Source organism: Podarcis vaucheri (genome assembly GCF_965113315.1).
Source record: "Podarcis vaucheri genome assembly, chromosome: 16".
NCBI classification, from domain to species: domain Eukaryota; kingdom Metazoa; phylum Chordata; class Lepidosauria; order Squamata; family Lacertidae; genus Podarcis; species Podarcis vaucheri.
Window position 1 is genome coordinate 25,358,919 of NC_138754.1, and position 143,011 is coordinate 25,501,929.

General features: G+C 47.4%; 2 protein-coding genes and 1 long non-coding RNA gene across 3 annotated transcripts; 1 reads left to right on the plus strand and 2 right to left on the minus strand.

The window, feature by feature from the left end:
* Window positions 1-3,060: 3,060 nt before the first annotated feature.
* Window positions 3,061-84,186, minus strand: POLE (DNA polymerase epsilon, catalytic subunit). Its single transcript, XM_082202967.1, has 51 exons — window positions 84,115-84,186; window positions 81,470-81,512; window positions 58,635-58,892; window positions 56,571-56,706; window positions 55,337-55,417; window positions 54,870-54,914; window positions 53,487-53,579; window positions 52,249-52,403; window positions 50,455-50,596; window positions 50,174-50,254; window positions 48,819-48,926; window positions 48,391-48,501; window positions 47,611-47,696; window positions 47,237-47,356; window positions 45,639-45,771; window positions 44,366-44,479; window positions 42,367-42,579; window positions 41,649-41,756; window positions 40,792-40,920; window positions 38,671-38,773; window positions 38,390-38,536; window positions 36,947-37,092; window positions 35,862-36,010; window positions 35,166-35,258; window positions 33,655-33,799; window positions 33,288-33,445; window positions 32,532-32,727; window positions 31,986-32,200; window positions 30,549-30,651; window positions 30,359-30,439; window positions 29,714-29,836; window positions 28,548-28,766; window positions 27,030-27,239; window positions 24,712-24,855; window positions 21,668-21,808; window positions 20,643-20,796; window positions 20,441-20,547; window positions 18,597-18,773; window positions 17,440-17,663; window positions 16,255-16,475; window positions 14,979-15,183; window positions 13,718-13,891; window positions 11,941-12,066; window positions 11,086-11,218; window positions 10,153-10,342; window positions 9,310-9,441; window positions 8,126-8,319; window positions 7,756-7,956; window positions 6,705-6,830; window positions 4,331-4,420; window positions 3,061-3,616 (listed from the first exon to the last, which is right to left on the minus strand). Exons 3-51 carry the CDS (start codon window positions 58,718-58,720, stop codon window positions 3,503-3,505), a joined length of 6,882 nt encoding a protein of 2,293 aa, XP_082059093.1. The 5' UTR covers window positions 58,721-58,892; window positions 81,470-81,512; window positions 84,115-84,186; the 3' UTR covers window positions 3,061-3,502.
* PXMP2 (peroxisomal membrane protein 2) lies at window positions 59,250-71,947 on the plus strand. Its single transcript, XM_082203541.1, has 5 exons — window positions 59,250-59,418; window positions 65,718-65,822; window positions 67,304-67,466; window positions 69,679-69,798; window positions 71,426-71,947. The coding sequence occupies exons 1-5, from the start codon at window positions 59,309-59,311 to the stop codon at window positions 71,492-71,494; spliced, it is 567 nt and encodes a 188-aa protein (XP_082059667.1). The 5' UTR covers window positions 59,250-59,308; the 3' UTR covers window positions 71,495-71,947.
* A 37,809-nt stretch (window positions 84,187-121,995) lies between the features above and the next one.
* On the minus strand, window positions 121,996-131,102 carry LOC309521205. The gene is made up of 3 exons (XR_014214562.1): window positions 130,650-131,102; window positions 129,030-130,332; window positions 121,996-122,434 (listed from the first exon to the last, which is right to left on the minus strand). It is a non-coding gene; the product is annotated as an uncharacterized lncRNA (long non-coding RNA).
* Window positions 131,103-143,011: the final 11,909 nt, after the last annotated feature.

Below are 143,011 nucleotides of genomic sequence, written 5' to 3' on the forward strand. Positions count from 1 at the left end.
GAGAGAAAGAGAGGGAGAAAGATACTTCCACCTCTCTATCTCCCAATTATATATATTACAATTACTCAAATTATTTAGCCCATACACTCCAGGGTAGTTTCCTTGTTGAATATAATACTCAGCTTTTCTCCTATTCTGCTAAATGGCATTTTCTCAAATTTTTCATCCTAGGCCTCCAGAAAATCACTTTTGTCACTGAGCCAGCCCAATATAACTTTTCTTTCCATAAATGGGCACCTGGTTGGCCATTGTGAGAATGGGATGCTGGACCAGCCGGCCACCGGCCACCGGCCTGATCCAGCAGAGCTCTCCTTATGTTCTGAAGGCGATGGAAACATACTTGCCGGACTCTTCCCCCTGAGGAAGAAGTCCCTTGGCATCCTCTCCGCAGGTACCCAAAAGGAGACTGCGGGCGAAGATTTCTCCCTCCGCACCGAGTAAACTTTAACCATCGCAGCATTTTTGGCATCCTTCCATCTCCTTCCCAATGACAGGGGGAAAGAGAAAAAGAGAGTCAGGCAGATAAAAAAAGACTGGCACTAATTGAATCAGTCGGCTTTTGCAGTCTAATTAGTTTCCAGAATTCTTTGGAGAATTCTCAGGTTGCTCAGACTTTTTGAAGGGAATGTTTACTGATTCAGCTGTTTTTTTAATATACAGTATATGAAAAAGGTCAGAGGTGGGCCCCTCCAGAGCCACTCCCCCAGGTGTGCTCCTGGGTTTCCTGTAATGGTCACGCCCACTGATGCATATCACAGGTATGGGGAAAGGGAGGCTTCATTGAGAGATCAAAGCCACAGGGCATGGCAGCAGTGCAGAATCAAGTAGTATTATTTTATCTGATGAAATTACCATATTTTTTGCACCATAACACTCACTTTTTTCCTCCTAAAAAGTAAGGGAAAATGTCTGTGCGTGTTATGGAGGGAATGCCTACGGGTGGCATGCCTATGGATTTTCCTTCTCTAAAAACTATGTGCATGTTATGGTCGGGTACGTGTTATAGAGTGGAAAATAGGGTAAATGAAGCTTTGGTCCTCCAGATGCCGAACTACATTTCCCATCAGCTCTGGCCAGCATTGGTTGAAGACCAGGGATGACGGCCTTCAGCTGCATTTTTAGTTTAGAGCAGTGGTTCCCAACCATTTTTCAGGCCACGCCCCACCTAAGCATCTCTCAAATCCTGATATCCCCCCCCCACCTGTGACATATAAATCTTATATTTCAAAAAGTGAACTCCTATCCATGTAGAGGAAGCCTAAAAGGCCATTAGCTGTTAATAACGCATTCTCGAATTGCCCCCCTTAAAAATCAATGTGCCCCACATTGGGAACCACGGGTTTAAAGAAAAGGCGACATGGTAGCAGTTTATAAAATGATGCACGACAGGGAGAAAAGTGTACAGGGAACAACTCTTCTTCCTCTCTCACGATGCTTGAGCTTGAGGACATCCATGTTTTTCCAGGACAGATACAAGTACAGTGGTGCCTCGCAAGACGAAATTAATTCGTTCCACAAGTTTTTTCTTCTTGCGAGTTTTTCTTCTTGCGAAGCACGGTTTCCCATAGGAATGCATTGAAAATCAATCAATGCGTTCCTATGGAAACCGCCTTCAGACCAGGTCCGGGGACAGTCTGTCCCCCGACCTCTTCTGAAGGCTGGAGGGGGGGGCACAAGGGCTTTTCTTCCCACTGCCAGCCTTCAGAAGGCTGTTCTGAAGGCTGGCGGTGGGAAGAAAAGCCCTTCTCCCCACCTCCCGCCCCGCAAGCTCCGGGGACAGGAGGGCTTTGCTGCCGACCGCCAGCATTTTAAAAGCCCCTGCTGTCCCGGGGCGATTTTAAAATGCTGGCGGGCGGCAGTGAAGCCCCCGCTGTCCCGGGGCAATTTTAAAATGCTGGCGGGTGGCAGTGAAGCCTCCGCTGCCCCGGGGGCTTTTAAAATGCTGGGGGTTGGGAAAGTCTTTGCTCCCGACCGCCAGCATTTTAAAAGAGGTCCCCGGAGATTTCCCTATGGGCTTTCTTCTTACGAAGCAAGCCCATAGGGAAATTCGTCTTGCGGAACGACTCAAAAACGGAAAACTCTTTCGTCTTGCGAGTTTTTCGTTTTGCGAGGCGTTCGTCTTGCGAGGCACCACTGTACTTCTTCATTCACGCAACTATGGAACTCACTTCCACAGGAGGCAGTGATGGCAACGAACCTAAATAGCTTTCATAAATGATTAGACAAATTCATGGGGAAGAGGGCCATGGACTACTACTAGTCATGACGGTTATGCTCTGCCTCTGTGGTTGGAGGCAGAGGTGCACTTGCAGACGGTGCTGGAAACCGCAGGAGGGGAGAATTGTTCTATTGCTCAAATCCTGCTTGTGGGTTTCCTACAGGCATCTGGTCGGCCAATGTGAGAACAGGATGCTGGACTAGATGAGCCACTGGCCTGATCCTGCAGGCAGGCTCTCACGTGCAAACGAGAGGTGTGTGGGTGGCTCCATACTTGATTAGAACTACAGTGGTACCTCGTGTTACAGACGCTTCAGGTTACAGACACCACTAACCCAGAAATAGTACTTCGGGTTAAGAACTTTGCTTCAGGATGAGAACAGAAATTGTGCTCCGGCAATGTGGCGGCAGCAGGAGGCCCCATTAGCTAGAGTGGTGCTTCAGGTTAAGAGCAGTTTCAGGTTAAGAATAGACCTCCAGAACAAATTAAGTTCTTAACCCGAGGTACCACTGTACAGGGCTGGGAGATGCTTAAATGTCTTGCCCACATTTCCCCAGGTCAGAACTGCCCCCCAGGATGTGGACTAGATGGGCCTTTGGAAAGATCCAGTAGCCAGGTTCTCCTTAGGTGCTTCCAAGGTCTGCCTAGAATCCTGTGTTATCTCCGTTAAAGGACTCCTTGATGCTCTTTTGTCTGCTTGCAACTAAATGCCAAAGCTTTGCTTATACTCCTTGCAGAACAACGACAGGGACAGCTGCTGCCTTCCCAACCACAGCAGGAGAGTAGCGAGAGCAGGATTGAGAGTGTGTGTCCGTAGGACTAGGCATCTAGCATATTAGCAATTAACAACGTGGAAAAAGGGTTTATTTACAGCATTAAAAACACACACACAAACACAGAATAAAATTGGGGCAAAAAAAAAGAGAGCTCTGTGATTGAAGGCTTTTTCTGTATCTTGCACTCCCAAATCCCAGCAAAAGGAGATCAAAGAAGCAGCAAGTTAGCTAGCCTACTTGTGGAGGCCTCTTCACTTGCTCCTGGTCTTGGTTTCAGAAGACAGTACCCTCCTCCCCATTCGCTCGCCAGAAGGCGTTGCCTGCTTCCCCGCAGCATGCAACAAACGTCAAGTCTCTGAATATTTTTGTCCCAGGGCGAAGCTGAACTTGCAGCCTGGCCCGGAGAATAGTCTAGGTCCCAGGACCCCATGGCAGATGTGGGGGGGGGGGGCTCTGACGCTGGGGTGCAGGTGTGTCCCAGCCTGTCCACAGTGATAGCATCCTCATCTTACAAGAGAAGCTGAGGGTTCATCTGAAGCAGCCATTTAATATTCTCCAGCAGGTAGCCCATGTTGTAGTGCCGGGCGATGCTTTGAAAGACCTTCAGCTGTTCCAAGAAGGCCTGAGAAAGTAAGAGAAGAAGAGGCAATGAGGGGAAGTTTCTATAGGATGGATCTGCTTGAGGCAAGGTAAAAGGTAAAGGACCCCTGGACGGTTAAGTCCAGTCAAAGGCAACTATGGGGTTGCGGTGCTCATCGTGGTTTCAGGCTGAGGGAGCTGGCGTTTGTCCACAGACAGCTTTCTGGGTCATGTGGCCAGCATGACTAAACTACTTCTGGCACAATGGGACACTGTGATGGAAACCAGAGCGCATGGAAATGCCGTTTACCTTCCCGCCACACTGGTACCTTTTTATCTACTTGCACTGCTCTGCTTTCGAACTGCTAGGTTGGCTGGAGCTGGGACAGAGCAATGGGAGCTCACCCCGTTGTGGGGATTTGAACCACCGACCTTCCGATCGGCAAGCCCAAGAGGCTCAGTGGTTTAGACCACAGCATCACGGTAGAGGAAGGGACATAGCTTAGTGGGTGGGCACCTGCCTTGCATGCAAAAGGTCGCTGGTTCAACCCCCAGCATCCCCTCTTTCTGAAACCCTGGAGGGCTGCTACCAGTCAGTGCAGACAATCTTGACCTAGAAGGACCAATAAACCAACGCTGTATATGACAGCTTCCTATGTTTCTGGGAGGAGAACAGCCACATCCAAGGGAAGGGGACTGTGATGGTTTGAGGAACAGGGTGGAAAAGGGGAGGTTGGCAGGGTCAACCAACACGTACCTTGGTGGGCAGCAGGAGGTCGAAATCTCCAGCGCAGCTGCAGTACACAGGCATGTGGGTGTCTTTGATGCCTTTGCACTTGAGGCACACCTGAAACACAAGCGGTGCTTGGGATAAGGCCCTGCCTGCCTGCCTGGTCCACACGCTGCCCCTGCCGCATCTTGCAGTGCTTGAGCCCTCCCTGCTGGGGAGCAGCCTCAACCTCTCCTCTAGCGCAGAATCACAAAGCCAAAAAGGACCAGGAGACCCCTGCCTGCACACAGAGTGGCAGAAAGAGAAGCAGCACTCCCCACCCCGGCTTGGTGGGTGCAGATCATGGAATCACAGATTTGGAAGGGACCCAGAGGGCCTTCTAGTTTAACTCCCTGCAATGCACAGGATGTTGCAAAGGGCAGGATGAGATAAGGGGTGCACAGGAAGCGCTTGCAAAATTGCAGGTGTGAAACTGCATGACTGAACGCTTCCCCCGTATACTAGGGAGGTGTGCGTATGTGCCTTGCCTGTCTAGGTCAGCCTCTCCCATCTTCGTGTCCTCTAGATCAGTGTTTCCCAACCTTTTTTGGGCAAAGGCACACTTGTTTCATGAAAAAAATCTCGAGGCACACCACCATTACAGCCCCGTGAAGTCAGCGCGCAGCGTCACGCCGGGAGGGACATGAATTGCTAGCAAATTACATAATCACCTCCTTGAGGGCTGGCTCATCTTCTCCGAAGGCAGAACCCCATTAATTAACAGCACAGACTCACACCATAGCCAAGACGAGGGGGGAAAACCTCAGTCATGCACAGTCATGCACATGTGGGGGCTAAATGAGGACGAAGACCGGGCGGAGAGCAGGGTTCTAATCACCCCACCTGGCCAGGACAATCCCTAGGTGCTCCCTTGGGCCACTCGCCTGACCCACCTCGCAGGGCTGTTGTTGCGAGGATAACACGGGGAGAACCACGCGCACCCCCGGGAGCTCCTTGGAGGAGAAAGCAGGCGATGAATGCAATGCACGAAATATATGAGAGGCGACCAGGTTTTGCAGGTGAGGGGCCCCCGCCAGCCACCGCTTCCAACACCCGGCGCAACGACGCTGAAGTTTCCCCCCGGGCTCGGCTCGGGGAGCAGCGCTGCTCCCCCCCGGCTCTCTCTGCCGCCCACTGGGGACCCCCCTCACCTGCCAAGTCCGGAGCGCCGGTGGAAGTTGCATGCATGCATGCAGGGCGCCGCGTTGCCATTGCATTGCACTGCACTCCATGCAACGCCTGCACGCATGCATTGCCTTGCACGCACGCCAAGGGGTCTCCCCGCGGTCCGATGCGTCCCCTCTGGCGCGGATGCAGCATTGCAAAAATAACACACACCCCCGACGCAGCCCTACCTGGGGGGCAGCCTCCACCGCTCCGCCTCCGCGGGGATCCCCGGGCTCCATCCTGCCGCCCGATCTCCGCGGGGGCGCAGGCAGGCTGCGCGGGGTCTGCGCGGAAGAGCCCCTGCCCGCCCGGCCGCCGCCGCTACGCTCATTCCATGGCCGGGAGAAGAGCGCTTCAAACAAAACGCCCGGCCCGCCAGGCCACGCTGGGAAACGTAGTTTGCGCACCCCGCGCGGGCGCGGAGCCCAAGGGCGAGGGGACTACGGATCCCGGCAGCCCCCGCGCCGGGGACGGAGGGGGAGAGGCCGGGTGCAGGGATGGAGGGACGGGTGGGCGAGCGAGTGAGTGAGTGGCAGCCGCCAAGCCTTGGCCGAGAGCCAGGAAGGGCCTCCCCGGAGGAGGAGGAGGGAGGCGCAGAGCGGGAGGGAGGGAGGGAACCCCAGGGGTCATCTAGTGATGGCGCCCCAATCGAAAATTTGACTTAAAAAAAATATCTTTCAAATTTTTTAGTTTTTCCCACGGCACACCAGGCAACATCTCGCGGCACACTAGTGTGCCGCGGAACAGTGGTTGGGAAACACTGCTCTAGATCATGGAATCGCAAGATTGAAGGTACCCGCCCCCCCAAGGGTCATCTACCCCCTGCAATGCAGGAATCATGGCTAAAGAATTCCTGACAGATGTCCACCAATGGAATTTGTAGTCCAAAGCATTTGGAGAGCACCAGGTTGGGGAAGACTGGCGTGCATATGTGTGCGCGCGTACACACACTTTTCTTTAAGATGTGCTAGTTCTCAATATGGAGATTGCACAGAGAAAACTTCTCCAGGACCCACCAAGCTTCAGCAGACCAGTCTCATTAAATGCCTGGCCCCTGGTCTAGCTTGTGTTTCAGCGCTCTCTGGGGTCAGGAATCAAGGGGGCATGGGAAGGTTGCAGGAGCTCCCACTGTGGTTGAGGAGCTGAGTGGGGCTCTGCACAGGCAAGCTGGGAATTGCCTCTTGTCTCTCCTTACCAGATCTTGAAGGGTGAAGGCCATCAGCTTCTTCTGCAGGGCTTCCACCAGGGCCATCTCGATGGCATCCGAGTCGTACTGGGCCTGGCAGTTGGAGCAGGCCCAGGTAGGAAGCACAGAGCCATCCTGGGAGGGAAGGAGAAGAGAGAAAGCGATGACTGTGAGAGGGCTTCAAGTTGGACAGGCTGAGCAGGAAGCCTAACCCTAACCCTAACCCAACAGATTAAAAACATAATAAAACATCAAACATTAAAAACTTCCCTAAACAGGGCTGCCTTTAGAAGTCTTCTAAAAGTCAGATAGTTGTTTGTTTCCTTGACATTTGATGGGAGGGCATTCCACAGGGCGGGCGCCACCACCAGAGCTGGACCTCAGGCGGAATGATGGAGGTGGAGACGCTCCTTCAGGTATACTGGGCCAAGGCTGTTTAGGGCTTTAAAGGTCAACACCTTGAATTGTGCTTGGAAACATACTGGGAGCCAATGTAGGTCTTTCAGGACCAGTGTTATATGGTCTCGGCGGCCACTCCCAGTCACCAGTTTAGCTGCTGCATTCTGGATTAGTTGTAGTTTCCGGGTTACCTTCAAAGGTAGCTCCACGTAGAGTGCATTGCAATAGTTCAAGCAGGAGATAACTAGAGCATGCACCACTCTGGCAAGACAGTCTGTGGGCAGGTAGGGTCTTAGCCTGCATACCAGATGGAGGTGGTAGACAGCTGCCCTGGACACAAAATTGACCTGTGCCTCCATGGACAGCTGTGAGTCCAAAATGACTCCCAGGCTGCGCACCTGGTCCTTCAGGGGCACAGTTATGCCATTCAGGACCAGGGAGTCCTCCACACTCGCCCCCTGTCCCCCCAAAACAGTACTTCTGTCTTGTCAGGATTCAACCTCAGTGAGCCACTGCCACCCAGAGTAGACAGTATGGGGCTGCAAGGATAAACAGCCTGAACAAAAGCAGAGAGGGGAGGCTGTATATTCTACTATCGCCTGTTCTCTAAACTAAAAAGCAGTGCTTTGGAGTCAATTGACGATCAGGACTTAGCTGGTACCTGAGAGAGGGCCGGGTCCTTGCAGAGGTCCAGGTCTCGGCAGAAGTTGCAGTTCCTGCAGATCATCTCTGGGATGACATAAGAGCGACAGGGGTCCCGGAACTGGGCCTCTTCTGAGAACTCCCCCACTTCAATCAGGCGGAGCAGGTCCCGTTTCAGCTTGCTCACCTGGTTGGCGATGTTTGTGTCCAGAGACAATACCTTTAGGGGTGGGAGGGCAGAAGAGAAACAGCAGATGAGCCAACTGGGCTCTTACAGAGTGAGGTGGGAGGGAGCAGGAGTGAGAATAAGGCCCCATTGTGAGATCACAGTTCATCCACCGCTGACATGGTCGCAGCTGTCTCTCCCCTCTGCCTACAGTGATGCTCACCTTGCAGACGTACTTCACAAACTCCAGCGCTGGATTGTTGAGCATCAGGTGGGAGCCGGGCAGAGCAGGGAACATCTCGGAGGGCTCCGTGGTCTGTCGGGAACCGGTCACCTTCTTCTGCACCTTCTGGGTAATGGTGAAGAAGCTCTGGGTGAGCTCGTTGGTGACGTACTCCTGGGAGAAGGTGATCATGCCTGAAGGGGCAGAAGAGAGGAAGAAGATGTATCTGAAAATGCGCTGCGTCTCAGCCAGCAAAGAAAATACCATATTTTTCCATGTATAGGACGACCCTTATTTTTTTAACCTGAAATTAAGTTGCTTAGCTTTATGGGGGGGGGTCACTTCCGCCAATCGCTCACTTGCCTGCCCACCGCTGCCGATCGGACACCTTGCCACAGCTGCCAATTGGCTACCCGCTTGCTGCCACCAACAACCCACCCACCCTTCGCCTGACCAGTTGCCGCAGCCAATCGCCAGCAGGCCTTGCTGCAGCCACCAATCACCCGCCCAATCGCCGCTGCCAATCTCCTGCTTGCTGCTGCCATTAATTCTTTTTTTTGGAAATATTTTTTATTAATATTCAATTAAAGACATTCCAGTTAATAATAATTGAATCTTGCCACATTAAAACATAAACAACAAAACCAATTATACATCCGAATTAAACAATTTCGGGGTGGGGGGGGTGCTGCCATTAATCTGCCTTTACTGTCTGTGTATAAGACGACACCCAAATTTTGCCTATTTTTTTTTTAAAGCAAAAAGCATTGTCTTATACACAGAAAAATATGGTAAATAACAAAATCCCTATTTCACAGGTTTCACAGGGAAACCAAGACCTGGCCATAGTGATCTGCCTACCCCTTCAGGAAATTGTCCCTTTGTTTTAAATTGTGGATGTGGGTTTTTTAAAAAAATGTCAAAGTTACCTGCATGCACGAAACAGGAAGAAGCGACTTGCCTAGCAGTCATAATTAAAAATACTTCCAAGATTTATAGAATGTTGTTCAAAAGCCCTACCTATAAGGGTTTGGTCGGGCAGCAAAGGGAAATGGGAATTGGCCTAAGGTTACCTCCATCTCGATTAATTCATGGTGGAGGCAAGATCTGAGCCAGAGACCCCCAGGACTGGGCTATCTCACCCAAGGGTGCAAGTCCAGGCAGGGACATGGCTGGGTACTCACCAGGCATGACACCTGCCTCTCCCACAGGCTCCTGGGAGACCTGGCTGCTTGCTCGCCTCTTGATGGGGGTGCTCCCAGGAGCGCTCCGACGCATCTCTTCCTTCATGCTGTGGTAGACAGCAACGATGTATGCTGGGGAAATGGCAATGGAGTCATGAGAGGACAAGTAGAGACACGTTTGCCTCAAACTCTGCCTGCAGGGACCTCTCTGGCTCCTCCCAGCCCCACCTGCTTCACCCCCATTTGTGAAAAAAATGGCGGGCACCTGAAGGGTCAAGCATATCCCCCCCCCAGCAAGCAACTGCTTTCCCCTAAGCAGGGCCTTCTTGGGAGCCACAGCATGAGCCTCCAGTTGTTTTTGGACTACAATTCCCATCATCCCTGACTGCTGGTCCTGCAAGCTAAGGATGATGGGGGTTGTAGTCCAAAAAACCCAAAAACGAACCACAGCTGGAGACCCAAGTTTGGGAACCCCTGTCATAGTGGTTAGAGTGTCAGAAGAGGACCTGGAAAAACACAACCCAGGTTACTGGGTGATCCAGTTACTGCCTCTCATCATCACCACGACCTCGCAGGGTTGTTGTGGGGGATAAACGAGGGAGAGAACCATGTATGTTACCTTGAGTTCCTTGGATGGAAAGGTGGGAGATAATGCAATAAATAAGCAAGCATGTAAGTCACAGGGGAAACAGGCAGCAAATGGGATCTGAGCAGACTCCGTGTTGCAGAACTTGAGGGAGGAGAGGGGCTCTCAGCACTAGAAGCAAAACCCTTTGTCCTCCCCCCCCCCAGAGATAGGATTCAGCTTCAAACACTGGGGCAAACCTAGGAGCGCCGCCTCACCAGACACGATCATGAGGAAGTAATTCTGGCAGGAGGCTGCTTGGGGCAGGTACTGCATGATGTTCCAATTGTTCTCCAGCAGTTCTTCCACGCCATTGTCCTCTTCAGCCCCTTCTTCCTTCTCCTCTTCTTCTTCCTCTTCCTCCCCTTCACTGCCTTCGACGGAGACTGCCCGTTTATCACTGATCCCCTGCAAGGAGGGGACGGAAGACAAGATGCAGACAGTCTGGCAAATGCCCTCTTCCCACTCGGTTTCTGGACCTGGGGCAGGGAAGATGGCTTGCAGGGAACCTTTTCTCAGGCCAAGGGCCGCATTTGTTTCTGGGAAACCTGCCGGGGGCCACATGGCAGTGGTGGGCAGGGCCAGAGGCAAAAGTGGGCAGAGCAATAGACTTCAAATAAATAAATAAATCTTTGTATAGCAGGCTAGTTGCTACAAACACAACTCCCTATCCTCCATCCAGAGAAGGAAGGGCAATGTTAGAGTTCAAGGACATATTCCAGCCAGGGGGAAACATTGGAGAGGGGTGTGTGGCTGGGGAAGAGCCCCAAGGGCCAAACAGAGAGGCTTGGAAGGCCACCACACCTGACCTAGGGAGAGAGAGAACACCACTCCTCCGTGTAGGCAGGCAGAGAAGCCTGCACCCCCCACCTGAGCCAGGAGATCCCAGGGGATCAAGTACAGTGGTAACTCAGTTTTTGAGTGTCTCGGAAGCCAAACGTTTTGGTTTCCGAACTTCAAAAACCCGGAAGTAATTGTTTCCGTTTTTGAATGTGCCTTGGAAGTTGAACGGTTTCCACCACTGAAATTGAAATTCTCCCTTTGAGTTGTCGAACGTTTCGGAAGTCAGGCGGTCTTCCGGAACGGATTACGTCTGACAACCGAGGTACCACTGTACTCCCCAAATGCGCCTTCTTTGCTGGTTTTCTTACCTCCCCGTAGTGGATCTGGGACGGCACTTTGCCCTTGATCCCGCCGTAATTAGCTGGGTCCATCCACAGCAAGAACTCCCAGCAGCGCGAGAAAGAAATGGTCAAAGAGTGGAAGATTTCTCTTGAATGGATGCTGGAAGAGGAAGGAGGGTGAGCCACACAGAATCTCTCAGGGAGGCAGAGAGAGAGCTCCCTCCGCAGCCCCAGATGGAGCCGTCAGGAGAACAGCCACAATGTGATTATGAGAAAAGCTCAGCCGCCAACTCCCTTGACCAGAAGCAAGTCTGTTGTGTAGCACCCATGGCCCTGAAGGGACACGAGGCTATATGGAGCATGGGCTGGCAAGTCCGGGGTGCCTTTATCACCCTTCCCATATTAAAAGAGAACTGGCATGGTGCAGTGGCTAGAGAGTTGGACTAGGAGCTGAGAGACCCAGGTTCAAATCCCCATGAAGCTCCCTCAGCCTAACCTACCTCAAAGGGTTGTTGTGAGGGCAAAAGGAGGAGGAACAGAACTACTACCATTTTTTATGTGCTGTAAGCTGCTCAGAGTGACTGGGGAAACCCAGCCAGATGAGCGAGGTATAAAGAATAAAATGATGATGATGAGCTTCTTGGAGGAAAGGCGGGGTAAAATTACAAAGAAACAGAAATAAAATGAAAAAGGTCAGTCTCCTTTCATGGTGGCTAACAAGTGGAAACCAATAAAGAACAGAAGAAGGAACTTAATGGAGCGAAGGAGACGAAGGGGAGATTTAGACTAGGTGCAAAGCCAAAAGGCACGTCTGAACACAGGGTCCTTCACCAGGCATTTGAACGTCAAAAGGGTGGACACGTGAAGGGGTTCTAGAAGCACCTGTTGGTGATGTATTCCACATAGGCCAGGGCATCCTCGATGCGCCGCTTCTTCGTGCATAGGATGATGCGGTTGAAATTGGCATAAACCACCGAGGAGCCGAGGCGCTTGAACTCTGCCACCAACCTGGGGAAAAAGAGAGAGTGGAAGGTGAAAAGAAAAGAAAAGAGAAAAGGGGTAGCTGATGTTGCAGTTGTGGATGGATCTATGCTATGTACGTGTGGCGACCCACGACAAAAATGTGAAATGCGCGCCTCTGACCCTCCAAAAGGAATGTGGATCTGATGCAGGGTTCCAGCCTTCCATAGGAAAGTGGGCTCCTGTGGGCTTGCTCAGTGGAAAATTTAGGAGGTAAAAAGTCACCAGCCGCAAATCTGGTGGGCTTTTTTTGCGGGGGGGGGGGCGCTATATACCAGGGGTCCTGAGTCTGGAGAAAGGAAAAGATATCCTTCCCTCCTGAAACCGTCTGATACAGGGAAGGGAGTTTTAAACCTCATTATGCACCACCTCCCACAAACCTAATGCTCCTATTTAGGACTTGAGCAGCCAATTCTCTCCCCCCCCCCTGCTCTCTCTATAATTTTTTTGTTGTTGGAGGGGGGAAAGGTTGTAAAAAATAAATAAATCCATCAGGTTGAGGTTCACCCAAACACACTGATATTAAACTGTATGTTTAACTTAAGAAAGATGTACTGATGGTTATTATATATTTCATGAGAGTTGATGGTGGTTTTCATTTATTATTATTATTTCTTTTTCCATTCTTAAAAAATGTATTTATGGTCCTATTTTCCCTTCCCTCCCCTTTGTTAAATTTGCACATAATTGTGTGATACATAAAATATGTTTTTAAAGAAAAGAAATTTGCACATCAGAAAGTTCGTAATGATAAAAAGGGATTGCTGAGCACGGCCGAGAGGCACCACCTAGTGGGCTAGTCCAGGATTACAGAAGCGAATAAGTTTTTGGATGTTTTTCACACCACCAGAAATCAACCAGCATTGCTTGGGAATTCATAGAAACATTTTTTGGGGGGAACATTTCAGCCTGCCATCTTGATTCAGAATGGCACCTGAAGCAATACATCCATACATCAAAACTCTCTCTTCAATCGCAGGAAGAGATTGCACCAAACTGGGTGGTGAATATCTTCAGAGGTGTCTAAATCACTGCAATTCAGAATGGTCTGGGTCCACCACCTTGATTCAAAATGGCACCTGATGGGTGTCCAACCACAGCCAAAAAACAATCTCCTCCAGATTTGTGCCAAATTTGGCAATGGTATCACAAGAGGAGGGACAGGGGTGGCGCTGTGGGTTAAACCACAGAGCCTAGGGCTTGCCGATCAGAAGGTCGGCGGTTCGAATCCCCGCGACAGGGTGAGCTGCAGTTGCTCGGTCCCTGCTCCTGCCAACCTAGCAGTTTGAAAGCATGAAGTGCAAGTAGATAAATAGGTACAGCTCCGGCGGGAAGGTAAACGGCGTTTCCGTGCGCTGCTCTGGTTTGCCAGAAGCGGCTTAGTCATGCTGGCCACATGACCCAGAAGCTGTACGCCGGCTCTCTTGGCCAATAAAGCGAGATAAGCGCTGCAACCCCAGAGTCGGTCACGACTGGACCTTATGGTCAGGGGCCCCTTTACCTTTTTATCTCAAGAGGCATCTGAATGCGAAGAGGAGGAACAAACCACTCCCCAAAATGTACAATAGGCAAGTTGGCTATCTATATTTTTTATAAACACACACACAAGAGAAAGAGAGAGAGATAGATATGGACTCACTGGAGGAAGAGCTTCTTCATCATGCTGTGCAACATGCGGTGCAAGGCAGGATCGTAGAGCAGCGAAGTCGGGGAGCGCAGCCAGCGGTAGAAATGAATCACCTGGTTGTCGGCGTAGACGTTGTGGTACTGCGTGATCTCCTTCACCCAGCCAACCACCACGCTCTTCAAGACCCTGCGAGTGAGCAGAAAGGTGGAAGCTGGCCACTAGATCTACAGAGCTGCAACTAGAAATCCCACAAACCCAAGCAATTTCTCTTCTGACGCCATTGCTGCTTTCCACTGTCTGCCCATTCTTCTATTTTTCCCCGATAAGATGTACCGTATTTTTCACCGTATAGGACGCACTTTTTCCCCTCCAAAAATGAAGGGGAAATGTGTGTGGGTCCTATGGGGCGAATGCAGGCTTTCGCTGAAGCCTGGAGAGCGAGAGGGGTCGGTGCGCACTGACCCCTCTCGCTCTCCAGGCTTCAGGAAGCTATCCGCAAGCTTTTCGAGCCCGGTGGGAGTTGCCGCGGGCTCCCAAGGCTTGCGGATAGCAGCTTGTTCTGGGGGCTGGGGTCGGGGGAAGCTCGGGCTTCCCCCACCCCAGCCCCGCGACTGGGGGGGGGCGGGAAATAATTTTTATTTATTTATTTCCCCCCCAAAAAACCAGGTGCGCCCTATGGGCCAGTGCGCCCTATAGGGCGAAAAATACGGTATCCAAAAATACGGTTGGTTAGTTCCTCCTCCCTCCCAAACCCTTTTTCCCTTTTGTGCTGCATCTTATCAAATTGGAAGTCTGAGGGTCCCTTAAAAAAACCAAAAGTTTTCCTTTTAAGCTACAGTCTTATCTTGGTTCTCAAACTTCATTAGTTCTGGGAGTCCGTTCGACTCCCAAAACCAAAAACCAAGGCACGGGTTCCAATTGGCTGCAGGAGCTTCCTGCAGTCAAGCGGAAGCCGCGCTGGATGTTCGGCTTCCGAAAAATGTTCACAAACCGAAACACTTACTCCCAGGTTTGCGGCGTTTAGGAGCCAAATGTACGAGTACCAAGTCGTTTGAGAACCAAGGCACAACTGTATTTGTAAGCAGTTCTGGGAGGCTTTTACAGCTGAAGAACAGGATTTTTTCCCCATTTTTAAAAAACCCTATAATCTCCCAAGCCTATGGCAGTCTGGAGAGCCAGTGGGGTGGGATACCTCATATATTCCACCACCAGGGGTGGCCAGCTTGTAGGGGAGAGGGCAGGATTCCCTGCAAAGCCAAGCCACGGGCCAGACCTGAACGTGTTGGAGCAGAGGGCTGTTTCGTCATAGCTGGCCAGGGTGCTGGTTGCCTGGTTCCCCGTGACCATGTCCTCCAGCGATGCCGGCTGGATCACGTCAAAGCTGATGCACATACTGGAGGCCCCCTCCATGTCGTTGACGTGATGCGACTGCAGGACGGTGTTCACCGCCAGGCTTTGGATGTCAAGCTCCACGCAGACTGCAGTGAAAAGAGTGAGGCAGGGTCCTGGGTTCAAGGGCAGGAAAGCCCAGAGCTGCATCGCAAACCCTGGCCAAAAGGAACATCTCTCTCACCATCCCAAGGGGAAAGGCTTGCTATGAATGAAGACCTCTGACTACCAGAAACTAGAAGGGAAGCTAATGATAATAATAATAATAATAATAATAATAATAATAATAATAATAATAATTTATTATTTATACCCCACCCATCTGGCTGGGTTTCCCCAGCCACTCTGGGTGGCTTCCAACAGGAGATTAAAGATACATTGAAACATCAGTCATTAAAAAACTTCCCCAAACAGGGCTGCCTTCAGATGTCTTCTAAATGTCATATACAGTGGTACCTCGGGTCAAGTACTTAATTCATTCCGGAGGTCCGTTCTTTACCTGAAGCACCATTTTAGCTAATGGGGCCTCCTGCTGCCGCCGCGCCGCTGGAGCACGATTTCTGTTCTCATCCTGAAGCAAAGTTCTTAACCCTAGGTACTATTTCTGGGTTATCCGAGTCTGTAACCTGAAGCATATGTAACCCGAGGTACCACTGTAGTTGTTTATTCTTTTGACATCTGATGGGAGGGCGTTCCACAGGTCGGGTGCCACTACCGAGAAGGCCCTCTGCCTGGTTCCCTGTAACCTCACTTCTCGCAGTGAGGGAACTGCCAGAAGGCCCTCGGCACTGGACCTCAGTGTCTGGGTTGGATGATGGGGGTAGAGACGCTCCTTCAGGTATACAGGATGGCATACTGTCATTTGGGAGATGGCGCTTACTGAGAAACCCAACATGAAAACTTCAAGCGACCAGAGTCCATGAAAAAGAAAACAGAGATTTTCATGGTGAACTGGTTGCCATGTACTCAACATATGAACAATGACTCTGCAGGACAAATTGGACCTGCCGCGTTCCCAGATAGGTGGTTATGGTAACGCCTTCCTTAATGCTGGTATTAGCAACCCTCAGAGACTTGTCAGGTCACCTTCTAATATTCTGTTTGAATATTTGAACACCCATGGAGCAGAGAACTGCAGTCCTGTCTTTCTCATTGCTCACCTGTGGAATAGCAGCCCGGGTTATTGATCTCGACGGAGACCCTCTCATCGAACTCCATGACCAGGCGGCTGTCGTCTGCCTCCTTGCCCCCCAGGTCCGGGCGGGAGGTGGGAGAGAGCCACAGGAGGTGGTTGTGGCGGTGGAGATGGCGGGAGAAGAAGAGGTCCGTGCCAAAGGTGGAGATGTCGTCAGGGAGGTTCCCGATGGGGATGTGGTAGTACCTGGGCAGAAGAGAGGGGTGGAACGGGGAGAAGATGATCTTCAGAACATCAGCCAGAAGCAGGATTGGAACTGCAGAAACAGGCTAACTGCCTTAACCTGGACTTTTTTTTAGGAATTCGGCATACTGATTCAGCCGCCGCTGCCACCATGGCCAGCACGTCTCACCCTTCTAACTTAACCAGTGCTTTTCCCCCTGGAAAAATAGGTGCCAGTCCTCACCATGGTTACAGGAAATGCCACACTTTTTTTAACAACAACAAAAAAAGAGGTGCTGGTACTGTGTGCCCTGGAGTACTCCCTGAAAAAAAGCACTAAACTTAACTATGAAAGTTAGAGATCAAGAAATGCAGGAGCGGAAACCTTTTGTTGAATATTTAAAGAACTACTGTACACATGCTAGAATGTACTTAGGATTTGTTTTTGTTTTCTTAAGTTTTTATTTATACTTCTCAAATTTATACTTTTCATTAATTTTACAATCATGTTATCATTTCAAAGTTTGACACCCTTCCCCCTCTTTCTGCGTTTCCTTAAATTTATTTTTTAATATCTTCTGCAAATACAAATTCATTTAATTATCTACTTTAAATATAAACTCTTATAAAACTGCAGGTTATTACAACAATCCTGCCGATGTTTTTATCTGTTTGCAATTTATCTGTAAATATTCAATAAACTGTTTGCATTCATTTGTAAAAAAATTGTTATCTTGATTTCTTATAAAATGCACGTAGGATTTGAATGAAGAACAGCAGTTAACCATAATGTGGACTAGGCAAGGCACAGAATATCTACAATATGCAGCAAATTTAGAAATTACGGGGGGAACCATGGAGGGGAAGTCGAAAGAGAAGTGGATGTGTATTTGGAAGTTTGTACCATCTTGTAAACTTTTGGAATTTAGAAATAAAATATAAAATAAAAACAAGACTCTTGCCGTTTCCCAGAACCCGTGTGCCCCACCTGCTCATCTCAAAGGCCTGAGAAAGGCAGGTGTCCAAGCTGAGGTAGCGCCGGATCATGTGCCGCGCAGCATGGCGCTGCCAGTCCAGGATGCTGTAGTTGACGTCGTCGGCCACCTGGACGGGAACCAGCGGGAACTCCTCCAAGACGGGCATCCCTCCGACCAGCCTCTTCAAGTCCCAATTGGACTGCACGGCAATGAGGGTGGGGCCCCGGCGCTCGTCCTGAGATAACAGGGAGACAGCGGATGAACGCAAAGGATGGTGGCATAAGGCAGGACGGTGCCCTCAAGGGATGCGGGTAGGGGCTTTCCCAAGAGCTGGCAGCAGGGTAGATAAAAACCAATTAATTTTTTTTAAAAAAATCAAGAAAATCAGATTTTTAAAAATTAAATTGGATTTTAAAAATAAATTAATTTTGAAGGAAAAATATTTCCAAAGATAGTTTTCTATTTAAGTTACATTATAGTTCAAAGGCTATTCATCAGGAAATAAGGATTTGTTTTAAGTTTTTCATGTGTGCTAAAACTCAGTCTGCTTTTATTAAAAAACCCCACATCAGCTAACAAACAAGGATATATATGGTATCATGTTACTGATTTAGTTAATTAAATGGTTTAAATTGTTATTAAGGAAATGATTTTTTTTCCTCCCAATAAAGTACAGCAGAAAAGTTGTCCAAATATAAACATAGTTAACTCATTAAACTTCACAATAATTTCATAATTATCGGTCTATGTATTTTGAATAGTATAACCAAGTCAGTGTCTTTTGCTATAACTGTAAAAGCGACTCTGAAAATTTATTATTCCAAAAATGAAACCTTCATCTGGTTGCAAATATTAAGATTATAACCAGCAAGAATGAGTCTTTATGTAAAAACTCCCGAATTTAAATCAAGTCTTAGTGACTAGTGATTTAAATCAATTTGATTTAAATCGAATCCACCCTGGCTGGCAGCAAGCAGGGCTAGCTTTAGGGTGCCCACACTGAGTGCCATGCTGCAGGGGGCACCACAACAGTGCTGGAAAATGGAGTGCAAGAGGCAGGCACTGAATTTTAGCGCCGCTGGAATTGGAGAGCCCAAAGTCTGCCACTGCTGGGGGGCTCAGGGTTGGCTAAGGAACGGAGGCGAGCGCTGGATTTCCCTGCTGTTACCTTGTAGCCCAGCAGGAGGCGCTGGATGGCCCTGCAGACGGTCTTGAGGTCTGTCTCCGCTCGCACCTCGAAGGTGTGCTTGTTGGGCGGAAGGAGTTCCTCGCCCACCTTCGCCACCATGGCGCTGTGCTCCGCCGAGTACATGTTGTTGAGGTTGGGCATCTGGTTGCTCCGCACCTGGAGCCGAGGGGAGAGAAGGATGCTGGAGACACAGCTGCAGGTAAGATCTGGCTCCGTGAAACCATCTGGATGAAAGGACCTTCAGGCGGGGAAGCCGAGGAATCTGCAGCTGCCAACTGGGCTTCTAAAACCACAGAACCCGATACTCATAGAACCCAGATTTCCCCTTTTTAAAAAATAAGTATTTTTTACTCATTTTTGCCTTCAACAATTATCATCACAATTAAATCATCTGTGTGTATATGATTTAATTGTGATGATAATTGTTGAAGGCAAAAATGAGTAAAAAAATACTTATTTTTTAAAATACCTATTTATTCTCTGAATCTCCAGATTTCCCTACATCATTATTGTTTTCCAACTGCATCTTATAATGTTCTTTATATTTTCTTAATACAGTCAAACCTCGGATGTCGAACGTAATCCGTTCCGGAAGCCCATTTGGCTTCCGATCGGTTGCAGGAGCTTCCCTGTACTCAAGCAGAAGCTGCATCGGACGTGTGGCTTCCAAAAAACGTTCAAAAACCAGAACATTTACTTTTGGGTTTGAGGAATTTGGGAGCCAAAATGTTTCAAAAAGGAGGTGTTCAGGAGCCAAGGTTTGACTGTACTCCATTCTCACCATAGTTCTCACTTGTGTTTTCTAAAATCCTGCCAATGTTTTTAATTGTTTACAGTGTTCTTTTAAATAAAATTTAATAAAGATTGGGAAATTTTTACAAGTTATTATCAGAACCCTGATTTCCACCCAGCTAAAACAGTCCATTCTGAGCTGAGCTGAGCTGAGCTGAGAACAGATCATTATGTGAATGTGGGTTTTTGTCATGAACTGAATGGAAGACTATGAGACCTGCGGATGGCGAGAAAGTGTGTGAATCCAGCGGTTTGTTTTTGGTTGTTAGCTTGTTAATGTTGTTCGTATCGTTTTGTGGATTACGAGTGCTGTAATGCTTTGAGAATTTTACAATGTGACTTTTCTTGCGGTTGTGCTGTTTAATAGTGCTTTATAGAAGGGAGTTGTTTTACTGAGGATTTGTTATTTTTTAATATACAGTGGTACCTCCGTTCTTGAACGTAATCAGTTCCAGAAAATTGTTCGAGTCCCGAAACGTTCAAAAACCAAGGCGCAAAGGGCTGTCTGCAAATTCAATTGGGGAAATTGAAAAACACGCAGCGCAAGCTGTCCGACAACGGAAGCATCTACTTCCGGGTTTTCGGCGTCCGGATTCTGAAACGTTCATCAACATTTGAAAACTGAGGTATCACTGTATACAACTTATGTTGCAATTGTGATGTTCTGCTATGTTGATATTTACTGTACGCGAGTTGCTTTGTGACTCACGTGAGTGAAAAAGTGGCGTAGAAATATAGTACAGTGGTACCTCAGGTTACATAGGCTTCAGGTCACATACTCCGCTAACGCAGATATAGTGCTTCAGGATAAGAACTTTGCTTCAGGTTGAGAACAGAAATCGTGCTCCGGCAGCGCGGCAGCAGCAGGAGGCCCCCATTAGCTAAAGTGGTGCTTCAGGTTAAGAACAGTTTCAGGTTAAGAACGGTCCTCTGGAACGAATTAAGCATTTAACCCGAGGTACCACTGTAAATGAAAGGACAATATTTCAATGAGTGTCAGCAAGCCCCACCCCCCCGGCCTCCGACCTTACTGTGTCAAGCACAAAAACAGATGCCTTCCGCTGAGATGGGATGAAGAGGCCAAACAGTGCCTTGTTGCCTTGGGAGTTGTGGTACAGGTAGATGTGCCGGATGCTACCTAAACAGACACGGAACAGAGCCTCGTGTCAGAGAGCAGGAACTGCCTTCCTAGTTCTTGCCAGCCACCTGAGCATTGGGGGCGAGTCTTCTTACCTGGCTCCAGGTAGCTGAACTGGGCCAGGGAGCGCATCTCGAGGTGCTCCAGGTTGAAGGTTTCAGCCTCCCGGCCGGTGAGGTGCCTTACCAAGTTCCTGTTGACCATGCACACGCAGCCCAGGCGGATCAGGGCCCGCAGGAGTAATGGGATCTGGGCAGGGAGGAGAAGAGGAATCAGAGGTTACACCAGGGGTGAGAAGAACTGGCAAATCTTCTGGCAGGGTAGGATCTACTGGTAAATCTCCGGCTATGATCTGAAGTCAACCGGCAAGGGTATCTGGCCCCAGAGCTTTTTTTCAGGAGGCACTCAAGGGTATACAGTACGGGCATTTTTTATTCTTCTTTTTCTAGAAGAAAAGCCCTTTGGTTTTTAAAAACCCGCAGTACGAGAACTGAAGTTACAGGAAACCAGGGTGGATAAAAATCAATGTTGTTTTTTCAAAAAAAAAAAAAAAAAACAACCCAAAAAATCATTTTTCAAAAATTTAAATTGGATTTATTTACATTTAAATTGGATTTAAACATAGTGAACTACCCAGAGCAAGATGCTCCGTGCTACTGCCTCAGAGGTTTCAAAAGGAAAGCCAAGGAGGATGCGGAATGCAGCAGGTTTCACCTGTGGCTTCTGCCTAGGTAGAGGATTTTGAAACGAGAAGCCTGAAAAAACCCATTTATGGAAGGCAAGTGAAGAGAAAGCATAAATGACACAGATGGTAGTATTTTCAAGTCAACTTCAAGTCTCAAAAGAAAGAAAAAGGGGTTCTAGCCAATTCTACTCTGAGTATACCCTATATTACATGCCCTTCACCCTAAGGTCTCAGGGCAGGCCACATTAAAACACAAAAAACCATTTAAAACAATTATAATCACAGGAATAAGGCGGGTCTTATAAATATACACCTCAAGTGTCAATTGTGTCCATTGAGTCTACTCGGACTAGCAAGGGGTGCAACCCTACGTCTCATCCCCAGACCTAGAGCTCCCCTTTTCCCGCATCAGACCAGCCAAAGGGAGTTACTTACCTGGGTCTCGTATACCCCCTCTATATCTGGGGCAGAGAGGCTGGCGTTGATTTCGTTGATGTGCTCCTGGTACATTTCCTCGGGCACAGAATACTCATAGAGGTTGTAAACCAAGTTGGAGCGAGGAAGGATCCTGTTTACCTGCAGAGATGATAACAAGGACTCAGGTGAGACCCCCCTCAAGTCTATCTGCACCTGTTTTTACCATGTGGGGCACGGATGGGTAGGTGGATGGGCGGGCACAACCACACTCTCCTTTCCTTGTCATAGTAGTTCTGGGTCAACTGGCAACTCTGCCCCAGAATTGTAGACATCTCTCACTGGCTTCAAACGAAAAGCCTTTCGCTTTTGGACTAACCTGGCTCTGAGTTGCCAAAAAAGTCATGTGCAGTCATACATTATAACTCTTGAATACTTCCACGTTGTTTATTTAATATGTCTATATATTGCTGTCAGGGGCTCAGGAACAGAGGCACAGGGGAGGAGATGGAGAGCGAAGGGGAAGGATCTGAGGGCAGCGTAGGGGAGTATGGCAGTGACCCGAGAGATTCCATGAGCTTCTCCAGCGAATCAGAAGACTCCCAGAAGGAGGCGCTGATGGTCAGGGCAAGGGGGGCCAGCGGGGACTCCCAAAGCAGCAGCTGGAGATCAGGGCCAGCTTCCCCACCAGAGCGTAGTGGGGGGGAGGAGTCCCAGGTGTCAGGGCCAGCGTCTCCTCCAGGAGGGAGAGAAGATGAGTCGAGACTGACCACACCTCCACTGGGGAGTGGGGGAACGGAGGGGAGGTCAAGTACAGCTAGCCTCCCTGAAGGGGGGAGCAGTGACAGGAGCAGTGTAACGGTCAGGAGGAAGGTTGCCGGCTGGGCGTGCACGCCAAGTTCAAATGTACAGGCGCGCGGGACAGCAGAAAGCCCGGATCGGGAACCAGGTCCTAAAGCCCGCCGGAGGCAGGGGGAAGACTCAGGGGACTCGGCGTCAGAAGAGTCTAGGAAGGGCGAGACCCCAACTGACAGGCGGACCCAGAGGAGGAAAGAGCAGAGGAAGAGGAGGAGCAAGGCTAGGGTCTTAAACTGGTGTCTGGGGGGAGGAGACTCAGACGGAGCTTCGGCGGTCTAGAGTTTAAGACGTAGAGCTGCGCGCTGCGGCTGTGAAAGCAAAACTGAACTTCAATAAAGACTTTTGTATATAACCATGAACCGGCGTTGGTCCTTTGTGAGCTGGGACCTCGGGCAGCTCTGACAATTGCCTTTCCTCCAGTGAGCACAAGGTGACATACATGATTCTTCCCCTCCCTGTTTCATCCACAAAACAGCCCTGTGCGATAGGGTAGCCTGAGAGGCAGTGACTGGCTCACCGTCACCCAGTGAGCTTCAGGGAGTGGCTTCAGATGACCCAGTCAGATGGGCAGGGTAAAAATAAAATAATAATAATAGTAGTAATTATTATTATTATTATTATTATTATTATTATTATTATTATTATTATTATTATTATTATTTTGGCTGAGTGAGGCCTTAAACCCTGGTCTTCCAAGCAATTAGTCTGACACTCTAACCACGACACCATACATGACACCATTTTGTCCGACACAGAAATCTTCATACTGAGCATTTTGCGTGAGTAAAACCTGGTTCTAAGAAGCATTTCGCTCATTCTAAAAGGGAGGGGAAAAAATATTTCACAGGAGTTCTCCTTGCCTTCCGGTGTTCCACATTCCGCCACCCCCCCCCGCGAAAAAAATGAAGTTTTCAGTGTAAAAGAAAAAGGTCATAGGATGAATATTGATCCAGAGCAGATTCCAATGTATAGTTAGCAGAGTAAAAACTTAAACAGGATTCCCAAAAAATAGACCAGAGGCGATTGTATTTCATCCATCAGAGCTTTACTGCTACTGAAGGCAAATGAGCATAATGGTCAGAAATCCAATACATTCAGTATGGACATCCATGCTGTCCATAAGAAATCCAGTTGCGGCAGACTTAACTTAAACTTACAATAACTTACCGTATTTTTCGCTCTATTGGACGCAGTTTTTCCTCTCCAAAAATTGAGGGGAAATGTGTGTGCATCCTATGGAGCGAATGCAGGCTTGTGCCATAGCCGCACGCAACCCCTCCGGCAAGGAGAGGCTGCACGGGGCTAAAGGGGAAGCCAAAACAGCGAGCAGGATCCATCCCGCTCGCTGCCTTGCCTTCCTCCATAGCTGCGCGCAACCCCTCCGCAAGGAGAGGCTGCACGGGGCTATGGCTTCTTTAGCCCCACGCAGCCCCCCCGGCAAGGAGAGGCTGCGTGGGGCTAAAAGGGAAGCCAAAACAGCAAGCAGGATCCATCCCACTTGCTGCCTTGCCTTCTTCCATAGCTGCGCGCAACCCTTCTGCAAGGAGAGGCTGCACGGGGCTATGGCTTCTTTAGCCCCACGCAGCCTCTCCTGGCAAGAAGAGGCTGCACGTGGCTAAAGGGGAAGCCAAAACAGCGAGTGGGATCCATCCCACTCGCTGCCTTGCCTTCTTCCATAGCTGCGCACAACCCCTCTGGCAGGGAGAGGCTGTGCGCAGCCTGTACGCTGCTCTTTGGGGCTGGGAAAAATATTTTTTTCCTTGATTTCCCCCCCTAAAAACTGGGTGCGCCCTATGGTCTGGTGTGCCCTATGGTGCGAAAAACACGGTATAATAAGTCACCACACCAGAAGGAAATAGAAAGAGAAAGTGAAACCTAGGCTTCTTCTGGCCTTATTTTTATAGTCAGCATAACTTTGACAGAAAGGATAAGAGAACTACTGCAGTTTAAACCAGCTGTACTCATCTTCTCTGAAGGTATAACCCAAACACCATGAACCTTCTGCTTGCCTCTTTCACACAGAGCAGCTTCCAGAAGCTTCTTGAATTAAGTAGAATAGGAAATATCTCTACACATCAGATCAATACTTTCTGCACTAAGAAATGCAAACTGACATTAATACCCTACTTTTCTTGGACCAAATCACTTGCGGCAAACAGATTACCGCAGTACATTTACTGCTCTCCCAAAGGACTAACTCCACGCACCTTCCGATACGCAGTGCTCTCTTCAGGTTTAGGGACGCGCTGGTTGACATAGAAAACACGAGGGACACTCAGCTTGAGGCAGTGAAGGTCGCTTCCAATGACGGCCCACAGCTTGAAGAGGCCTGGCTGGCTGGTCTCGGCGATCTGGGGAAGAGAGATCACATCAAGGTGGGCTTGCAAAGGCAGAGGGAGGCAAGGAAGCCGCCTGGACTATGCGGAGGCTGGAAGCACAACCCAGGGGGCAGCCCTTGATCTCATCCGGCGTGGGGGAAAGGCTTGAAAAGTGAGAAAAAGGTACAAAGGCTGTGGCATTTGCTGGCCTTTCAAAAGCTTATTAGGGCAAATGGGGTACGGCCCCACCAACTTCCACCTCCCTGCCTTCTTTCTTGCAAGCAGTCCAGGGAGTGGTCCTGCCTGTCAGCTTTCTCCACCTGCTTAGCCCTTGGAGAACAGGGATGGGGAGGCCCACGGGTTCAAAAGGGTTGGGAACCCCAACACATTGCTAGATTTTGAACAGTAGGAGATCATATAACTGGTAGCAACACAAACACCTAAGAAAAAGCAAGCATGAAGAACCAAGAGTAGTCCCTGCCTTCCACTGGAGGGAACCATCATGGGAATCGGGGAGCGAGACAATATTAGGATATAGTTACGTTCCACCTTAAAAGGGACAGGCAGGACTATTGTGTGTCACATGCCTGTTTACATTTCCAGCACAGTCTGCTGGGAACTTCCGTTTTGTATATAGCTTTTGAGTTACTGCTGTTTTGCTGGAGACGAAGGGAAGCAGACATGTTTTCCTTTGTTCCTAAACCATGCTGAATAAAACGCTTGTAAATATGCTTACACACATCTCTGTCCGCCTCTTCTACTGTGAGAAGATTTACGCACTCTGCTGACAGAGCATGCATGGGTCTCTAAACGTATCTGAGGCTTGTGTTGCTAATTGATGCTGTTCCAAGGGAGACCGGCTGCCAGCCGGTGGCTGGAGCAAGCTGGGGGCCTGCCAAATGCCCCCGTCTCCCCGGCAGTATGCCAACAGTAATTGGGCTAGCACAAGGATTAGCACCAGAGGTGCCAACTCGAGCAGAAGGTTTTTTGGGGGGTGATGTTCGCAGGTGTGTGCAACGCCAGGAGGTGGAGCCAAACACGGTAGCAGCGCGGCTTCAATGGCTGGTTCCTCCTCTCTGGCAGTTAGCCTCCTCCTGTGGCTGCCACCACCGCGAAGAGCTGCCAGCCACCGAAATCGCACTGTGCTCGGCTTCACAATTGGCCTCTTCTGCCTTGATTCTTCTCAACGTTGTGGGGGGCTCCCCAAAATATTTTATGGGGGAGAGCCCTTTCGATAACCCAGATGGAAATTCCCAGGTGTCAAAAAAGGTTATTTATGTATGCCACTACTGCAGCCCGTGTTTTGTTAGCCCCCAAATGGAAAACGAGCAAGGTCCCAACCAAAGAAGAATGGCAACTTATGCTGATGGGATATGCGCAACTTGCGGACCTAACATATCAAATACGAGAACAAGAACAACATAAATTTAGAGAAGACTGATAAATGTTTATTGAATATATGGGGGAAATTGCGTACATTTGGAAACGGCAGCATTATGATAAATCCAACAGTGTAAATGGATAGATGTAATAATGGAATACTGAATGGTTTAGTTCATGTAAAATATGCAGGGATTTATGATATGCAAAATGAACCATGGAAAGGGAAGTAGGGAAGTCATTGATTATTTTAAGGATGCTTAAATGAATATGATTACCACTAACACAATGGGGTCCCCCTCTCTTGCATGTGTCCCTCACAGTCCCTTAATTTGTTCGAGAGGGTTGGGGAAACCTCCAAAAAATATTTTGGGGTATGCGTGTGCGTGTGTGTGTGTGTAAAGCAGGTTTAACTGCTCAATGAGAAATCCTTGTGGAACATTCACCATAGCACTATGTTGAACACAACCCAGCATCTTTATTATTTATTTCATTGCATTTACGTCCCACCTGTCTTCCCTGAGGACTCAAAGGCAGCATACGTGGTTCTATGTCTCCTGATTCAACCACAACAACCCTGTGAGGTATGTCAGGCTGAGAGAGCAACTGGCCCCAAATCGCCTAGCGAGTTTCATGGCCAAGTGGGGAATTTGAACCCTAGTCCCTCCCAGGTCCTAGTCTGACACTCTAACCGCTATGCTGCACTGGCTCTCTATTATCTACCTATGCCTCTGTGCATCTGACTTTATAGCATGCTCTGCCAATGGCAGTCTTAGACCCCCTCCCCTGGCAAAAAACCCCCTCCCCTGCCCCATGGTGCTCCTTACCTGCACGACCTGCCAGGGCATGTCCAGGATGCTGCGGGCCGTTTTGCTCAGGTAGCTGCCGAGCCCCATGGAGGGCCTTGCCCTGATCAGCCCCCCGCCCAGGACCGACTCGCCATCTGCCAGCCGCCGCCTCTTGCGGCGCTCCTGGCGCTGGCGAGCCTGAACCTCCCACTTCTTCTTGTGGTAGCACAGCCAGACCAGGCGTTCCTCCTGCAGGAAAGAGTAGGAAATCGGCAGTGACCATCGGGCAAACCAAATTCTAACTTTCTTCAGCTTGGGTGGAAAGTCAAATTCTTCAAATCGGAAATGGTGGGAACAAATGGCTGGAGTCCTGAAAACGTTGTGCAATCTGTAATTTCTGATGGAGTCAGCATTGCGCCAACATGATGCCATTACACATATCTATACTGCACACACTTGTGAAACACAGACCGCTTATAAACGTCATCTCCAACTCCTCGAAAGATTCCATCAATGGTGTCTCTGAAAATTTTTACACATCACTTGGGAAGACAGGCGAACTAATATCAGTGTACTGAAAGAAGCAAAGATCACCAGTGTTGAAGCAATGATTCTTCAACATCAACTTTGTTGGACTGGTCATCATTATCGTCTTCCAAAGCAACTACTCTATTCCAAACTTAAAAATGGAAGGTGTAATGCTGGTGGTCAACAAAAGAGGCTTAAAGACTCTCTCAAGGCAAATCTTTTAAAAATGTAGTATAAACACCGAAAATTGGGAAACACTGGCCTGAGAGCACTTCAATTGGAGAACAGCCTTTACCAAAAGTGTCATGGGCTTTGAAGACGCTCGAACTCAGGACGAAAGGGAGAAACATGCTAAGAGGAAGGCACGTTTGGCAATCCCTCACCGTGATCAACTCCTGGAAGGACATGTGGATCCAGAATTGGCCTCCACAGTCACTTATGGACTCACTGTTAAGGTCGTGTTCATGGAAGACAATCTTACTCGGCTGTGAGTGATTGCCAAGGAGGAAGAACAACACAGATCTATGGTGTGACAGCGTTTGGGGCTTTTGTTTAGAGAAAAGGCGCGCAAGTTGTGGCGTAACAGGAGCCGATAAAATTCCGCATGGCGTGGAGAGAACGGATAAAAGAAAAGCTTTTCTCCCTCTCACAACATGGGCGCATCCAATGAAGCTGAATCAGCAAAGGAAGCCCTAGTGCATAGCTGCAACTATGGAATTTTCATCAAGTCAGATGGCTTAGACAGGTAAACCTGTCAATGGGTTCTAACCCCGACGGCTGCATTCTACCTCCAATCGCGGTAGGGGAGTGACAGCTGTGTTCAGGTCCTGCTTGTGGATTCCAGAGGAATCTAGTTAGCCCCTGGTTGACCAGGATGCTCTACCAGTCGAGCCGCTGACCTGATACAGCTGGCTTTTTTTAAGGTTCATATATGGTAGAATGTTGCTGCTTCCCCATCGTCCAGCCCCAGCCCCAGAGCAATCCTTTGTTCCTCTATTTAAATGAAGTTCTCTCCTTCTGCTACCTTACCTTGGTGGTTCCAGAGGGAGGTGGCGGGCCCAAGATCTCCCTCCAGGACTGCGTTAGTTCCGAATTCTGGGACTGCTGCTGGTTCTCCTCTGCTGTAGGGATGCGTTTACGTTTATTCGACACGGGGACCCCCGGCTGCAGAGACTTGTCAACCCCAAAATCTTCCATGTCAGCCACCTGTGTGGAGGGCGTGCCCTCCTGGATTACGCTGGCAGAGACCTGCGAGGAAACACCGAAAGGTGGGGAGTACAATGATGGAATCCTCCTTGACTGAGCAACCCAATTACCCACAAAAACTGCCCGTGGCCTCCACCTTCTTCTCAGGTCTGGGATAAAAGTATGTTTTACCTGCAGATGCCCATCTCAGAAAGCACCGGTTTATTTTTATTACAAAAATGAAAAACAGCCTCAAGGGACTGCCATCTTAAACAAAGAACAGCTGAGATGTAAAAATCAAACTGACCATTTTGAAATCTATATACAGTGGTACCTTGGTTCTCAAATGCCTTGGTACTCAAACAACTTGGAACTGCAAACCCAGAAGTGTTCCGGTTTGTGAACTTTTTTTGGAAGCCGAACGTGCTCCATTTTGAGTGTCATGCTTTCAATTTGAGTGCCACGCTTGCATTCTGAGTGTTACAATGAGGTTTGTCTGTTTTTGCTATTTATTTTATGTTTTTGCAGCTTTTTGTTTTTGTGGAACCCAGTTCAGCTACTGATGTGTGTGACTGCAGTACATTGTTTATTGCTTTCATTTTATGGATCAACGGTCTCGTTAGATAGTAGGATTCATGTTAAATTGCTGTTTTAGGGGTTGTTTTTAAAAGTCTGGAATGGATGAATCCATTTTTGCATTACTTTCTAGGGGAAAGCGGGCCTTGATTTTGGAACGCTTTGGTTTTGGAATGGACTTCTGGAACAGATTATGTTTGAGAACCAAGGTACTACTGTACAAAGCAATTAGAAGCCAGGACTATAATTTATGCCCATTTATTTGGGAAATAAGTCCTAGTGAACAAAGTAGGAATTACTTCCAAGTAAACATGATGAGGCAGACATTTACTACAACTGTTTTCATTTGTGTGCATGTGTAAATGCATTTTAATTAAAAAACTGGATTCATTTTTTTAATCCACCCTGTGTAGGGAGAGCCCTGCGCCTCTTACCTGTCTCTTGCCCTCACTTGTGAACAGCTCACTGATTTTCTTCTGCTTGTACATGTCATTCTTTTCCAAGAGCTTCTTGTGGAGCCAGTCGGGGTGTCGGACGCGAGGAACGGGGTTTTTTACCTGACGGGACACCACATTTGTTATTTATTTGGGAGGCTCCCTCTGACTTTCATTCTGCCTGATCCTGCAAGGATACTACTGTTTTTGACCAGAAGCAGAAGGAAACTAGCTATGCTAGAACACAAGACACTTGCACTGACAGTGCTGACATCCAAATCAGAGACCTGTAATGCAGAAACCCCAGCTTCTTGGCTGTCGTTTGTACAACCCCGGTCCCCAAAAACCAATCACAGAGGAGTAGAAATGTTTTAAATAATTAGCTCTGGAGTCCCAGGTGTGCTCTGAGGAGTGCACAGAGCTCTCGTGCATTTGGAAAAGGCTGGGGTCAGTTCCATGCAGGAAGGTTCTACCTTTCTGAAATGAATGGGAACACTCAGGGAGCTAACTCAGTTTTGGAGCTTTGAGTTTTTAACTAGCTATTGGACCAGAGCAACTAAGTGTGAGAGTTCTGCGGCCACCTCCTGCGCCTCGTAACATCCTGGGGGAGCCCACAGCCCTTTAGCCGCCAACCCGACAGTTTACCTGCTGCAGGGCTGCTGGGATGGTGATGATTTTCTGAATTGTGCTGCCCAGTCTCTCGATGTAATAGTCCCAATCCAGGATCTACAAGCAGAGAGACAGGATTTGGGTCAAGTCCAAGGCTGGGGACAAGAGGTGTGCCACAGTCAGCCTCGAGTCACAAACTGCCGCAGGACAGCCCCACACTGCTTACCGTCCGGATGTCAAAATCCTGCAGGGAGGGGCTCTTGAGCCATTTCCGGAGATAGTGCCTGCGGACCGAGAGCTCAGCCTGGAAAATGGCCAGCGGAATGGCCCTGGGGAAAATAAATCAAAACACATCACTTCTATTTCCAGAAGAGGAGCGGCCTTGTCAGTCTGTTGCATCTTAAAGACTATATGGTTTGTATCCGATGTTCGTTCTACTCTGTAGAACTGTATGGGCTGTATGACGGCAATGCAATTTATGTGGAGCTATCCTGGGTCCTGTTATGGAAGTGTGGGAATGGTGCATCCATAATACTATGCAAAGGATTAATGCTGTAGCACAAAATCCTGTGATGTCATATTGAGGCATCCCCCCCCCCCCAGTTCCGTCATCAACTATGTGTGTGAGTTTTAACTGTGAGAGCAGCAAGTGTGTTGTGTTATGCTGTCGCTTGCCTCAAAGCCAGTCTGTAAACATCAGTCAGTCTCAAGATACAAATTCATGTAAATATGTTTCAGTAACGTAAGTATTATCTACCTCTTTTGTACATTCAATCTGACAAGAACAAGAACAGCAAGTCAAAGCCTTTATGTTACTTTTAAACTTTAGAACTGTTGCTTGGTTTTTCCGGGGGGGGGGGGGAGAGAACTATTTAAAATAGGAATAAGAATAATAATTTATTATTTATACCTCGCCCATCTAGCTGGGTTTCCCCAGCCACTCTGGGCGGCCCCAACAGAATATTAAAAATACGATAAAACATCAAACATTAAAAACTTCCCTAAACAGGGCTGCCTTCAGATGTCTTCTAAAAGTCAGATAGTTCTTATCTCCTTGACATCTGATGGGAGGGTGTTCCACAGGGCAGGTGCCACTACCGAGAAGGCCTGGTTCCCTGTAACCACACTTCTCGCAGGGAGAGAACCGCCAGAAGGCCCTCGGAGCTGGACCTCAGTGTCCGGGGCTACACGATGGGGGTCGAGGGTCAAATGATCTGGGGCAACTTCCACACAACTCTGTAAAGTATAATTACCAGCTGGTGTAGAATCTGGCCAAGGGTATGCAACATTGTGTTGGAACAAAAGTGGGGTTGCTATCATTTCTGCTTTTTACTATGTTATGCATTTTGTGTTTTCATAAACTCCCCTGTGCTTCTTGCATGAAGGATGTTATAGAAATTTAATAAATAAAAACCACAACATCTGCACCGGCGGCCCATCTGCCAGCTTCAAGGTCCTTGCGTTAGGTTACAGAGCCCTGAACAACTTAGGTCCAGGGTACCAGCTGAGCTCTTCTACTCCAGTTCAACCGCCAAAATCGTCTGCAGGAGATTTGGTCATTCCTTGAGTTGGCAAGGCTCATTTCACAGCAACAAGAAACCGAACCATTCACGTCAATGGCCCGGCATTGTGGGGTACTCGTGCCCCTCTGATCGCTATATACCTCTCTGTGACTGGGGATCCTTCTGGCTTCTTAGAAATAATAAACCGGCAGCTCAGACCGGCATCCTTCACCATCTGATCCCCCAGGAACTCAGCCAGGCGCTTGGCGGTGCTGATGGAGGTGGATTTTTGCTCCCCATAATCCTCCAGCTTGCGGGACATGGACCGGTTCTCGGAGATAAGCTCAAACAACTCCGAGTCAGGCATATTGGCAGCCTGGAAGAAAGAGAGAAAGGAACGCTTGCATGTGCCAGCCCATTCCCCTCCTGGACCACTTTGGAGGCACGGCAGCTCAGCATCCCATGTTGGCCGCACTAAAAGCTTCTGAAGGCCGCAGGAAGCCTGGGAGATGCCCATGTGTAGACTACAGAAGGGGAGAAGAGGACTTTACAGCAGCAACAGGAACCTCGTCTTCTTTCCAATTGGTGGTTCTGCCCTTAACTGGCCACCAATTCCCCATTATCTTCATCCCCAAATGCCCGGTGTGGATATATTTAACCATACATCCCAGGAAAGCCAGCAGACTCACCTTGGAGCCTCAACCCACCTTGCTGTAGAGCACATCCAGCCAGTAGTCAGCCACTTTGGCAACGGAGGCATAAACCTCTTCCAAAGTGGTGCCTTTCAGGAAGGCCTCAAAGACGGACGACTGGAAGATCTTGACCAGCTGCAGCTCCCCCCGCCGCTTCACCTCAAACCCCTTTAGCTCGGCCAGGGAGCCGTCCTCGTTGAACACGGCGTACCTGGCGTGGAGCAAAATAATCAGCCTGTGCATGGCTGGCACCTTCCTTCTCCTGTAACACCCCCCCCCAACCTTTTTACCAGTGGTGTCTGGGACCGATAGGGTAGAAAGCAAGGATCCCAACAGTAGGTGGCGCCACATCCAATGAGAAGCAGAGGCAGCTAAGACTAGTTTTGTCCCCATCCTCCTCCCTGCTGGGTTCTACAAGGGGCAATGCTGAAAGGAAGGAGGAGAAAGCTTGCTACACCCTGGGGCTGGTTGTAAGTAAAAAAGGCAGGTGGGGGCTGAGTGAGGGTCAGTGCCCACTTTGTCCCAGTGCCTTCACTATCTGTTGCCCTCCAGGTATTTTGGACTACAGTTCCCAGGTGGGGAACTTTGCCCTAATGGAACAGCCCCCACGGCTTCTTACAAACTAGAAAGGAGAGAGCTCTGAAAATGCCCATCCATTAAGGATCTAGCAGTGATGTTTCAAGTCCTGAAATCTTCCAGGTTCAGCTTTGCTGCCTGCCGGTATTCCTGAGCCAAGAAGGAGTTGCTCCCCAGACCTGGACTCTGCCTCACCTTTTCTTCAGCTTCTTGCCCTCTTCCTTGGAGGCGGGGAGAATCATGGCCAAGTATGGGCCGTCCACTTCAAAAAAGATGCTGTTCTCCGAGCGGGAAACGTAGGCCAGTGAGGCTGGGTCCACCAGCTCCTGGTACTGATCGTTCGTAAACCCTTCCTGCAAGTAAGTGACACACATGCTGGGCGCTTCGGCCTTGCAGGCTCATGCTGCACCCCAGCACAATTTAAAGGGAGGGCTGGAAGGAAGCTATATATGATGCAATCCCTGCAGGGGGGAAGCTAAATGTCAAACATACCCATGACAAAATCCTGTCAATTCAACTTGCCCCAAAATCCTGCTAAGGATAAAGGTTTGAGGCTCCTCACCTTCACCATGATGTTCAGCATAGCACCTGGATAGGAGATTGTCACTTTGGGCTTCTTGGCGTGGGTTGATTTGATGACAAAATTTTCCGGGAAGCTGTTTGGAAGCACACACCAGATCCCGTCTGTGTCCAGCTCCAGCGGCCTCCTGGGAAAGGGGAAAATGGGAGAGGTGTTTCCATATGGGAGCCCAGAGGGCACTCTGCAAAAGCAGCCACCTTATGAGGAATGGTTGCAGCAATCGGAGCTTTTCAGTTTAAGAGAAAAATTGAGAAAGATGTAGCGATTTATAAACTATGCACGGCAAGGAGAGAAAGCAGATAGAGAAACGCTTTTATCCCTCCCGTAACATTAGAACTCGTGGTCATCCGAGGAAGCTTAATGTTGGAAGGTTCGGGACAGATAGAAGAAAAGAGTTTTTCACACAGTGCATAGTTAAACTATGGCCACCAACTTGGATGGCTTCAAAAGAGGTTTGGACAAATCTATGGAGGACTATTGATAACTACTAGTCATGATGGCTATTTGGCTCTGCTTCCACAGTCAGAGACAGCAAATGATTCCTAATACCAATTGCAGGGAACTGCAGGATGGGAAAATGTGTCTCTACCTCCATCGCTCGGACCTCATCACTGAAGTCCAGCTCTAAGGGCCTTCTGGTGGTTCCCTCACTGCAAGAAGTGAGGTTACAGGGAAGCAGGCAGAGGGGCTTCTTGGTAGTGGCGCCCGCCCTGTGGAACACCCTCCCTTCAGATGTCAAGGAACTAAACAACTATCTGGCATTTAGAAGACATCTGAAGGTAGCCCTGTTTAGGGAAGTTTTATAATGTTTGATGTTTTATTGCTTTATTATTATTAATAATAATATTCTGTGGGGAGCCGTGCAGAGTGGCTGGGGAAACCTAGCCAGATGGGCAGGATATAAATAAATCATCATCATCATCATCATCATCATCATCATCATGTGCTTGGGTCCTGCCTGAGGGTTTCCTACAGGCATCTATCAACCACTACGAGAACAGGATGCTGGACTATATGGGCCATTGGCTTGATCTAGCAGGCTCATATGTTCTTATGAAAGCTGATGAAGTTTACAAAAGCAACAGTCTGCAGAGACACACAGCGGGTCTTCATCCCTCGCTCTCTGAGTTGCTTAAGAGACCTGCTTCTTTTTCTGGGCCAAGGAAGTAAGGAGCAGACCATGGGGCGGTGTGCCTTTGAGTCCAGATCCAGATCCAGACCAGATTCCTTGTGGTTAGAGACAGAAGAGATCCAGAGCTGGACAATTCATCTTTGTGTCATTTTCTTTTCTTTTCTGTGTTTACACATAGCAACCTTCCTCTTAAAGGAGCCCTGGACAACACACCACAGCAAAACACAAAACAAAACCATAGGAAAAGCACCGTCATCCATGAAGAAGGAGCAAACCACCTTCAGGCAACAGGCACACAACATCCAAGCTCAGAATCTCCTCGCCTCCAGCTACCGCAGCCAGCCACCATTCAAGTACTCACCCAATTTGCTCTATCAGCTCCCTGGCCTGTGTGATGATGTTGGCGCCAGTGAAGCAGACAATGCCAGCCATTTCCATGGAGTACCACCGAGCTCTGCGTTGGGGAGAGGACTAGTGAGAACAGGAAGAGCCACTCTGGGTCAGCTGCTGTGCAAACAAGGCTTGAGCAACCTAATTATTGTAAACTCGGCTTGAGGACTGATCTGCTAAAATTGCGGCCAACAGCATGAGCTGGGAGGTCTCCTGGTCAAGGAGCTGCAGTATTTATTTATGTGCTTGGGGGCTGCTTCCCCCTACTCACATTGCTTGCCAATCCCACCCCCTCCTTCACACCTCATCCAAGTGCCCCACATCCTCACTGCTCCTCAGTGTCCCTCCAACCCTGCTTCATTCAAACGTCTGCCATTCCTTAAAACCCACCTTTTCTCTTTTGCTCCCCTCCCTGGCTTCATGCAAATCCAGGATTGTGATGCAGAACTACAAATCCTACAGCTGGGGCTGCATGATGATAGCCTTATATTTTTATGTGTATAGGAGGAAATGCTTCATTTAATTGTACTAGGATTTAGTTCTTTGTCTTAATATTGAACATTTAAAGGCCCAGAAACTGCACCAACTGGGAGCCGAGGCAGGGGCAGATTTTAAAAGGGCCATTTAAAGATCCCCCAGCAGCCACACTCTTTGGTTCCCCCCTCACCCTTTGCGCATGACGTATCCGTAAAAGGAGTTGAGGATGCACTTGTGTGCCAGTTGCAGGGAGTCGTACAAGATCTCCATGTTCTTGCAGCGCTTCGCTTCCGAGGCGTCACCCGATTCCATGGCGGCAGCCAGTTTCTTCTTCCACACCTGGGAAAGGCAGAGGAAAAAGGGCTGTGACTCAAGCAAGCCGTGGGCTATTGTCTACTTTTGCTCCAGCTGGTCTCCATCCTCTATCTTTTCCTTCCACATCTCTTTCCTTGGATGTCTGTCTCCCCCACCCCCTGTAAACCCATGTTGACAAAACTTCTGTATATTACAGAATGCACATGGCTTGCATGCCCAGAGCTTTTTGGCTCTGCTTAGCTGCAAACAGAAACATTTTATGTGTATCTAGGTAAAGGTAAAGGGACCCCGACCATTAGGTCCAGTCGTGACCGACTCTGGGGTTTCGGCGCTCATCTCGCTTTATTGGCCGAGGGAGCTGGTGTACAGCTTCCGGGTCATGTGGCCAGCATGACTAAGCCGCTTCTGGTGAACCAGAGCAGCGCACGGAAAAGCTGTTTACCTTCCCACTGGAGCGGTACCTATTTATCTACTTGCAGTTTGACGTGCTTTCAAACTGCTAGGTTGGCAGGAGCTGGGACCGAGCAACGGGAGCTCACCCCGTCACAGGGATTTGAACCGCCGACCTTCTGATCGGCAAGTCCTAGGCTCTGTGGTTTAACCCACAATGCCACCCGCGTCCCTTTATGTGTATCTAGCAAACAACTAATATACAAGAATTTGTCTGTTAAATCTATGAGTAATTTGAAAACTTGATATAAATCAATGCTTTTTTATTATTTTAAATTCATTTACAGTATTTATATACCACTCAGTACTCAGAATTTCTATTCAGGCATTCTGGCCCCAGGAACCACAGCATCCCCTTTCAGCACCCACCAGCAAGGAGAGATCAGCCTGGCTATAAATGCCTGCCTGCATCTCATCACTTTATGAACGTAAAGATCACCATGAATACCTTTAGAAACTCACCTTTTTGCTGCGCTATCGCAAATCTGACAAAATAAAAACAAAAAGCACCTTATGCAGCCCCTTGAACTCGTAGCGGCGGTCGCGAAAGGCCCGCACGGTGTCCACATAGAAGGAGTTTTCCCGCTGGCAGATGGTGGTGACACGCTCCTCAACCTTCGTCACGTGGATTTTCTTGTAGGCTTTGCGGCAGTAATCTGGGCAAGAGGTGTGGCAGCAATTTATTCTGGAACGTTCAACACTTCCCAAACTTATTTCATTTCAAAATGTTTATATGCCACTTGATAGTTTAAAAAACACACACCTCAGTTTGCAAAAAAAAAATTTAAAAATTAAATTTTCAGTAAAAATAATAGCAAAAACAATGAAAATCAATTAACTGAAAACAGATTAAAACTCATGTCAACATTCTACATGTCTGGATGGGCTGTGCCTAAACAAAAATGTGCCCAGTAGGTGATAAAAAAGAGTGTAGCCAAGGCACCCGCCTCACGTCAGTAGGCAGGTAAGTTCCAAAGTGTTGCTGCTTCCACACCGAAAGACTGACTTCTTACAAATGCAGGAGTATTATGTGGCACCTGTAACAGTGCCAGTTTTGTAGATCAAAGCAGTCAAATGGGCATAATATATGGGGGTAAGGTGACAAACTGGTCCCAAGCTGTTAAGGGCTTTATGTGCTAAAACAGTGGAACCTTGGCTCCCAAACACCTTGGGAGCTGAATGTTCCAGTTCCAGAATGATCGAAAACTGGAAGTGATTGTTTCGGTTTTCGAATGTTCTTTGGAAGCTCCTGCAGCCAATTGGAAGCTGCGCCTTGGTTCCCAAACCGTTTTGGGAGTCGAACGGCCTCCCGGAATGGATTAAGTTCGGGAACCAAGGTTCCACTGTAGTAACACCTTCTCTGCTCACCACTTGAAAGAGCTCTGGTTTGGGGCTGGCAGCTGACCCCAGACCCCAAGTCCTCTAGCGCTAAAGGGCATAGCAGGGAAAAGGTAGGGGCTGAATCCAAGAAAATAAAAGCTTCGAGACACCCCAAGCCATAACCATGTACAAACTCTATTGTGGTGTGGAAAAAGGTTTGCTCTCTCATTAGCTCAGAGATGGAAGACAAAGTCCCTTCCAGAGAGGAATGGCAAACCAAGCTGTTGGACTATGCAGAAATGGTAAAACTGATTGGAAAACTCAGGAACCAAGAGGACAAAAACTTTTACAAAGAATGGGGAAATTTTTTAGAATTTATTTAGGAGACCACTGCAAGCAGATGGAAACATTAGCAGGATTTTAATCCCACTTGTAATGCAACAAATACCATGGATAATTTGGATTGATAGAAAATATAGAGTAAGGAATAAAATACAGTTGATAATGTTGATAATAGGAACTATGGAAGGGGTGGGGGGAAGTTGCGAGATTCAAGCCATCTCTCTATATATGGATATACATTCAAATAAAAAGGATTTCAAAAAAGAAGAAGAAAAAAAGGTTTGCCTTCACCTGCCAGGCGCTTCTTCTCGTATTTCGCTTGCTCCTCCCGGGACAGCTCATGGAACACCCGGGGCGGTCCATCTGGGAAGAGAGGGGGGAACTTCTCTGACTCCAGCTGTTGCTGGATGCGATGGTACTCGCTGCGGCTCGCGGGCACTGCAAGGGGAAAAGAGAGGGGGGGGAGGAAACAACCCAGCTAACAATCACTCCAGACTGCGAGAGGGGGTTTTATACACAGCAGAGGAACTGCGCCAAGTTGCATACGAGTCAGCAGAAGGGAAAAGACTCACTGAATTCTCCTCTCCACTGCCAGGTCATCCGCCGCTGACAGTTGGCGCCTGGTTTGTTGAAGTCGCAGGCGGCGCACGTGGCCTCGTTCACCATCGCCGAGGGCTGAAGGGAGGGAAGCAAAGCAGAGGGGGAGCGAATAAAGGCACAAGTACATTTAAATAAATAAAAGTAAGTTTTTAGGCCAGGCAAGGTTGGATCCTGCCTCTAGGAAAGCAGCAGGTAGACCCAGGACCCAGGATGCTTTTGCAGGATTGTTAAGTCTCAATTATTAAATTTCTACACCATCCTTCAGCCGAAGTTCACAGGGCAGTTTGAATATACTGTAAAAACAAACGTATGTACCATAACAACTAACAGAAACCCTCAGTTTAAAAGGAAAAGAGGAATGTTTTGGCCTGGTGCCTAAAGATATGTAAGGCAGGTGCCAGGTGAGCCTCCCTGATGTATACTGTGTGTGCCAAAGCCCTGCTGCACCTGTGTTTCGAACTCAAACAGATACTATGGGCAGCAGAGGACAGAGAGCTCTATTCCAGCCCTCCCCTCCTGCGCTGCATACTCCCAAGCAAGAAAAGAGCAACCACCAACCATCTATTCATATGCTCTGGTTATCTCCTGCTTGGACTATTGCAATGCACTCTATGTGGGGCTACCTTTGAAGGTGACTCAAACTACAACTAATCCAGAATGTGGCAGCAATACTGGTGCCCGGGAGTAATAATAATAATAATTTTTTATTTATACCCCGCCCTCCCCAGCCAAGGCCGGGCTCAGAGCGGCTTACAAGCAATAATAAAAACAAGATGAATGATTACAACTTAAAAACAAAAATAAAATACAACATTAAAATAATGGAACATTAAAATATTAAAATGTAGCCTCATTGCAGGAGAGTGGCCACCGAGACCATATAACACCAGTCCTGAAACACCTACATTGGCTCCCAGTACGTTTCCAAGCACAATTCAAAGGGTTGGTGCTGACCTTTAAAGCCCTAAATGGCCTCAACCCAGTATACCTGAAGGAGCATCTCCACCCCCATTGTTCAGCCCAGACACTGAGGTCCAGCTCCGAGGGCCTTCTGGTAGTTCCTTCCCTGCAAGAAGTGAGGTTGCAGGGAACCAGGCAGAGGGCCTTCTCGGTAGTGGTGTCTGCCTTGAGGAATGCCCTCCCATCAGATGTCAAGGAAATAAACAACTATCTGACTTTTAGAAGACATCTGAAGGCAGCCCTGTTTAGGGAAGTTTTTAATGATTGATGTTTTTTTAATGTATTTTTAATATTCTGTTCGGAGGCGCACAGAGTGGCTGGTGAAACCCAGACAGATGGGCAGGGTATAAATGATATGATGATGATGATGATGATAATAATAATAATAATAATTCAGCAGTCTCTTACTATGGAGAACATTGCAACACTGGCCTTTCCCCTCTATTCCAGGAGATGTGACGATAGACTGCTCTGCCTCCTTTCTTTTAGCAAATGTTTTGTGCCACTGGGGAAGTGGTAATTCTGTACTGATTTGTTCTGGATGTTGTATGTGATGCCAATAAAAGGTTTACTACTACTACTACTATCCTTGTTGCTAGAGAGGCAGCAACTCTTTGTGAAGGAGATTGAGGAAAAGGTTGCCTGGAGTGCCTACCCCAAACTGGGAGTCCATTACCGGCACAGGAAAACTTCCGTATATATTGTCTCTTATTAAGAAGACAATGTTGTTGAGCTTTCTTATAGTACGAGTTATAAATCACACTCTGATTCACCCAAAGAGAAAGACAGCATCCCTCCACCCACCCCAAAAATTCCAAACTGAAATAGCACTCCAAAATCTTAACTGTGCGGCTTGTTATTGTGTCTGATACCATTGTGATTGTAATGCTTGTTTTTTAATGCTACTGTGCTTATTGTTAACCACTTTTGAGCTCAACATTGGCCGTTAGAAAAGCAGAATAGAAATATTAAATCAAATCCCTGACCACTGGGCAATGCTAGCTGGGGCTTTGGGAGTTGGGAGCCCAAGAGCGTCCAGAGGGCTGCAGATTTAAGCCTAAGAGGCCACAGTTCTTACAGCAGAGATTTAGACTTTAGTACCCAATGCCAAGGAGCTCAAACTCCTCACTCACCTGAAGCCGGTTGGTTAGGATGATATTCGGGTACATGGCCCCCACATCCAGGTGGTATATCAGAGGACATTCAATCCTGTTGGGGACTTCCTTCAGGGAGTTCAACTTGACTTTGATTTCATCGCAAACCTGTGGTCCAGAGGAAGCAGTGGAAAGCAGGCAAGAGGATAAGGTGGGTTGTTGTTTTATGCCTAGGAGAGCAATGCTTTACCATGCTCTTCAGAATGCAATAGAGCCCGGCAAAAGAACACCACATGTAAGGTAAGGCAAAGGATCCCTAGATGGTAAAGTGCAGTCAAAGGCGACTATGGGGTTGTGGTGCTCATCTGGCTTTCGGGACGAGGGAGCCAGCGTTTGTCCGCAGACAGCTTTCCGGGTCATGTGGCCAGCATGACTAAATCGCTTCTGGCGCAAAAGGACACCATGACGGAAACCAGAGTGCACGGAAACACCGTTTACCTTCCCACGGCAGCGATACCCATTTATCTACTTGCACTGGTGTGCTTTTGAACTGCTAGGTTGGCAGGAGCTGGGAAAGAGCACCGGGAGCTCACCCCGCCGCAGGGATTTGAACCGCCGACCTTCTGAACAGTAAGCCCAAGAGGCTCAATGGTTTAGACCACAGCGCCACCTGCATCCCTACACCACACATATACCAGGACTGTGCCTTTCGTAGGCCACAAGTGGCCCCCAGGACAGTTCAATGTAGTAAATAGCAGCAGATTGGTGGCCAAGGCTAAGGGGTTGGGGAAGCAAAGGGTTGAAGCAGGGGAAAAGAAGGAAGGAACAGCCAAGATAACCTGGGGACCGGGGGGAGCTAGATGCTTAAAATGAACAGAAACTAGAGTGAAGGTTACCTCCTGGAAGTTGGTCACTTGGTCAAGGGGTATTCCCTCCTCTTCCTCAATGGCGTGGCGTAGAGTCTTCTCCACACGCTGCAAAAGGAAGTCGAAGGCAGCAGGGTTCTAAGAGACACAAGCGGGGTGAGAGGGAAGGACATGAGTGTGACAAATTTTCACCAAGGATTCTCCCCAGGCAAAGACAGTGTAGTTGAAACCACCGGGGGAACATGGTGCCACATGGGGCAGGCGGAAACAAATCTGCAAAGGAAGGTCTTATGCTCTTTGTAATCCACAAGATCGGGTCGTAGCTCTTCCTCCAGCAGCCTTTGTTGGCCACCAGCTACAGGGAAGTGTGCTCCCTCCCTCTGGAAGATCAGTTGCCGGGAAGAATCACCAGCGGAGGAGTTACTCTTGCACTCAGATTCCTTTGGGCTTCCCAATGGTTGGCCACTGTGAGAACAGGATGCTGCACTAGATAGGCCTGATCCAGCAGGCTCTTCTTGGGTCTCACCTGGAAATGCTGAACCTGGGACCTTCTGCATGCAAAGCAAGTGTTCTATCACCAGTCTCATGGGGTCAGACACTTCTCTATTTGAGGGGACAATTTGGACTTTGTTGTAGCTACCTGCTTTATGTCTGGCAAGCACAGGGGCAGGGCGGGGATTTATCCTGGCAACCCCTGCCGCCCCCCCATGAGCTTTCAAGAAATCTCCTTCCAGGGCGGGACTCGTACCATCTTGAAGCGGCAGGGGATGTCACTGCGAAAGACCCCCGACTCCAGGGCCTCCACATGCCCCCCGACGTAGGTCTCCGAGTCCAGCACATGCCCATCCTCGGTGAGCTTGTTGAACTCCTGCTCTTGCTTGTTGGGGAAGATGATGTTGGCGTGATAGGCCTGGACCATCAGCAGTGCCTCGCACAGAGTCCCTGAGCCCTTTCGCAGCACCTGCAGGGAGAGAGAGAGATGAGGGCTGGTGGCAAAAGGGAACTTAGAGAGGGGGAATTTGGTGTCTCGCAGGGGAGGGGGGAAATCAAGCCAGAGAGCTTTCAGGTACCTGAAAGTAGAGCTGGGCGATAACAGCTTTTAAACATTGTGGTGTATCGCCAGTTTCTAGCCCCCATTTCTGGGAAAATACGCTTGAAAGGGTAGTGGGCCAGGCCTGCTGAAATTTCTGGTGTATTTTAAATTTATTTATTTAGATAGATAGATAGATAGATAGATAGATAGATAGATAGATAGATATACAGTGGTACCTCGGGTTACATACACTTTAGCTTACATACGCCTCAGGTTACAGACTCCACTAACCCAGAAATAGTACCTCGGGTTAAGAACTTTGCTTCAGAATGAGAACAGAAATTGCGTGGCAGCGGCAGCAGGAGGCCCCATTAGCTAAAGTGGTACCTCAGGTTAAGGACAGTTTCAGGTTAAGAATGGACCTCCAGAACAAATTAAGTTCTTACCACTGTACCACGATGTTGAAAAAACAAGCTGCATCGGCTTCTGCCTGTGAGGCACCTGGTGAAACTGCCCCAGCTCTCACCTCAGGAACCGAGGTGGTTTCACCCAGGCCCTCATGGGCTCGGACAACGCAGCTTGTTTGCGCAGCTCAGCTGGGGATCGGGAAGGTTCCTGCTCCTGCCACTCACGGGCGAGTGGGCAGAGCCTCAGGGCTCCTTTAACTGCTCGCTGCAGGGAGGGCCAACCACGCTCCCCTTAGCTGAGCAGTTCCACAGAGCTCACGGGAGCCAGCGCTGGGCTGGGGGCGCCTTTAACTGTTCGGCTGAGGTAAGGGCAGCTGTACACTCCTCAGTTGAGCAGTACAAAGATGCAGAGGTAGAAAAAGCTGTATTGGTGCCTCGCCGACACAGCTTGTTTCTCCCTCTGCATCGTATGAGGGGCAGTGTGATGGCAGTTTCACTCAGCGGTGTATTGTGTGTGAAACCGCCACCGTTCCTGAGTCCCCTCTGCTAGCAGCGCTGCTGGAAGGAACTCTAGCAGACGCTGCTAGCAGAGGGACTTGGGAGGGGTGGCGATTTCACCCGTGATACACCGCTGAGTGAAGCTGACATCGTGGGCTGTTCCTCATACCGGTCCTGGGCGATATTTTGATATATTGCCCAGGCCAACCTGAAAGACTAAAAAACATCTGTCTGACAGTGGAATCTTGGAACAACCAAGGGGCCACTTAAAGTGAGATAATCTACATTTGTACTGAGACCTTCACTGTACTCTTTTTGGTGATTACCAAATACATTTTTGTGCAGACAAGCTTTCTCGGACATGTAGAATGTTGGTGTATCTCTTAATCTGTTTGTAGCTTATTGCTGATTTTATCTGATAAGCGTTTTAAAGAGGTTTTTTTTTTTACTATAATAAACAACAACAACAATTTATTATTTATACCCCGTCCATCTGGCTGGGTTTCCCCAGCCACTCTGGGTGGCTCCCAACAGAATTAAAAGCACAATAAAACATCAGACTTTAAACACTTCCCTAAACAGGGCTGCCTTCAGATGTCTTCTAAAAGTCAGATAGTTGTTTATTTTCTTAACATCTGATGGGCGGGCACCACTACCGAGAAGGCCCTCTTCTGTTTTGCCAATAATTTTATTGTTTTATTCTCTTTGCAAACTGCTTTGGTGTTGTTGTTTTTTTAAAAACCAATCAACTGGTGTTTAAATTTTACAAAATAAGGAAGCAACTGAGCCTTGGGCTCCACTCTACTCACTTCATCGGGCTCCATGGGGATGATGGTGCACAAAGCGAAGATGAAAGGGTGGACGTATTTCATGTACATGTAATAAGTAGCAACAGCATCGGACACTGAGTAGGTGGCCAGAGTCTGGAGGAAAGAAGGAAGCAGCATGGAAGCATTTTGCAACTTGCCATCTGAGCGCAGGGAGAACATCAGCAGGCGCTGTAAGTTCAACGCGGCCTCCTCCCCAAGCAAGGAAAAGGTCTGCATGTTGCTTACATGCAAATATTCATTTAAGCAGCTTGATTTATATGGGGAGTGCTGACTGAAAAAAGGATCATTGGCTGCATGTAAAAGTTAACAATTAAAAAAGCAGCAACAATGGAAAGTGGTCTGTGCTGAAAGCCAATTTGATAGCACAATTATTACTATCCTTTTAAGAAGCTGTATCCACTGGTGATCAAGCTTTTGGGCCAGTGAGTCACAAATCAAGTTCAAATTACGATACAGTGGCTACACTCCACTGACAGCTTTTCTAGCTCTTGGTGTGATCTTACCTTTAGCCTAGAAAGCCAGGGAGCAGAATGTCAAGAGAGACAGGCAAGATACACGGCTATGCCCTAGCCAGGCCTACAGGTCTCTAGGCGCTTGTCCAGATGCCCAACTATCCCTTGCTGGCCTGTGCAATGCATGTTGGCTGATGGTGGTTTAATCATTTAGAGGCACTTGACATTCTACCACGTAACAAAAACTGATTGCAGAGAGAAGACTGCCCTAAAGGAATAGCTCCCTAAATGTAAAGATCTAGCATTCTGCACCTAGAAAGCCATGATTCTCTGTGTGGAGCACATAAACCCTCTAAATTGCTCTGGAGTATCACATGCACAAAGGCAGATGGGGCTGGAATTGAGAGCAAGCCTTGAACATCAGAAACCTCCCTTAGAGCTTCTCCAATTCCTAAGTCTACAGCAGAAATTTCTCTCTCTCTCTCTCTCTGGTTGTCAAACTATTAGCATTTTATTTTACAGCGAAAGCCAAATTGTTCTAGATTCTGCAGGGATGCCAGAGTGCACTGCATCAAATGTTACATTTGCAACCACAGCTGCACAATACCTATACATGTTATCCAATCCTCCTGGATGTTGGAGGGTGAATTCTGGCCAGGGCTTCATAGGGGCACAGCAGGCCAAGGGAACTCCTTCCAGTACCCCTTCTCTTTTACCTCTGCTGTTAATTGTTGGGAATTCGCCATGGCTGATCCCAGTTGAAAACACACGACGGAATCGCACAGGGGTAACCGAAGTACCTGAGGTTCCTCAGTAGCCATCCGGCACATCTCTTCAGGATCCAGCTCCACGGGGTCGTAGCCCAGCTTCGCTTTGGCTGCCGCTTTCAAGTTATGGCTTCCCACTGGGAGGTAACTGTCTCTCTTAACCCACCTGCCAACAGAAGCCACAGCGCTGGTTGCTGAATCGGGAGAGGCAGCCCAGTTTACAAGGAGCAGGGCAGAAGTATTATGAGACAGAGTCAACCTAAGCTTACTTTGGAATACAAGTCAAAGGCTAGGGCCACTTCCTATATATCCAGGGAACCTTCTGTCCTGCTCCAACCGAAATGTCTGCTGAAGAACCTTGGCATGCTTTTTGTTTGCTGTAGGTGCTTCTTGGGCGTGTTGATAGTTCATTACACCTTACCGTGACCCTGTCTGATGTGAAAAGTTCCCTGCGTAGAGGGATTGGTTGTTAAACCACTCTGGGAACTGAAGCTCTGAGGGGAATAGGATCTGCTAAGCTTAACAAACTACCGTTCCCAGGGTTTTTTTTTGGTTTTGTTTTTTTTTGTGTGTGTGTAGCCATGGCTGCTTAAAGCTGTATCTTAACACAACATGCTGCCTAGTTGGGATTGTGTCAAATGAAATGGTAGAGACTTCTTTTCAAAGAGTATTATTTATTTATTGAAAAAGTACAACTGAAGCGCTTGGTTCCTGTTTTCTCCCTGACGCACCCCAGCCAAAGGAAAACAAACAGAGAAGACAACTCACGAAATAGAAAGGATTGTGTCTAATGTGATCCGTACTGTTCTGGGCAGATCAGCATTAGACAAAGGGTAAAGGGACAGGGACCCCTGACCATTAGGTCCAGTCGTGGCCGACTCTGGGGTTGAGACGCTCATCTCTCTTTATTGGCCGAGGGAGCCGGCGTACAGCTTCTGGGTCATGTGGCCAGCATGACTAAGCCGCATCTGGCGAACCAGAGCAGCGCACGGAAACGCCTTGTACCTTCCCGCTGGAGCGGTACCTATTTATCTACTTGCACTTTGACATGCTTTCGAACTGCTAGGTTGGCAGGAGCAGGGACCGAACAACGGGAGCTAACCCTGTCGTGGGGATTCGAACCGCCGACCTTCTGATCAGCAAGTCCTAGGCTTTGTGGTTTAACCCACAGCGCCACCCTGTCCCCCAGACAAAGGGTACAAGTGTAGCAATGAAGCATCCTTTGCTTTTGTACGCATGTTAATCAGAAATGAGGGACGGTCATGAGATATTAACTGCCGGACAGTGGGGGAAAAAAACCATATGCAGGGTTGCCATCCTTCCTGACTCTGTCAGGAACTACTGAGTGACAAATGGAAGACCCCAAAAGGAGAACAGCAGCACTCTTAGCAAATTGCTTTCCCCAGGATTCTTTGGAGGAGGTTCTTCGAAGAAGGCAAAGGTTCTTCGAAGTGGCATGACATCACTTTAAATATAGAGTGCGGATGGGGCAACAGTCAAAAGCATGGTGCAGCGAGGTGCCAAATACAAATTGTTTTCTCTGGGTGTGCCATGAAGGCTGGGTCCTTTCCCACCTCCATAAGACTAAGCCCCAAGAAAGAGATTGGTGAGCGGGGCTAGGCATCATGTACCTGAGACAATCCATGTGGATGCACGAAGGAGCTTTGTATTCCCCTTGGCTGTCCTTTTGGAATCCGATCTCCTGCTGCATATTCATCCCGTGAGCTGCTGCTCTGGTTTCCACAAAAGGCCTGGAGACAGATAAAGCAAAATAAGCCAGGGAGCTTCTACAGATCTCACTATTTAGGCATTGCAACAAAAAATTCCTGCAGCTGGTCATTGCAGGGGGAGGGCAGGTTAGCAAGCAAGTTTGCTGGCCAGCTCGGTTCCCCAGAAGGTAAAGCATGGTTTCCCCATTAAAATGAAAATAACCCAATATAATTTTTAAACATTTAAAAAGCTGGACACCCACAAGGCTCAAGAACCGAGTTCGCTCAATTCTTACCAGTCAAAGAAGTCTCCGTTGTATGTCACCATGATGGTTGGCTTGGTCTCCTGAACATGTTCAAACCACCTCTGGATGAGGTGGGCCTGATTTTAAAACAAGAGGAGGGAAAACAAATTTAAAAGGTCATTTATTGTCAATGGTCCAGATGCTTGTTGTTGTTGTTAATTAGATGCGCATACTTCCCTTCATCTGTAGCTCATAGGGCAGTTCACAACATAAAATTACAATATAAAAATCACAAAATACCTAGTAAAAATATGAACAACAACAAACCAATAATCCCCTCTTCTGCTAGGTTCTTATGATGACCAGCTTTTCTGCCAGGGAACCAAAGGTACCATGTGTGTCCACCAAACACCACCTCTCACATTCTGCAACCATTGGGAAAGGTGCATTTATCTGCATGGTGGTTTGTTCAAATTTCCAAATTATGTAGTCTGGTGATCGGAGAGGGTAAAATAATGGGATGGGGAGACCAGGGAGCAGTATATATAGAACCCCCCTTTTCTATATTTATTTACAGCATTTGTGTACCCTGCTCTTCTGCCAAAAGAAGAAGAAAAGGGCTCCCTGAGTGGTTTACACACAAAACAAGATAGTCTTTGCCTTCAGGCTTACAAGCAAAACGAAGGCTATGCAGAACCCACTCATGTCGCTAAAGGTAACAAACGGGACCTGCAACGTGTGGCCAAAACCCTCCGACTCCAATGGAATTCCGCGATTTCACTGTATTGTGATTTTAAGGGGAAACTGGCCTTCAAAATTAAGCCCACCTACCTCATCTGGTTCATTAAAGACACAGAAAGGCCCCTCATACTCCGGTTTGGGAGTAAACTCAAAATCTTCAATATCCTCTGAAACGATCTCTCTGTTTGTGATCAAGTAACCCTGGGAAGAAAGAAGCGAAAGGGAAATTTTGCTTAACTGAAGGAACAAAGAGTAAACCGACGTTACCTTATCAGTTCTCACTAAGATGTTACAGAGTAGGAAATCCTTACTATGAAAACAAAACCCAGGGTAGACTCTCTCTCCACCCCACCACAAGCACCTACCCAATCTACCTCCTGTTCTATGCTTCAATCGGGAGCCAGAAGTTCAGGGCCGCCTGCTGTTCCAAACTCTTCCATTTCTATGGCTTAAGGGGGGTATTTATTCTGGATTGTTCTGCAACCTCTCTAGTCATTGAGGCAGCTGCCCTGATTTACCTGGCCATCAATCATGTAGGAGATCATCATGATCTGGTCCGTTTCTGCATCAGGAAACTTTAAAGGGAGTTTGGTGGTCTCGATGTCAAAGGCCAGGACGACAGGATCCTAGGAAGAATTGGAATTTCCAAGTCACTACCAGATGCTGGGCTCCACTCAGGGCAATACATCAATAACATCTCTTCATTAACAAGAGGGATGCAGGAACCTCTGGCCTTCCAGATCTTGTTGGACTCCAGCTTCCATCATCCTTAGCTAGCGTGGCCAAGAGGGATAATGGGAGTTGTAGTCCAATAAGCAGCTGGAAGGCCACAGGTTCTCCACCCTTGATCTGCAAAATCCACTTCCTGCAAGTGCACCTGGCCCATGCTAGAGGCGCTAGAGACATTCGGGCCCACAGGCTTTGGGATGCTGTAGAGCCTGGACCACTTATCAACCCCATCTCCAACTCCTTGAAAGATTCCATCAACGGTGTCTCTGAAATTTTTTACATATCGCTTGGGAAGAGAGACGAACTAATGCCAGTGTACTGGAAGAAGCAAAGATCACCAGTGTCGAAGCAATGATTATTCAACATCAACTTTGTTGGACTGGTCATCATTATCGTCTTCCAAAGCAACTACTCTATTCCAAACTTAAAAATGGAAAATGTAACGCTGGTGGTCAACAAAAGAGGTTTAAAGACTCTCTCAAGGCAAATCTAAAAAAAATGTAGTATAAACACTGAAAATTGGGAAACACTGGCCTGTGAGTGCTCCAGTTGGAGAACAGCCTTTATCAAAGGTGTAATAGACTTTGAAGACGCTCAAACTCAGAACGAAAGGAAGAAACGAACTAAGAGGAAGGCACGCTTGGCAAACCCTCACTGTGATCAACTCCTGCCCAGAAACCTATGTCCCTCCCCACTGTGGAAGGACGTGTGGATCCAGAATTGGCCTCCAGAGTCACTTGCGGACTCACTGTTAAAACCGTGTTTATGGAAGACAGTCTTACTCGGCTACGAGTGATTGCCAAAGAAGAAGAGCCCGGGACTGGCAGTTTTTTCCAGCTTGAGGGCCACATGCCTTTGTGGGTAACTTTCTGAGGGCCAAATGCTAACAGCGGGTTGGGCCAGAGGTGTGGCCCGTGGAGAGTCCTGAGGGGCAAAACAGATAAACTAGGGAGGGCCTCATTCTGCCCTTAGGCCTCAGGTTCCCCACCCAGACTGTAGACTCACACAGCACCCAGGAATCCTGAAGACATTTGGCTATTGGTGACAGATGCAGCATAAAAAACCAAACCAAAGCAGGCAATTGAAGGAAACACACACACACACAGATGCTGAGACAGGAGCTCTGCCCCACAGGAATACTCACTGGCCGTTCAACCAGGTCGTCTCGGCGGGTGATTTCAGGAGGGAAGCTGCTGCCTCGGTAGCGGACATTGTACCAGTGAGCCTGTCATGGGAGGAGAGGGACCAGGAGAGTCACGCCAAGGTAGGGTCCACGGCCAGTAGCAAAGGCTCAACCCCTACCCGCCACAATTAAAAATCTGGAAATGCATTTTTAGAACTTTTGGCACAATGCTTTTGTATCTAGCTGTTCGGGAATCAAGGTAGGAAAGAAGGCAGGTCTCCCCTAGTTGCCGCTCCGCTCACCACGTGGATCTTCAGATCAATCGACAGGCGGATGTGGTAGGGGACGTCGTACTCCCGCATGTCCACTATGTTGTCCATCTGGTCAGCGGTCTTCTTGGAAGGAGCCTCCTCCTTGCTGGACAGGCTGTTCCCAACAAGGGCACTGCAAAGGAGAAGGAGCTGGTTTAGATTATTAGGACTACCTGCACACAGGATTGACAGGCAAGTGAAGTATTGTTCTGCAACTGTAAATAGCTTAGAAGCCATTTTGGCATATCAGCGGTATAACTATGATGATGATTACTACTATTGATAGTTGCAGCAGTGCAGGAGCCGACTCTCTGGGGCTTCTTTCCCCATCACTCAGAAATGTGCATAAACCCCATTTAAGGCCCATGATCTGGTTCTTCCAGTCTCCCACTTGGATGCAGAAATCTTCTTTATGGAGCCTCCAGATGTTTGGCTCTGTAAGCTTTGTGGCTTGCTTGACGGGAGAGCCGAAGGATGAGAGATCATCAGAGGAAAGCAGCCCTATTGGCTTGGCAGCAACGAGTCTGGGCAGAGCTTGGAAGAAATGTTTGAGGCTTGCTGGGGACACTCCCAGCTCATGGACTAGTAACTAGGGCAGCAGATCACCTGTCTGGGTTGCACCAGGATAATCCCTTGCAAGTCCAAACACACACACCTCATTTCTAATAAGCCAGAAACTATGTGAGGAGGAAGCAATAGAGCAGGGATAGGGAACTGCATCTGTCCGTAGCCCAGAGATGGAAGGAAGAAACAACCCTGACTAGAGAAGAATGGCAAACCAAGTTGATGGATTATGCCGAAATGGCAAAATTAACTGGGAAGCTCAGAAATCAAGAAGACAAGAAATTTAGTAAGGAATGGGAAAAGTTTATAATTTACATACGAGACCACTGTAAGCAGGTTAAAACATTAGCAGGATTTTAACCACACTTGTAAAGTAACAGAAAGTATGGGTAATTTAGGACGATAAAAATTTGGATAATTTTTTTCACAGAGAGCCAGTGTGGTGTAGTGGTTAGGAGCAGTAGACTCATAATCTGGTGAACTGGGTTCGCTTCCCTGCTCTTCCACATGCAGCTGCTGGGTGACTTTGGGCTAGTCACACTTCTCTGAAATCTCTCAGCCTCACTCACCTCACAGAGTATTTGTAGTGGGGGAGGAAGGGAAAGGAGATGGTTAGTCGCTTTGAGACTCCTTCGGGTAGTGATAAAGTGGGATATCAAATCCAAACTCTTCTAAATATTAATATCCAGTTGTAAGTATTATCATTAGGACCCATGGAAAGGATGGGGGGGAAGTCAGAAGATTCAGAGTAATCTTGGTATTTGGACTTTGAATTGTTTGTATTTTGTTTATTTTATTTAAAATCAAATATTTTTTTCACAGGGAACTGCATCTGTTCGCGGTGGGCCTTGTCTCCCCCACCTGTCTACCACAAGTCATCACAATGATGTCAGTCAACCTGCATTTACCCATGCATTTAAGTCAAACCATGCCAGCAAAGGCACAACACTTTAGAAGCCTCAGTGATCAGCAGTGCCTGCAAAGCCCCTTTTGGACCAGGCATGTCTTTATCCGCTCCATTACTGATGTCATATAGGACCTCAGATGTAAGGCATGTGGCTGTGTTTTGGCCAAAGCAGTTTGGCGGGCCAAATGGGGAGACCTGGCGGGCACAATCTGGCCCACAGTATGGAGGTTCTCCATCACCGCAAGACAGCTCAAATGGGTCTTTTTTACTCAGTCCAAATGGAAATGACAGTGGGCCTAAGGCAGCTCCTCTACCTGGTCAGCATAGAAGTGTAAGTGTCCATCGCTTGGTCCCGTTCCCTGTTTTTCTTCACAGCAGGTGTGATCTCCTTGCGCACCTTTACCAGGTCATCCACCATATTGAAAGAAAGCTTGAGGTAGGTCCGTTTCAGGCCGACCAGGTGATTTGGCTGAAAGGAAAAGAGAGAGAGCATTAAAAGAAGGCAAGCTTTAAAGAAGAATTCATTTAAGAGATGTGTGTGGACTAGTGGGGGAGGAAGTAAAGATGAAGCAAAATAATACCAACTGAAGACTAGAGGGGTGATTACCATTAATTAATTGTCTTAAAGGTAAAGGTACCCCTGCCCATACGGGCCAGTCGTGTCCGACTCTAGGGTTGTGTGCCCATCTCACTTAAGAGGCCGGGGGCCAGCGCTGTCCGGAGACACTTCCGGGTCACGTGGCCAGCGTGACAAAGCTGCATCTGGTGAGCCAGCGCAGCACACGGAAACGCCGTTTACCTTCCCGCCAGTAAGCAGTCCCTATTTATCTACTTGCACCCGGGGGTGCTTTCGAACTGTTAGGTTGGCAGACGCTGGGACCGAGCAACGGGAGCGCACCCCGCCACGGGAATTCGAACCGCCGACCTTTCGATCGGCAAGTCCTAGGCACTGAGGCTTTTACCCACAGCGCCACCCGCGTCCCAATTAATTGTCTTACATACACACAAATTTCAAGGTGATGTACAAATAGCAAAGAAAAAAAGGGGGAAACGAAAAACTATTTGCTTGGTGCTGAGCGATGTCAGCACAATGTTGGAGTCACACTTAGAAAGGGGAAGCTTGTAGACCACAGATTTTTGGAACCCCTTCACCCCTCCTCTCCTCCCCCCCAATAATTGTTTATTGAGTTTTAAATAATTTTATACATATAAAACATAACCGTTTCAAACATTAAAATACAAGGTTCTTTTGAACCTTCGGATCTCCTTCCCTCCCTCCATGGGTTCCATGTATCCATTTGTTATATAACCACAATTATCATAAATAATTCCACATTACAAGTGTCATTACATCCCTGTTTACAGGGGTAAATTACATATTTCAATAAATTACGTATTTACTCCAGTCTTTAGAAAATGCTTGCATCTTCCTGGTTTCGGATCTTCCCCGTCAGTTTTGCCATCTCCACATACTCCATCAGTTCACCCCTCCTTTCCTAAATGCTTGGGCAACTAAAACATTTACAGCCGTATCAGCAAAGGCATTTCTCACCAGGTCCAAGTCCTCTTTGGGTACAGTGTCCAGTTTTGCTATTTTGCCCTGGAACTTCTTGGAAAGGAAGGACGACACTTCTCGGTCACAACCCTGAAGAGACAACCAGGCATCAGCGATGCTAAGAAGAGAGGCCACAGGCCCAAACCCCACACAATCATAATTATTTCCGCACGCTCTATCCTCAGGGAACAGTTGCCACGTAGTATAGTCTAAACAATTGTTATAAGCTGGATTTTTTTACCCTACCTTCACCATAAGGTCCCAGAATTACAGCATCAGAATCAGTTAAAACAATTCACAGCTAGAAGACTGGAGGGGATCCTATATCTGTCTACCAGGTGTCAAAGGTCAGCCTTGTACACTGTGGAGGAATTTAGGCCAATGGAAGTGGTCCACTCAAATCAAGTGGGAAGCTTTGCCTTGCTGGGCCTCCCTGTTGATCTGAGAATGCAACTAAAATGTGCCCAACAATCTCCTGAAATTGGACATTGCAGTAGTGCTAGGCAAGCTTCAGAGAAGACACCCATTGCTGATTATTATTACTTATTTCATTTACACCCTAGCAGTCCTCCTAAAAGAGCAAACACATCCATAGTCTTTCTTTCTTTATTTTTTTACAGTTTAAAAACATGCTATCAGCCAGTTATCTTAGGGCTGCCAGGAACAGTGCATGTCAGCCATCAAATGCCCGGGGGGGGGGGGGAGAGAGAGAGAGAGACAGGACATGGATGTTTTTAATCTCCTCCTGGACGTCTACAACAAGGGAAACAAACACACTTCAGCAGGAAGGGCATTCCTCAAATGGGGAACTACCACCGAGAAGTCCTTGGATGCGTCTCTTCTGACGTTCCTTGGACGTGACCCCGCTGTTTCCCCAAGAGGGAAACTTCCAGTCCCTCCGCACAGCCTTAAACGCCTCTATCAATGCGCACCCCCATTTTCTAAACTGAAAAGCCCCCAATACTGCAACTTATTCAGAAGTCATGTGTTAAGCCCTGTGATGTGTTAACGCCAGCTAGGCAGCCCCCGGTGATGGCACCAGCAACAAGGCCTCACCTGCCCAACAAGATGGTTGATATTGGGATATTTTTAGGTATTTGGGTCCCAACCCATTTAGGACCTTATATGCTAGTATGAGCCCTTGAATTGGGCTCAGAGGCTCACTAGCAGCTAAGCTCCTCATTGAGAGCCCTTCATTTCCAAGGAACCCCTTCAGTGTTAAATCACAAACCAAGCATAGTGGCCATGAAACCAGAGCTTTTTAGCCTGCCTCATCCTTCCTTGTATGACATGCTTACAGCTTAAGCATTTCAAATGGTGGAAGGGTTCAATTCAAGGATTGCAATTTCAGGTACAAGTCTCTGGGATGTCTATACTAACCTTTTGGGTTGCAATGTAGAAGTATGGCCTATAGGGCAGTGCCACCTAGGAAACAAACAAAAAATAGTGAGCCCCACGCAACCATACATTACGAAAGCAGGGAGGAAAATGTACTGAAAAGTTTTCCGGTGCTTAACTTTTCTGTGGAAGATTTTCAATTTTTTAAGTTCAGTAGCAACAATGAATTGTAAGTACAACATCAGGCTCAGTTGACAGCTTAGCTTTGTTTACGAATAGAAGTTAAATAAATAGGCCAAAATAGATCACTCTCTGGGTTCTGGGCTCACGAAGACATAGTATGAAAACCACTGCTCTGCAGACGCCCACATTGATAGGGAGGCAAGAAGCTTGATTTGGCGTACGTTAAAATGTCCCACCACCTCCCCACCCTGCTCCCTCCTCAAATTTCCAGTAAGCTCTTAATTGGTCTGCCATTAATTGGTCTCACACTGCTCTGTTGGACTCACCTTAAACCTGCTTCCGTCCTCCTGAATGAAATAGTAATCCACAGCGCTGACCAAACGTTTATCCTCATCTAACACCTCCGTCTAAATCAGACAAGGGCAGCAAGATCAATCAGACAGACAGACAATGCCATTTCCTCAACATAGGACTCTTCATTTTACGTCTATATTGTTGTCTGACTCCTTACTTGTACTAATCTGCGACTACCAATAATAGCAATGTTTCACCTTGGAGCAAGATTCTCAGTGTCCTGGAATCACATCATTTCTTGAAAAAGAAATTTTCATTTTAATTTCATGTTGTTGTCCCTTTATATCGTTTCAGGACTCAATTTAAGCGAAGAGTTACATCAGCCATGAGTTTATTCACACTTATCTTTTGCTCCGCTCTATGTCTAAGTGTTTTCATTTGCCCTGAACTTTCCCTGCGAAAACCCACTCTTTAAAGTTCAATCAGAGGAAACATCAATTCACGTTTTCCATGAATTTAACATTTGCTCTGATTGAGCTTTAAAGAGCGAGTTTTCATGGGGAAAAGTCTGGAGGGGAAAAAAAGGGTGCTCAGACATGAAGCTTTAAATTGCGGGCCACGCCTGGAAAGAATGGAGGAAAAGTAACCACGGATAAGCCATATAAAACTTTAATTGTGTGAAGTACTAAGCTGCCTGTGTGGTGAAATGAAGGCTCCAGGCTGTTTAGGTCGACATTGAGAAATTCTTGAGTAACATTAAGGGCAATCTGGGGTTTGTTGCACCATACAGTGTATTACTGTGATGTCACCCCGACAGGACAAGTGAGTGGGGCTAAGCATAATCATGCAATGAACCTTATTAGTAGATTTTTCAACTGGGGCAGTAAAATCAAATGTCATTTTCTGTCCCTATCTTAGCCAACTGCAGACAATATTCATTCTCCATACTGAACCTTCCAATGACGCCGTCTTTGGAATGGCCTGCTCTTAACTCAATTTCTCACACCTCCCTCCATGGCAACCACAGAAATAAACTAATTTAAGCATGCTATTGTTATTTCATTTCTTACAAGGAACTCAAGGTGGCATCTATGGCTCTCCCTGTCCCCTTTTATCACCAGAACAGCCGAGAGGGCATTTAAACCCTGGTCTCTCAGGTCCTAGCCCAATACTCTAGCTGCTGCTGCTGCACACAGGCTCTTTAGCAAAACAATCACGTATGAGCTTTACACATGAGATGCTAAAGGAAAACGTGCCGGTACCCACAGGGTGCATGTTGATCAACCATCCTGTCCTTTCGCCTGGTTCTTTCATCCTCTCAAACCCGAATTGCGCATCGATCTTGTCAGTCCACTGGGTGCGCTCCAAACGCTTGAGGGCAGAAAAAGAGGCGCTATCATCCCTGTGGCAAGAGAAGGGAAGAAACATCAGCACCACATAAAACAGAAGCTGGAGCAAACACTGTGAACAGTGAAAAGGAAAAAAAACTTTTGCTACACAGCTTACCGAAGTGGTTGTAGCCAGGGACATAAGTGGGTTCCCCATGACTCAACTTTCAAATAAAAAAAGGAAAAACAGGCTTCTAGTCCTAAAGGCTGCAAAAATATGTTTGAATACCCCATAAGCTAGAAGCAAATAGATTTACTAGTGGTTGGAGATAAAAATACTTTATTCTCCAACCAGCGTAAATAACTGTATTTTATAATGTAAAATTGGCGTGGGAATTACTCACGCTTACTTAATTTACCTTATTACTGATTTTCACAAGCTGTTCTGAGCTTTTTCAGATAAAGCAAGACACAAAATGCTTCAAATAAATACATATAATGAAAAATAAAAACTGATCACCCATGGCAACAAAAAACAGGTTGTAGGACCAAGAGCCGAAAAATTTCAAGGGTGAGGGAAATTCAATCTGTACATGTTCTCTGTACACACTTTTGTTTGTGTTTATTTTACAGGCTGGTGTTTACTTCAGCTCTAGGTACTATAGGAAAAACCCTTTGCAGGCATCCGAGACGCCTTCATTTGTTGACAAAATGGCAGGTGCTCTTTGACATTATTTTATTTAGTTAACAGATTTTTAAAACCACTTTTTAGGCAAAAATGCCTTCCAAGGCAGTTTGGAGTCATATACAGCACAAACCCATTAAAAAAAAGTAAATAATGAAACATTTAAAATATCCATTTCTAACCAAGTTATACGGTAACTTACTACAAAATAAACGTGGAGGGGGGGAGCTTAAAAATAATGCCCACCTTGCATATTTTAATTATTCCCAATGTCCATAAAAATCTTGTTTAAGGTAAAAACATTCCTGTTCTCCCAGGCCTTTGGCTAATTAAATAACATATGGCCCTTTAAACTGTATGTGGGGGTTTATTGACTTGTTTTGTTATTACGTTATGCATCTTTGTGTTTTTATATTGTAAACCACTCTGGGATCCTTGGATGAAGGGTAGTATAGAAATATAATAATATACATAAATTAATTAAATTAGCGTGCAACGGGGCTTGTCTGATCCCACTTGGGATCGATGGGAGTGAGGCACTATGGAAAAGGTTCTGGCCTATAGCTCCTTCTAGTAGTTAAGGAAATCCAATCTGGGATACATTTTCAGGTTCATATACCCAGATTATTATTATTATGAGGTTACAGGGAACCAGGCAGAGGGCCTTCTAGGTAGTGGCGCCCACCCTGTGAAACGCTCTCCCATCAGATGTCAACTATCTGAAATAAACAACTATCAGAAATAAACAACTATCTGACTTTTGAAGGCAGCCCTGTTTAGGGAAGTTTGTGAAGTTTGATGTTTTATTGTGTTTTTAATATTCTGTTGGGAGCCGCCCAGAGTGGCTGGGAAACCCAGTCAGATATGTGGGGTGTAAATAAAATAAAATACAAATTGTATTTATACCCTGCCCATCTGGCTAGGTTTCCCCTGTCACTCTGGGGAATTTAATTTTATTATTATTATTATTAATTGAATTTATATACCGCCCTGTACCCGGAGGTCTGAGGGCAGTTATTTTCAATGTTCTTACACAAATGCCAATCCCTTTCCCAAGAAATACACTATGAGTATATACGGGTTCCTGTGATCGTGAATGCACTCTGCACATGTACAGAGGATCCACAAATGCCAATCCCTTCCCCAACGGATTCGGGAGAAATGCACTCTGCACAAGTTCAGGGGCAACCCTGCAGTTGCGGCGAACGCACTCTGCACATGCTCAGGTGCTCCCCACCCGCCCATAAAAGCCCCAATTCCTGCCAAATGACACTCTGTACATGTTCTGAGGGGGCCCCTCCGCCCCCCTTTCCTCACCGCGGCGGCGCCTCTCCCTCGCCGCCTTCTGCGGGGGCCTCCGTTCCCCACCGGCGACGCCGCCCGCCGCCTCTCCAATACGCCATCCCTGCCAGACTGAGTTTCGCGCGCTCTCAGAAACCGCGCGAGATTCCCCGTTCCCGCGAGCGAGCAAACAAGCGCGCGACCCGCTGTCATCCGAGAGCCGCCGCCAATCATAGTTCCGCCAGTGGGACCGCCCCTATCCTCCCGCAGCCAGTAGGAGAAGAGGAATCAACCCTGAGGAGAAAAGAAAGAAAGAAGTGGCTCCGCCTTCCCGCTTGCTGTCAAAGTCTCCTCACAAGCAGGGCTAGCTCCTCCCCTACGCACACCACCCGGCTCCTTATCCCTCTTTTCATTGGCTATTTTTTTCAACTCAACTAACCGTCCCGCCCACATTCGCGTCCGGCTCCGCCCCCTCCCAGGCGCAAAAGTTTAGGACTCTTGTGTGTGACTGTTTCGCCTGCTTTCTACGCCACGCCCACTTATTGTGTCGTAATGCCCGCCCTCTCCCCTCTGATTGGCTCATTTCGGGGGCAGATACCGCTGAATGGGCGTGGCTAGCCCAGCTTCTCGGTGGCAGCCGCTGAAGCGCATGCGCAGTGGATCTCCTGGAGCGCTTCTTTCTTTGCTCTTCCGTCCGGCTCGTCTGTGCGATGTCTCCGGCGCTTTCCAAGCCCGAATCGGGGCCGCTGCCCCAGAAGCTGCTAGCGCGCTACTTGCTCCTGCTGCGCCTCTACCCTGTGCTCACGAAAGCCGTCTCCAGGTGCGTGGGCTGCGAACCTCGGCATGCTTTTACTCGGGAGTAAGAACCCCACTCAACTCAATGGGATTTACTCCCGAGTAAACGTGTTCTGGAAACAACTGTTGCGGTTCAACTAAGTTCTAATGAAGGAGACCCGTTGGAATGAACGAAACTTAGTGATGTCCATTAACTTCAATAGGTCTACTCTGAGTAGGGCTGACATTGGATCCAATCCGCGGAAACTGCATTTGCTGCGGAGAAATACCTATTTAAGTCTGTAGGGCTTACTCCCGAGTAAGCATTCAGTCAGGTGGCTGCCCAGGAACAGCCTCCTGTTACCTTAAAACTTAATTTCTTAGGAAGCAAGTCCCATTGAACTTAGTTGGGGCTTACTTCAAAGAAAGCATTTCAGAAGCCGGGTAGTCCTGTTTTAGAATCATGCAGTCTTAACTCATGCGGAGCAGGACCCCATGGCATTCAGCAGGACTTACTTCTGAGTAGCCACTGTGAATCACTAATCTTGGGGTCCTAGGCATGCAAGTTCTGTTGAACTCACTGGAAATCCATTCTAAGCAAAGCAGGTTTTCACTGGAAATCCATTCTAAGCAAACTAGTTTTGTCTGTCCATTTTTAAAGAATCTTCTTTTGCTTTTTGAAATACATGTTATTTGTTTGTTAAAATGCATGGCAGCGCTGGTGGAGGGTGATGGGAGTTGTAGCATTTCAACAGCACCAGTTTGGAGGAAGGTGGCTTAATTCTTCTGTTTGCAGAGATGGGCCAGGGCACTGTATCATTTTCTTGCAAGGAATCTCCTGACTTTGCCCTTCCTAGAACTGAGCGCTGGTTGTCACTCTCCCATGTCAAACTATTTTATCTTCTTACACTTATATGCTGCCCTTTGCCCCCAGAGCTTGTTTTGTGTTATCAACTATTGCTGTTGCCAACGGTCAGTGTGTTTATTTCGTTCATCACCTCCTTGCGACACCCTTGCAAGGAAGGATAGGTTGAGAGCGATTGGCCTGAGGTCGCCCAGCGGTGGGCAGGGATTTGAAGCTGGTCCTCACCCCTAGACCTAGGCCGCATTCACGCTGTATATTTAAAGCTCAACTGTACCACTTTAATGTTCAGTCGTTTAGCCGCGTCCGACTCTTCGTGACCCCATGGACCAGAGCACGCCAGGCACTCCTGTCTTCCACTGCCTCCCGCAGTTTGGTCAAACTAATGTTTGTAGCTTTGAGAACACTATCCAACCATCTCGTCCTCTGTCATCCCCTTCTCCTTGTGCCCTCCATCTTTCCCAACATCAGGGTCTTTTCCAGGGAGTCTTCTCTTCTCATGAGGTGGCCCAAATATTGGAGTCTCAGCTTCAGGATCTGTCCTTCCAGTGAGCACTCAGGGCTGATTTCCTTAAGAATGGATGGGTTTGATCTTCTTGCAGTCCACGGGACTCTCAAGAGTCTCCTCCAGCACCAGAATTCAAAAGCATCAATTCTTTGGCGATCAGCCTTCTTTATGGTCCAGCTTTCACTTCCATACATCACTACTGGGAAAACCATAGCTTTTACTATACGGACCTTTGTTGGCAAGGTGATGTCTCTACTTTTTAAGATGCTGTCTAGGTTTGTCATTGCTTTTCTCCCAAGAAGCAGGTGCCTTTTAATTTTGTGGCTGCTGTCACCATCTGCAGTGATAGTCCTGGCGATTAAAGAATCGTAGGAACTGTAGTTCTGCATGCTGAGATGTCACCTCTGCTGTATTTTTTTGGGTTGGGCATGTAAAGTCTGCAAGCCGGCTTTAATTTGCATTGAAAGGTTCCATCCCAGGACCAACAGGTTTATTTGGAAATAATCTCTGGTAGTTCAACTGTTTGAAAGATCTCAACCTTCAGATTAGAACCTTCTGTGAAACTTCAGCAGCGTCTTGCAGGACTGGTTTCACAACCTGATCCAGCAGGCTGAATGGAGCAAGATTTGCCCAACTCCACATTGCATTGTTGTGGAAGCCAGATCCTAAGCCTGAGAAACTGGTCTTAACTGGGCTGAAAAGGGCTTATGCACCCAAGTATGGTTATATAGGATAACAGCCTTAGCCTGGACAGCGTTCCCAGCTGGGCGCAAGAGTTGTTTCGTGAAGGCAGCCCTGTTTAGGGAAGTTTTTAATGTCTGATGTTTTATTGTGCTTTTAGTTCTGTTGGGAGCTGCCCAGAGTGGCTAGGGAAACCCAGCCAGATGGGCGGGGTGTAAATAATAAATTATTATTATTATTATTATTATTATTATTATTATTAAGTGTTGAAAACAGGCTTTCTAATGAGCTGGGTCATGTCCAGCTTCATTCATGTAGCTGTTAATTCCATTTCCCCAGAGTTTGCCTAACTGCTAATTCCCACATTGTGCTTGAGCTTTCACACGGCATAAAAGCCACTTCTGGAAAACTAATGTGATATATAGCATGTTTAACACTCATTTCCGTGTTCCTTGATTCCGGGGGGGGGGGGGGAATCCATCGGTAGTCCTCGTAACCTGGGACTATTATTATTAACCTGGCACCATCATCATCCTCATCATCATCATCCCACCTTTCCCCCCAGACCAGGACCCAAGGCATCTTACACAAATTAAAGCTAGACAGATAAAATACAAATAGCTAAAATCATATAAAAGGTAATCTTTAAAAAGTAATTAAACTAGAATAGAGTTTAAACAGTATATAACACAAATCTATTGAAATAGAGATAACAAAAACAGCACAGCACTCTTAAAAGTCCTTTCATTAGAAAGAAAGAAAAAAAAGACAGTTCGCAAAGGCCTGTGGGAATAAAACAGCCTTTGCCTGCTGGCAGAAAGAGAACAAGGACAGAGCCAGTCTAGCTTTTCCTGGGAGGGAGTTTCACAGTCTGGGAGCAGCCACCAAGAAGGCCCTTTTCTGTGTGCCCAGCAAGAGCGCCTGTGTGGGTGGTGGGATTAAGAGAAGGGCCCCCTCCGGAGTTATCGGAAATCAGGAAAAATCCTTTAACAGAAGCACAAAGGGCAGAGGATTAGCATCAATGCCTAGTGATGGTCTTTATTACATCACACCATGCCCACTGATGTGAGGGTGATTCTGTGTGACTTATCAGTCAAAAAGCTGCAGTTCCAGATAAAGTCACAAGATATAGGCCACAATATACAAATGGAAGATTGGGGAAAGTTATGGAAAAATAATTTAAAATTTACGGATTGTATATTGCTGAAAGAGAATTACAGTGGTACCTTGGGTTACATACGCTTCAGGTTACATACGCTTCAGGTTACAGACTCTGCTAACCCAGAAATATTACCTCGGGTTAAGAACTTTGCTTCAGGATGAGAACAGAAATCATGCAGCGGCGGTGCAGTGACAGTGGCAGGCCCCATTAGCTAAAGTGGTGCTTCAGGTTAAGAACAGTTTCAGATTAAGAACGGACCTCCGGAACAAATTAAGTACTTAACCCGAGGTACCACTGTATATGACAATGATGTATAGGTGGTATATTACACCGGTGAAAATGGCAAACATGTGTTGAAAAAGTTCCAACAAGTGCTGAAAATACAAAGAAAAGGAAGGTACCTTTTTCATATGTGGTGGAATTGTAAAATAATTAGAAATTATTGGGATATGATTTATAATGAAATGAAAAAAACGTTCAAGATAACCTTTGTTAAAAAGACCAGAAGCGTTTTCATTAGGTATTGTAGGTCAAGATTTACCAAAAGACAAGAAGAATCTATTTATGTATGCGACAACAGCGGCTAGAATTTTATTAGCTCAAAGATGGAAAAGTGATGAAATACCAACGAAAAACAATAGCAAGAAAAGTTGATGGAATATGCTGAAATGGCGAACCTAACTGAGGGACTCAAAGATAAGGACAACCATGACTTCAAAAAAGATTGAGAACCTTTTATGATGTATTTACGGAAACAATGCATTGAAATGAACTCACTTGCAGGATTCGAGTAATACACTTACAATGGACAAATATAAATAGAAAATAGAAATATGAGGTTAAAATGTTAAGAATAGACTAACATGGTACAACGTTCATTTTAGTACATAAGGCATATAAATTATATGCAGAAGAAATAAATACAGTGGTGCCTCGGGTTAAGTACTTAATTTGTTCCGGAGGTCCGTTCTTAACCTGAACACCACTTTAGCTAATGGGGCCTCCTTCTGCTGCCGCACCGACGGAACACGATTTCTGTTCTCATCCTGAAGCAAAGTTCTTAACCCAAGGTACTATTTCTGGGTTAAAAGAGTCTGGAACCTGAAGCGTCTGGAACCTGAAGCATCTGGAACTGAGGTACCACTGTATGCTATAAACCAGAAAGAGAAGTGGGGGGGGGGGTTAACTGAAAATGTAAAATATAATTTAAATTTTTGATTATGCTAAAACTTGTTGTAAAATCTTAATAAATATAATTTTTTAAAAAACAACAACTGCAGTTCCATGATGTAACAAGCACCGCAGTGCGAAACGAAAGTTCGAAAAATGGGATAGACGCTCTTGCCTTATAATCAGAAAAGCAAATGCAATGCTCCCCAAAGCTGAATGCATCCTCTGGCTGAATAGATGACTTTCTTTGACAGAGTATTGAGCAAAAAGTGCTTGAGTTCTCAAGGGCTCATTTGGGTCCCCTTGCCATCCATCTCTTGAGAGCTCTTGCAGATATCAAGATGAAGGGGTTGGGAGTATTTCCAAATCCCAGTAACCCACGCTTCTGTTGATCTTTTTGTGTTTTGCACAGGGGCTCACCTGGAGAAAGGGGTGGGGCAGAAATTAGATTCCTTTCTCATATCATAGAATTGTAGAGTTGGCAGGGACCCTGAGAATAATCCAGTCCAACTCTCTGCAGTGCTCTCAGGGATAATGGGAATTGTAGTCCCAAAAATATCTGGAGGGCCAAGTTTGCCTATGCCTGCTCTAGCCAACTGAGCTATCCAGGTTAAAAGTAAACCTTCCCGAAATCACACTTTCGGGAACAATGCATGAACCGAAACTCAGCCATCCGTTGAAATTTGTGCTTCTCTGAATTTTGCAATCTGGTTCTCCAACCAAGTAATGTGCTCAGAGATACATTGACTAGGGTAAAGTGTGGGAAGAAACACATACGTCAGAGAAACTAACCAAAAAAAAGTGTTCTGTTAGATTGCACCAGGTTGGGCAAAGCTAAATGAGATGGACCTTTGGTCTGGTCCAGCGAGGCTGCTGTTAAATCCAGGACGAGTTGTAGAAGTGTGTTAATAATCTCCCCAAGTAACCTACAATTGCATGAACTGACTCACTCTGAGATTCCGAGCAGTTATGATACTGGCCTCTGTGTTTACGAAGCCAGTTTGCCAAATTCCTCTTCTTTGAACCTGGGATTTTAACTAGATTTTAACGCTAGAACTTGTGGACATCCTATATATAATTTTTTTAATTAGTTTTTTAACATATCATTTTCAACAGTAAGTAAACATACTTTTACATCTTGTTCAATTTTTTTTTACTTCCATCAGTCCTGTCTGAAAATTTTCCAATCTAATCTCTTTGTATACATTTCTTATTTTCCCTATTCACATTTCAAACTCATAACCAATATCTCTATCTTTTTCTACTTTGTAACACTTCATATATTTCTCCTTACAAAACTTCTTCTAGTCCTACTAGTGAAATTTGTTGATTGCAGTTGCTCTTCAAATAATTCATATACTTCTTCCAATCTTCTGTAAATCTCTGGTCCCGCAGGTTTCGAATCCTTCCTGTCGATTTGTCCAATTCTGCATAGTCCATTAATTTTGTCTGCCATTCTTCTTTTGTCAGAATTTCTTCTTGCTTCCATTTCTGGGCTAACAATACTTTTGCCGCTGTTGTTGCATATAAGGACAGTTTGACATCTTGTCTATTAATGTCTTGGCCTATAATACCGAGTAAAAATGCTTCTGGTAGAACTCGTGGACATCCTATGAAGATTGGAAGATTCGGGACTGAGAAAAGAAATGACTTCTTCGATTAGCGCATAGTTAAACTGTGGAACTCGCTGCCACAGGAGACAGGGATGGCTAGACCAATTCATGAATGAAAGGACTATTGATCGCCATTAGCCACAATGGCCTCTCCATCACTGGAAGACAGCAAATGCTTCTGAATACCAGTTGCTGGAAACCACAGGAGGAGAAAGTACTGTTGTGCGCTGGTCCGACTTGCAGGTTTCCCTTTGGGGCAGGATCCTGACCCAGCAGGCTCTTCTCGTGAGTGGCTTTGTTGCTTGACCCAGGCTGGCCTCTGAGACGCTCTCTCCTTTCCTCCCTGTAGTGCGGTCCTCTCGGCCCTTGGGAGTTTCCTGGCTCAGATCATCGAGAAGAACCAGAAGAAAAGAGGTCTGGATTTGGCTGGTCCTTTGAGGTTCTTCATCTATGGGTAAGTGTGGGGGCCAGAATGTGGGGCCCCATTCTTCCGAGGGTGGATCTGGACAGGTTTGCAAAGCATGCTGTGCCCGCTTGGAAATATAGGGAGGTTGGCAGGGCCACAGCCAGATTTCACACGCCACATAGTTAAACTGTGGAACTCACTGCCACAGGAGGTAGCAAGGCCCACTAACTCGGGTGGCTTTAAAAGAGAATAAGGCTACCGATAGTTACTATGCAAGGCAGTAACGCTTCTGAATGCAATTTCCTGGAAACTGCAGATGGGTCTAGTGCCCTTGTTCTTGGGTTGTTCTTGGATCCTGCTTCTCACTGTGAGAACAGGATGTTGGACTATATCAGGGGTCTGCAACCCGCAGCTCTGGAGCCGCATGTGGCTCTTTTACACCTTTGCCGCGGCTCCGGGGCGGATACTAGTGAGGGGAGGTGCATTGTGCGCCCCGACACTCCCCACTGCGGCAGGCGCTGTACTGGCTGTGACGCCGCATGGGGGCGGTGCGTGCGTTAGTCACGCACCGTCCCGACGTCACCTTCCCGCCCGCCCACCCGCTATATTGTAAGGGGCATGTACGCTGGTCACTGCATTGAAAGGGGGCATGTACACTGGTCACTGTTTTGAAGGGAGTGAAGAACACACACACACAAAAAAGGTAACTTGTTAATTTAACGTTTATTTCTATGAGGAGGAGTAATTCTGAGGGGTCAAACAAAGAAATAATAAAGAAGTGACAAAAAAGTTATTTTTATAATGACGAGTTTTGCGGCTCCCAGTTTTTTTTCTTTGGAAACGGGTCCAAGTGGCTCTTTTTGTCTTAAAGGTTGCAGACCCCTGGACTAGATAGACCATGGACCACAATCAGCAGTAGAGCTCCTTTGACATTCTTAACCAGCACAATTGGAATTTGCCCGGGGGGGGGGGGGCAACAAGGATGCCCCTTTCCCCATATACATTGCAACCACTGACCTGCAGCCAAATATTTATCTGGCAATGGCTGCCCTTTAGAGTCCCCTGCCCGTCGTTGGCACCCTCCAAATGCCCCTCGCTGCTCTCTTTTTGGTGAGCGCTGAAAACAATTTTTGCTTAGCCCAGCTGAGCCAGACATGTCGAATTGACACGTTTTATTCCTTGTTACCTGCTATTGATTTTAATCACCCGTTGAATGCTTTTGAATTCCCGTTTTTAAAAAAATCGTTTTTAACATCGCTCGGAGGTTTTCTGACGACCAGGGTTGTGATGTAGTAAAATAATCTTGCGAAATAGTGAACAATCCCTTCTCCTCTTAGCAGCCAGGAGGTTGCATGATATCACAGCAGCTCAGCGAATGGGGGAAGCTTATGGGTTTTGTTGCTGGGGTTTAAACTGTCTGGAGCCGGGTTTTTACAGTTAAGCTGATATTTTTTGAAGAGGCAGAATGATGTCTGTATGAACAGTGTACAATCTCCCTTCCTGCCCCCTCCCCCTTCCTGCTTTTCCAGGTTTTTCTTCACTGGGCCACTGAGCCACTATTTCTACCTCTACTTGGAGCGATGGTTCCCATCGGATGTGCCAGTTTCCATCGCCAAGAGACTCCTGCTGGACCGGCTTGTGGTGGCCCCAGCCTTCCTAGTGCTTTACTACTTCATCATGAACCTGCTGGAGGTATATCCCTGGGTCTGCCCTGTGATGGAAAGGCTTGTGCCCATCAGTTGATGCTCGAATCAGGGTGGCGGTGACGGTGGCTGTATGTGGAGCAAGCTTTTCTCCTCTTGCTCAGGAGGGTAGTGAATGTCAGGAGTTCAGCCTACACTTGAGTAGGACCTTGGCAGAGACACATGCCCGACTGGCATGTTCCCTCCCTCCTGGTCGATCTTTCGGGAGCTTCATAAGCTTTCTTCAGCCCGAACATCACAGCGCCCGATGCCAACCGACACCGGCACACTTAGGGATCCGCAGAGTTTGCGCATCATGCGTAACAGACCTCAGCAACTCAGCGTTTTGGCTAATCTACTTTATTTACATATAAACACACACGGAGCGCTGCAACGTGGCTCCCTCTCTCTCTAGCATCAGACAGCAAAAAGAAAAAGAACAAAGGACAATACTTCTACTTCACGGAACACAGTAACACAAATATCTTGTCTCCATCACTTCCCGCTCTGTGGAGTCGAAACATACCACGTCATGTGAAAGACAAACAATCCTATGACTGCAATCACAGAGCAGGAATGCTAACAGTGAAGTGTAGGTGGGTTCCCACAAGGCAAGGCACAGTGATAACAGCAAGAACCATTCTTGAAATAACAGAACTGGGCAACAGGGGCAAAACAACTGCTTATATACGTTTCTGAAGGCCTGGGCCACTCCCACTCCCAACATGATTGGCTGTCTAAACTTCCAAGCTGCGAATTGTGACTCAGAGTTTTAAGGGCCAATGGCAGAGGCCCAAATCCTGAAATGTTCTGTGATTGGATATCATGTTTTGAATCAGAACACAGGGGCTCAGAATCCTTAGTCCAGACTCAAGCTCAGGCAAACACAGACCACTGAATACATAACGGGTAGGACCCGAACGAAGGGCTTCAAGATACAAGAAAGGTGATTCCAACTAAATGCCAGGAAGAACTTTCGGACTGTAAGAGACGTCTGACAGTGGAGTTTGTGGATTCTCATTCACTGGAGGTTTTTAAGCAGGGTCTGGGTAGCTACCTGTTGTGGGTGCTTTAGAGATCGCTGCATTGCAGGGGGTTGGACTAGATGACCATTAGGGTCCCTTCCAACTCTACGATTCTATGATTCTAAAAAGCGAATCCCTGAACAACGTAGGTCCAGGGTACCTCAGGGACCGGCTGAGCCCTTATATCCCAACTAAATCGCCGAGATAATCTGCAGGAGCACCACTGGTCATTCCTCAAGTTGCTAAGGCTCATTAGACAACAATAAGAAACAAACAAACAACAGCAATAACCTTTAGTATCGTTGGTCCAGGCTTGTGGAATATCCTGCCGGTAGAGATTCAGCAGGCATCTTATTTTAAACACCTGCTGCAGACTTTTCTGTTCTGTCAGGCTTACTATGCGAGCAATTAAGAACGCATCCTTCAGGCAATGATGTCCGTTTTATACGGTTTTAGCTTAGTTTATTATTGCTCTGTTTTTCTTTTAATGATATAGCAGTATACACTTCTTTTTTTTTAAAAAAAGAAATAAATAAAATGTAAACGACTTGGTTTTTGCTGATAAAGTGGTGTTATAAACCTTGTTGAATAACTTATGTGAATCCCGGGCCAGTTGTTTCTCTCTCTTGGCCTGAGCTGCCTCACAGGGCTGTTGTGAGGCTAGAATGCCAATAATAATAATAATAATAATAATAATAATAATAATAATAATAATAATAAATTATCCCACCCATCTTGCTGGGTTTCCCCAGCCACTCTGGGCGGCTCCCAACAGAATATTAAAAACATGAGAAAACATCAAACATTAAAACCTTCCCTAAACAGGGCTGCCTTCAGATGTCCTCTAAAAGTCAGATAGTTGTTTATTTCCTTGACATCTGATGGGAGGGCGTTCCACAGGGCAGGCGCCACCACCAAGAAGGCCCTCTGCCTGGTTCCCTGTAACCTCACTTCTCGCAGGGAGGGAACCGGCAGAAGGCCGTCAGCTGGACCTCACTGTCCCGGTAGAATGATGGGGGTGGAGACGCTCCTTCAGGTAAACTGGGCCGAGGCCATTTAGGGCTTTAAAGGTCAGCACCAACCCTGGGATCTGGGTTGGCTGGGACTTGAACCACTGCAGAAAAGGGGCAGGACATTCCCCTGGTCCACCCCCCTCCCTCGAGGCCTCCTCTGGCTCAGTTTATCCGTGTCTTTCAGGGGAAGGATACCTCTGCTTTTGTCAAAAGGATGAAATCCAGCTACTGGACATCCCTCAAGATGAACTGGAAGGTGTGGACGCCGGTCCAGTTTATCAATCTGAACTACGTGCCTATGCAGGTGAGAGGACTCGCTTTTCGGTCAGGGGGGGCGGTTCCCACTCCGTGGGGTGCTGAGTCGGGGGGGGGGAGACCCACACGATTCCCTCCACATGCCCCAGGCATTCAGTCCTCGCATGCATGTCTCCCAAGCGGTTCAGGGTACATCCATGAAAGTATCAGTCCTCTTAGGGCTGGGATAACCGGGAGCTTCCAGATGCTGGACTCCAAATCCCATCAGCTCTAGCCAGCATGAAGGGCAGCCGTGAATGATGGGAGTTGGAGGCCACCGACACCTGGAAGGCCACAGGTTTCCCCCATCTCTGAACTTATAGTGCATCTGGTGTTATGAAAGGTAGCCATGGCCGTAGCTCAGTGAGAAGGCAACTTCCTTGTGCCGGCTTCAATCCTTAGCCCTGAGAGAGCTGCTGCCAGTCAGTGCAGACAGTACTGTGGGAAATGGGCCAATGGCCAGTGGCCTGACTCGGTAAGTCAGCTTCCCGTGTCTTAAAGGGAATGGCTGTAGCTCAGTTGTAGAGCCAGGGCCGGCCCAGCCATGAGGCAAGGTGAGGAGACTGCCTCAGGCAGCAGAATCCACTAGTGCAGCAGATTCCAATGTAGATCTTTATCTCTCCCCTTGTTCCTGATGTAGAATCATAGAGCCATAGAATTTTTAGACTTGGGAGGGACCCTGAGGATCATCTAGTCCAGTGTTTCCCAAACTTTGTTGTTGGACTACAACTTCCATCATCCCTAGCTAGCAGGACCACTGGATAATACTACTACTACTACTACTAATTTATTATTTATACCCCGCCCATCTGGCTGAGTTTCCCCAGTCACCCTGGGCGGCTCCCAATCGAGTGTTAAAAACAATACAGCATTAAATATTAAAAACTTCCCTGAACAGGGCTGCCTTCAGATGTCTTTTAAAGATAGGATAGCTGCTTATTTCCTGAAGGGAAGGTGTTCCATAGGGTGGGTGCCACTACCAAGAAGGCCCTCTGTTTGGTTCCCTGTAACCTCACTTCTCGCAATGAGGGAACTGCCAGAAGGCCCTCGGCGCTGGATTTCAGTGCTGAACAATGGGGGTGGAGACGCTCCTTAGGTATACTGGACCAAGGCTGTTTAGGGCTTTAAAGGTCAGCACCAACACTTTGAATTGTGCCGCATTCTGGATTAATTGCAGTTTCCGGGTCACCTTCAAAGGTAGCCCTACGTAGAGCGCATTGCAGTAGTCCAAGTGGGAGATAACTAGAGCATGCACCACTCTGGCGAGACAGTCTGTGGGCAGATAGGGTCAGCCTGGATGATGGGAGTTGTAGTCCAAAAACAGCCAGAGACCCAAGTTTGGGAAATGCTGATCCTAGTCCAACCCCCTGCAGTGCAGGAATAGGCATCTGTTTCCCCACAGGGATCAAACCTGCAACCTTGGCGTTATCAGCACCCATGTAGATCTTCACCCACCCTTTCTTCCCTGCCAGGGAAGGGCTCCATTTTGTGGTTTGCCAGAATGCCTTGGGCTGGCCCTGGGTAGAGCCTCTGTTTTGCATGCAGAAGATCCCGGGTTCAGTCCCCGACAGCACCTCCAGGGAGGAGAACGTGGTAGGTCAGAACTTAAATTCTAACCAAATTCCTCCTCAACACAGTTCCAGGTGCTGTTTGGGAACCTGGTGGCCCTCTTCTGGTTTGCCTACCTGGCCTCTGTGAAGAAGTGACCCTGCAGGAGCTGACGGTCGAAGAAGAAGCTGCTCTTCATGCTTGATAAAGTTGCCTGCCGGGGCAGGCAGCGGAGGACGAGGGACTGTGCTTAGAGAACTGATTTGCTGCCTGCCGTTGCACAGTTACTGTCCGTCACTCTTCTGCTCCTTGAGGAAAGCAGGGATGGGAATGGGATGCGCTGTGCCATCTTCCAGCTGGGTCCTTCTGGGCCCTGTCACTTTAACAATCACATCTGGTACACTACGTTTATTAATTTTGTTTCTCATTTCTTAACATTTAGTTTTTCTGGGGGGGACAGACAGCAGGCAATAACTCTTTTTTTTAATGGTGCTTTAATGGGAATGGTTTAAAAAATGTGTACTGGAACTGGGAAAACCAGCACAAGCCATTTTATGTGCGTGTTTTTAAAAGAAATAAAATTGAGAAGATTAATCTCTTAAACGATAAAAGGGGGAAATTACTGGTTTTGCTGAAGAGGTGAGATACCTGGCTAGGGGGTGGGGGGAAGGATGTGTGAAAAGGATTGCAAGCCTATTGTGAGCTGAAGGTGAGCCAGCAAAGTGAGGCTGCTGCAGAAAAGGTGAGTGCAATTTTTAGGCTCCATTAACAGCAACCTCAGATATGCAGAAGGACACAACTTTGATGGCAGAAAGTGAGAAGGAATTAAAGAAACTCTTAATGAGGGTGAAAGAAGAGAACGCAAAATATGGTCTGAAGCTCAACGTTAAAAAAACCTAAGATCATGGCCACTGGTCCCATCACTTCCTGGCAAATAGAAGGGGAAGAAATGGAGGCAGTGAGGGATTTTACTTTCTTGGGCTCCATGATCACTGCAGATGGTGACAGCAGTCATGAAATTAAAAGACGCCTGCTTCTTGGGAGAAAAGCAATGACAAACCTAGACAGCATCTTAAAAAGCAGAGACATCACCTTGCCAACAAAGGCCCGTATAGTTAAAGCTATGGTTTTCCCAGTAGTGATGTATGGAGGTGAGAGCTGGACCATAAAGAAGGCTGATCACTGAAGAATTGATGCTTTTGAATTATGGTGCTGGAGGAGACTCTTGAGAGTCCCATGGACTGCAAGAAGATCAAACCTATCCATTCTTAAGGAAATCAGTCCTGAGTGCTCACTGGAAGGACAGATCCTAAAGCTGAGACTCCAATACTTTGGCCACCTCATGAGAAGAGAAGACTCCCTGGAAAAGACCCTGATGTTGGGAAAGATGGAGGGCACAAGGAGAAGGGGATAACAGAGGACGAGATGGCTGGACAGTGTTCTCGAAGCTACCAGCATGAGTTTGACCAAACTGCGGGAGGCAGTGGAAGACAGGAGTGCCTGGCATGCTGGCATGCTCTGGTCCATGGGGTCATGAAGAGTCGGACACGACTTGCTTGACGTTTGGCTTCCGAAAATCATTTGAAAACCAGAAGACTCACTTCTGGGTTTCAATTGTTTGGGAGCTGATTTGTTTGGGAGCCAAGGCATTTGAGATCCAAGGTACGACTGAATAATAAGCAAAAGGAAAAAGAAAGATTAAAACACACATCAGCATTCTGCATGACTGCATCAAAGCTAAATATTTTTAGCAGGTGCCAAAAACCGCGCAGGGAAGACCAGTGTGATTGTTATGGCTAGAGATATGGGAGGCCATGCTCATATCTCCACTCTGCCAAGAAGCTCCCTGGTTGAACTTGGGCCAGTCTCCATCTCTCAGCCGAACCTACCTCTCAGGGCTTGTGGTGAGGCTAAAATGGGAAGGAGGAGCACCATGCTCCTTGGAGGAAAAGGTATTGAACTAAATAAATAAAGCTGCCTGCCTGCCTGCTGTCAATAGGCAGGGAGTTCCAAAGTTCACGTGCTGCCACACTAAAAGATTATTTTCTTACAAATGTGGAAGCGCTATTACACGACAGCTGTAACTATGCCAGTTCCGCTGATTTGCTGAATATATGCAAAATAGTACAGTGGTACCTCGGGTTACATACGCTTCAGGTTACAGACTCCGCTAACCCAGAAATATTACCTCGGGTTTAAGAACTTTGCTTCAGGATGAGAACAGAAATCGTGCTCCGGCGGCGCGGGGGCAGCGGGAGGCCCCATTAGCTAAAGTGGTGCTTCAGGTTAAGAACAGTTTCAGGTTAAGAACAGACCACTGGAACGAATTAAGTACTTAACCTGAGGTACCACTGTAGTAATATTCTGCCTCTTAATGTTGCTTATTGAGCCATTTTTTTCAAAAAATAAGCTATGTTAGGGTTTATAGAGAAAAATACAAAGCTTAATATCAAATATATTTCCCTCTTTTTTATGCAAACTAAGACTTTGTTCTAAATACAATCAAAGCATAAAGAAGAAGAAAAAGGGAGAGTGAAATGAAGAGTAGAAAAGAGGTTCGAAGAGAAAGAAGGAATAAAATCCAGAAAGTAAAGGGTTTCCCATTCTTCATCTGTCCACTGTATATAAACAATATTCACTTCATCCTTGAGACTGTTTCTGATGGGCTTTCCCAGCTCCCCCAAATCTGCTTGCCATTTAACCCCATAAAGCCCGCATCCCATTTTGGAACAAGAGCCAGCAGCTGGACCAAGTTGGTATTAAACACCCAATTGGTATTCTGCTGATCTGCAGGCTTCTGTTCTTTTTTTCACCAATTAAAGAAGCTTCACATTAAACTGCAACAGGATATTGGTGGGGTCAGGGCTTGGAGGGACGGCAAGAATCTGGTTCCCCTATTAGCATGAAGGCAGATGGGAAAGTGTGTGGGGTGTGTGTGTGTGTGTGCATTTCAGATGTTAGAAGAGAAGCAGGAACACTTTACTCCAGCCACTTTCTCCATGGCATGCAACATTTTATAAAATTAAGTCAAAATATCCAGAAGCTGTGCCTCTTGTAAACTGGCCTTGTCAGTTTCTCTGTTCCGTTGATTTGTACGTTGGTATGTAATACAGCAAAACATTACAATAGCGAAACAAAAAAATAATGCAAAATGCCCGAATAATGCTGAGAGCATCTAAAAACATTTATAACACTGTCACAATATCTTCACAGCTAATAATTGCAAATTTGCCAGTAGGGCTGGGAGATATATCAATATATCGTCCAAAATCAGTTTGAAGTCTGTGTTGCGTTATCAGTTTCATAATTTTTGGCTTCTCTATGTAGCTTGAATCGTGGGTGCGTGCTGTGCAAAAATCACAATGTGGGAAAAACCGTGAAGCCAGCTAATGCCTCTACGTAGCTCCATCCATATTTCAGACATTGTGATATATCAGTATATCACAATGTTTAGCTGGCGATATGATGTTGAAAACCAGATATTGCCCGGCCCTGGTTGCCAGGAACGGTATCTTTATATCAGTGCAGGTCAGAAAAATCTACTATACTGTCTGGCTTGCCTAGTGCTCTTGCATGGAATGTGTCCTTTTAAAATGCACCTGTGGGTTATTTGTGGGGCCTGCCTGGTGTGCATAGTGTGCATAGGAATTCGTTCATTTCCCCCCCCAATATAGTCCGGCCCCCCACAAGGTCTGAGGGACAGTGGACTGGCCCCCTGCCTAAGAGGTGTAAAGGTAAAGGGACCCCTGACCATTAGGTCCAGTCATGGCCGACTCTGGAGTTGCGGCGCTCATCTCGCATTATTGGCTGAGGGAGCCGGCGTAGTACAGTTTCCGGGTCATGTGGCCAGCATGACTAAGCCGCTTCTGGCAAACCAGAGCAGCGCACACCGTTTACCTTCCCGCCGGAGTGGTACCTATTTATCTACTTGCACTTTGATGTGCTTTCGAACTGCTAGGTGGGCAGGAGCAGGGACCGAGCAACGGGAGCTCACCCCGTCGCGGGGATTCGATCCGCCGACCTTCTGATCAGCAAGTCCTAGGCTCTGGTTTAACCCACAGCGCCACCCCCATCCCTGCCTAAGAGGTAGGCACAGGCAAATTGGTGGCCACTCTGTGCCTCTCTTCTCTGTGATGAGGCTGCCTTATTCTGTTATGGGTCTGCAGAGCTCACGCTCTCGCTGCTGGATCGGATCCAGATCGACACAAAGAAGGGGAGCAATATTTTGCCCATGGCCTTTTGAGGAAAAGGAGTGGCTGTTGCTCAGCTCTACCACCAGGTGTCAACCTTGCTCCACTTAAAGGCCAGCAAAGAGTTTCTAAGCGTTCGGGGAAATCGGCAGCAAAACTCTGCTTCTCCAGAAAGCAACCACGGTGGCACATCCCATTTATTTAGGAACTTAAAAGGATTTCCTGCAGCAGGGCATGGTGTGAGGAATGGAGGGTACAATAGAGGGACTGCGTGGGCCAGGAACCAGGAAAGGGTTAATAAAATTTAGCATTGATATAAGAGTTTCTAAGCGCATAATAGGTTTTGTTCAAATACAACAGCTTTGTAAGGTAGGCCAGTATTATCCTCATTTTTGCAGATGGAGGGTTGATAAGAGAAGGGCATAGCTCGAAGTCTTCATAGTTAGAGGACGCATTCAGACGGAGACCTCCTGATCAATGCTTCAATTTTCAAAGCCAGTGTGGTTCATATCTAACCCCCTGTCTAGTAGAAGGCCAGCAGCCCGGCCGTGGCTTGGCTCATTTGCTTGAGTGACCTGTAGCAAATATTCTGCAGGCACCTTAAGGTAAGGAAGCCTTTTAATGTGTAATGCTTTATTATGTTTTTATATCTGTTGGAAGCCAATAATAATAATAATAATAATAATAATAATAATAATAATAATAATGATGGTACCATCACCGGGGGCTGCCTGATTGGCACTGACTTGTGACAGGGCCTTTTGGGTGGTGGCTCCCCAGCTGTGGAATGCCCAATCTAGAGAGGTGCGTCTGTCTCTGTCATTTGATTTCCAGGAGGAATTCCTGTTCACCTAGGTTCATTTGGCGCCTGGAGAATACTGTTCCTGGGAGCCCTGGGATCACTGGGTTGAAGGATGTTTTAAGTTCTTTTTCATTGCTAATAATAATAATAATAATAATAATATTTATACCCCACCCATCCGGCTGGGTTGTCCCAGATATTCTTTTGTTGCTGTTTAGTCATTTAGTTGTGTCTGACTCTTCGTGACCCCATGGACCAGAGCATGCCAGGCACTCCTGTCTTCCACTGCCTCCTGCAGTTTGGTCAGGCTCATGTTTGTAGCTTCAAGAACACTGTCCAACCATCTCGTCCCCTGTCATCCCCTTCTCCTTGTGCCCTCCATCTTTCCCAACATCAGGGTCTTTTCCAGGGAGTCTTCTCTTCTCATGAGGTGGCCAAAGTATTGGAGCCTCAACTTCACGATCTGTCCTTCCAGTGAGCACTCAGGGCTGCTTTCCTTAAGAATGGGGAGGTTTGATCTTCTTGCAGTCCATGGGACTCTCAAGAGTCTCCTCCAGCACCATAATTCAAAAGCATCAATTCTTCGGCAATCAGCCTTCTTGATGGTCCAGCTCTCACTTCCATACATCACTACTGGGAAAACCATGGCTTTAACTATACAAACCTTTGTTGGCAAGGTGATGTCTCTGCTTTTTAAGATGCTGTCTAGGTTTGTCATTGCTTTTCTCCCAAGGAGCAGGTGTCTTTTAATTTCGTGACTGCTATCACCATTTGCAGTGATCATGTAGCCAAAAAAGATACTCTTTTAGACCCTTTTAAGTAAGCCGTGGTTAACAATTTCATTGGCCTGCATCCCAACTGAGTTACTTTCAGAGAAGACCCACTGAAACGAGCTGCCTGTGGATTTCAAGGAGTCAACTCTAGGAGTATGACGTAGAGACAATCCACAATATTGATACAGCCATTGAGAGCTAGATGTCGAGCCACAGCGAAGAAAAGAATGAATAATGAAATGAATGGTTTGGATTGGAATACCCTCTTTGCGTCATCGACAGAAAGGGCTGTTTACTTTCCAAGTCATCGATTTTTCTGCCTGTGGCTCATGTATGTAACACAAGCTTATCAGCCGTAGCAGCTGAATGGAACTAGCATGTGAGAAGCAGGATAACTCTGCTAAGTTGGACTCAGGTTCCCTTCCATCGATTTCCCAGTTTATATTAGATAAAATACGTGTTAATTAAACCAAAAAGTCATGAGTGTTATTGAAATTCTCTTCCCCCCCCCATCCCCGGTTTGCGTCCCTTTCCAAATACATGTCCATAATAACAGTTCTTAGCCTGGATTCCTCACGTCCGAGGCCTTCAAATCTCTTTCAGTCCCTCTCCGCCTGTCTTGTTGGTAGTCCTTCATGTTGGTCAGTAAGCTTATCAGCCGTAGCAGCTGAATGGAACTAGCATGTGAGAAGCAGGATAACTCTGGACACCAAACACTTTGGAGATTGGGTCCCAGGGGAAGGCTATAGCTAGAGCATGACCTTTCCATGCAGAAAGCTTGAGGTTCAACTCCCAGCATCTGCAGGTAGGGCTGGGTCCTGGGAGGGAGCACTGCCTGAAACCTTGGAGAGCTGCTGCCGGTTGGTGCAGACAATACTGACCTGAAACAACAACAAACCTCTGGTTATGTGAAACATATTCAATAAACACACAAGACGCAACTGGCTGTACGTTTATATAAATAAGGTACACTATCCATTTTATTAAAGGGACACAGGTGGCGCTGTGGGTTAAACCACAGAGCCTAGGACTTGCCGATCAGAAGGTCGGCAGTTCAAATCCCCGCGATGGGGTGAACTCCCGTTGCTCGGTCCCTGCTCCTGCCAACCTAGCAGTTCGAAAGCACATCAAGTGCAAGTAGATAAATAGGTACTGCTCTGGCGGGAAGGTAAACGGCGTTTCTGTGTGCTGCTCTGGCTCGCCAGAAGCGGCTTAGTCATGCTGGCCACATGACCTGGAAGCTGTACGCTGGCTCCCTCAGCCAATAAAGTGAGATGAGCGCTGCAACCCCAGAGTCGGCCACGACTGGACCTAATGGTCAGGGGTCCCTTTACCTTTATCCATTGTATTAAATTGTAGATTTCAACAGAAGTAGCTCATAAAGTTTAGCGATAAAAGCAGAAGACCCTATTCCACCTGTCTGTTCAGACTACTATGCTATAAGATCCACTGTTCTGTGATATCATATATGAGTTTGTACTACTGATGAAGCCCAGGACAGTGAAACAATATTCCGGAAATCCTTGTCTTAGACTCTGAAAGGATTCTGTGGAAGTGTATCAACCTTTCGTGTGGATTATTGGGCTCTATGAACAGACAGGTGGAATAGACACTTACACATATATGGACCTCTTGCATGAACTGATTAGAGAATGAACTGATCCACTGGGTCTTCTGCTTCTTCCGTTGAACTTTATGAGCTACTTCTGTTGAAATCTACAACTTAATACAATGGATAGTATACCTTATTTATTCAAATGTACAGCTGGTTACGTCTTGTGTGTTTATTAAATTATAGACAATACTGACCTGGACAGGCCAATGGTCTGTCTTGATAGAAGCCATGTTTGAAATTAGCCAGGCGCCAGGAGCATTTTGCACCCGGCTATCAACCTCTTGCAACCGAGTGAAGATGTCTGTGCGCCAGGATGGCACCTGACATCAAAAGCTGGAGGTGCATGCCTGGGGATCCTTGGATCTTGACCATTTTCACACACTAGCACCGCATCCTGTAGAATTCTATGTTTTACCTGCACAACCAGAATGACTGTCTGGAACCAAAATGCTTTTTCTGTGCAGCCTGAGCAGGAGCAGTCAGCGTCAAGAAAAAGAGGTTAGAATGGACCAAGATATATGTGGACTGTCCCTGGATCAAGCGACTTTTCTTCCTTAGGTTTTTAAATTAGCTCAAGGTTGTCATCTGAACTAGACAGATGTTTAACTGAGAATCAATCACAGTCCATCATTTGAAAAGTAAGACTATAGAGCTTTCTTACACCCAATTGGAAAATACAGTCAAACCTCGGATCCTGAACACCTGTTTCGGAATGCTTTGGCTCCCAAATGCCGAAAACCCAGAAGTAAATGCTCCGGTTTTTTAACGTTTTTTTGGAAGCCGAATGTCTGACGCGGCGTCTGCTGAGAGCAGGAAAATCCTGCAACCAATCGGAAGCTGCTACAGTAGTACCTCGGGTTAAGTACTTAATTCGTTCCGGAGGTCCATTCTTAACCTGAAACTGAAGCACCACTTTAGCTAATGGGGCCTCCTGCTGCTGCCGCGCCGCCAGAGCACGATTTCTGTTCTCATCCTGAAGCAAAGTTCTTAACCCGAGGTACTATTTCTGGGTTAGTGGAGTCTGTAACCTGAAGCGTCTGTAACCTGAAGTTTATGTAACCCGAGGTACCACTGTATTCGGTTGTCAAACCTTTTGGAAGCTGAACGGGCTTCCGGAATGGATTACGTTCAACAACTGAGGTTTGCCTGTAGACATTCTGTTTTGGCAACCATAACCTTGGTTTAAGGAGCCATTTGGTGTGTAATAATAATAATAATAATAATAATAATAATAATTTATAATTTATACACCACCCATCTGGCTGGGCTTCCCCAGCCACTCTGGGTGGCTTCCCCCCAAAAATATTAAAATACTGTAATACATCAAACATTAAAAGCTTCCCTAAACAGGGCTGCCTTCAGATATCTTCTAAAAGTCTGGTAGTTGTTGTTCTCTTAGACATCTGGTGGGAGGGCGTTCCACAGGGCGGGTGCCACTACCGAGAAGGCCCTCTGCCTGGTTCCCTGTAACTTGGCTTCTCGCAGTGAGGGAACTGCCAGAAGGCCCTCAGAGCTGGACCTCAGCGTCCGGGCAGAATGATGGGGGTGGAGACGCTCCTTCAGATATACTGGGCCAAGGCCGTTTAGGGCTTTAAAGGTCAGCACCAACACTTTGAATTGTGCTTCGAAACGTGTAGCTTATTTATCTTGAGTTTCTAACACTGGGTAGAAGGCAGCTTTCTATCTTCCTAAATAGGAGGTGTGAGAGGGCCAGAAAAGGGGACTCCCTCCATCGCAGGGAGGAAGCAGAAGGCAGAACCACAGTCAGAAACTGAAAAGTTGGAGCTTGGTATTGCTTTGGATAAATTTGCAGCCGGGACAGATCTTGAACTGGGAGCCTGGGTGTTGCTGATCACATGCTCCCCACCCCTCCCCAGCCGCTGCAGTTTTAAAGCAAGATATTTTGGGCTGCACAGATGCTGATTCCAACGCTCAAATCTTTAAAGCTTATCAAAAACCTACTCTCTGCCCCCCCCCACCCGCTTTCCCCTCCCTAGTTTGGAGCCCTGAACATTCTTAACCACCAAGATCTTCTTATGTATAATAAACACAAAAAGGTCTCTCTTCCCAGATTTCCTGCTAAACCCAGAGATGATTATAAGCTAAATCCCTTGCATATGGTGCCGTACTTTGCTAAAAAGTTGCAGCGCTGCCTTAGGCAGATTAACCCCTTCCCTGCACCTTTGTCAGGCCAGACTTGTCACAATAACATCTCCAAAGAGCACCAAGGCCTCTCGTGGGATGAGGGTCGAGGTCAGAACCAGGCGGCTGTTCTACCTGCATGGAAAGCTGTGTGTATGTCAAGCAGATGAAGCGAATGTCCTAGGGGCCATAGAATTCAGCTTCCAGAGAATCTACGGTTTCCCGGATTTAAACTACTGAGCAAGTTTCTAGTCCCCATTTCTGGGAAAATACGCTTGAAAGGGTAGTGGGCCAGGCCTGCTGAAATTTCTGGTGTATTTTAAATTTATTTATTTATTTATTTAGATAGATAGATAGATATACAGTGGTACCTCGGGTTACATACACTTCAGGTTACATACGCTTCAGGTTACAGACTCCGCTAACCCAGAAATAGTGCTTCAGGTTAAGAACTTTGCTTCAGGATGAGAACAGAAATTTTGCTCCGGCTGCGCGGCGGCAGCAGGAGGCCCCATTAGCTAAAGTGATGCTTCAGGTTAAGAACAGTTTCAGTTTAAGTACGGAACTCCGGAACGAATTAAGTACTTAACCTGAGGTACCACTGTACATACCGTATTGACCTGAACATAAGCCACACCTGAATATAAGCAGCACCTTTAAAAGTGAAGGGGGAGGGGGAGAAAAAAGACAATACTTGAATATAAGCCACTCCCTTACAATTATGCAGGCACTAACACCCATAAATGGCAAATGTAGACGAAAATCCTACGGGTATTAGAGAGGACCCGCAAGTGGATTAAACACCTGTTCATAGCACCGTAAATGCAAATAAAAAATCAATACTGCACTGTAATATACGGGGAAAGCGATGAATGACATTAGAATTAATTGCACAACAGTCTCAAGCTCACAAATTGGCAATAAAACATTTTTTGTTCTATTTCACCGTATGTCTGTTTCAGCAGCAATATCATAAAAGCCCATTTTTGTAAGGTTGCGGATTTAAGCCACACTTTAACTTTTAGTGCGGCTTATATTCAGGCCATATGGGGTGTGTGTCGCCTGTAAGTGGTTTTATGTAAGATGTTCATTTAAAAATAGCATTAAAAACAACAGACATAATAAAATTACCAAAATAAGAGATAAGCTCAACAGATTATTAAAAATAAATAAATAGCAAAATTACATGTCTGGGAAGGCTTGCGTTAAAAAACAGAAGTTTTTAGAAGGCCTCACAAACAGTACATCGAAGGCGCTTGCCTTCAAGGGGCAGGGAGTTCCACAGGGAAGGTACTATCATACTTAAAGAGCGATTTTTCCCCTAGTTGTTGCTGTATAAGCTTTTCTGAAGGAATTGAGGCAGCTTCAGCACCCTGGCTACTCCATGCTCTTCCCAACGACCACCAGAACAAATTCTGGGAAAGTGTTTTTTTTTGGGGGGTGGTAGTGGTCTTTTTCATCACAGAATGAATTAGACAAAATATACCAGTTATACAATTTGCTCAGACCTGCAGAATTGATGGACTGTGCCAATTGTGTACAGCTCAGAAAGGCGAAACGTGAGGCTGTCAGAGGGGAGTTCAGAACGGAGAAAAGGAGACTGAGCTGGACCCGGGGGTAACCCGTGAAATGAGGTCCAGGACCGGTTCAGAATTTGAAGGTTCCGCTGGGAGTCAGTCCGACAGGGCCAAGGTAGGACACGAGGCAGGAAACCAGGCAAGGACAGGTACAGGATCTCAGGCAGGATCTAGCATACAACAATGTTGCTCCCGCAACCTGGGGCAGGGTCTAACAGCCTTTTATCTTTGTCAGTGTAATGGCTGGTCCTGATCCCCCGGCGACTCACCTCCCTGTTTCGCCCGAAGGCGAGCACTCCTCCTGCGAGTACTCAGGTCTCTCCTTCTCTCAGACCTTAGTCTCTGCAGCTTGGGAGATGTCGGTGGGTTACTAGACCCAGAGGCCGCCTCAGCCTCCCCTGACCCAACCGGTAGTGGAGCAGCTGTAAGTGATGGCCCAGCTGAAGGCAACGAGGTCATCCCCGCATCTGGAGCCAGGGCAGGTTCAGGCCCCTGACTCAGCCCAGCTGGTACTTGTTGCAAGGGAACCTATGCAGACTGGGACTCTTCAGGATCAGGCCCCAAACTTGGTTCAGATGATGCCTGAGGCAAACGATCCGGTGCGGACTGAGTCTCCTCTGGTTCCGAGTCCAAGCCTGAGTCCCAGGCCATCACAGAGACCCAGGAATCCTGGAGACAAAGCTATTGCTGGTACAGTGGTACCTCAGGTTAAGTACTTAATTCGTTCCGGGGGTCCCTACTTAACCTGAAACTGTTCTTAACCTGAAGCACCACTTTAGCTAATGGGGCCTCCTGCTGCTGCCGCGCTGCCGGAGCCCGATTTCTGTTCTCATCCTGAAGCAAAGTTCTTAACCTGAAGCACTATTTCTGGGTTAGCGGAGTCTGTAACCTGAAGTGTATGTAACCTGAAGCGTATGTAACCTGAGGTACCACTGTACTAGTCACAATGGTTATCTTCTACCCCCAGCATCAGGGGCAGTATACCTTTGAATCCCAGTTGCTGCGACTCGCAAGTAGGGGAGATTTGCTCAGGTCCTGTGCTCCCTATAGGGGCATCTAGTTGTCCGCCTGTGAGACTAGAGAGGCCACAGGCCTGATCCAGTAGCTATGCTCTCCTTCGGAAGGACATCTTGAATGGGGAGGAAAAACAGGAGACAAGACCCCTTAACTTAGGAGAAATGTATAGGACCGGATTTATTTCAGCTGCGCTACGCACAATCAGCTTCGTTTCAAAACACGTGTACGGCAAGCAGCTCGCTGTCCTCGGGGAAACAGAGCTTGTGGTGGTTAATTATTATTCCTTGTGAATGTTATTATTTCATTTATGGATCGCTTTCCTGGGAAGCCCCTCAAAGCGATTTCGCAGTACAATAAAATCATATGTAAAACAATTGCATATATAATGGCAGTCAGAACAATGGCCTGTATATATATAAAAAATCAGTTAGAAGAAGCCATTGCAGTTTCTGCAGTTACATTTATCAGGAAAGCACTTGAAATCCAATACAGATCTCAGCTGGCATAAAAATCTCCACTTAGGAGGTTTGGAGAAAGAGGGAGGTTTCCAACAGATGCTTAAAAGACAATGTTGTTTGATTAACCCCCTCACCAAAAAAATATATAATCATTTCATTTAGCAATTCAATGAAATATAATCAGGGCCAATGAGACCTTCCTACCCATTGTGGCATGACCCACATGCCGCACTTCGCTGGCAACAGCCAGGTATGGACAGACCCTCCAGTGCCATCCCAGAATAGTTTAACTATCAACCCCCTTTCCCCAAGGAACTCTGAGAATTGTAGGTCCGTGGGGGGGAGGGAGTAGGGGTTGCCAAGCAACACTCGGCGCGCTTAACCAACGACAATTCCCAGCATTCCTTGGGGTGAAACCATGAGCTTTGCAGTGGCAGAAGAGTGTTTTAAATGTAAGGCGTCAATGTGGCTATAGGCTGCGCATGTGGAAGATGTGTGGGGTATACATGGGTGAGAACAGCAGGCATGGCGTAGTGGATGTTGTGTCTGACTGGGACCCTGGAGACCAGGGTTTGAATACGCACTTGGCCCTGTTTAGGGAACTTTTTAATGTTTAATGTTTGATGTTTTATTATGCTTTTACAGTGGTACCTCAGGTTAAGTACTTAATTCATTCCGGAGGTCCGTTCTTAACCTGAAACTGTTCTTAACCTGAAGCACCATTTTAGCTAATGGGGCCTCCTGCTGCCGCCGCACCGCCAAAGCTCGATTTCTGTTCTTATCCTGAAGCAAAGTTCTTAACCTGAAGCACTATTTCTGGGTTAGTGTAACCTGAAGCGTATGTAACCTGAAGCGTATGTAACCTGAAGTGTATGTAACCCAAGGTACCACTGTATATTTGTTGGAAACCGCCCAGAGTGGCTGGGGCAACCCAGTCAGATGGGCGGGGTACAAATAATAAAATTATTACCGTTATTTATTAAGAAGAGGCTGTTAACTGAACAGAGGGCGCTTCTTTGACTTGGACTCTCTAGGTTTGATTCATCCAAGAGTTCGTCCATCTTCAGTGTGGGGTCCCATTACCTTTTCACACACATGGGGGGGGGGATATATTGAGCAGGGAAAGTGCTACAAAAGAAAGACACTTGGATCCTTTCCTACCATTGGCCCCCTGTTCCTGATTTAATCTTCCCACAACTGCCTGAATCGCAGAACCACCCATCGTGAGTCATGTGGCCTCAGTCAAGGTTTGGAGAGAGCATTCCGAAATAGCGCATGAAAAGATCAAGAGCTGTCCTGGGTACTCTCGCCTCATTTTTTCATTTGTAATGCTGGTGTCATGCCTTTGCCTCCTCCCTTTTCCAGCTGTGTCTCTGGCAGCCCATGGAGATCAAATGGCTCTTGGTCCTTGTGGTGTTTGCCCTCCCATGTGACATCATGCTGGGTCATAAGGAAAGGGTTAAATGAGTGTGAAGTGATTGGCCAGTGGGCACCCAAGGGGAGGAGTTAGAGTTGGAGTTCTTAAGGAATCAGTTGGGAGTTGGAGAAGGAGAAGGAAGAGGGAGGATAAGTCTGTGGGTTGGTCTAGTTTTAATGTGAGAGAGTGAGAGGAACTGTTAGGTGGAGTCAGATAGATAGTTGGTGTTAAGTTGTGGGTGAACATATCACAATGATTCTTCAAACAGCTCTTGTTTATTCACAGGCCAGGACAGAACTGAACTGAAGGGCTCAGCCAGCCTGCTTATATAGAGCTCCACTAGAACGCAACAGTAACCATTTTCTGTAACTATCCAATCACTGAACGTCACTTTCGATCCTTCATTTGCATAACTATCTACGGTATCCCCCTGCTGGCCCAGGGCGAGAACTTCAGTACATAACAGTTGGGATAATCAGTTTGAAGTTGTTAGGAACGTATAGGTCAGTAAAGAAACTAAGATTAAGAAACTGCCACAAAAAATTAACTGAAACCATAAACTTGTTCATGCTTACAAAAGAAACTTGATTATTTGTTAATGTTAGCAACTGTCTGGACTCCGTGTGTATCCGAGAGAAACGGGTTGGTGGCAGCGAGGAGGCAATCACAGTGGTGGCACAGGGATCAATAGACCGTCAAACAACCGGGGACCCTGTGTGATTGCTACAGTCATGACCTCTAGAATGTGGGGCCGTTAGCCAGCCAACCAGCTGCTTAAGGGACTACTGTGGCTTCTTCTGAAATGACAGGAGTCAGCTCCTTCTCCAAGGCACTTACGTCGCTGTGTGTTTTTGGTACACTAGATCAGCCTCCTTCCAAGCTGGCACCCTCCAGAGGTTTGAAACTGTGATTCCCCCGTCAGCCCCACTTGGCAAGATCAGCAGGGGCATCAAGGGACAGCTGGATGAAAATGTTGACCTGGTGTGTGGCAGCTGTGGAAAAGGCAAATGGGATCAAGAGGAAAGGAACTGAAACTGCCGATCGTAACTCCAGTGAATCTGAATGTTGGAAGGCGCAGGGCAGAGCAAAGGAAGGACATCTTCACAAAGTGCATAGTTAACCTGTGGAACTCACTCCCACAAGAAGGCAGTGATGGGTGGATTTCAAAGAGGATTGGACAAATTCAGGGAGGAGAGGGCTATCAAAAGCTGCTAGCTACAATGGCTACGCTCTGCCTCCATGGTCAGAGGCAGTAATGCATTTAAATACCGGTTGCTGGAAGCTACAGGAGGGGAGAATGCTCTTGCGATCAGGTCCTGCTTGTGGCATCTGTTTGGCCACTGTGAGAACACGATTCTGGAGATGGAGCCGTATAGGAGGTGGCAGAATGCTTTTCATGTGCAAACTCTTGACGCCAGAGAACCAGGGATTGCTCCTGTCTCCAGATTGCCTCTAGAGGGCAGGCTAATCCACTCTCAAAGTTAACAGAATTCAATTCTGGCTTTGAGCTTGCCCCAGACACCTGATTATTACAAGAATCAGAAAGGCTTCTTCCTGGGCCAGGTTATTTTGTTCCCTCCACTCTTGGGTTGCCCTCTTGAAACCCGGACAAATTCTTTTGATTCCCCTGATGTCACACGAAGAGAGGAAGCTTCCACCTAGCTAGTCAGAGCATCACCCTATATTGTTCAGCTATGTCTCCTTTGATGGGCAGTCGAGTCTCCAGGGTCTCAAGAGAGAAAGAGAGAGGTACTTTTCTAGCCCTGTTTGCAAATGGCAACTTCCCGTATTGGCCTGAATATAAGCCTCACTTTCCCCCAAATTCTGACCGTGAAAAGTTAAAGTGCGACTGCTGTTTTGCTCCAAAATTGCTTGGCTGGAATTTCCTTCTTTTACAGACCGCATGGACCCACGTGGGACTTGCACCCCAACAAGATGGGCTGTTGAGTAGTCTCTCAACCCAGGATTTTCCTTAACAGATGGCACCCAATGTGGGCCTAGCGGTCCTGTCACCCATGCGATGTCACACGCACCTGACGAGTCCCCCCCCAGTGTCGGGTAGCACTCGGCGCCTCTGGTATGGTGGAATTCTGGGAATGGCTAGGAACATCCATAGGCAATGCTTTCCTAAGGAACACAATAAAAGGGCAGGCTTCTTCCCCCGAGGAAGCCATCAATCTCTTCTCCACACCAGCAGTTCCCTGTGAGGTCAGCCTGCAAGCTTTTTATTTTTAGATGTCCATTAAGTTTTTTTATTAAAGATTTTCTTGATTTACAGAAGTATGTGCAATGTCTCTCTCTCTCGTATTCCCCCCCATGTAATATTTTTTACAAATCGGTTTCATTTGTTGAGACATTAGGAAGAAAAGGGGGAGAGAGGTGGAGGCGGGGAGAGATGGGTGGGGGTGGGGTACCGATGTTTCTATTTTACTTACTATATGTAGGGTTTGGTGTCAGTGTCGCTTGTGCAGGTTCTCTGCTGTTCGCTTGTGTTCCTTTGGTGGTGAGAGAGGTTGGGGTTGGCCTAGGGTGTGGTTGTTCATTTGTGGTTGGCTGTGGTGGTCTTTGTTTTCATGTGTGAGTGGGGTGGGTGGGTGATTGATTTGTATGCCAGATTGATTTGTATGCTGTTGGCGGGTTCTTCTTCTTGTCTTGTTGGGCTGTGTATGTGATAAAGGGGAGCCATACCGGGGTAAAGGCGTCTTCTTTTGTTTGTCCCTGTGTCAGTTTCAGTTTACTGGTTAATTTTTCTAGTAAGGCTGTTTCCCATATTCTTTGGTACCATTGGTCCATGCTTACTCCTGACAGGTCTCTCCAGTGTCTGGTTTTGATGTTTCTGGTTGCTGAAAGTAGGTGGGTTATGAGTTCTTTGTGTTGTGAGTGGGCATTATTGTCTTGGAAGATGTTTCATAGGGCCAGTTCTGGTGTGATTTCTAATACTTGCTTGGTTATTTTACATATTTCTCGTTTGCCTGTTGTCCAGATGCAAGCTTTTTGTTAACATTCCTCTACATTATTCCTGAACATACCACCTGTTGTTTCAACAGCCCTGATCCTAATAGAAGAGAGCTGCGAAAAATTAAAATTTCAGCATTATAGGCAAGGAAGAGGGTTTTTTTTTGCCTGATCAGCAATAAAACCTCTCTCTCTCTCTCTCTCTCTGATTTCATTGTCCTATTAGCCATCGGCACATCCAGCTGATTGCAGCTCTCAGTGACTCAGAAAAAAGAGTGGAAAGAATAAAGAAGGCAGCCCTGGTAATGCCGGTCCCCTGATATTCTTTCATGTGAAGATCTTACAGTCTGTTTCATGTCGTAGGGCATGGTTCCTACAATGCTCCGAGGCGCCATCATTAAAATGGTGTGTGGGGGTGGGATTCCGATTCAGACACAATGGGTTTTGCTTGACAAAAGGCAATTCCATCTCTCTTCTCCACCTGATATTTCAGACCCCTGTCAGAGAGCGATTGACATTTGGAGGAGGAAGAGAAAGTGACCTGCTCTCCTTCGCAGGCTGGCCGGCATGGTGTTGGCGTGGGTCAGGGGACAGCCTGCTGTTCTGCAGAGCCACCACAGCTGATAGCACAGCTCTTCAAAAGGGAGAGTCATGGCTCAGGGGCAAAGCATATGCTTGGCATGCGAAATTTCCATCATCAATCCCTGCCACCTCCTCAGAGGACTGGGGAAAAACCCTGCCTGAAAACCTAAAGAGCCACTTCCATCAGTGCAGACAGCACTGAACTAGATGGACCAGTTTGTCTGTAATAGGTACCTTTAAAAGGGCCGTAGCAATGTGGGAGAGGATCTGCTTGGCATGCAGAAGGTCCCAGCTTCAATCCTTGGCAGCACCTGCAGATAGGACTGGGAAAACCCCCTGCCTGAAACCATAGATAGCCGCTGCCGGTCAGTGTAGACAATACTGAGCTAGATGGACCAATTGTTCTGACTCTTTATAAGGCAGCTCCCTACATTCCTGGGGATGGGATTAAAATATGGGAGAGCAGGGACCCAAATGTGGTGGTCCTTCAAGCCTGGATAGCTCAGCTGGTTAGAGCATGGTGCTGATAACGCCAAGGCTGCAGGTTCGATCCCCGTATGGGACAGCTGCATATTCCTGCCTTGCAGGGGGTTGGACTAGATGATCCTCAGGGTCCCTTCTACGATTGACACTTCTCCAAAGGCAGGGGAAAGGAAAGCACCGAAGGCCAGAAATAAGAATGAGGAGGGATGGGAATCTCAAGGTTTCACTGGAATCGAGCTTTACTGGCTCAACAGATTTCTATAGATTATTCTACAGCAGCACTACAAAAAGGGATGAATATTTTATACGCTGCGCGAATGAACCACCGACTTATGCCAAATATATAAATGTCCAATTATGTGTCGTTCCAAATCAAAATCATTTCTTCCAGCCCTGGTGTTTCTGCCACCCCTGGTTCTAACCAGAAGTGAGTCCTGCGCTGGTCAGGAATTCCAGAGAGCAGCCAAGGTGGAATTAAACAGACTGACTGTGTCTCACCTGCCTCCCAGATCGACGAGGCTTTGGGATCTCAGCTGAGTCATCCCAAGTATGTTTCAGATGCTTTGATAGATTGATTTCCTGACCTTTTGTGGTTCCCTCCTCTAACCTTTTGATGTAGCACGAGCAGGAACATCACCACGGCAGACTTTTATGGATCCTGAATATCCAATTGTTCCCCTTCCTATTTTTCTGGGTTTGCTGTAAGATTTTGCTGGCAATCTTAAACTCTGCAATGAATGTGGGTTAATTCCAGTTGCTGGAGGCCACTGGAGGGGAGAGAGGCTGGAGGGGAGAGAGGCTGTTGCTCTCAGGTCTCTAGCAAACCTGCTCTGCGGTTCTCCAATTTTCAGACAGGTGTCTCTCTCTTTCCCAGCCATACCTGGAGATGCTAGGAATGGGATCTGGGACCTTCTGTACGCAAAGCAGATGCTCTGCCACTGACCTATGACCCTTCCCTTGTCTCTCTAGCGCCACCTGCTGTTGGGCTCCCTGCCTTCTGCCTCACCAGTGCCATTGGGCACCAACCACCACTGGCCAGAGGAAGAAACCCATAACGCCATCCCATTTCTCAGGCCCACCCTGTTCTTGTCTCTCCCTCATCGCCTCGTCGATTTCCTCACCCAGATTTCTTTTTTTCCAGCACCCTTCTTCTCCCCCTCCCTGAAACCAATCAATCTGCAGAGCCTCTTCATTTCTCTGCGATCTTTATCTCTTGTCAAGTGGAAGGAGGGAGAATGGTTTGAGATTTGCACATCAAAAGGAAGCCACGTGTGCTATTGGGGGAAATTAATAAGCATTAAGGGCCCTTTCACAAAGTGTCCAGGACCAGCGTCAAAAGAGATCCAATTAGAAATGTTCTTGACTAGGAATTGCCCCTCTTCGCTTTGGGGCCTGGATTGAATGGGCTTTCTTGCAAGAAAGCTCTCCTCCTCCTCCTTGTCCTTTCTATGCAGAACAGCAGAGAGAAAGAGACCATCAAAATGCAGAGCGCAGAAGCACAGAAAACTTCCACCTCCCAAGTGGTGCAAAAGTATCTGGTGAGAAGAACAAAAAAACAGCTGGAGATTGTCAGCATGGGAATGTGGCTGGCAAATTAGGAAAACCATGGACATAATTACCATAGAAGCAGGAAAGGCACGTAAAGAAATACAGTGGTACCTCGGGTTAAGTACTTAATTCGTTCCGGAGTTCTGTTCTTAACCTGAAACTGTTCTTAACCTGAAGCACCACTTTAGCTAATGGGGCCTCCTCCTGCTGCTGTGCCGCCAGAGCACGATTTCTGTTCTCATCCTGAAGCAAAGTTCTTAACCCGAAGCACTATTTCTGGGTTAGTGGAGTCTGTAACCTGAAGCGTATGTATCCTGAAGCGTATGTAACCTGAGGTACCACTGTATTTAAAAATAAAAACCAATGGCTACTAGCCACGATGGCTAGGCTCTGCCTTGCTGGCCAGAGGCAGTAATACTTCTCAATACCAGTTTCTGGAAACTGCAGGAAAGGAGAGTTACTCTTATATTCAGGTCTTGCTTGCAGGCTTTGCATTGGGGCATCTTTTTATGTTCATATCATCTTAACCTGCATCAGGAAAATATGTCAATTTATCCCCCACTCCCAAAAAGAAAACAGGGCTTTGTTTAAATAAAACGAAAATGTGTTTGTGTCTGTTTGACAACCCTGTGGAGGAAATCTAGTGCTTATATATATATTTTCACCCCTTCCCTCTCCCATTAGTGGATTATTCTCTCACGCTCTCTCTCCTTCCCCCCATTCCTTGCAGCAAGGAAGCGGAGCTGGTTATTAAAGTTGTATTTCGTGGGCTCTCTCTGCTCTGAGCATCTGGGGGAAACCTCTGACAACAGGCAGCTCTGCCAACCATCACAGGGTGAAAAGGGATGGAAGATAAAGTAATTAGAAGCCAGAAGAGTCTTGCAGCAGCTGGGGTGTCGACTGAGTTCCATGCCCATTGTGCTGCAGGATCTTAAACCTGTCATGTTGGAGGGGAGGCAGGTGTCCTGTGTGTGCAGAGGACAGTCCTCTGCTTAGAGGCTTTCCTTGGTGTACCTGCAGAGTCCCATCCCCCAGCTGAAATCAGACTTGAAAGAGGCATTCTGTTGGGTCCTGATATATATCGTGCTCAAGGAGGCTTAGTTAGAGGGATGCGGGTGGCACTGTGGGTTAAACCCATAGCTGTCAAGTGTCCCTTATTTGAAGGGACAGTCCCTTATTCTAGCGCCATGTCCCGCTGCTGTCCCTTATTGATGGATGTCCCTTAAATGTCCCTTAAATTTCAAAGGAAGCAGCTCCTCTCCCTCCCTCCCTCCCTGCCGGCCAGGGAGGAGGGAGGCTCCAACTGTGTTGCTTGGCTGTGTTGCTCACCCAATAAGAAGTCTAAGAATGACTGGGGGGTGGAGCTTGCATGCCTTGTGTGTGGCTAGTTAATGCAAGCTGAGGAGTTTTTTGAATGCTGGAAGCCATTTTGTTGCACGTGCTGCTGCAAACTTTGCAGTGCAAAGCCATCTTAGGTTGAGGCTGCATAGGCCTTGTGGTGCATGTGATTCAGATTCTATTCAGTTGAAACTCTGTTTACAAAGTTGGTTGGACAGTGTTCTCGAAGCTACCAGCATGAGTTTGACCAGACTGCAGGGGGACAGGAAGACTGGAATGCCTGGAACAGGTGAGGCTGCAGGTCCCTTATTTTGGCTGCTGGTCCCTTATTTTCAAGGCTGCTGGTCCCTTATTTTCAAATCTGTAAGTTGACAAGCTATGGTTAAACCACAAAGCCTAGGACTTGCCGATCAGAAGGTCTGCGGTTCAAATTCCCGAAATGGGGTGAGCTCCCATTGTCCGGTCCCTGCTCCTGCCAACCTAGCAGTTCGAAAGCACGTCAGAGTGCAAGTAGATAAATAGGTACCACTCCAGCAGGATGGTAAATGGCGTTTCCGTGTGCTGCTCTGGTTCGCCACATGACCCGGAAGCTGTACACCGGCTCCCTCGACCAATAAAGCGAGATGAGCGCCGCAACCCCAGAGCTGGCCATGACTGGACCTAATGGCCAGGGGGCCCTTTACCTTTACCTTTAGGAGGCTTAGTTTGGTCAGAATCGAGTACAGTGGTACCTCGGGTTACATACGCTTCAGGTTACAGACTCCGCTAACCCAGAAATAGTGCTTCAGTTTAAGAACTTTGGTTCAGGATGAGAACAGAAATCATGCTCTGGCAGTGTGGCAGCAGCAGGAGGCCCCATTAGCTAAAGTGGTGCTTCAGGTTAAGAACAGTTAACCCAAGGTAAGTACTTAACCCAAGGTAACATGAAATTCATTACTTCTAGCAAATGAGCCACCATAGCCTCCTCTAAACTGAACTTGGTTCTCTGAGGAGGGAAGAGATTCCTCGTAACTCTAGTATGCAAAAGGCAGGAACATTAATAGTGCACTCCTATGTCTGTTTTCTCAGGCCCAGTATGTTCAATGGAGCTTACTCGAGGGTAAGTGTAATGCTATATTTCTATGCATTGTTTATTCAGAAGCTAACCCGGGTAGGTTCAATTTAACCAGAGCTTCCTAGGCTCAGCTCTCTAGTTGTTTTTGGACTGCAGTTCCCATCATCCCGGACCACTGATCCTGCTGGCTAGGGATGATGTGAGTTGTGGTTTAGGGGCAGCTGGAGACCTGTTTGGGAAACCCTGAATTGGTCTTACCCCAGGTTAGGTCTATACTTTATAGAAGGGGTGTTCAACTTCCAAGAGACTGCGATCTACTCCCACTATAAATAAACTGGCAGTGATCCCAGTGGATTGACCAGAGTTGTTGAACTTCTTTTGGGAAGGTTGAGGTTTTTTTTTTTGGGGGGGGGTGTTGATGAATCACAATCGACCATATACCTACTGTATACACCATTGACAACGTTCATAGAACTGTTGTAAACTTCTGGAGAAGTCCTCTTTTCATACTCATCACAGCAGCTTAGACATGTGAAATGTTGGAAAATCTGTACCCTTTCAGTGCAGATTTCAGTTTTGAAAAAGAAACAAAATCCAGTGGGGCTAGATCGGGAGAATATGGAGGGTGGGACAACTCAGTAACCTCAGTAATGATTTCATGTGGAATATGCAATTCTTCCGCCATCATTCGGACGGACAAACGCTGATCCCGCATCAATAACTCACAAACTCGGTCGACATTTGCCGCTGTTCTGCTCGTTGACTGTCTGCCAGATGGAGGGTCATCTTCGATGGTTTGCCACCCTTCATGGAAACGCTTAAAGCACTCATACACTGTCTTACCTTGGGCCAGTCACACTTCTATGAAGTCTCTCAGCCCCACTCACCTCACAGAGTGTTTGTTGTGGGGAAGGAAGGGAAAGGAGACTGTTAGCCGCTTTGAGACTCCTTCGGGTAGTGATAAAGCCGGATATCAAATCCAAACTCTTCTTCTTCTCTTCTTCTTTTAAGTTATAGCTTCATCTCCATACACAATTGTGAGCCTTTTGTGGTTTCCGATGCCGATTGTATGTTCAAATATTTCTCGCTGTCCGATTTCTGTGACCGTTCACCCTACTTTCCGGGTCACACCTTGTATAAAGGATTCCTCATAAGGCTTGGTTTTCAGGCCCCTTAATCATCTTGGTCACCTTCCTCTGCATCCGTTCCAGCTTGGCAAGATCTTCCTTAAACTGTGGTTCAGCGGAGAAGGCCAGGTGCAGGCTGCATACAGTCTGCTTTCACCGGCTGCCCTGCCATGAGCTACAAAGGGGTCATAACTCAGGGGCAAGAGCACATGCTTTGCATGAAGAAGGTCCAAGATTTCATCCCAGGCATCTGCCGTTAAAAGGTTTGCACAACTGGGAGAGACCCAGGAGGGTTGGCGCCAAGGAGATTGATCGCGCTTGGCTCCGAGAGCCAGTTGTCCTGGGACTGCAGAGCTCGTCGGTGCAGCACATGATCTGCAACAGAAGATGGGGTAGCGAGTGATGTCAAAGACCTCTGCCAGAAACCCAGGAGAGTGTGATGGCCTGGGAATCTGATTCAGAGGCTGAACTGGAGGAATCCCAGCCTGCACAGGAGTCCCCGCCTCCAGAGCCGGCTGAGCCGGGGCTGGGGCTTGAGCCTGAAGGGCCCTCACCTGTGCTGGATCCTCAGGAGCAGACACCAGCTGAATCCGCTCTGGCTCCGGAGGTGATCGAGGACCCATTGCCTGAAGGTGCTCCACTCTCAGCCCCGTCAGGGGTGGCTGAGGTTGCCTCTGGGTCCGGTAACCCTCCAGCATCTCCTGAGCTGCAGAGGCTCAGGGCAGAGAGGCAGAGGGAACTAAGTTCCTGCAGGAGGAGTGCTCGCCTTCAGGCCAGGAGAGGCGAGTCACCTGTGGACCGGGGCCGCCCGATGCCCCAGAGGAGATAAAGGCCAGCCAGCCCAGTCCCAGGTTGTGGGAGCAACATTGTTGGTAACCTGTTCCTGCTGGCACCCTGACCTGCTCTCCTGCCAGAGTTCCTGACCACGCCCGACTCCTCGCTTTGGACCTCACTTCGCCCCTGACGGACAGCCTCCATACTCCATACCCTCGACCTAGGACTGGACTTAGACCATGCCGCACGGTAACTCCCCCCCCCCCGGGACAAGCACAGAGAGACACGTCTAGGCAGCAGAGCCGTCTTTCCCATAGGGCTTAGTGGTCCGTTGCGCCAGGGCGCCGGCCTCTCAGGGGCGCCCCAGCGAGTGGGGGAGCTGCGCAGCTTTGCTGGCGGTTTCCCCTTTCCCTGCACGCCCACCAGCTGTGCCCCATCAACATATGGCTGGCGGACATGCAGTTTGCCTCCCAAGCCTCCGCGGGAGGAGAGCGATCCCCGCAGTGGAATGGGGGAGAGTTGCACGTCCCACCCCATGGCTGGAAGTGTGCAGCTTTGCCCCCGCTATCCATAGTAATTTGGGGGCGCTGGGTGGATATTTGCACCCCGGCGCTGCATCTTTCTGCAGGGTCTGCAAGACAGAGCTGTTCCGCCTGGCCTTTGGTTTGGACTCAGCCTGACCCTTATGTTTCCCTCCCCTTATGGTTTTGATCTATGGGCTACTTTTAAAATGAGGCTGCATTTTAAGCTGTATTTTAAATTGTCCCCCCCCCATTATGTTTTTATTGTAATTTTACTGGTGTTAGCTGCCCTGAGCCTGGCTCTGGCCAGGGAGGGCAGGGTATAAATAAAAATTATTATTATTATTATTATTATTATTATTATTATTATTAATCTGCTAAAGACGGCCCTGCTAGGCCGAATAGGCAATAGTGGAGGAAGTGCCAGGTCACCCCTCAACCACAATGATCAAGGGAATGCAGCAACTCCCCTGCCAAGGAAAGTTTTGGCATATGGGGCTTTTTTTCCTTAGAGGAAAGGCAAGTAAGAGGTGACATAGTGGAAGTTTGTAAAATTACACATGGCCTGGAGAAAGCGGATAGAGGAAAGCTGCTCTCCCTCTCGCGTAACACCAGGCAACCAATGAAGCTGAATGTTGGATGATTCAGGACAGATAGAAGAAACGACTTTTTCCATGCAGTGCAAAGTTACCCTATTTTCCCATGTATAACACGCCCCCATGTATAAGACACCCCCTGTTTTGGGGGACTCCAATATAGGAAAATGGGGGGAGATTGCTCAGAGTTGTAACAGCAAATCAACACCAGCCCTTGCCGCAGCCACAAGTAACACGCAAAATAGTTGCTGACGATATTTGGATCGCGGCAGCAACCAATCCCATGTCCCCCCCCGATGCACTAACTGTGTATAAGATGACCCCCCCCCTTTTGTCATAATTTTCGAAGAATAAAACCTTGTCTTATACACGGTAAAGTAGAGTAAATTACAGAACTCATTGCCACAGGAGGCAATGATGTCCACCAACTTGGATGGCAATAATAATAATAATAATAATAATAATAATAATAATAATAATACTTTATTTTTTATACCCTGCCCATCTGGCTGGGTTTCCCCAACCACTATGGGTAGTTTCCAACAGAATCTTAAGCACACAATAAAACATCAAACATTAGAAGCTTCCCTAAACAAGGCTGCCTTCAGATGTCTTCTAAAAACCAGATGGTTGCTTATTTCCTTGACATCTGATGGGAGGGCGTTCCACAGGGCGGGCGCCACCACTTAGAAGGCTCTTTGCCTGGTTCCCTGTAATCTCACTTCTTGCAGGAAGGGAACCCCCAGAAGGTCCTTGGCACTGGACCTCAGTGTCCAGGCATAATGATGGGGGTGGAGACGCTCCTTCGGGTATACTGGGCCGAGGCCGTTTAGGGCTTTACAGGTCAGCACCAGCACACAGGGAAAATTCGTGGAGGATAAAGATATCAATGGCTACTAGCCACAATGGTTATGCTCTGCCTCCACGGTTGGAGGCCGTAATGCTTCTGAACACCAGTTTCTGGAAGTGCCAGCAGGGAGCGTTTTCTTGTGCTTGCAGGTTTCCCATTGGGGCATCCTGGTTGGCCCCTGTGAGACCAGGATGCTGGGCTAGATGGAACACTGGCCTGATCCAGGAATGGCTCCTCTTATAAGGACCAACATTCTGATTCAAATACCAGCTTGGTCCCTATTAGTAAATTTGGGTGGTCTAAAAGTTTTGGAAATAAATACAGTGGTAACTCAGGTAAAGAACTTAATTCATTCCGGAGATCCGTTCTTAACCTGAAACTGTTCTTAACCTGAGGTACCATTTTAGCTAATGGGGCCTCCTGCTGCCGCCGTGCCTCCAGAGCACGATTTCTGTTCTCATCCTGAACCCGAGGTACTATTTCTGGGTTAGTGGAGTCTGTAACCTGAAGCGTATGTAACCCGAGGTACCACTGTACATGGAATAAATTGTTCTACGCTTGCCGTAGGAGGGCAGATGAGTGCCAGGAGCTCTCCAGCTCTCTTGGACGATTCCCAGGTGGACTCCTGTAGATAATGCTTCCTTCGGTGTAGCAATAGCTCCCTTCATTCATTAATATTTGTTGAAGTGTGTGCAGATCCACCCACAGAGGCATCAAAGCCGCTCAATTATTATTTTATTATCAGCAGCCTGTGAAGCACATTGGGAGGCTTTTGAGATGAAAGGCACCCTATAAACGCAGGCTATTTCCCATAATGGAGAGGAATGCGCCGGGAATGAATGAGTGATGGCTTTAACACGCTATTGACAGCCAGCCTTTTAAAATGGAATATTCCCACAGGGGGGCAGTGGCGGGGAACCATTTTGCTCTGCAATTGAGATGCTATAGCGTTTCTTAAATTTTACAGATCGTACCTGGTGGGGAGAAACTCACACCCGGAGAGGAACAAAGCCATTTGCTCCATGTCTGGTGAGAGGTGTGTGTATAAATGGAAATCCAGCTAAGCCGTTTGCTGCCGCAGTGGAGAAGCTGGGAGAGACATGGGAGGGCTCCACTGGAAAGATCCTGCCCGGTTGGTATTCTAATCACATAACCCTGCTCATAAATGTCAAGTCCCCCAGTCAAGGGAAGCTCCTCAGCTCCAAGCCAAAAGTGTGCCTAAGTTTTGAAGTGTCTGGGAGATGGTCTCAGAAACTATACAGAAGAACAGAAGCAAAGTTCTTAACCTGAAGCACTATTTCTGGGTTAGCGGAGTCTGTAACCTGAAGCGTGTGTAACCTGAGTCGTATGTAACCTGAGGTACCACTGTATTGAGATCCTGAGCTGTGTAAGGCTTTACAGGTCAACACCAGCACTTTCAATTCAAGAACTACAACTACAACTTCAGCCTCCAGGAAAGAAAATGGACTTCTCTGCTTTCAGGCTTAACTGTTGACCATCTCCAGATGAGAGTTTGTGTGTCTTAGCTGTCGCACATTGATCAGACGACTTGGTGTGAAATCCCCTCCAAAAGTACAAACCTTGAAGCGTCAAGAGCTTTCAACACTCTCCCTGGGCAGATACCTCTGGGGGCTAATAACAGGCGCTGCCAGCCAAGGTAGGGGGGGTGCTTTGTGGCTTTCTTCTAAGCATGAAGTTTTCTCTAATGACCCACTCCAAGGGAACATCTCTCTGTCTCTCCAGAAGCCAGCATTTGGAGGAATTTTGAAAGAAAATTGGTTGGTTGCCCAATTAGGTTTGATTGGATCCTTATCGTGTAATCTGAGCTCTCTCCACCTGCCGTTGAGTGAACAAGAGCGTCTCTCCTTCGATGGGGGGCAAATTCTTTCAACTTTGCGGCACTCCAGGGTTGCTTGGTGCTTTGAGATAAAGATTTCCTTCGTGTGCCGAGGAAAAGGATGACGCACCTCCATTCATGAATATAATGGAAGCGAGTTCAGTCAGTTTTCGGGCTGGGAGGCGAAAGAGACGCAGTCCTCAAATCCCCCCCCCCCCGGCCCTGTTCCTCTGAAGTGCTCTGGAAATCTGCTGAGATGAGGCAACATTCGTTGATTTATTTGTGCTTTCTTTATCCACACCCTGCAATCTTCTAAAGCGGGGGCGCACAGAGTTGCTTTAATCACTGCAGGTCTTCATTCCACCCAGTATATGTTTACACAGGATAAATGCTGGCTTGAAGCATGGCAGGAAAGACCTCGGAACATGAGCAGAGCCAGTCTGGAGGATCAGGCCAAAGACCGTCCCAGTCCATCATCCCGTTCTCACGACATCCAGGCCAGGAGAGCAGGGCAGCTCCTGATACACTGACCCGACTCCTCCTAGAGGTCCTGGTTTGCTGCTGCAGGCAGCTCTCTGGAGCGATAATCATAAGGATATAAGAAGTGTCTGGGAGCTGGTCTCAGGAACTACAGTGGTACCTCAGGTTACATACGCTTCAGGTTACATACTGTCAGGGGCTCAGGAACAGAGGTACAGGGGAGAGAGGAAATGGAGAGCGAAGGGGAAGAATCTGAGGGCAGCGTAGGGGAGTATGACAGTGGCCCGAGAGATTCCATGAGCTTCTCCAGCGAATCAGAAGATTCCCAGAAGAAGGCGCCGATGGTCAGGGCAAGGGGTGTCCCAGGGGAGACACACCAGAAACAAGGGACCAGCAGCTGGAGATCAGGACCAGCTTCCCCACCAGAGCAGAGTGGGGGGGAAGAGTCCCATGTGTCAGGGTCAGCGTCTCCTCCAGCAGGGAAAGAAGATGAGTCAGGGCTGACCACGCCTCTGTCGGAGAGTGGGGGAACGGAGGGGAGGTCAGGTCCAGCTAGCCTCCCCGAAGGGGGAAGCAGTGACAGGAGCAGTGTAACGGTCAGGAGGAAGGTTGCCGGCTGGGCGCGCGCGCCAAGTTCAAATGTACAGGCGTGTGGGACAGCAGAAAACCCGGATTGGGAACCAGGTCCTAAAGCCCGCCGGAGGCAGGGGGAAGACTCAGGGGACTCAGCGTCAGAAGAGTCTAGGAAGGGTGAGACCCCAGCTGACAGGCGGAGCCAGAGGAGGAAAGAGCAGAGGAAGAGGTGGAGCAAGGCTAGAGTCTTAAACTGGTGTCTGGGGGGAGGAGATTCAGACGGAGCTTCGGCGGTCTAGAGTTTCAGACGTAGAGCTGCACGCTGCGGCTATGAAAGCGAAATTGAACTTCAATAAAGACTTTTGTATATAACAACGAACTGGTGTTGGTCCTTTGTGAGGTGGGACCTCGGGCAGCTCTGACACATACGCTTCAGGTTACAGACCCCACTAACCTAGAGATAGTGCTTCAGGTTAAGAACTTTGCTTCAGGATGAGAACAGAAATCATGCTCCAGCGGCACGGCAGCAGCAGGAGGCCCCATTAGCTAAAGTGGTGCTTCAGGTTAAGAGCAGTTTCAGGTTAAGAACGGACCTCCGGAACGAATTAAGTACTTAACCCAAGGTACCACTGTATATGTAAGAACAGAAGTACTTGAGAAGACCAGTGGCCCATCTAGTCCAGCTTCCTGTTCTCACAGTGGCCAACCAGATGCCTGTAGGAAACCCACAAAGAAGCCCTGAGCGCAAGAGCCCTCTCCTCTCCTGTGGTTTCCAGCAGCTGGTATTTCTGCCTCCAACCATGGAGGCAGAGCGTAGTCATCATGGCTAGTAGCCATGGATGGTCTTCTCCTCCATGAATTGGTCCAGCCCTCTTTTACAGCCATTTAGCAGCCCACCAGGTGTCCCAATGAGAAGCCCACATGCAGGACCTGAGTGCTGCAGCACTCTCTCCTCCTGCCATTTTCAGCAACTGGTATTCAGAAGCATTACTGCTTCTGACTGTGGACTGTGGAGGCAAGAGTACAGCCATTCTGGCTAGTAGCCATGGCCAGCCCTTTCTTCCATCCATTTTTCCTGACTCTCTTTTAAAGCTATCCATGTCGGTGGCCATCACTGCCTCCTGTGGCAGTGAGTTCTGTAGAGTAACCATGTGCTGTGTGGAGAAGGACTTTAAAAAATCAATCTATTCTGACTCTTCCAACGTTGAATGTCTATGAGTTCCGACTAAAGGACTGTGGCAAGAAAAATTGATGGACTATGCGGAATTGGCAAAACTGACACACAAACTACGTGACAAGAATAACTGTGACTTTAAAGATGAATGGGAACCTTTTACGAAGTACCGTATTTTTTGCACCATAACACTCACTTTTTTTCTCCTAAAAAGTAAGGGGAAATGTCTGTGCGTGTTATGGAGGGAATGCCTACGGGTGGCATGCCTACGGATTTTCCTCCTCTAAAAACTATGTGCGTGTCAGGGAACTGACATCGGAGGAAAGGGAAGTGGTAGGGCTCCCAGAGACTGGGAGAGAGTCAACAGCTAAAGCAGGGACCAGTAGGGGGAGCGCGGGGTCTCTGGAGGAGGATCTCAGTAATGCTGAGAGAGACGCAGCAGCCCAGGCAGGAAGCAGAAGGGGAGAGAAAGGGGTGAGAGACACTTCGAGCGAAAATAGCGGGGAGGTGTCAGAAGCAACTGCAGGGAGACCTATGCTTCGCCGGAAGCTGTCACGTCGTGAGTCCAGGAGACGCGTTTCCGTTAAGGAACTTCTTTGCTGGAAGCGCTTCCGCAGACAGCCACTGTCGGACTCTACAAGTGACTAGAGCAGACATGTCTGAGGAGCTCTGTCACACACAGAGGTTTGTGGGGTCGCACAAACTCTGAAGGGGCACTATTTTAAGCACAAGCAGCTAATCATCCCCTGACAGCAGTCCGACAGTCTCTGTACGCTGCCTGTGCAGGAGAAGGCATCATGAGCGACCCAGCAGGAGCCGGAGCCGCAGGGGGTGGAGCTGGTCCAAGCTTGGAAGACAGATACCGAGCATTGGAGGTCCAACCTGCGCTGCAGACGGCGAGGCTCGAGGAGAGGAGGGCTCAAGATGCAGACAAGAAGGGGAGAACCACTCAGTTCCCCAGAAAGGTACCAGGATTAGTGCAGAAGTTTGGGGGGGACCCCAAGGATTACCATGCCTTTAGGACTGAAATGCAATATGCCCTGAATGTGCAGTTTGATGAGTTCCCTGATGAGGAATCCCGAGTTGCTTTCGTAATTGGGCATCTTGAGAAGGGGGCGCGAGATTGGGTTCGACCCCTGATGGCAACGCACAACGATATCCTGAAGGACGCTATGAAATTCTTTCGTGCAATGGATATCATGTTCTCCAGCGATATTGAGGAGGGGGGAGTGCGCAGACAGCTAATGGCTTGCAAGCAGGGAAGCAGATCTGTCCGTGAGTACTGGACTGAATTTACCATGCTGATTCACAGATTGGGGTGGGATTTATCGGCAGCACCCATTCAGATGCTATTTGAAGAAGGTCTTTCTTCAGCTGTGAAAGACGAGCTGGCCAGGAGCCCCAGGGCGGTGTCTATGGATCAGCTGACCAAATCTGCGCTGACCATTGGAGCGCGCCAGGAGGCAAGAGCCTTGGAGAGGCGGGAAGGGAGAGGGGAACGTTGGAAGGAGTTACGCATTCCAGACATTCCTGAGCCAGCTTTCCCGCCGGCAGAGCCGATGGAAATCGGAACAGCCCGCGCGCGCGCAGTTTCAAAGCCCAGTGAGGGGGCGAAGAAGGAGGGAAAGGGACCCCGGAAATGCTATCTCTGCCAACAGCCAGGCCACTTTGCCAGAGTCTGCCCCCAGAGGAAGGAATGGCAAGGGATGGTGGGAACTGTTGAGGGGGAAGAGCAGGGAGAAACGGAGCAGGTAAAAGCCAACGCCTGGTTGCCAGCAGGGCACTGCAGCCAGGCCAAAGAGCAGTGAAAGTGCCCCTTTCCCAAGTGCCAGTGCCAGAAGCTCCTCGACCTGCTCTAGTGATTGAAGTGTCGCTAGAGTTGCAAAATGGACACCCCCTAAAAATAAAGGCGCTGTTGGACTCAGGCAGCTCCTGCAATTTCATGAGCAAGGAGTTTGCGGCTGAACACCAGATACAGACTATCCCCTTAAGCAACCCCCTGCAGGTGACCACGATCGATGGCAGAGAACTGTTGGGAGGAGGCGTCAGCTTGCAGACCATCCCAATGATAATGAGGGTGGCAAGGCACACAGAACTGATAGCGTTTAATGTGGCCACCTTGGGAGGCGCTCCCATTATTTTGGGAATGAGCTGGCTAGCCCTACATGATCCGCTGGTGGGCTGGCATCAAAGAGTGGTTTCCTTCGGTTCCGCACATTGCTTAGAACACTGCAGGGGGGAAAAGGGGTCAGCAGGGGCCCAAGCCACCCTAGCAGGGACGGAAGTGATGGAGAAGGGGAAGGTGCCATCACAGTATGCTGATCTCAGCGACGTGTTCAGCGAGAAGGAAGCTGACCAACTACCCCCGCATAGGCCCTTTGATTGCCAGATCAATTTACTCCCTGGAGCACAGCTTCCTGTAGGCAGGTTGTATGCCATGTCAGACAGGGAGATGCAGGAGTTGCGAGCGTTCATTGACAAGAACCTGAAGAGAGGCTTCATCAGAGAGTCCAAGGCAGCGGGGGGTAGCCCAGTGTTTTTTGTGGATAAAAAGAACACGGACAAGCCGAGACTGGTATGTGACTTTCGGGCCCTAAATGCAGTGACAGAGCCGGTGGCTTTTCCTATGCCCAGGATTGATGATATTTTGACCAGGGTGCGAAAAGGAAAGATTTTTACAAAGCTGGACCTAAGGGGGGCGTACAACCTGATACGTATAAGGAAAGGGGATGAATGGAAGACCACCATGTTCACCCCTTTGGGGGCATTTGAATATCTCGTTATGCCTTTTGGATTACAAGCAGGCTCCGCGTGTTTTCAAGCCTTTATGAACCATGTACTGGGGCCTTTGCTCTACAAGAATTGCGTGGCCTTCTTAGATGACGTGTTGGTGTATTCGGAGAATGAGGAGCAACATGTGAGAGACGTCAGAGAAGTGTTGAGCAGGCTGCATGCCAACAGACTGTGGGTGAAACTGGAGAAGTGTCAGTTTCATACCAAGGAGGTGGAATTCCTGGGGTACCGCTTGTCAGACAAGGGGTTGGCCATGGACCCCGGCAAGGTTCAAGCGGTGCTGGAATGGAAAACCCCCAAGACTAAGAAGGATGTGCAGAGGTTCCTAGGGTTTGGAAACTTTTATCGTAAGTTCATCCGAAACTTCGCTCACCTGACGGCGCCCATCACGGACTGTCTCAGCAGCAAAAAGAAGTTTGTTTGGACGGGGGAGGCGGAGCGAGCGTTTGAGGAACTGAAAAAGGCCTTCGCCTCTGACGAACAACTTCTACATGTGGATTTACAAAAAAAGCTGAGGGTCGAAACAGACGCTTCTGACAGAGCCATAGGGGCGGTGCTTCTTCTGCAGCCAGGGAAGGAGGGGTCCGAGTGGCGACCGTGTGCCTTCTTTTCGCGAAAGCTGAACAAATCGGAGAGAAACTACACGGTGTATGACCGGGAACTTCTTGCGATTTATGAGGCCTTCCGGAGATGGAGGCACCTACTAATTGGTGCACAACAGAAGGTGCAAGTACGCACGGACCATAAGAATCTAGAGTATTGGAGAACTGCGCGAGTGCTCAACCAACGGCAGTTGAGATGGGCCCAGGAGTTCTCCAAATTTAACTTTGAGATTTGTTACGTACCAGGCCAGGAGAACGTTAGGGCGGACGCTCTATCACGCAAACCTGAATATTTGGAGGGAGAGGGTGCACCCGAAGAGACCCATGTCATTCCCGAGGATCGCTGGGTGTGTGGGGCGGCACTGGTGGGGCTAAGGGAACTGATAGAGGGAACGGTGCAGGATGAATATGCCCAGGACAAACTCAGGGGTCTCAGGAGGGAGGGAGACAAACCCGGGGGTTTTGAGGAGAGAAACGGGGCGTTGTACTACAAGGGAGCGTTATACGTACCTGAAGGAGAATTGAGGGAAAAGGTACTCAAGCAACTGCACGATAGCCCCACAGCAGGGCATTTTGGGCAACACAAAACCATGTGGCTGGTTACCAGGGAATTCTGGTGGCCCAAGGTCAGGGAAGATGTGCGGGAGTATGTGAGAGGGTGTGACCGATGTCAACGAGCCAAGGGGGAGAGGCGGGCACCGGCAGGTTTATTAGAACCACTACCCACGCCGGAAAGACCATGGGAGGCAGTGGCAATAGATTTTATGACTGATCTGCCCAGGTCCAAAGGGAAGACAGCCATTATGGTTGTGGTAGACCTGTTAACCAAGATGGCCCACTTTATAGCCTGCTCACATGCGGTCACAGCAGAAGAAACCGCTAAATTGTTTGTGGAAAATGTGTTTAGATTGCATGGTGCCCCCTTGAGGGTGGTTTCGGACCGAGGGAAACAATTTACTTCCAGGTTCTGGAGGAAGCTCATGAGCTTATTGCATGTAGAGGTGAATTTCTCAACTGCCCGTCATCCAGAAACCAACGGGCAGGCGGAAAGAGCTAATGGTGTCCTCCAGCAATATTTGAGATGTTATGTGAATGACAGAGAGAATGATTGGGTGGAGAAGCTGGCGTTGGCAGAATTTGCCTATAACAATGCGGAGAACGTGTCCACGGGAATGAGCCCTTTTTTGGCCAATCACGGGTGTCATCCCCGAGCCTTCCCAGGGGGGGAGGGGGAGAACTGGAGCGTTCCAGCCGCAGAACAGTTCGTTGAAGAAATGGAAGCGATCCATCGCCAGCTCCAACTTAATTTAAACAGGGCGAAGGAGGAATATAAGAGGCAGGCAGACAAAACCAGAAGGGAAGGAGAAAGCATTAGGGTGGGGGATCAGGTGTGGTTGTCCACCCAAGGGTTACCATTTAAAGGAGGTTGTAAGAAGTTAAGACCCAAAAGACTGGGCCCATTTGAAGTCACGCAACAGGTCAACCCAGTGGCTTTCAGACTCCGGTTACCTAACCACATGAAGTTGCACCCAGTGTTCCACAGATCATTGCTGTCACCGTATATAGGGGACAGAGAGGGGAGGGTCAATAGGGGACCAGCTATGGAGGAAAAAGAACACAGCTACCATGTAGCGGAGATTCTCGATTCCAGGTGGAGGGGAGAGCAAGTAGAGTATTTGGTAATGTGGGAAGGGGAGCCGGAGTCGGAAAACACCTGGGTCAGGGCAGAGGATGTAGATGACGAGGTTTTGATTGAAACTTTTCATCAGAGATTCCCTCGGAAACCCCAGCCAGTGGCGAGGTTCCGGAGGGAATACTTCGCCACCACCGACGAAGAAGAAGAGTTGGAGGGGTTCGCTGATTCCGAGGTGGAGGAGGATTCAGCGAGTCGGAACGAAGACCGATGGAGGGAAATGTTCGAGACGTCGGAAGATGAGGAGGATTCTTTTAGGGGTTTCAGCTCCTCACCGCCCAGAGGAGAGAGTAGGGGCGGGGGAGAGGGGGGCCCTGGAGGGGAGGTGGATGTCAGGGAACTGACATCGGAGGAAAGGGAAGTGGTAGGGCTCCCAGAGACTGGGAGAGAGTCAACAGCTAAAGCAGGGACCAGTAGGGGGAGCGCGGGGTCTCTGGAGGAGGATCTCAGTAATGCTGAGAGAGACGCAGCAGCCCAGGCAGGAAGCAGAAGGGGAGAGAAAGGGGTGAGAGACACTTCGAGCGAAAATAGCGGGGAGGTGTCAGAAGCAACTGCAGGGAGACCTATGCTTCGCCGGAAGCTGTCACGTCGTGAGTCCAGGAGACGCGTTTCCGTTAAGGAACTTCTTTGCTGGAAGCGCTTCCGCAGACAGCCACTGTCGGACTCTACAAGTGACTAGAGCAGACATGTCTGAGGAGCTCTGTCACACACAGAGGTTTGTGGGGTCGCACAAACTCTGAAGGGGCACTATTTTAAGCACAAGCAGCTAATCATCCCCTGACAGTGCGTGTTATAGTCGGGTGCGTGTTATAGAGCGAAAAATACGGTACTTGAAGAAACAACAAAATGAACTGGACTCCTTTGCAGGTTTTGAATAAACATTCACAAATTCTTTATTGGTAATATACAGATAGATAAACTGAGGATCTTTACAATTTTATAACATGCAGACAAAATTATGTACTGAAAATCCAGAGAGAGGAGCTGAGGGAAGTCTGGGATGGGGGTGGGGGGGGAGGGAGGGTTTTTTCCTTTTCTTTTTCAGGGGGGATGGGGGGAAATAATGTGGATGATGTATTTTTATTAAAATTGTTATGCTGGAATCCCTAATAAAAACATTTATAAAAAAGAATGTCTATGAGTTCTAGGGTTATGGGAGAAGGAGGAAAAACTTGTTCCTATCCCCTGTTTCTAGGCAACTCCCTAGCATTGAATCATAGAGTTCAAAGGTACCCTAAGGGTCATCTAGTCCAACCTAGTGCATCTAGTGCACCCCAGGGACATGGTCTGAGGTGGCATGCCTTGGGATACTAGATGCTGGGAATTGCAAGTGCTTCTGTTGCAGACAGACAACTGGATAGCTCAGCTGGTTAGAGCGTGGTGCTGATAACGCCAAGGTTGCAGGTTTGATCCCCATATGGGACAGCTGCATATTCCTGCTTTGCAGGGGGTTGGAGTAGATGATCCTCGGGACTCCTTCCAACTCTACAATTCTTTGATTCTGTGGCTTCCCACAGGGGCAGCCGGTTGACCACTGTGAGAACAGAGTGCTGGACTAGATTGGTCTCCTTTGGCCTGAGCTAGCTGAAGAGCTTTTCATCTCTCCTCTTTCAGATTGTGCCTGTAGGCAAAGGGAAGGCAGGGGGTGGTGGTTGGGAGAAGAGGAACTGACCTTTCCAAGGAAGGGAGCGCTCGGTCTCGCAGATTATCTCAAAGATGTGGGGGGAGAGAGAATGAGAGCGTTCCAGGGATGTTTCAGACAACGTGTTTCTATATCAGTACACTGGATTGTAAACCACCCTAACAATTGCCGCAGGCGATCTGGCGCTCACGACTGAAATTTTAATTGCTGCAGCTCAGCAAAGTTGCAATATTCTAAGCAAAGAAGGTTCTTTTTTTCCTGCAGGGTAAAACCATCAACAGAAAAGAATGTTAGTTGGGGCCTGTTCTCTCCTGCTAAATATTTGTTCTGAAACATCGAAGGAGTAAAGAGCCATGTGCTTCAGGCTTGAGTGGGTGCAAAGTCCACCCCATGGAGAAAATGCTCATTTGCATGGTACACCGGACTAGCTTTGCTTGGCACTACTAAAACTCAGGGCTGTCCAATGAAGCTGAATGTTGGGTGATTTGGGCAAGAATGTTGAATGTAGGGGAAGAGGAGATTCTGTTGGAGGCCGCAAATGCCTCTGAATACCAGTTGGTGGGGCTCTCAAGTTGGGAGAGTGTTGTTGCACCCAGCTTCTGCTTGCAAGTTCTCCACTGGTGCCTCTGGTAGGCGTGGGATGTAATCCTTGGAGCAGTCAAATACAACATTCCTTGTTTCCAGTGCTGGATTTATGTATAGGCTAAGTAGGCTGAAGCCTCTAAATTGGTTGGTCCCTTACCTTTCCTGCCCCGACCTGGCCACAGTGATCCATGCGACGGTCACCTCCAGGCTTGACTACTGTAATTCGCTCAATGTGGGGCTGCCCTTGAAGTTGTCCAAGAAACTCCGGGAATCTGTATGCTGGCTCCCTTGGCCAGTAAAGCGAGATGAGCACCCCAATCCCAGAGTCGTCCGCGACTGAACCTAATTGTCAGGGGTCCCTTTACCTTTACCTAAGCTGGACATCACTGCCTCCTGTGGGAGGGAGTTCCACAGTTCAAACTATGTGCTGCATGAACAACTCCTTTCTTTTCTCTGTCCCAAATCTTCCAAGAGCCAGCATCGTTGGATGTCCTCTTATTTTGCCCCAAATCCTAGCTGGGAAACAAAAAGTCTGCTTTCTTTTCAATTCAGTCTCTCCAGCATTCATAGGCTCGTTTACCAGGATGTGATTCTTATTAGACAAAATTAAATGTAACCACATGTTTGCCAGTTTCTTCATTGGAAATAATCTGCTGATGATTCACGACTCTTTGTATTGGAGATCCAGCCAGATGCTGAAATGTGGGCTTTTTTAATCTGCTGATTTCATTTTAATTTGCATACCAAAACATTAGCAGGTTTTTAGAAAGATATTAACCTTTCTGTTCTGCGATGTGTGCATATATCACGTGGCGGCTGGCACAAAGTTGGGATGTGCTGAAATGAGAAGAGGACGGGGGGCTCATAAGCATGTTGGATTCACACACACCATGATTGAATTTCCTTTTCTTCCATGTACTAGTTAGTTGTGAGGACATTTCAGGTCTGAGGGTTACATACTCGCCGTCCTGCTTGAAATGGGAGCTTTGCTCAATTAGCCTGACAGATAAAGGGCACTGTCCCCTATTATGGGGACTGTTGGAGGCAGTATGCCTATGAATGAAAGTTCCCAGGAGTCACAAATGGGGAGAACGGTGCCATTGTATTCTGGTCCTGCTTGCAACTTCTCGATCCCTTCTGAGCCAGCCAAGATTTCAGGTGGAATACGAGCAGGCTTGGGCCAAACAGCGTGTGATTTTTAATAGTGCGATAAGCAACCACACCTGAGTTTTTGAGAAGTTAAATGCTGTGTGTGTGTCCTGTAAAGACCACCAACATGTTCTGCATTGTTGTTGGATCATATAGGACAAGGCAGCTCAGGAGTTTCAGAACCATGGATAGCTCCACATTTCAGCAGAATGGATAGCACTGGGTTTCAGCACTATGGATAGCTCACATTGAGGGACTTGCTCCAAGGAAGGTAGAGAGCAGATTCTGCCTTTTTACACCTCTGCCCCTCAGACTCCTCCTCCTAGCTTCTGCCCTCTGGTGGATACCTTTAGAGTCTTTAAAGGCCAACACCCTGGCTGGAAGATGGGCATTCCTGAAGGAGCGTCTCCACCCCCATAGTTTTGCCCAGACACTGAGGTCCAACCCAGAGGGCCTTCTGGTGGTTCCCTCACTGCTGCAAGATGTGAGGTTACAGGGAACCAGACAGAGGGCCTTCTTGGTGGTGGCACCCACCCGGTGGAATGCCCTCCCATCAGATGTCAAGGAAATAAACAACTATCTGACTTTTAGAAGACATCTGAAGGTAGCCCTGTTTAGGGAAGTTTTTAATGTTTGATGTTTTATTTTGTTTTTAATCTGTTGGGAGCCACCCAGAATGGCTGGGGAAACCCCGCCAGATGGGCAGGGTATGTATGTATGTATGTATGTATGTATGTATGTATGTATGTATAAACAAACAAACAAACAAACAAACAAACAAACAAAAATTTAGTATTATTGTTATTATCATTCCTCTACTCCTTAGCCTACCCCCTGTTCCCTGCATAGGTGAACTGGTTCTGTGGGTGGCATTTGGTTCTTCAGGGGAAGGTGTTCGTGGGCATCCATTCTCTAATCCTGCAGACACTGGAAGTTCATCTGCAGGCTCATGTTCCTCTGCCTCAGTGGGCTCCTGAGTTCCCTTAGCAGACTCGAACCCCTACACCCGGTCAGGCTCCTTAGTTGGATTTCTGATGGTCCCTGAGGTCATGTCAATCATTGCATGTGGGGAGGGAAAGGAGCACCAGAAGAAAATGAGGGACATCTAACTGCATTTGCTGCTGCTTGCGCCAGCCTTCATGCCCTTCCCTCTCACCAGCATCCCTGTGAAGACTGCCTGCTCTGGGAGGGCAGTGTTGTGCAATATGGGCTCCCCATTATTAAACGGTTGTTGTTTGTTGTTCTCCTGCCCTTCACCCTAAAGTTCCAGGGCAGGTTACAACAATAAAGCACAATACAATGGCGAAATGCCGAAAACCCGGAAGTAAGTGTTCTGGTTTTTGAACATTTTTTGGCAGCTTGACGTCCAGTGTGGTTGTTGGCTATAGTTTCCGGAGAACCTGCACCAATCAGAAGCCGCACCTTGGTTTTAGAAAATTTTGGAAGTCAAATGATTTTCTGGAATGTATTAAGTTTGGTACTTTTGTTTTTGCTATTTGTTTTGCATTTTTTGTTTTTGAGGCTTTTTCGGTTAATTTGTTTTTGTGACACTGTGGAACCCATTTCAGCTACTGCTTGATTGTGCGACTGAGGAAATGGATAAAAGTCTCCCATCCAAAGAATGACTATCATCAGTGCAGGTAAGATTTTTTTTTAAAAAAATAAAAAATCTACAATACTGTCTTCTTTATTTTATAGTCCGCGGGTGGTGTAGGCCGGATCCCTCGGCCAATAAAGTGAGATGAGCGCCGCAACCCCAGAGTCGGTCACGACTGAACCTAATGATCAGGGGTCCCTTTACCTTTACATTGATTATTTATTTCATTTTGTGGATGAGTGGTCTCATTGGATAGTAAAATTCATGTTACATTGCTGTTAGAAGGGTTTTTTTTTTAAGTCTGGAACGGATTAATCTGTTTTGCATTGCTTTCTATGGGAAAGCGCACCTTGGTTTTGGAATGCTTTGGTTTTGGAACGGACTTCTGGAACGGATTACGTTTGAGAACCAAGGTACCACTGTACTGAAAACTGTTCAAAACAACTCAAAATCACAGAAATAAGGTGGGCCCCAAAAATGCACACCCCCAGCATCAAAAGCCAGGGTAAAGAGGTCTTGAGCATTTGTTGAAGCCATATAATGAAGGTGCTGGAAGCACTTCTGTGGGGAGGAAGTGCCACAGCTTTGGGGTAATCACAGAGAACAGCCTCTCTCAGGTCAGAAGCTCTCTAAGCTTCTGAGGGCACCAGATCCTCTTGGCCGATCACAACACTTGATGGGGTCTCTAGGAAATGAGGTGGCCTTTCAGGTACAGCCATACCTTGGTTTTCAAACAGCTTAGTTCTCAAACGTTTTGGGTCCTGAACGCCGCAAATCTGGAAATGACTGTTCCGGTCTGTGAACTATTTTTGGAAGCCGAATATCTGACAGGGCTTCCACAGCTTCTGATTGGCTGCAGGAGCTTCCTGCAGCCAATCAGAAGCTGTACTTTGGTTTCCGAATGTTCTGGAAGACAAACAGGCTTCTGGAATGGTTGCGGTTTGACTTCCAAGGTACGACTGTATTTGGGGCCTGAGATGTTTAGGGCTTTAAGCTCTGATGTGACCATCTCAACTGGAAACAAACAAGCAAACAGAGTAGCTGTTTTAAAACAGGGTTTAAGTAAAGGTAAAGGGACCCCTGACCATTAGGTCCAGTTGTGGCCGACTCTGGGGTTGCGGCGCTCATCTCACTTTATTGGCCGAGGGAGCCGGCATACAGCTTCCGGGTCATGTGGCAAGCATGACTAAGCTGCTTCTGGCGAACCAGAGCAGCGCACGGAAACGCCGTTTACCTTCCCGCCGGAGTGGTACCTATTTATCTACTTGCACTTCGATGTGCTTTCGAACTGCTAGGTTGGCAGGAGCTGGGACTGAACAACGGGAGCTCATCCAGTCACGGGGATTCAAACCGCCGACCTTCTGATCGGCAAGCCCTAGGCTCTGTGGTTTAACCCACAGCGCCACCTGCATCCCAAAACAGGGTTTATATGAGATCTAAACAGAACCCCAGCCAGTCCCCAGGCTGCTACATTTTGTACCAACTGAAGTTTCTGAGTCATCTTCAAGGGCAGCTCCATGTAGAGTGTACTACAACAATCCAATTTGGAATTGTAGCAATCTTACCTCTCTCTTTTGCACTGTGGAGTTGCCAGTGCTCCTTTTGAGCCCTTTCTGTTCTGTTTTGTTCCTTCTGATTCCTTAAGAATATGTTTTGGCAACCTTCCTGGTTTCTAAGGCGTGCAAATCCACAGCTCCTGCGCTGAGAAGGCCTCTCTCTCCAATCCCACAGCCACTTCCTAACGGTCTGGCTGGGTCCTGTGCTTTCATGTAATACAGATTTGAGCTTGACTCCAAGGGCTGGGGGGTGGGGTGGGTCAGGAATCGGGGAAGAGGAAATGGCTGAACAAGGTTGGAATTGATTGATGCCTCAGAAAGGCTCCTGCGGGAGAAGGATAAAAAGGGCGGGGGGATAGGGAAATTTGTCTGCTAGAGAATGGAAAGAAGGGCTAAGAGAGCCAATGTGGTGTAGTGGTTAAGAGCGGTAGTCTCGTAATCTGGTGAACCGGGTTCACATCTCTGCTCCTCCACATGCAGCTGCTGGGTGACCTTGGGCTAGTCACACTTCTGTGGGGGAGGAAGGGAAATGAGATTGCTAGCCGCTTTGAGACTCCTTCAGGTAGTGATAAAGTGGGATATCAAATCCAAACTCTAAAACAAGCCCCAGGTTTGTTCAAAAAGCCATGTTTTATTGATAACTGTTTTATGCACATTAATGTAGTTTTTTTGCTGTTTTTATTATATATACCACTTAGGGCAGTGGTTCACGAACCTTTTCAGGTCACTACCAACTTGGCTCCTTGAACTCATCCCCAGTGGCCCCCACCTTACTGTATAAAAAGCATTACAGTGGTACCTTGGATGCTGAACAGCTTGGCTCCCAAACACTGCAAACCCGGAAGTAAGTGTTCCGGTTTGCGAACATTTTTTGGAAGCCAAACTTCTGATGCGGCTTCCGTGGCTTCCGATAGAGTGCAGGAAGCTCCTGCAGCCAATTGGAAGCCACGCCTTGGTTTTCGAACGGTTCTGGGAGTCGAACGGACTAATGGATTAAGTTCGACAAGCAAGGTACCACTGTATTTAGAATAGCAGTTTGCCTGACCCACTAAGGAAGATAACAACACAGTAGAATTCAAAATGGTAAGAATTAATTGCACATTTATTCAAAATCCAATTAAAGCTATTTAATTAATTAAAGAAAGTTACCTTGATCCAATGGCCTTATCAAAGTCTGATATTCATTTACACCTCCAGTCTCCCCCTGCTTCCTCTTTGCCTCTTAGCACACCCCTAGGCAATATCACCACTGCCCCTCCTCCAGGGGGGCACCACTACATACTTAGGGAACCATTGACTTAGAAAGCTTTGCGATTCGGTGGCCTATAAATCTTTCTAAATAAATAAAATAAGAGGGGCGTACTGTGTGCGTGGAGACAAATGGAGACTTATCTCCCAGTCCACAAATGAGGAAAACTGCTAGCAAGACATTTAAGGTAGTATTGTCTCAGTTGGGACTGCATGGAATACCCCCCCACAAGGTTACAGTTCTCAAGCGGAAAAATAGCAATTTCAGAGGGTAAAACCTATCTCCCGAGAAACGCTGTGCACAAAGATTCATTGCTTTCTGGTGCTGTCCCCAGCCGCCCAGTCTGTGTGTCACTGTCTCTTTTTAAATTAATTTTTATTTCTCACTGCTTGGAAGGTGGAAGACTTCCCTTTGTTGGAGATTTTTAGATGGTGGTTGGATGGTCATCTGTCAGGGATTTTTAAAGCTGTGATATCTGTATTGCAGGGGGTTCTGCTACCCTTCTGCTAGCCTTCCAACCCTACAGTTCTTAGATTCTATTATTCTAAGAGAAGGAAACTGAGAGGAGTAGTTTTTGGATTTGATATCCCGCTTTATCACTACCCGAAGGAGTCTCAAAGCGGCCAACAACCTCCTTTCCCTTCCTCCCCCACAACAAACACTCTGTGAGGTGAGTGGGGCTGAGAGACTTCAGAGAAGTGTGACTGGCCCAAGGTCACCCAGCAGCTGCACGTGGAGGTGCGGGGAAGCGAACCCGGTTCCCCAGAATATGAGTCCACCGCTCTTAACCACTACACCACACTGGCTCTCAGGATTCTCTCTTTTGATTCTCAGGAATCAAAATGGACAGGTTTGCTCACCCCTAGGACCAAAGACCAGACAGGTTTTTCTCACCCCAAGGTCCATCACCCTCTGTTATATCAGTACTATAATTAATCTGAGTTTGGTTGCTGGGAAAGCTCAGTTGGCAGAGCATGAGACTCTGAATCTCAGGGTTGTGGGTTCAAGCCCCACTCTGGGCAAAAGAGTCGTCCTGCATTGCAGGGAGTTGGACTAGATGACCCTCATGGTCCCTCCCCAATCTACAATTCTGTGATTCTTGCTTAGGCATTATGGAGTTGGGGGAAACAGGAAGCCAGCCACCAGTTCAGCTGCAGATCACAGTTATTTGGAAAGGTTTGCTTGTAGGTGGTGATAACAGGCAAAATGGCTGCCAGAGTGTGTGGGGGGGGAGGCGAGGGGCCACAGGGACTCCCTTATCACTGGTTGATCCCAAAACATAAGTTCTTCCATCAGGTGGGCCGGAAGGGGTGGGGTCTACCCAATGCCTATGCCCAACCACTTACTGTAGTAGTAAATAAAGTTCTGGCCTGATTTCACCCAAATATTTGTTGTCATGACTCTTATGCTTAGTATTGGGGAGGACCGAAGTGAAAGCGGGGCTGCCTTGGCACATAACGGAAAACTGGGGAAGTAAAAACATCCCTGTTAGTTTCTGGAGAAAATGAGAGGTGAAAGGTGCGTTGATTTGCCATCATACCAAACGTCATCTTCTGCTTCTTCCCCAGCTGAAACTCCTAAGCATGAAAGCCCTTTTGAAACTCATAATTCCCGGGCAACTTTGCTCTCTGCTGGAAAGAAAAGGGAACCTTGATTGTCATGGCACCAGCTGTTTCTTTCTCTAAGGCAGGAAAAAAAACCCAAAAACACAGAGCAGGGATACTCATCAGCCATTCATTGCTCTTGCAAACATCTTTGCACCAGGAGGGGAGAAGTGGTCTCTCTCTCTCTCTCTCTCTCTCTCTCTCTCTCTCTCTCTGTGTGTGTGTGTGCTACCAGATTTGCAAGCATCAGACTTTGTTAATCAATGAGTCGCTGCTAAGCAGAAACAGCCTGTTTGTGTCACAAGCCAAAGACACTCTCTCTCTCTCTCTCTCTCTCCTTAGTTGCATTCAAGGGACATTCTTTTCCAGACAGGTGGTGGTGGTTCCCACCAGGGCCTAAAATGCTCCAAATACTGCCACTTTCCCTCTTAGGGGACTTGCTGCAGCTCCTTGATCATTTTGGCTGCTCCTTCCTGAAACTTTCCCACCCCTATAATATTGTTACACACCACCCCAATCTTCAACCAGCGAGAGACTCCAGGGCTTCCTTGCGCTTATCCAGGTTTTCTTGGAAGGAAAGTCCACAAAGACTACCATGTCTTTAGGATATATGGTTTTATTGACACATATATACAACCTGGGCACAAGACGGCTGGGCTCACAGCACTAGCACCCCAACAGATCTCACTTCTCTATTAGTCAAAGATTTGAATCCAGTGCTGAGCAAGCAGGTCTCTGTGTCTCCAGCTTCCAACCTCCTTCCAGCTCAGCTCACACCACTCTGCCCATTGTTAGGCAGGTAGGGAAGTGGCTCACTTATTTCTTCTATGGTACAAAGGCAATTTCTTTGATTATACTAATCACGGCGCTTAACTAGGCAGCCAAAACCTGTAGCAATATCCTTTCCGAGCTGCCCGTGGAGAAGAGCTCTGTTTTTTTTTTTTTGTTTAAAGCAGAGCAACATAGGATAGACAAAACAACAACAACAAAACAAAACAAAAAACACCTTTAGGCTTTTAACTAAAAAACCCCCCAAAAAACCTCACCTGGCTCCAGTCTGGGGTGAACATGATTTGGCTTCCTAGCTGCAATTTAGCTACTCTACCAACACAACAGTAGAGCCTAGATTGGATCTATATTTCTTCCTGCATATGGCACACTCCCTCTGAACAAGGAGTTTCCATTCGTTCTGCAAAAAAGCGACCTGGCGGCCAAGGGAAATCTTTGGCATTTTCTGAGTCTTCTCGCATGCATTCCTCCAGCGGAGGAGAACAAAATGCGGCCTCCGGGGACCGGTTGATTTTTTTATGGCTGAAAAGTGACAAACGGTCCCTGGCTTTCCAGGCCCTGAGGCTCTGCCTGCATCTTGCCTGGCTTGGGGAGTGATACATGGCCATCAAGGAGCGGTCGGTCTTCATGGTTTCGTGGAAGTGCTGTGGAGAGGCAGGTTAGATGTCGAAAAAATAATTCATGGGCCAGGAGGGAAACGGTTTCACATCTCTGGGAATTGACCTGTCATCCAAGACACCTGCTGTTAAGAAGAAAAAAGAATAGAGAGTTTTTTCCCCCTTGAAGGTGCCCTATGCATGGAAATGTGTGACCTTTCCTGGGACTGAAGAACAATTGTGTGATGTTGTGAACCACAGGGGAGCTAAACAATGAATGAATGAATGAATGAATGAATGGGTGCTTCAGTCCATTTAACTGGTAGATTAGCCCACTGCAAGCAGAGTTGATTAACCAGTGAAGATCATTTTAAACTGGTGAGTCTGTGAGCTTAGGGGCTATGGCCCTATGGCAGGGGCTATTGATGGCCGCTTGCCATGATGGCTCTGCTCTGCTTCCTTGGTCAGAGGCAGTAACACGTCTGAATGCCAGTTGCTGGAAATGGCAGGAAGGCAGAGTGCTCTTGTGCTCAGGTCCTGCTTGAGGGTTTTAATTTCCTGAAATGGGAGTGTTTGCTTTATGTTGAATTGATGTGTATTTTTAGTGTGGGGTTTTTCCTTTGGCCGTAGTAGCTCTCTCATGCGATTGGCTGACTGTGAGTCACATGAGAGAGGTGTTCCATTCTGTTCTTCTCTCTCTCTCTCTCTCTCTCTGTGAGGGAGAATGGCTGCTGAAAGAGCTTTCAGTGTGGACAGTGTGTTTCAGTGTGGTCTGCCTGGGGTGAAGCAGAGGAAGATTCCTAAATGTTAATGGGGAGAAACCTGTGCTCTCTATAAGGAATGAAGTGAATAAGCATGAGATATGTTCTTCTCATTATATGTTTATGACAGTAAAGTTCTTTTGAATATTAAGAGTCTATATACAGTGGACCCTCGGTTGTTGAATGTAATCCATTCCAGAAGACCGTTCGACTTCTGAAAGGTTTGTCAACTGAGGCGCAATTGCCGGTAGGCAAAATCCATTGACAAAATGGAGAAAAGTGCCTCGGAAGCCATTCAACTTCCGAGGTGTGTTTGAAAACGGAAGCATTCACTTCCAGGTTGTCGGCGTTTGAAAACCAAAACATTTGACTTTCGAAGCATTCGACAACTGAGGTGCCACTGTATATATAGATATAGATATATATATATATATACCCTAGTGTAGATTCTAACTAACCTGTTGGTCATCTGTAATATAGAAATGATTATAGGAGATATGGCTATGCCTATATCCCCCAGGCAATCGTGTATAAAGTTTGGTTTCAGTATGAAGCTCTCAGGAGAGACTTTGGGGGCATGATTAACTTTAGGAAGTGTATGAGGGTGAGAGCGAGCCAGCCATGGTGAATGATTTGATATCGATTCCCTACAGGCAGGTTCCATTCATTCCGAGTTCCAGAAGGACATTTAATCTTTGTTAAAAATAAATAAGTTCAATTATTGGAAAGGGGCAAAAAATACAGTAGCGTATTTATTGCAAGTAAATCAAAAGTAATTACTCTGGGAAAAGTTCTATTTTGGAGGCTTTCAGCCACACGTTGCATGCTGTGTCTCTGATTGTCATGGGAAAAAAAAAAAAAGGAATTTGGAAGTGATGGAGCAGAGATGTGCTTGTGCAAGTGTTGAGCGAAGAGAGGAAGAGCACTGAGTTTCAGGCAAGGCCAGTCAACAGACCTGGATACCTTGCAGTTGAGGGTGGGATGAGGTGGAGCTCATTTGTGGCCAGGAAAAGCAGATACCTGAGCAAGTCTGCATAAGGAGTGTCAGTGGACCCATTCTAGCCTCTTGGCTTGGTGCAGCTGATCATGGAACGCTGCCTGATTCCAAGTCAGACCATTGGCCCATCTACCTCAGTACTGTCTACACTGACTGGCAGCGGCTCTCCAGGTTTTCAAGCAGGGGACATTTGCCAATTTGCATTTTCCTAGCGCAGAAAGTATTGATCTGATGTGTAGAGATCGTTCCTATTCTAATTAATTCAAGAGGGTTCTGGAGGCTTCTCTGTGTGAAAGAAAGAAGCAGAAGGCTCATGATGTTTGGATTATTCCTTCAGAGAAGTGGAGTTGTTGTTGTTTAGACTCTTCGTGACCCCATGGACCAGAGCATGCCAGCATGCCAGGCACTCCTGTCTTCCACTGCCTCCCGCAGTTTGGTCAGACTCATGTTTGTAGCTTCGAGAACACTGTCTGACCATCTAGTCCTCTGTCGTCCCCTTCTCCTTGTGCCCTCCATCTTTCCCAGCATCAGGGTCTTTTCCAGGGAGTCTTCTCTTCTCACGAGGTGGCCAAAGTATTGGAGCCTCAGCTTCACGATCTGTCCTTCCAGTGAGCACTCAGGGCTGATTTCCTTAAGAATGGATAGGTTTGATCTTCTTGCAGTCCATGGGACTCTCAAGAGTCTCCTCCAGCACCATAATTCAAAAGCATCAATTCTTCGGCGATCAGCCTTCTTTATGGTCCAGCTCTCACTTCCATACATCACTACTGGGAAAACCATAGCTTTAACTATATGGGCCTTTGTTGGCAAGGTGATGTCTCTACTTTTTAAGATGCTGTCTAGGTTTGCCATCGCCTTTCTCCCAAGGAGCAGGCGTCTTTTAATTTCGTGACTGCTGTCACCATCTGCAGTGATCATGGAGCCCAAGAAAGTAAAGTCTCTCACTGCCTCCATTTCTTCCCCTTCTAGTTGCCAGGAGGTGATGGGCCCAGTGGCCATGAAGTGGAGTACAGGGGGCTTAAACTGGTTCTGTTATCTCTTTCTGTCAAGGTCATGCTGACTATAAAAGTAAGGCCAGGAGGAGCCTGGGATTCACTCTTCTCTCTCTCTCTCTCTCTCTCTCTCTCTCTCTCTCTCTCTCTCCTTCTGGTGTGCTGTTCTGTACATAATATGCTTAGTGTTAAGGTTTAGACTTATTATAAGTTATTGTAAGTTTATGATAAGTCTGCAGCAACTGAATTTCTTATGAACTGTGCCAATCCTGAATGTATTGGATTTGTGACCATTATGCTCATTTGCCTTTAGTAGCAGTAAAGCTGATGAAATATTAATTGTCTGTGGTCTATTTTGGGGGGAATTCTGCAATGTGTTAAGTTTTTACTCTGCTAACTAAACATTGGATATCTGGATCAATACTGAATAGAATTCAATGACAACACTCTCAGCCCGAACCTGTAGATTCTGCCAGGTACTGAACCCGGGACCTACTGCATGAAAAGCAGATGTTCTGCTACTTGGCCCTTCCCAAACAGGAACATGGGAAGATTCCTTTAACTGAGCCAGACTATTGGTCCATTCATCTCAGTGCTGTTGACACTGACTGGCAGCCACCCCCCCAGGGTTTCAGGTAGGAGACATTCCCAGCCATAGCTGGAGATGCCCTTGGCAATTCAAACTGGGACCTTCTGCATGCAAAAAGCTGCTCTTCCACTTGGCCACACACTTCCACTTTATAATAGACCTTCCAACTGCTCCACTTTGAATGGGATATCCTGGATCTACGAAAGGCTTCTGTTTTAATTCCCAGATGTCCCACTTCCTATGCCACTGCCACGGCGAGGCCAAGGCTGCCTCCACAGCCACTGTGCCAAAGCTTCCTCTGTCTCTAGGTCTCAGCCACGGCTGCTGACGCACTTATGGAAGTAGCTTAGGAGAAGAGAGAGCCCAGCTGGTGAAGGTAAGGTTGTGGGGTGGTGGGGTGACAGCAGCAGCCATGGTGGGCCGAAGCGGACTGAGCTGGCAGGGAGGAGAGCGGTGGGGTGGCAGTGGCAGGCTGATGTGGCCTATGCGGGTGGCAGTGCGAGTGGCTAGGTCACACAGGGATAGTGGCAGTGGCAGGCTGAAGTGGCCTGAGCAGGGGTAAGGCGGCATGGTTAGGGGCAGGGGCGAACAAAAGCTAACCGACAACCGGGGTGGGGGAAACTGCTGGCTGCACATGCGTTGTGCCGCTACGTCATAGCTGTCAACGTTTCCCCTTTTTAAAGGGAAATTCCCTTATTCTGAATAGGATCCTCGCTAGAAAAGGGAAAAGTTGACAGCTATGCGCTACGTACGATGCATGCGTGGCGTTGCTATGTAGGGAGCATGTGCATCACTGCTATGTACATCGCATGTGCATGACACTGTGCATGTGTTGTATGTAGTGGTGTGCCACCGCTGCCGCCCAAGCGCTGTGGTGGGATCCTCCACTTGCTGCTGTAGCGGTGACGGAGGAATCCCACCGCTGTCCATATGGCGCTTGGGCACCCCTGCCGGCAAACTGCTATGCACAGCGCATGTGTGGCATTGCTACAGACAGTGCATGCGTGCGACACCGCACATGCGTTGTAAGTAGCGGTTTGCTGTCCGCGCTACTCGATTGCCATACGGATGGTGGCGGGATCCTCTGCTCGCGTCTGTAGCCGTGAACAGAGGATCCTTTCACACGCGGCTGAAGCGGTGCGATGGCTGATTGCGCTGCTGCACCCGGGCGCCATCTTGTCACTCCCCCAGACATGGCACCCGGGGCGTATCGCCCCCCCCCCGTGACGCCACTAGTTAGGGGGGTGTTCCGGATTTATCTTGGAAAAAGTTGGAGCGCATGTTATAAGCGAAGCCATCCCAACCAGCAGATCTACTGCAGGCCTTGGTTAGGGGCAGATCCGACGTTTCCCGCAAGCAGCAAAGCTGAGCTCTCAGCAGCAACTCCACCCAAGACACAGATTCAGAGGCATTTCTTGTATGCCTCCAGGAATAAAGCTAGAGCGAGCTCCTATTCAGCAGAAGTTTAAAACGAACAATGCCGCATAAAGGGATTCCCCCTGCCCCCAGCTTGAAAACCGTGGCCTTTCGCAAAATGGGATAAAATGGGAGCGCGGGAGAGAGAGAGAGAGAGAGACAGAAATTGAATCTCAGCACTTGTTCCTGAGAAAGAGAGAGAGGAAGCCCTTTATCCACCTTTAGAGGAAAATGGTACCTGGCTGTCATTAGAGAAAGGGATCATTTTTCTTGGCCGCGCAATATTTCAAGGCAATCAGTGGCCACTTAATTACCCCGTGGGATTCTCTCAATAAACGGGTATCGCTAAAGGGGGCTGCGCGAGAGCCCCGCAAAAAGGTTACCCAGAGAACCGTTTTTGTCAGTCACAGTTATTTCAGATAATAGTCCAAAGTTCAACAGCATTCATATTGGTCCTCTGGATTCAATTGATTTTGTTAAAGTTCACTCCGGCAGTCGGAGCCCGTGACTGCAGCGATTGCAGTCCAGGGACCCTTCCCGGAAAGTTATTGGCATTCCAGGCATGTGCCGGTTGAGATGGCAGTTCATGATGGCTGTGAAGATGGCTGGACCGGTGGCAGGGAAGAAAAAGAGGGAGTTTGTTTCCCGATTACCAAGTAAATACTTTGCAGTAATTACAACTTTAAATTCTAAAAGCAGTGATCTATAGGAGTAATATCGCATGTATAGGCAAGAGGGGAGTTTCTGCGGCCATCAGGGAACGGAGCGTTGGCAGAAGGATTAGATTAGTGGTGAAATGAAGGCAAGGCGGTGAAAATGAAAAATGAACGGTGCCCGAGATGGTGCTGCTCGTGGCTGACTCAACCTGCCGACAACGTTAAACAGGGATCTATCGCCCCGGCCCCTTCCGACTCCCGTTTGCTAAGTGAAAGATGGAGTTTGCCTCCAGTTGCAGAGAACCGCCATTACACCCAAATGGACCTCATCATGATAAAGAATGATAACAATGCATTCCACCGAGTGGAAGAGGGGTACAGTGGTACCTCGGGTTAAGAACTTAATTCATTCTGGAAGTCCTGAAACTGTACTTAACCTGAGGTACCACTTTAGCTAATGGGGCCTCCTGCTGCCGCCGCCACACGATTTCTGTTCTCATCCTGAAGCAAAGTTCTTAACCCAAGGTACTATTTCTGGGTTAGCGGAGTCTGTAACCTGAAGCGTCTGTAACCCGAGGTACCACTGTATTGCAAAAGCCACCGGGTAGCCTTAGGGGAACTCTGACTGCAGATGGCACGATTCACTGCGACTGAATGTAGCACCCACCTTGGCACCCACCAAAATGGACCACATTCTGACAAGAATCCTAGACCTTCCACACAATAATACGGGGGTGCTAACTTGTTCCTCAATGCTGACAGCTCCTTTCTCAGGTGATTCCCATTCTGCAGCTGCTTTGGCTGCCAAATCTGTCCTTCAATTTCCTTTTGATTTCAACTTGTCCTTTCTGATGTGCTTGGCAGAGGACTACTGCCACCTCCTAGGGGGCCCACACTGCTTCCAGGACAGCAGTGATTTCTGAGCCATAATTTACTGCCTTTCCTGTAGACTTGGGACGGCCCCTTTATTTTGTTGCGAGAGCATGCTTTGAAGGAGTCTCCACCCCCATCGTTCAGCCCGGACACCGAGGTCCAGCTCCAAGGGCCTTCTGGCGGTTGCCTCCCTGCAAGAAGCGAGGTGACAGGGAACCAGGCAGAGGGCCTTCTCGGTGGTGGCGCCCAGCCTGTGGAACGCACTCCCATCAGATGTCGAAGAAATAAACAACTCTCTGACTTTTAGAAGACATCTGAAGGCGGCCCAGTTTAGGCTGCATGCTCAAGCAGCCTATCTCTGTTAATATTGAATAAAAAAGCTGATGGGAAGGACTTTTCCTTTTCTTAATTAATTAATTAATTAACTAACTAACTAACTAACTAACTAACTAACTAACTAACTGATATACTGCCCTATACCTGGAGGTCTCAGGGCAGTTCACAGAATAAAATCACAATCTATAAAATCAAAATAAGAACAATAACCCAATAACCCCCCCCCCAAAAAAGAGCCACATTTTAAAAGGGTATAGGATGTCCATCAGGTCAACCAAAGGCCTGGTTAAAAAGGAACGTTTTTGCCTGGCGCCTAAAGGTGAATAATGAAGGCGCTGGGTGAACTTCCCTGGGGAGAGAATTCCACAGATGGGGAGCCACTGCAGAGAAGGCCCCGTTCTCATGCTGCCACCCTCCGGACATCTTGAGAAGGAGGCACATGAAGAAGGGCCTCAGAAGATGATCTCAGGGTCTGGGTAGGTTCATATGGAAAGAGGCTGTCTTTGAGGTATTGCGGTCCTGAGCCATTGTCTTATCCATTCCTGGAAACCTGCCATGGGGATTGGTTCCTCTGCTACCTGACAGCCCTGCTGCTCTGGTTCCTGTGCATTGACCCCAATTGACCCCCTTTGTCACCCCGTGAGTACTTCCTACACAAACTTCTCTTTCCCATCCCAGCTTGCCAAAGTGTGTTCTAGTCTCAGCTACACCCCTTGCCAGGATCTTCTTCCTCCTCCCTGTTGTCGTGCCAGTTCATGTCCTTCCACTTCCATCACGAGTGGTAGAAGGAGCTCAAAGACTTGGAAGCTGAGGATCCTGAGGAGGGATACAGTGGGCTATCATCAAATCAGTCCACATTGGCCCAGCACGCAAGTTATCTAAGTGTCAGATGTTTTCAGGTTTGGATCAGGAGCCCTGGGAGAGAGGCACTGATTAGCAAAAGCTAGCAAGATTTTTTTTGGAGAGGGGACATTTGGCACGTTTGGAATGTTGAGAAAGTGCCATGGGTGTCTATCACAAAATGGCTGCTGGGTGGGTATGACAAGGCACAAAATGGCTGCCACATCTAAAAGAAGCAGAAAAAGAGAGTGTCAAGTGATCTGTGGTGTAGTGTTGAGGCATCTGATGAAGACCTGCATTTTTAAAATGAGCTTAAAAAATATATTTGTAAATGTTTTGTATCTCTCATGCCAGGCAGAAACCAGCTGGGTGCTTTGGCAGATGTTTATCTTCCTAAACAGGGCCCCACTGATCTATAAGCAGGAGACGAGCGCTTCAGGGTTGTAAAAGGAAATTACAGGCTGGGAGCAAAAGGTCACACTGACCATACAAATTACAGAATACAATCAAGCTGCAAAGACACAATTAAGAGTTGGTGAATAGTAAGTTTTATTGTTTAACAGAAGACTCAAGCCATATTTTCATAAGGTTAAAAAGGGCAAGAGCTAATGGGAACAGCAGCTGGCTGGGAAAACCGAAGAGGCTTCTCTCTGAAGTTGCTTCTGGAAACTGTTTTTATTAAATTCCTTTTTACTTTGAAAAGACCTTTCCGTCTAAAAATCTATCTATGTTATGTATGAAATATATTAGCTTAAATGTAAGTATGCAAAGGATTTAAAAGTAAGAAATGTTAGATTCTTATGTTAGATTCTTATTTCATTGATGGTGTGTGAGAAGGTGAACCCAAGATCTCTGTTTAAGATAAAAATTAAAAACCATGCACCATCTGTTTTAGCCATCTGTTTTGGAGTGAATAGGGTAATAGGGCAGCAGGGGCCAAAGGTTATCTGGTAATTAAGGTGCCTGGTCGAGGCAAATGTAAGATATATGGCTACTTGTTTGCCATTTATAGATAGAAGGAAATATAGCTCTTTGTCTCCCATAAAAGGTAATAGGAAATGGGTGTATCTTTTATGATTGGTTCTAGCAAACAGCCAATAGGAATTTCAACCAGGCTGATTGGACAGAGGCAGCCAAAGGAGGAGCAAGGGGGCTGGGCTGAGGAAATATAAGTGCTGGCCATCAGGGCTGGAGTGGGCAGAGCTTTGGTAACCATTTACCACTGTGTCTCTCATTTATTTGTCTGACAAATAAATTATTATTTTAATTTCTCTATTGCTGCGTTGAATATTTCATTCCAGCTAAGCATTAACCACAAGCAGGGTGCTACAGTGTGTGTGTGTGGGGGCACAGGGACAGTTTCCTCGGGCGTAAAATTGTTAGGGGTTGCAAAATTTCAACACTCAGTGCTGCCTCAATACAGCTCCGCTGAAAATGGCTTCTTCATACAAACCAAGAAATGATTTCCCTGGACAACGGAACAACTCTTCTTTTCTTATCTCTGACTGCGATCTCTTGGGTGATGTGGACGCCAAAAGGCAGTTGAATGCACATGTGTGCTTCATCCTTTCCCCTCCTATCCACCCACCCACCTGCTCTGAGCTGTCTCGGGTGCTGGCAACCCATGCTACGTCACTGCAACTGATAAATACCTGGTGGGGACTCGGGCTTGTGCACCACCACCCACCTCCAGTGAAAGCAGGAAATTACTAAGATAACTGAGGGCCCGTGGCTTAGTGCATAGCATCTGCTTTCATGCAGAAGGTCTTGGTTCTATACCCTGTGGTATCTCTCCTGTGGATATCCCCTGCCTGAACCCTTGTCCCCTGTCAGTGGCAGCTTCTCTTATGTGGAATCACCTCCCTCGTAAGGTGTGCCTGACCCCATCTCTATGTACTTTTAAATGGCTAGTTAAGATGAATCTTTTTCAGCGAGTGTTTGGAGCAGGAGAGATCCGATTGCTGCTACTTTGATCGGTCATTTCTCTTTTGCTCTTTGTTGTGTGTTTTTCGAACGATTGTGCTGTTGGATGGGTTTTATTGATTTCTCTCTGTTTGCCTTGTTATAAACCACCTTGTGGTTTGTGTGAAGGCATATAAATTATCTTAAGCATATGAATAAAAATAACGACTATGCTGCATTCATGATTTCTATGTGTTCCTCTCTAGTTTCATGGGAAAAACAAATACAGTGGTGCCTCGCAATACGAAAAGAATCCGTTCTGTGATTCTCTTCGTCTAGCGGTTTTTTCGTCTTGGGAAGCAAGCCCATTGAAGGATTAGCGCTATTAGCGGCTTTTAGCGGCTTATCAGCTTATCGGATCAGCTGATAAGCGGCTTAGCGGCTTAGAAAAAGGGGGGGGGAGGAAAAAACCCCCGCAGGAACTCGCAAGACATTTTCGTCTTGCGAAGCAAGCCCATAGGAGATTCGTTTTGCGAAGCACCTCCAAAACGGAAAACTCTTTCGTCTAGGGAGTTTTCCATCTTGAGAGGCATTCGTCTTGCGGGGCACTACTGTACTGCGAATGGTGGTCTGGCTGCCTTGGTGGGAGAGACGAGAAGCAGGACTAATTCCATCAGCCTTTCTGAAAGACTAGCTCCAACTGGCTGTTTCTATGCTAGCTGGCATGAACCATTTAAGAACCATTGTCTGAGTTTGCTTTTTTCCTCTTCCCTCCCTGTCCCTTTCCCCTTGTGTGTCATGCCTTTTAGATGGTAAGTCTGTGGGCAGGACTGTCTTGTGTTAATCTATTGTATGGAAGCCCCTCTAGCAGCTTTTTCCCAGCGAGCTCCAATTTCTCCCCTTCATGTGGAAAAGCGGCCCTTATCACTAGACCCAATGCATCCTACATCATCGCACACAGGTTTTGTGGAGGAAGCTAGAACAAAAGGAATGCAATAATCTTTTTAATATTCCCAGCAGAGAAAACATAATCAAATATGAATGTGATGCAACATATGAATCTATAAAGCTGAGCCATATTGCTGTGCCGTCCCCTTAAAACCCAGAAGCGGCTCCCCATTGCCTAATAAGCAGCTCTGACTGTTAATCAGAGCATTATTGGCCCAGGATGACAAGGCGGGGATGAGCATAAAGCTAGAGGAACTCAGGAGATAGCAGCAGGATTTCCAGTCCTGAAAACCGCCCTGAGACCTCTGGGTGTGGGGCGGTATATAAATTCAATAATAATAATAATAATAATAATAATAATAATAATAATAATACAGTGGTACCTTGGTTCTTGAACTTAATCTGTTCCGGAAGTCCGTTCGAAAACCAAAGCGTTCCAAAACCAAGGGACACTTTCCCATAGAAAGTGATGCAAAACAGATCAAATCCATTCCAGACTTTTAAAAACAATGCCTCAAACAGCAATATCACATGAATTTTACTATCTAAGGAGACCATTGATCCATAAAATGAAAGCAATAATCAATGTACTGTACTATAAAATAAATAAGACAGTATGGTAGATGTTAAAAAATGAAATTATTTTTTTTCTTACCTGCACTGATGATGATCATTGTTTGGATGGGGGGCTTTTATCCATTTCTGCAGTCACACAATCAGTCAATCAGTAGCTGAACTGGGTTCCACACAGTTACAAAAACAAATGAACCGGGGATTGGTTTGTGTCGTCCTAATTGTGTGCCCAGGGCAATAATCACAATCATCATCATCATCATCATCATCATCATCATCATCATCACAATAATTTATTATTTATACCCCGCCCATCCAGTGGCATAGCGTGGGGGTGCAGGGGGGGCCAGCCGCACTGGGCGCAACATCTGGGGGGCGCGCGCTCACACTCGCAGCTCTCTGCCCCTACCTGGCTCACTCACTCTCTCTCAGCGCTGTCACAGATTTCACAAAAATTTTGCTATTGTCACACGGATCCTCCTCCTAGCCAATCAGGAAGTGGGATCCACTTCCTCATTGGCCCAAAGGTGAATGCATGCAATTGGCTGAGCTGCCGAGCAGGAGGCGGGAGGACTCGAGGAGACGCGGGGAACTGAGTAGAAGCTGCCGCTGCAGGTAAGTCTCTATGCATTGAAAGGGGGTACGCTAAAATCCACGGGTTAGGGGGCGCAAATTACTTGCCTTGCCCCGGGTGCTGACAACCCACGCTACACCACTGCGCCCATCTGGCCGGGTCTCCCCAGCCACTCTGGGCGGCCCCCAAAAGAATATTAAAAACACGATAAAACACCAAACACTAAAAACTTCCCTAAACAGGGCTGCCTTCAGATGTCTTCTAAAAGTCAGAAAGTTGCTTATTTCCTTGACATCTGGTGGGAGGGCGTTCCACAGGGCGGGCACTGCTACTTGTAACCTCACTTCTCACAGTGAGGGAACGGCCAGAAGGCCCTCGGAGCTAGACCTCAGTGTCCAGGGCTGAACGATGGGGGTGGAGAAGCTCCTCCAGGTATATTGGGCTGAGGCCCCTGCCCCCGCATGATCCCCCTGCCCCCCCATGCTACACCACTGGTACCTCCTGTCCCCCAAAGGAGGTCACTGTAGGGGGAAGGTCAGCCTGGCCCCATCCATAGGCCAGGGAAGGAGCAGCTGCAAGAAGCTTGTTTCTTTGCCCTCTGCCGGAAAGTACATCCAGCTCCAATTTGCCAGTTGACCTGGGACTACCTTCTGGTTCCATCCATTAGGCAGGCCATTAAGGGCTACTGGGTGATGCTCTACTGAGGTTTGCATTATGACATGTTCATGTCTATTATTACAACTCATTGCAAGCTGCCTTGAGGGTCATTGGCTCAAAAGGTGGTATCCAAATCAATGAATGCAGCTATAAATAACAAGAAGGGTTCAAGTATCTTAATGGCATTAGAGGCTGTTGGCTGCTATATCAAGGGGGAGGCCTGATATTTTGCAATAGCTGGCACACCCATTGCAGGTTTTCTGTTCCCTCCTCCAACCCCTGCCTTTGCCTCCTCTTACCTCCTGCAAGATAACTGGGAATCAATCAAGCCTTTTCATTTCACTCCCACTTAGCAAGCATCCTCATTATTAATAATTGGATAGCTTAATTTTAATTCCATTTATTCAAATCATTATTCCGCCCATTGATCAATACAGTGGTAATTAGATTAACAAATACAGAGTGATTAACGGCCACAGGAAATGCAGTTTAATTAATTTAAATGAAGCACTTTTGCTTTTTTTTTTTTTTTTAGAGGAGGAGGTGAAAACCACCCCAGACCGTTTTAGTTTATTTATTCCTCAGGTGGGAGAGGGCTGTATAGAATCTCCCAAATTGATGCGAGGCTTCCCCATCCCTATTTTTTTTAAATATAAAAAACTGAAAATTGAGTTGGGATCTAAGGTAAAAGTGCATCCTTCACGAAAAAGCAGAAGTTTAGGAAAGACAAAATGCACAGTATTGTGAGCTACTGCAGAGGCAGGCAATCAGTAGCCCTAAGGCCACAACGAGTAGTAGCCATTGATGCCCTTACCTATCCTACATGAATTTACTTAATACCATCTGAGCTGCCAAATACAGCAGTTCTTTCCAAAGATATCAGGACAAAAGGAATGAGGAAGTGGAAGGGGAACCAAAACAGTTTGATTAACAAACAAACAGCAGGCATGCAAAGCATAAAATAAAACATACCCAACAGGGGCTACCCAATCTCCCCTTCAGCTACCCAGCTACCAGGTAGAGCAGCAGGAGAAAGAGCCCGACCATTGGTCTCTGAGCATCAGGTCCTTTGATCTGGGCAGAAGCTCATCGGGCCCCTCCCACCTATGGCTTTTATAGCCTGCCTTGATGTAATCAAGTGCACCTGGCATTAAAGCAAAGGTAAAGGGACCTCTGACCATTAGGTCCAGTCGTGACCGATTCTGGGGGAGCCGGCGTACAGCTTCCGGGTCATGTGGCCAGCATGACTAAGCTGTTTCTGGCGAACCAGAGCAGCGCACGGAAACACCGTTTACCTTCCCGCCAGAGCGGTACCTATTTATCTACTTGCACTTTGACATGCTTTCAAACTGCTAGGTTGGCAGGAGCTCACCCTGTTGCGGGGATTCGAACTGCCGACCTTCCGATCGGCAAGTCCTAGGCTCTGTGGTTTAACCCACAGCGCCAGCTGTGTCCCTGCACCTGGCATTACTCATGATTAATACAGAGCAGCTGAGAGTCTCCCACTACCTGCAGCCGGCAACCAGCCAGCACTTGCAACACAGAAGAACCCAATAAACTCCCGACAGGTGTGTGAAACACAAGAATCCACCAGCCCTCAAACTGGGGGTGTTAAAGGGAAAGGGACATGCCACCTAACTCCTCAAAATACAATTGTATTCCACATTTCCACTACACCATCCATGTTGGTAGCCATTACTGTCTCCTGCAGAAGCAAGTTCTGTAGTTTAACTATTTGCTGCGTGACTAAATCCTTTCTTTTTACCTGTCCCGAATCTCCCAACATTCAGCTTCATTGGAAGCTCATGTGTTCTAGTGCCAGTTCTATAATCTCACCTCTTACTCAGCTTTCCTCATAGGGGACTCGCTCCAATGTGCTCTAAACCTCCCTTTAAATCCATATCAACAAAAAGAAAAGAACTCTCTGTGAAACTCACCTACAGGTGGTACCTAACACCAAGAAAACTAGCGCCAATACACCCAAGAACCTCACCAAAATGCTGGAGAGGGTGCACCTCCACAGGCACATACCTCCACATGTGGTGGGAGTGCCCCAAAGTCCAACCATTCTGGACAACAACCATACAAGAAATAAGTAAAATAACCAAGCAAGTATTAGAAATCACCCCAGAATTGGCCTTACTAAACATCTTCCAAGATAATAATGCCCACTTACACCACAAAGACCTCATAACCCACTTACTTTCAGCAGCCAGAAGTATCATAGCCAGACATTGGAGAGACCTGTCAGGAGTAAGCATGGACCAATGGTACCAAAGAGTATGGGAAACAGCCCTACTAGAAAAATTAACCAATAAACTGAAAATGACATGGGGACAAATAGAAGACGACACCTTCACCCTGGTATGGCTCCCCATTATTACATACACAGCCCAACAAGACAATGACAATAATCCACCAACAGCATACAAATCAATCTGGCTAACCTGATCCAAAACACCCACCCACCCCATTCACGCATGAAAACAAAGACCACCACAGCCCACCACATATGAACAACCACACCCTAGGCCAACCCCAACCTCTCTCATCAGCAAAGGAACACAAGTGAACAGCAGAGAACCTGCACAAACAACGCTGACACCAAACCCTACATATATTAAGTAAAATAGAAAAATTGCCACCAGACCCCCACCCATCTTTCCCCCTCCACCTCTTTCCCCCTTTTCTTCCTAATGTCTCAATAAATGAAACTGATTTGTAAAAATGTTACATGGGGGGGGGGGACACGAGAGAGATATTTCACACTTTTGTAAATCAACAAAATCTCTAACAACAGCAACAACAACAATAATAATAGGGGACTCGCTCCACCCCCTTGATCTTCCACAAAGCCCCAGGCCTTTTGCAGGCAGTGTGTGTGGAAATGGCCTCAGAATTGCTGAAAAAAATTCACGGGAGATTCTATAAAGTGGCTTTCTTGTTTCACAGGGGCAGGATGAGAAGATGAAATCTCAGATGTTTCCTCGGGAAAACGTAAGAGAAATTTCAGCTTGGCTGTTTGCAATGCGTTAAGAAATCTCAAGGAGGTTGTCTTATGCTGAATCAGACCATTGGTCCATCTAAGTCAGTGCAGTCTACACTGGCTGGCAGCATCTCTCCAGTCAAGAGACACACCCAGGCCTACCTGGGGATGCCAGGAATTGAACCTGGGACCTTCTGAATGGAAAGTAAATAATAATAATAATAATAATAATAATAATAATAATAATAATAGTAATAATAATAGTAATAATAATAGTAATAATAATAGTAATAATAATAATATAATTGCACTAATAATAGTAATTGCACTAATAACAATAATTGCACTAATAATTTCTTTCTTGCACTAATTTCATTTTTTTACCTCCCTCCCCCAGGATTTTGTGTTGTAGCCCTGTTCCTCTTTCCAGCTTCAATGAGACATTTCCTTTTGCACTCTCATCCCACCTTGTGAATCATCTCAAGGAAATGTTAACACATCTCATGGGGTCCTCGATGTCTGGCGTGCCTAAAATGAGTTAAAAACCCTCCGTCGGTTTTGCGAGATGCAAAGCATTGAGCTTGCCGGGATCGGTCTGTGTGTGTTTTGGGAAAGAGCAGTTGACCCTCTTTCCGGCAATCTGTAGAAGGCCAGGGCTCCCCCTGGGAAGATTTTGTGATTCATCTTTCTGGGCATTGATTCCTGGCCTTGTTTTTCAGACGTTGTTGTTCTCCAAAATACAGACAAAGACCTTTTGCTGCCGCGAACGGAAGACCCATAAAATGTCTGCATTTCAAAATCGCGTTGTAATGAGCGTGCCTGGAAATCACGCATTTTAATCCGGGAGGAGTCAAAGCAAAGCTACCTGAAAGGAATGAGCTTGCTGTGGACTTTTAGGGTGCAACTGAGTATCTATAAAGAAGAAATATCGATGGAAGTGGTTCTCCTTATTCCAGATTATTGCAAAGTCTGCTACCTGGCAGGGCCATTATGTTCCCTCTTCCAAATAGTGGGATGCAGTGATGGGAAATACTTTTTCTCCTGCTGATTTCTTTACATTGTTACTTTACATTGTTCTGTCCCGATACTGAGGTCCAGTGCTGAGGCCTTCTGGTGGTTCCCTCGCTGCGAGAAGCCAAGTTACAGGGAACTAGGCAGAGGGCCTTCTCGGTAGTGGCACCTGCCCTGTGGAACTCCCTCCCACCAGATGTCAAAGAGAAAAATAACTACCAAACTTTTAGAAGACATCTAAAGGCAGCCCTGTTTAGGGAAACTTTTAATGTTTAATAGGTTATTGTATTTTAGTGTTTTGTTGGAAGCTGCCCAGAGTGGCTGGGGGGACCCAGCCAGATGGGTGGGGTATAAATAATAAATTATTATTATTATTATATTATTACATGCATTCAGCTGATAAAGTCACAGGAGGCCCCCCTCCCACAAAGAACCCTCAGTTTTCCCTCAGCCAGCCCTCACTTCTCTGTCTTTTTCCTCACAACCAGCTTTTTCCTCCTCCGCATTCTGAAGTATTGCCCTTGTAGAACTCAGAATACAAGAGGATGGGAACTAGAATGGGTTGAGTTTGCCTCTCTTAGGCTCTGGCGCCACCTACTGTTGGGCTCCTTGCCTTCCATCCTACCAGGGTTGGTGGCTGCATGAAAATGGGGAGGGGGGGAGAACTTGGGGAGGGACAAAGCCCAGCATTTGTTTCTCGAAAGTTCCCTGAAACTTTCTGCTTTGCCTAACTCACCCCCCCTGCTTTTTCTCTAAAAATGCATTTATTACCATCTAATGAGCTAGTGCCACGCTTCCATACCAATAGCGGAGCTGACGATAATATATGGCTTTAATTAGCAATCTGGATTTGAGGTATGGCTTATTATGTGGATAGTTTCAAAGCATTCCCCCCCCCCCATAAAACAACGCCTTTGGAGAGGTTTCCTAATGACACGGAGATCTCCATTTTGTAATATAATCATGTAATTCTCTAGGCAATAATTACACACTGGTCTGCTGGTTAGTCATGACATTCTAGATTTCTTGGATGTGCATCCCCAGTCGTCTCAAGGTAGGGCTAAGGTAAGGGTAGAATGACCTCCGAGGATGATTCGAAATGACGCTGCACCCACAATTGAGTGGGGTGTGTGTGTGAACTTGCCACACCCTGATTCCCCCAGGAAAGGAGACTCAGGTAGTCTCTCCCTGGCTGGAGTTGGGGTTGGGATGGCTCATGTGCAAGTGTGAGCCATTCATCGTGTTATGGGAAAAAACCTGCTCCTTTCCCTTATGAGGTATCCAAGAGCCCGTTATAGAGTCCTTAAGTGGGTTCCCTATTGGTAGGAGAAAATAACAGAGGACAACCAGAGTATATTGAGAAGCAAAGCGGCTAGTAAGCCTGATCTTTATTAAACTGTAGCAACAGGGTCCCCACTCATCACCCGCAGGAGGGAGGGGAGAACCCTGAACAACGGTGTGCAGGCCCTTAAAAGACTTTTGAAACTGCCCACCCTGTAGCTCAAGACTGTGGGAATGTTTATATAATTTAGCAGAGTTTAAATGATCCCCTGTTTGAGTATATGCCACAACAAGCGGGTTGCTAACTCGTTTGAGTCTTATCAATAATTATACCTTCCTGGTTGATAATCCCTTTCTGTCCCTCTTAAAGAAAACACACATTAATCTGAATCATATTAAACTACTTTACTGTCGTGGGACAGGGGTGCCGCTGTGGTCTAAACCACAGAGCCTAGGACTTGCCGATCAGAAGGTCGGCGGTTCGAATCCCGCGACAGGGTGAGCTCCTGTTGCTCGGTCCCTGCTCCTGCCCACCTAGCAGTTCGAAAGCACATCAAAGTGCAAGTAGATAAATAGGTACCAGTCTGGCGGGAAGGTAAACGGCGTTTCCATGTGCTGCTCTGGTTTCTCCAGAAGCGGCTTAGTCCTGCTGGCCACATGACCCGGAAGCTGTACGCCGGCTCCCTCAGCCAATAAAGCGAGATGAGCGCCGCAACCCCAGAGTTGTCCGTGACTGAACCTAACGGTCAGGAATCTCTTTACCTTTACCTTTACTTTACTATCAGATTCATTCAGGTTTACATAGTTGTTCCTGAAGGCAGGCTTAGACTTAGGTTACATAACAGATAAACTATATACTAGATAGTAGTGAAAAATGAGAAGACTGCATCCGAGCAGTTACCAGTTAACACTCCTAGCAGCAACCGACCAACTGACAAAACTGCCTGACACATAGAGGCAGTTAGTCCTCTCGGAATGTTGGACTTGACTGACAGCTTTATAGAAATCCCACAAAGACCACCCCCAAAAACATCGTACATACATCACAGTAGGGGGAGGTCTACAGCAGAAATACATCACAGGAGGCGGTCTACAGCAGAAATCCTGTCTCCCAGGATACCTGACAATAGTCACTGATTGCTTCACCTGGACAGCCTGGCCATTCTTTAGCAGCCTGACCCAATTTGAACAGAGTCACAACAAAAAGACCATCTGCAGTTTTCAGATCTGAGGGAGACAGAAGTGCTTTTCCAACCTGTCATATGTCAAATGCTCTATGGTGTGGCCATTAATTGCTTGGGGTTGCCCAGATGACAAGCCCAGGATACAGCAGGAGTAGTCAATAGAAAACAAAAATTGATATCGGTGAACATTCATTCCACAGGTCATGCTTCTGGGCTTCCAATAAGAGCGTAAGGTGAGCCTGCTGGCAAAATTAACTGTGGAAATAAGATTTCAAAAAAACACCAGAAATTAAGGGCACAATGGTTATGGTTCAAAGAATATATGAACTAACACTGCTGTAAAGATAACATGCTGATATGTTTAGACTAAGTTTGTAAGGTGACTTGATGTTATACCATAATAGTACTATAAAAGAAGTAATTACAGCGATAAATGATATGCAATGTAAATAAGAACTTAAATGACTCAAAGATGATGAGTGCTGGTGGAGGGGAGTCAAATGGGTGTGGTACTTCAACCTTTTTTCTTTCTTACCCTTTCCCTTTCATCTCTTTGGTATTTGGGGTTAAGTGTGTGTACCTTATTGTTTGTTTGTTTGTTTGTTGTTGTTGTTTAGTCATTTAGTTGTAACCAACTCTTCATGACCCCATGGACCAGAGCACGCCAGGCATTCCTGTCTTCCACTGCCTCCCACAGTTTGGTCAAACTCATGCTGGTAGCTTCGAGAACACTATCCAACCATCTCATCCTCTGTCGTCCTCTTCTCCTTGTGCTCTCCATCTTTCCCAACATCAGGGTCTTTTCCAGGGAGTCTTCTCTTCTCATGAGGTGGCCAAAGTATTGGAGCCTCAGCTTCAGGATCTGTCCTTCCAATGAGCACTCAGGGCTGATTTATTTAAGAATGGATACGTTTGATCTTCTTGCAGTCCATGGGACTCTCAAGAGTCTCCTCCAGCACCTTAATTCAAAAGCATCCATTCTTCGGCGATCAGCCTTCTTTATGGTCCAGCTCTCACTTCCTGTTTGTTTGTAAATATGCTTAAATAAAACATTAAACCATAAAAAGATGACCCTGCTGGATCATGTCAGTATCCTGTCTAGTCCAGCATCTTGTTCTCACGGTGGCCAACCAGACACTCCAATGGGAAGCTCACAAGGGCACTATCCTCTCCTGCAGCTTCCAACAACTGGAATTCGGAAGCATCAAGAAGATCAGAAGAGCGTGATGGATCAGGCCAATGGTCCACCTAGTCCAGGATCCTATTCTCACTGTGGTCAACCAGATGCCTGTGGGAAACCTGCAAGCAGGATTCAAGCACAAGAGCTCTCTCCCCTTCCTCCGGTTTCCAGAATTTGGTATTCAGAAGCATTGCTGCTCTGGCCATGGAGCCACAGCATAGCCATCATAGCTAGTAGCCATCAATGGCCATCTTCTCCATGAATTTGTCTAATCCTCTTTTAAAGACATTCAGGTTGGTGGCCATTGTTGCCTCTTGTGAAAGGAAATTCTATGTAAATCTGCCTACTTTTTCCTCTTCCCTCCCCAACACCCTTTCCTTTTGAGTCAAGACTTTTACATATTGAAAACCATTGGAAGGGGCTGTTTTATTTCAACTGGGGTAGAGTACGGGGAAGGGAAACCCTTTTCAGATCAGGGTACAAGTGCTCTAAATCAGGGACGTCCAACTCCCAATAGACTGCAATCTATTCACAGTATTAAAAAACTGGCAGTGATCTACCCAAAGTTGTTGAGTATTTTTAGGAAGCCAAAGTTGTTGGGTTTGGCGTCATCTCTTTCCAGCCTGAAAATGGTGCCTGATTTCTCTCATCCTCTTAGACGGTTACCGCGGCCTAAGTTAATTCATTCATCCTCCCCATGTTGCATTATCCAATGTGCCGACGACGCAGTTGCTGTTTCTGAGGCTGGGTCAGTGCGGTGGTGGAGGGTGAGCTGAATTACAGGGTGGAATTTTGCGCCTGTGTATTCCCAGAGACATTTAAATACATTGGTAATCAATCAGCTTAATTAACGCCTAAGAGGAAAAGCTGCAAATTATATTCATGGAACGGCCAGTTTCATCCTGTTGGGGCTGGCTCAGTGGGGTCGTGGGAAATGGGGATGGAGTTGCCAAGCAACCAGAAGGCCCTGGTTGTGCTTGGGTTTGTAACCCTTCTGATTCAGCTTCAGTTTGTTTCAAGGGAGAGCCTGCAAAATAATTAACAAGGCACTCCAACATATGGTTTGAAAGGGTTGCCAGTTTTATTTTATTGTACACCATCCCATTGGAGAATGTGTGTGTGTGTTCATTAATTTGCAAGAACTCTTGACAATATAGACTGAAGTACAGTCGTACCTTGGAAGTCGAATGGAATCTGTTCCGGAAGTCCGTTCAAACCAAGGCGCAGCTTCCGATTGGTTGCAGGAAGCTCCTGCAGCCAATCAGAAGCTGTGAATCTACATCGGACGTTCAGCTTCTGAAAAAGCATTCGAAAACTGGAACACTCACTTCTGGGTTTTTATTGTTTGGGAGCCGATTTGTTCAGGAGCCAAGGTGTTGGAGATCCAAGGTACAACTGTCGTGGTTAGATTTCTGGCCTATGAGGGGCAGTTGGATGAGTTGGAAGAGTTAGGGTATATTTAATCTGGAAAAGAGAAGGTTAAGTCAGCAGACCCTCCCAGTGTCCCTATTTTCCAGGGACAGTCCCAAATTTACACAAGCCATCCTGTTCTCTGATTTGATCCTGGAATATCTCGCTTTTCTGTAGGACGTCCCTATTTTCATTGGAGAAATTCTGGAAGCTATGGAGTTATAGGACCCCCAGCCAATGAGATAAGCATGCAACCTTTAGAAGACATCTGAAGGTAGCCCTGTATAGGGAAGTTTAAAAAAAAGTTTAATGTTTTTATATACTGTATGTTGGAAGCCACCCAGAGTGGCTGGGGCAACCCAGTCAGATGGAAGGGGAATAATAATAATAATAATAATAATAATAATAATAATAATAATAGAATAGGACATCCCTATTTTTATCGGAGAAATGTTGGAGGGTATGAGTCAGTAGGGACAGGCATATTAGCTTTTAAATACCTGAAAGGAATCTATATATCTGCTATAAAAATTTAAAAATTATATACTACTATTCATAACAAGAGTGATTTGCAGGAATTATACGTAAAACCATAAAATAAAACTACAGTGATACCTTGATACTCAAATGTCTTGGTTCCCAAACACCTTGGTTCCCAAACCCCAGAAACCCAGAAGTAACTGTTCCAGTTTTTGAATGCTTTTCGGAAGCCGAACGTCTGATGCAGTTGTCGGCTATTGTTCCTGGGGCGCTTGCACCAATCAGAAGCTGTGCCTTGGTTTCTGAACATTTCAGAAGTCAAATGGACTTCCAGAATGGATTAAGTTTGGCGATTTTGTTTTTGCTATTGATTTTGCATTTTTCTTTTTGAGGCTTTTTTGGTTTATTTGTTTTTGTGACAGTGTGGAACCCAGTTCAGCTACTGATTGATTGATTGTGTGACTGCGGAAATGGATAAAAGCCCCCCATCCGAACAATGACTATCATCAGTGCAAGTAAGAAAAATTGTTAATTTTAATTTTATCATCTGCAATAAAAGGTAAAGGTAAAGGGACCCCTAACCATTAGGTCCAGTTGTGACTGACTCTGGGGTTGCGGCGCTCATCTCGCTTTATTGGCCAAGGGAGCCGGCGTACAGCTGGTCACGTGGCCGGCATGACTAAGCCGCTTCTGGCAAACCAGAGCAGCACACGGAAATGCTGTTTACCTTCCCGCCGGAGCGGTACCTATTTATCTACTTGCACTTTGAGGTGCTTTTGAACCGCTAGGTTGGCAGGAGCAGGGACAGAGCAATGGGAGCTCACCCCGTTGTGGGGATTCGAACTGCTGACCTTCTGATCAGCAAGTCCTAGGCTCTGTGGTTTAACCCACAGCGCCACCCACGTCCCAATCATTTACTATACTGTCTTATTTATTTTATGGTACAGTACATTGATTATTGCTTTCATTTTATGGCTCAGTGGTCTTGTTAGATAGTAAAATTCATGTTAAATTGCTGTTTTAGGGGTTGTTTTTAAAAGTCTGGAATGGATTAATCCATTTTGCATTACTTTCTCTGGGAAAGCGCACCTTGGTTTTGGAACGCTTTGGTTTTGGAATGGACTTCCAGAACGGATTGAGTTTGAGAACTAAGGTACCACTGTATATTAAAAATGTTAAAATCAGAAATCAACTAACTATTGTGGAAATGTGTATTCTTAACTGCCTGCGTAAGCCTGATGGAATAGAAAATGGGATTCCTTTGAACAGAATTCGGCACAGAAACACAATAAATCGAATCAAATAAATCAAGTCAATCATTTTCAGCAGGCATTTAAAAGGTTGAAGCAGAATTCACCTGCTGAATCTGGCAGAGCAGGGCTGGGGAACTTTGGTCTGCACAAATGTGTAAGCAAAACTGCCCAGAAATAGGTGCCTGGTTTGAAGAAATTGACCTGAGATCCTGATGAAATCTCCCATCGGCTTCTTTTGAAAGATGCAGACTGGTGTGGAAATGTTGTTGCAGGAAACCCCCTCCCCCCAATCATTCAATTTGTACAAACTCAACACACACACAATCACACACAACATACGCTATGCTTCTGTTATAAATTCATAGAAAGTCAACCATACATCGGATCTGCACCATTCCACTTTTATTTTACTCCATGAAGGAAGGACTACAAAATGGGGAAGGTTTGATACAGGGCAGCCATAATCTCTTGAGCATACCAGCACATACACAGGAACCCTGCCCAGTTGGCATGCCAACCCTGATGGTCCTAGACAGAAGACCATCAAGGTCACAAAGGACTTGCATATGGGAGTGGATTCAACACGGACTGGAACAAAGGACAATGATCAGAACTTCCCTCTGGGGGCAGGAAACTGCCAACTCCCCTTTGTCCTCTGGAAATGACTCATGGGGAGGGGGAAAGGAGGAACCAGCCAGGTGACAAGATACTCAGGTTACCTCCACAACTCCTCCCTCAACCCCTCCTTTTTGTGACGTGTCAATGATGTAGTCATGATGTAGTTGTGATGTAGTTCTAGGGGTGTAGTTTGGGGGATTAGTAACTGTCAGGGCTGCCCTTGGTCCCAGCTCACAAAGGACCAACGCCACTCCGTTGTTATGTACAAAAGTCTTTATTGAAGTTCATTTCCGTTTCCACAGCCGCAGCGCGCAGCCCTACGTCTGAAACTCTAGACGGCTGAAGCTCCGTCTGAATCCGTCCCTCCCCGACACCAGTTTAAGACCCTCGCCTTGCTCCACCTCCTTCTTTGTTCTCTCTTCCGCTGGGTCCTCCTGCCCGCTGGGGTTTCACCCTTCCTAGATTCTTCCGACGCTGATTCCCCGGATTGTTCTCCCTCCCTCCGGCGGGCTTTAGGACCTGGTTCCCAATCCGGGCTCTCTGCTGTCCCGCGCGCCTGTACATTTGAACTTGGCACGCGCGCCCAGCTCCCAACCTTCCTTCTGATCGTTACACTACTCCTGTCACTGCTTTCCTCCTCTTCCGGGAGGTTAGCTGGTTCTGACCTCCCCTCCATTCCCCCCTTCTCCGATGGAGGCGTGGTCAGCCCTGACTCATCTCCTCTCCCTGCTGGAGGAGACGCTGGCCCTGACACACGGGAACCTTCCCCCCCCCCCGCTACGCTCTGGTGGGGAAGCTGGTCCTGATCTCCAGCTGCCGCTTTGGGAATCCCCGCTGGCCCCTTGCTTCTGGTGCGTCCCCCCTGGGACCCCCCTTGTCCTGACCACCGGCGCCCCCTTCTGGGAATCCTCTGATTCGCTGGAGAGGCTCATGGAATCCCTCGGATCACTGTCATTCTCTCCCCCGCTGTCCTCAGATTCTTCCCATTCGCTCTCCATCTCCTGTCTCCGCTGTGCCTCTGTCCCTGAGCCCCTGACAGTAACTAACAAAAGTTGGGGTCTTCTTTTGTTCTGGGCTTCCATTTTGTTTCACCTGGTGGCAGCTGGGAGTCCTGTCGCAACAGTCTTCAATAAAGACCAAGCCTACTGGCTACTGTTTTGCTCTGGCATTCCTGGCTGGTGTCCTTGTTTTTTTGTCCAAGGGAGCTCTCGGATTTCTCCGTCAACAATGTGGAGAGCAGAACTTAAGACTGAGAAAACGATAAGTTGAAAATTACAGATCCTCCCTAGGGCTGCCATACGTCCAGATCTTCCCGGACAGTACCAGGATTTTGAAGGCAGAATTGACGTCTGGGGGGGATTTATGAAAGGTGGTGCTTTGTCCTGGATCTTAGGCAATCAATCGAAAAAGCTCAACAATTTCGGGGTGCCCTGGTTTTTTACTTTTTGAAATGTGTCAGCCCTACTTATCCCTGAACATACCACCACCCTGGGCATTTCCTTACAGAAAGAGGAGGCTGAGGGATTTTCACAAAGAAAGAAAACATGGAGGAAGTCCTGCTCATTTTAATCAGACTTGTGCGGAAACATTTGGCGAGGATCGGGCCCCTCCCCTCTTTCTTTCCCCTCTGCAAATATAATGAAAGGAGACCCCAGTGACAAAAAGTAATGCGATCCTAAATTAATGGCAACATTCTAATAAATAATGGTGATGATTAATACTGCCCAATCCCCAAAGTAATAATCATTTAATAAATTGCAGAGGACTCCGGTAAGTCTCTGTGTATCTTTTAATTATATTGAACGGAGAGAGCAATTAGCGTAAAAGTTATTACTAATGGGGGCTAATGTAACTAAGCAGGACAACGCAAGTGGGATTAAATTATCCCATGCCTATTTTCCCCCTTCCCCAAACACTCACATACTAATGGAGCTACAAAATGGAGAATCACTACCACTATATTGATGTGGAAAGAAGTTTTCCATCCTTCTGTCTGAGAAGAGGAAACAAATTCTCTCTCTCTCTCTCTAATAATAATCTTTATTAGGAAAAGGTAAAGGGACCCCTGACCATTAGGTCCAGTCGCGAACGACTCTGGGGTTGCGGTGCTCATCTTGCTTTACTGGCCGAGGGAGCCAGCATACATATACATATTATTTTGTCTATATTTGTTATTTATGCATATATGTCTATGTGTGAAATGTGAAATTAATAAAGATTATTAGCAGGGACCCAGGTGGTGCTGTGGGTTACACCACAGAGCCTAGGACTTGCCGATCAGAAGGTCGGCGGTTCGAATCCCCGTGACGGGGTGAGCTCCCGTTGCTCGGTTCCTGCTTCTGCCAACCTAGCAGTTCGAAAGCACATCAAAGTGCAAGTAGATAAATAGGTCCTGCTCCAGCGGGAAGGTAAACAGCGTT

Excerpts from the sequence above, each read along its gene's own strand:
- POLE (XM_082202967.1), bottom strand. The coding sequence starts at position 58,720 with ATGGCGTATTGGAGAGGCGGCGGGCGGCGTCGCCGGTGGGGAACGGAG. Across the intron at positions 47,697-48,390 it reads TCTTTAATGAACCAGATGAG|GCCCACCTCATCCAGAGGTG; the intron begins GTAGGTGGGCTT and ends TTTTAAAATCAG. Across the intron at positions 6,831-7,755 it reads AGGACCCGGCCCTCTCTCAG|GATGGCTCTGTGCTTCCTAC; the intron begins GTACCAGCTAAG and ends CTTCCCTCCCAG.
- PXMP2 (XM_082203541.1), top strand. The coding sequence starts at position 59,309 with ATGTCTCCGGCGCTTTCCAAGCCCGAATCGGGGCCGCTGCCCCAGAAG. Across the intron at positions 65,823-67,303 it reads TTGAGGTTCTTCATCTATGG|GTTTTTCTTCACTGGGCCAC; the intron begins GTAAGTGTGGGG and ends CTGCTTTTCCAG. Across the intron at positions 69,799-71,425 it reads TGAACTACGTGCCTATGCAG|TTCCAGGTGCTGTTTGGGAA; the intron begins GTGAGAGGACTC and ends TCCTCAACACAG.